Consider the following 144,179-nt stretch of genomic DNA (forward strand, 5'->3'; position numbering starts at 1 on the left):
TGTTGCCACTGACTTTAGAAAAGGAAGTTTCCACATTTTTCAAACGGAAGAAAGAAAGAAGAAAGTTCCTTAAAAGAAGAAAAGTAAAGAGACTCTGGACAGAGCCAACAATGTCACCGGTACTCATTATTATTTTTTGTTTGTTTTGGTTTTATTGCATTCTGTCTTTAAATGTTTCCTTTTTTGTACTTTGTTTTAATAAGATTCTGTGATATGAAAGCAGAACTCATATACATGAAATATACATACATAGAAAACAAATTCACTGTTCTTGTAGCAATAAAAGATGAAATTTAACCTTGACTATATTTTTTTAATCACTTAACCTGTAAGTAGTTCTGTTACTTTGTTTTGCAAAATGTAAATGAATAAAGTATATTTGAAATTTTTTTATGAATATTTCTTGGAATTGTGTTATTTGTTTATTAGAAGTATATAAAAAAACATTGGAATGGCCCCAAAAATGACACATGCGAGCCAAGCATAATTTCTAGAATGTTTGTAAAATCTGTTAAAGCCCCCCCAAAGGCAATTTAGATGCCGAAATAATAATAACAATTAGTTAATACTAATAAGAAGTATTATTATAGTCATTTTTGTACCTTTGTATTGAGTTGTGGACTCCTATAGAGCAGCTACACATGCTAACTCGCACAGAAAACTTTCCAGATCCATGGATTTCCTGCTTCCGACCCAAACAGTCTGTTTAATTTATTCCACTCACGACCCACCCCAAGGCACGCCGACTCCTCTCTGATTGGTCACACTCTCAAGCGCTCCTGAGGACTTCCAGATAGGTCAGCGGGGACTGAAGGCTCGCAATCTGCAGTCCGTATATGAAGTTGACATAAAAAAAAAATCTGAAACGGAGCATTCAGAGCCAACCCAAACTTCTTTCAGGGCTCACTTCCAAATATTCAAATATTCTTGTGGATCATGTTAAAAATGATCTTCTAGATATTCTGGTAATGGTTTTATTTCATTTGAACATGCATCAGATTACAATTGAATGCATCAATAATACACAATAAGCAAAGCTTATTAAATCCTACCCCTCCATCTGGTACTTTTACAATCAGTAACTGTTACATTTGTTCACTTCCTGCTTTCCTAATATATATTTTTTTGTTTTTTTTGTTTTGTTTTTCTTTTTTCACGTACCGAAGTACGAGGTGATATGACCATCCAATGACATAATGGGTTCCATAGTAAGTGTCAATATAGTGATATGTATAGCACATCATGACTGGTTCAAGACTCTTCATCCTGGTATTTAGCAAACATCAACTGCTTGTATTGTTTCTTGAATTGGCTCATCGTTGTGCATTGTTTGAGTTCCTTACTCAATCCATTCCATAGTTTGATTCCACATACTGAAATGCTATGGCTTTTTAACGTAGTCCTAGCATATAAGTGTTTCAATCATCATGTTATGATCATCAAACACATGATCAATGACTTATAGACAATTACTTGCCAAATCCTGAGACATTTCGATTTTCCATGATTTTTAACCAATCTTGGTCAAATTTTACAAAAGTGCTTGTCACTCCCCTAAAAGGTATGTACCAGATTTTGTTGTGATGCAGCTAAACTCCTTAAAGTTACATTCGGGGTTATGCAAGTCAAGTTATACCTATGGGGTCTAACTGGTAAGAGTACCACCATGCGGTGTATTTTTCTGAAATACAACACAGGCAACACAGTAGGGGTGCATATTTTGGCCGGTGTTCAACCTTTTGTATGCAACACTTCAAGTGTAGTAGAGTTAGTCTGCACAAGTAAAGCGTGGACATGTAATGAAGACTTAGGTAAGCGAGGTGACAATGCTGGAAAAAAAAAAAAGTTATTGTAGCTCGGGTGATTCAAAGCAGAGAGAAATGAGGGGCAGAAAGTTGGCAGGATCCAACACACACCTATCAACACCTCCTAAAAGGTCACTTAGTGTGGTTAATAAGGGCCTGATGAGGGAGCGCCACACACAGACACACAAACAGTCTAATGGGGTAAAAGGAGCTGATTCTTACATTTTCTGATGTGGACCTGCCAAAATGCGCTCATAAAGAGAAATGTTCTCACAGCAAAATGGTGCGGTGTCAAGAGTTGATGCCAAAAGACACAAAGACAAGATCACACATACGCACACAAACGCAAAAAGGCACAAAAATTAGCATTCTGAGATGTTAACTCAAACAGATGTAGATTTAATGTTTGCTAAATACAAGGATGAAGAGTCTTGAACCAGTCATGATGTGCTATACATATCACTATATTGACACTTACTATGGTACCCATCATGTCATTGGATGGTCATATCACCTCGTACTTCGGTACGTGACAAAATTTTTTTTTAACTATATTAGGAAAGCAGGAAGTGAACAAATGTAACAGTTACTGATTGTATACTTTTTGATACTTTCCATTTATTCAAAAAATGGACATTGCATTATTTCCCACAATGCAACATCAGTTTAAGCAACGGAATTGGGTTGTTATGATCACTCAAGGGTCTTTTTTAATTTAGATTCAAGGTTTATTTACTGAAATCTCCAGATAACAGCCTTTCATAGGAAAAAAATCATAAAATATTCCTTTTTCATATTTTGTTTTTGGCTCTTCAATGGTGGTAAAAAAAAATTTGTAATGTTTTTTCTGATTTATTTTAGGGTCTTTTGTAATTGTATATAGAATTTTTTGGGCTTTTGTTAAAAAAAAGTCGACATTTGTGATTTAAATGGAATGGAAAGCAGGAAGTGAACAAATGTAACCGTTACTGATTGTAAAAGTACCAGATGAAGGGGTAGGATTTAATAAGCTTTGCTTCTTCCTACTCCTTTTGGACATGTGGAACTGTGAACTGATTATGTGATGCATTCAATTGTAATCTGATGCATGTTCAAATGAAATAAAACCATTACCATTACCATTGGCAAGAACGTAAAGTGTAGAAATACAACCATTAACACAAACACACACACACACACTTTGCTTTGCCATCGGTAACTTAACTCCCCTGAAGTCGCTTTGTGGTTCATTAATCACATCCACACACACAAACACATGCTTACTGTAATGCATCCTTTATGTGCTCACATACAGTAAAACACAGCATATACTATACAGTATGAACACCTATTGCGCTGTAGAAGAATACATTGTGTGTATTTATAGGAACGTGCTGATAAGCAAAGGTAAATAGAGGCCGTCTGTCATCACTTGTGCACTGATGCATATACATTGCACTATGTGGTTGATTGTGATACTAATAATGTGCTTATTTGAATTCAAGGAAATTGATCAGTGACCCATGTAATCACGAGGGCAACATAACAGAAAGAAAGTATCCACTAAAGGCTGATAAATAAGTAAGTGGAGCCTCTAAAGCTCTAAATCAACAGCCCCCACTCCACTGAAGAAGCTCTCGTCTTCTCTGTATTCTTGCCTATGCAGCTTCTGATGCTATTCTCCCCCCCCCCCCCCCCCCCCATCCTGTATCAGCTCCTGGTTCACTTCACTCAGTGAAATACTCTTTGTGAGACTCGATCACACTTACTTGTAGTGTCACTAAGGGATCATTTAGATTACTAATGATAATATGAGGCTACTTTTCATTTTCATCTCATCATGTTTGGAGGAGCCAGAAGTTTTTTTTTTCACCTTTGTAATCTTACGAGAGTCCTTATGCTGGCCATGTGGTGCTGCTTAGGATGCTGGATGGGATAGTTACTTAGTTGATCCCAGACCCGACCGTGATAAGTAAATTTTTGCAAAGATCTATATTTATGAATGTAACATTTTCATACATATTTTCATTCATTTCGTTAGCAATAGAGCCCTTTATATGTGAACTAACACCCCTATAGTTAAATTTATGCATGACACAATATGGTACACATAATACATAAGCCATTTAGGACCCAAGCTTGTGTGTGTTTCTGTAAATGAGCTGAGTGGGGGTGAACAGGAAGTGACATCAGAGTTGAGTTGTAGTGTGCCATGGGTTATGGCAAACAACGGTAGTTCATATTGGGGATTATTTTGCCTGTTGGGAGATCATTCAAACCTGCAATAAAAGCATGTTATTCCTGCCATCAAGTCTGGCGCTACTGTGTCTCAGTACTGTAACATTACTGACACCTAGTGACCGGTGTAGAATATTACATGAGGACAATGCCTTTAAATGGATCTTCTGAATGCCTTATATTTATATTGTACTACATTTAGTCATGTTTAGGCTGTTTAGGTTTGCTGGAAGCCCAGAGATGTATTACCATGCAAGATAAGCGTGTAGAAGTAAAAATGCCTTGGATTTTTATATCTTGTAACTTTTATTTTTGTGTGTTTAATGCCATCCTAATACTCCTTTGTGATATTAGCAGCTTTTATTATGGTTTTATTGTGCCTTTATTATACCAGTATACAACTACCAAAGTAGGAGGCACTTTGGCAGCTATGCCAATCCATTTATTCCACAGAAGAGTCAAGAGCAGAAAGACTTAGAGGTGGGGGTCAGGGGGGAGATACAGGCTGGACAAGAAAACATCCAAGCTGCCCTCAAGGGACTTTAGCTTTCGGAAACAATCACATTGGAGTCTGTGTGTGTCTGCAGTGGAAAATGAATAAATTAATAGGTGGAGTAAGGGTCCTCCCACTGGGAGCGTCCCAAAGCCATCTGTGGAGGCCATCAGTGTGTCCCAAACCTGCTGTTTCCTTACCAAACCAACATGTCAGTGTTGAGATTTACAGCTGCATGCACCCCCCCCACCACACACACACACATACAAACACACACACCGACACCACTACACAGCATATCATTAAAAAATGCATTTAAATGCACACATATGATACGATGCAAAAACAAATAATAGCACAAGCAAACAAAAAAAAAACATGCATGTATACAAAGACTTGACAAAGATTTACAAGACATTGGAAACACAAGCATCAGCCAATGAATAAATCTGTTTCCTTGTCACACGCACGCACCATTACACAGGTCAAGGTCAAGCTGGGATGGGCAGAGGGTCACAAAAGTGTGAGGGAGTGCAATGTTTATGCACACTGACGTACAAGCTGATAAAACCATACTCATTTTCTCAACTTTGGCCTCAGGAACAAAATAAATGAAAACATTTCTTGCACATTTTTCTGGTTAGTCTTTCTAATAAGGTTTATTCCTAAGACAGATCATAGGTAAACTCACATATTCTTTGAAATACATATATTTTCTTCAATTAGGGCCATATTTCAGGCATCTTTTATAAGGGAATTGGTTCACATACCTAAAAACTTGGCATAAATTTAAAGTTTCTTTTTTAACACAAAGAAAAAAAAACACATTCTATAGATTATATACAAATAATAAATAACTCAAAACTCCAACAGTGAATCAGAAAACTATGTTATAATATATTTTCATGACATCATTTTTCATGTTTATTGAATGTAAAACAAAAAAGTGGATTGCAAAAACTTGTGTAAAAAAGGATATTAAAAGATAATTTTATTTATGGTAATGGTTTTATTTCATTTGAACATGCATCAGATTACAATTAAATGCATCACATAATCAGTTCACAGTTCCACATGTCCAAAAGGAGTAGGAAGAAGCAAAGCTTACTAAATCCTACCCCTCCATTTGGTACTTTTACAATCAGTAACTGTTACATTTGTTCACTTCCTGCTTTCCATTCCATTTAAATCACAAATGTCGACTTTTTTTTAACAAAAGCCCAAAAAATTCCATACACAATTACAAAAGACCCTAAAATAAATCAGAAAAAAAATAAAAATTTTTTTTTACCACCATTGAAACCACCAAAAACAAAATATGAAAAAGGAATATTTCATGATTTTTTTTCTTATGAAAGGCTATTATCTGGAGATTTCAGTAAATAAACATTGAATCTAAATTTAAAAATATTTTTAAAAGAGACTCTTGAGTGATCATAACAACCCAATTTGCTTGAACTGATGTTGCTCATAATGGTGGGAAAAAAATGCAATGTCCATTTTTGGAAATAATGGAAAGTATTAATATCTTTTCCAAGAACAAACCAATTAATTTACAATTTCAAAGAATATTCCCAAAATAGTTAGTATTGATTTTTGTTGACACAAGGGCTGTACAAACTGGATTTAGTCCCACCATAAGCATCTTTATCCATAAGGTCTTTATTAAAGAAGTCCCTTAGTCCTACTTAAGCCTCCTGGTTGGTGTAATCCCCCGTGCCTCTTAAGCAACACATGTCATACTTTTCATATTTTCTTCACTTTAATGATTAGCAGTAATGATTTATGTTTTCTACCTCTTAAAAAGTAATGTTTTAACACGACTAACCCTAATTCATTTGCACGACGCCCCAAGCTTCCATGAAATGAATTGCACACACCACTGAAATAACGTAACACGCCTATTTTACAATTATGGTACTCAAGTGACGGTTCCAGGTGGCCACAGCAACAACATGACGGTGATTAGAGATTAGCTATTTGGCAGCAAAGTCCAGAAATATGATTTATGGTACGATGATGCAATAGTTTTATTATGATATACAGTACTGGAAAGAGATTGAATTCATAGCAACACACAATTTTGCATCATGGTCTTAAATAGTCCACAGTGACTTTGTACTTTGTGCCAATATGGACGGCAAAAAAACCTCAACCCCATTAATCACCCCATCAGTCACTCTCCAAAAAAACACGGTGGACTCTGAAATAATAACCCCAAGCAGATATCTTCTGGATCACTCTACACCATTTGGAGTGTTTATGGACACTCGGGATGATGCAACGTTTGAAAAGAGCAACACATGTTTGGCGTCGCTGTGCTCTTGGGCAAGACTGTTTCAGAAGGGACGGACTTGTGTTATAACGTAGGATGTGAAGACTATGTGGTCCGGCTTGAACAAACCCCCCACCTCGCCAGGATGTTGAAATATTGACGGAATGACCACTGAGACATTAAAGATGGAGAGGAAAAACAGGTGTTTGAGGACATGGAAGACTCCGTTTGTATTTACCGAACGTCTCAGTGATTGTTACCTGTCAGGGCCAAGGCTCCGCATCGCAATGTGCAGTTTTTCAACTGGGTCAAGTCCATTTTACTGCCTTTTATGTTGCTACCATTTTGAAGTAAATTGGGCATACTAGCTCGTCCATGCTAATGGGCTCACCTTATTTGTTATTAATATTCCCACACTAAGGCTTTGGCATTTGGCTTTCACTCCTAACTTCTACAATGTTACCTTGCAACGCGGTCTGCACGGTGGTTGTGTGGTTAGTGCAGACCTCACAGATAGGAGACCCAGGTTCAATTCCACCCTCTCTGTGTGGAGTTTGCATGTTCTCATCCCACATTCCAAAAACATGCTAGGTTAATTGGTGACCCCAAATTGTCCATAGGTATGAATGTGAGTGTGAATGGTTGTTTGTCTATATGTGCCCTGTGATTGGCTGGCCACCAGTCCAGGGTGTACCCTGCCTCTCGCCCAAAGACAACTGGGATAGGCTCCAGCACCCCCTGCGACCCTTGTGAGGATAAGCGGTAGAAAATGAATGAATGAATGAATGAATGAATGAATGACCTTGCGATGCGTCGCGTGTGTGTATACTAACGACCCCGCCTCCCCCCACAGAGAAAAAGCAACTGTCAACTGTGACTGACAAGAGGTCTCACTCTGTTTGCCATTGTTCTGGTGGCGAGAGACGAGGAAAAACAGACACGCTTGCACATGGCAACATTTGAATTTATTGTGTGATTAATTTATTTACTTACGATGTGAGACGAATGCTTGTTTGCCCTGTGATTGGCTGGCGACCAGCAAGCTACCGAGCTAACTAGTTAGCATCTCTAATTTATTCATTCATTCATTTTCTATGCTGGATGCTGGAGCCTATCCCAGCTATCTTCAGGCGAGAGGCGGGGTACACCCTGGACTGGTGGCCAGCCAATCACAGGGCACATATAGACAAACAACCATTCACACTCACATTCATACCTATGGACAATTTGGAGTCGCCAATTAACCTAGCATGTTTTTGGAATGTGGGAGGAAACCGGAAAAAAACCAAGGGGAGAACATGCAAACTCCACACAGAGATGCCCGAGGGTGGAATTGAACTCGGCTCTCCTAGCTGTGAGGCCTGCGTGCTAACCACTCAGGCACCGTGCAGCCATATTGGAATTTAATTAGACTCAAATTCAGTATTAATATATAATGTATTACATATGGATAAGGAATTGACTGTTTTTAAGACTTTAGGAAGTGTATTATGAAATACATATACTACTAATGATGGTACTACTTACTGTACCTAGTTAGGTATTAGCAGAACACACAAAGACCTCAATGAGGAAGGAAACAACAACAATAACATTCACCGTATTCCAGAGCTTTATGTCTTTTCTTCTTGACCACCGGTGTCATTTGTTTATCTATGCGTGACTCCATCTGTGTCTCTTGTTAAAAGGGTTCAGAGTTGAAGGGATGATGGACAGAAGATGTCATAACTCTCATTGAATCCATGTGAGACCTTGTCAATGTTATTATGTATCCCACAGTATCCATCACTATCGGTATTATGGAATATGCTTTCATTCACATGTTATTTAATAAGCTATGAATTGTTTATTCATTATTTAATTGAATGCAATGACCACCTAGTCTTGTAAACCACCTACCTATATAATGTACTTCCATTATTTACTTTCTTGTGTTTTTATTGCATCGACAAAGAAGCATGTCATATTAAGCCGATACATTCACAAGAAGTGTAAAATGCACAAATTAAATTAAGATTAAATATAAATATAGCGCTCAAAGCTGAATTTATAACAAAGTTCACGCATAGAGTCTTAAAATGTACGATGCTAATCCACGCCTTGTTATGTACTTCAACTAAATTGCCTTCTTCATCTATTTTATGGCCTCTCTTGAGAAAAGATGTAGTCATCACGTTGTAGTCAACCCGAGCGACTGAAACTGACCTTCATTATCTGAAGGAGATGGTTTCTTTGCCAGATTTCAAGTAATCTCCGTCTTTGTACTGTCAACGCCTTCTTATAATAAAGGAGGTGGCACTTGCTGCCTTATAGATGTGTTTTTCACCCTGTGACAAGGAAAGAGGTGATGGAGTTCATTGGGAGGAAGTTATTGCAAAGTGAAAAATTAGGAAATAATGAATCTATTTGTTATCTTCAATTTTAATGAGGTTGAGCCAATAAGTGCGGTCAAAAAAATCCTCAGACAAAAAACAGAGTCAAGGCGTAGTCCACAACTGTTCAATGGCGTTGATGTCAAGGCTTTGGGAAGTACATTCACCGAACAAATCTAGGGAAAAAGTACTATGTACTGTGAACGGCCAAACAATCATTTCATACAAGAAACGTAGCAGTTATACAGATATCCTCAAAGTTGCATCATCAAAAATCTATTAATAATGTGAAATATATCTACAGAAAGTCTGCAGCGAGTCTTGGATGCCATAATGGATTCCTACTGGTGCATCACGTTCAAACTCAGGAGGTGCTCACCAGCAGGAAACCAGAACAGAATTTCCTTCCTTTCCGCTTATGGACTATGCTTCTTCTATAAGTTGCATAATCAAAAATCTATTAATAATGTGAAATTTATCTACAGAAATTCTGCAACGAGACTTGGATGCCAAAATGGGCTTCCTACTGGTGCATCACGTTCAAACTCAGGAGGTGCTCACCAGCAGGAAACCAGAACAGAATTTCCTTCCTTTCCGCTTATGGACTATGCTTCTTCTTCAGGCTGCTGAGGAAAACACTCTAAAGATTGAGGAACCAGTCAGAGCAGGAAAGTTGCATCCCTTTGCACTTTTTACCGACAATTCTTCATGAAAGCATCCGTGAAATAGCTTGATAACTCAATCTTTTGTGAGTAGTAACCCCGAGGTAGTCGGTATTCCTAAATCCAAGTCCAACATCCAAAGAACAGCCAAGTCGTGGAACTCTCTGCCATCAACCATGAGACTCCTTCAAGTCAGCAGTTAATGCATGTTTTTTCAACGGTATTAGTGCATGAAATACAAATCAGATTTTTGTGTTGTGGGTATTTCTATATTACATTTAAGGACTGATTTTTTTTTTCTGTTTGATGGCACAACCTGGACTAGAATCTGAAAAAAAAAACAAAAAACAAAACCAATGGTCAAAGTGTTTTGCTTGATCACGGCCATATTTTTCCAACCTATCGAGCTGAAATATACAATATATGTGCTTGTCAGACCCCAAAAGGTTTCCACCGAATTTGTAGCGGGAAGGACGCACCCTTGAGTTATAGCGAGTTCTAGTGAATCCAACTCATGGGATCTATACAGAGCGACTATCGGAAATAAATAGCACGGCTAACACAGTAGGTGTGCATGCTTTGACAAATGTTCACCCTTTAGGCGAAGTGTTAGCTTATGCAAAGAAATTCATACTGTACTGGAAGCCTTAATTGCTAGGCTGCAAGTACGCAACCTAGAATGAGTCCCACAGTCATCATATGTGATATGACTTTTTGGGGGCACACGTTGAATATGGCCATATATACACTCAGTATAATTTTAGGCAGATTAATGCAAATAAAAGTGCATGGCGGCAAAATGTTTTGCATCAATTGTGTGAGTACATGGTATGTTACGTTAACGGCAGACATAATGAATATAGCAGATGACAGCATGAATACATTCGACTATGTGTCCTTCATCGTTGTTGTTGTTGTTACATCATGTGCAACCCAGCAATCACCTGATACTGCAACATTGTACTCTTAGACCAGGGGTGTGCAAACTACGGCCCAGGGGCCACATACGGCCCATCAAGCGTTTGAATCCGGTCCGCCAGTTGCTTTCTAAGTATTTCAAATTTTAACATACAAACTGGCAACATGACTTATAAGTCGGATGTCTTATTTAGTAAAAAAAAATCAACAACAAAACTGTAAAATTAAATGACATGACTAGTTATGTGGTGTGATGTTTAAAGTGCTCCTGAAAAAAGAGACATGAGAACATAAATCTGATAGTATAACACTTTCACAGATAAAATTAGACAAATAATTTAAGGAAAATTATAAAATAAGAGATAAGATAAGATATGCCTTTATTCGTCCCTCAGTGGGGAAATTTGTATTGCACAGCAGAAGAGTACAGAATCAGTTAAGCAGTACAAAATACACAATATAGAAAAATAAACAATATAAACAACCCAAGTATTAACAAAATCAGTTTTACCCAGAGTTATATACAAATACAGTATGTAGATAATATGAAACGAGATGAGGTATATGACCAGTCTATACACTGAGATCTTGCTAGTGAGTAGAAATACTTGACATAGAACTTAATATATTGCATTTAGAGCCTTAATATTGCACGTGGAGGTTGATTAGATATTGCACAGTGAATGCGGTCTGGAGTAACTATACTGAATATAAAAAAAACAAAGTATTGCACAGTATTGCACAATTTTGAGTATTGCACACTTATTTTATAAGCATAAAATAGCATTAAAAAATTTAAAAAAAAAAGAAAATAAAAAAATATATAGTATACCCCGGACAATTTTGTTAACTCTATGCGGCCCACGAGTTAAAATATTTAACCAACCCAGATTTTTGGTATCATCTCTTTAAGCTTCAATGATTTTTGAAATGTTTCACTATAAGTGATATTGCTTTTACGACCATCAGTTGGTTATTGTTTGGATCATGTTGGAGGCCTTCCCTCAACTCAGCATCTAAAATGGTTCGGTCCCATCACCTTCCGTCTCTCAAAATGTTTTTTCCACTTTTGTAAAGAGCTCCTCCACCTTGGCGGCCGTCTGCACTCCAGTGAGTGTTATTCTACTTCTTCATGGAAACAGTGATAAGCATTTTATAGCATGTTTGTCAGGTTAATAAGAACCAGATCACACATGGAATGTAAACTCAGATCCCAGTGGAATTAAATCACTTTTTTTTTTTTTTTTTTGGAATAGACATCTATGTAGGGCAATACGACCTTGACATTCCTCACCTTCCTCTTCCTCGTCTCCATCGAGCCTGCTAGCACCTCTGTTGATATTGAGGGACAAGTCAACAAATTAACAGCTTCCGACGGCAAAGGCAAATGGCACAACGCTCAAACTGTGCGGTGCTGACTCATGTAAAGATAGACAGATTAACCCCAGGGGTCAGCACACATGCATGTACACAGGGACAGCACACATATACATACGTGCCCCCGTACACGCCTGTAATTAACCTCAGGGGTTGCTCTTGAAATATACAAGTTTATCACTCATGTGTGGAACTTGTGTTTACCAGGCGCTAACATGACACAGTCACTCAGTTCACAGACGGCTGCCTGGTTTCATGTCAGGCTCAGAATATACTTTTTTTTTTATACAGGTTTCTCCCAAAGCAAACACACAGCAACAGACGCTGTGAAAGTCCTTCACATTAGTAGACCAGGTATGTTGTATCTGTTATCAATAATGGAAAAACTGTAATCGCAAAAAAAAATTATATATACTATATATATTTTTTAATAAATCATCATCTCTGTTGCTTTAATTAGCTTTAAATGGTAAAGTTACGCATAAAACAATATACAGGTATGTGGACATTGTGAGTAAAAATATTCTATTTAAACATGAACTATTGGAAATTGAACGTTCATCTTATAATGTAATAATAATAATATAATTAATAATAATAAATAAAATTATATAATAACTACAACATTCATTCATTCATTTTCTACCGCTTATCCTCACAAGGGTGCTGGAGCCTATCCCAGCTGTCTTCGGGCGATAGGCAGGGTACACCCTGGACTGGTCGCCAGCCAATCACAGGGCACATATAGACAAACAACCATTCACACTCACATTCTTACCTATGGACAATTTGGAGTCGTCAATTAACCTAGCATGTTTTTGGAATGTGGGAGGAAACCGGAGTACCCGGAGAAAACCCACGCATGCACGGGGAGAACATGCAAACTCCACACAGAGATGGCCGAGGGTGGAATTGAACATCGGGTCTCCTAGCTGTGATGCCCGCGTGCTAACCACCCGGCTGCTGTGACCCCATAATAATAATATAAATAATAGAAAATAATAATATAATGATTTCCACAAACTAATACCAGCATGGACTTCTATTTAATTCATTTCTGATTTAAATTTGGACTACTGGCTTTTCATTGTCCACAAGATAGCGCAATTTTTTTCCCATTCAAAGCATGCACCAAATCTTCACACTGCTTTACTTTCTGGAAGAGTGTCTTCCTGCTGAAATTAGGAGACATCTCTGATAACTTACAGTGAGTTTTTTCAAGTGTTGTGGGGGAATGTTGGCCGACTCATCTTTGCAGAATTGTTATAATTCAGCCACATTGGAGGGTTTTCAAGCACCGACCACTTTTTTTAAAGGTCATACCACAGCATCTCAATAGATTCATGTCAAGACTTTGAATAGGCCACTCTAAAGTTTTCATTTTATTTTTCTTCGTCCATTCCTGGTTTGTTTTGGATTATTGTCCTGCTGCAGAACCCAAGTTGGTTTCAGCTTGAGGTCGCAAACAGATGGTCGGACATTCTTCTTTAGGATTTTTTTAGTAGACAGCATGTCACGGTCGGTCTCAAGAGCTTTAAGGTTCGACCCCAGGATGCAGAGAGCAGGACCAATAGCAGGTAAATAATGTTTATTGCATGCAATAATTGCAGCAGCAGGAAAAAGCAACTCAGTAACAGACGTACAAATGAATGATCCCACACGAGGAGATGCACACACCTGAACTAAATACCAACACAAATTGGGAACAGGTGTGGATGATTGGGGCAACGAAGTAGGAAGTTCCATACAAAATAAGGGTGTCAAAAACGGAAACTAAAGCCCAGACAGGGAAAACAAACAAACTGTCACGACACAGCAGAATCCATGGTTCCATTTATCACAGCAAGTCTTCCAGGTTCTGAAGCAGCAAAACAGCCCCAGACCATTACACTACCACCACCATATTTTACTGTTGGTATGAAATGTTTTTCTGAAATGTAGTGTCAAAGGTCTTCAATGTATTTGATGATCTGAAACATTTAGGTGTGACAAACAAGCAAAAAAATAAGAAATCAGGTATTGATCAAAATGTTCACACAATTGCACATACATACATATAAAGTATAAATATAACTATATATCTGAAAACACCCCATGACAAAGGTGTATTGAAGACCTCAACTGTTGTCAAAGTAGCACCCAAATGGATGTGTGTGTTCAGTGTGACAGACACAAAAAGGCTTGCAATAAGTCATGCTGTCCCGCCACAAACTAATGGTTTTATTGGTCTCCTGTCAAGGAACGAACGCCTTTTGAGCAGATACCATATCTGATATGTATGTTTACGTTAATGGTCGGTCTGTGATAAATAGCAATCAATTAGGGTGTGTTCTTGAGGTATCAGGGTAAAGGCTCTCCCGTCTGCACCAATGCAAAAACAAAGATGTAATGAAGTATTTACAATAGGGACTTTGTTAGAATGCGAAAATATTAAGGGCTAACCTTGAAGAGCTGTCTGTGTGTGTTTAAATAAGAGAGGTGTGGGGCTCTCAGCGCTTTAATGACAGCTGCTGATAGGCTGAGAGGAACGACTTAGTGGCTGATGAAAGCTGCTTTGACACCGAGGCCAGGAGAGCGGTCAGAGTCTGGTGGAAGAAAGATACCGCAACCGCTTCACACTTTTATACTCTGAATACACAAAAGATGAATGGGATTTTTTTTTTTTCATTCATTCAGATATTCAAAGTAATGCACTAATTTTTTTAATTAATAAATAAAAGTGGGTGGCACAGCGGTCTAGTGGTTAGCGGGCAGACCTCACAGCTAGGAGACCAGGGTTCAATTCCACCCTCGGGCATCTCTGTGTGGAGTTTGCATGTTCTCCCCGTGCATGTGTGGGTTTTCCTCCCACATTCCAAAAACATGCTAGGTTAATTGGCGACTCCAAATTGTCCATAGGTATGAATGTGAGTGTGAATGGTTGTTTGTCTATATGTGCCCAGTGATTGGCTGGCGACCAGTCCAGGGTGTAGCCCGCCTCTCGCCCGATAGGTAGGTTCTAGCACTCCCGTGACCCTCGTGAGGAAAAAGCAGTAGAAAATGAATGAATGAATATTCTAAAAAAAAGTATATTCTGTCAAAAACTGAAGTTTCACAGTCTGTGAATAATGGCATCGCTTCTATAAATAATGATACACGTAACATGGAAGTAGCAGTATGTGAGGCATTATTGGAACCGCACATTAAAAGTTTTACACACCAGGTTAACCTTGCAATCCAGCCGACTCCAGTGCTCCCACTGAATCAACCCCACTTCAACTGCCTACAGCCAAGTGGTGCTACTCTCTATTTTACCCCAATTGCTTCCCAACACAAAGAATCAACATTAACCTTATCGATGGTTATGTCCATTCCTAGTGCAGACACTTTTTTTTTTGGTTTTTTTTTTTGGAGGTCTCTCATGTGTCTCATATAACTACAGGCTGGTTGCTCAACAATGTGGAGACAGCTGAGATGATGTTATACATTCAGCAGATAACATCATCGTGCACACACAGAAACTGGACATCTGACACTGCTGCACTGCTGCAGCAGATTTGAACTGAGAACAAGAGAAAACACACAATGTGTAATATGTAAATAAGATCGTAGATTGGTATCCAAAACAGTATTAGAATATCATCCTGAGATCATAGATCAAATTCATTGGGATTATGTTTATTGTTTTTTTTTTTACTTATATTACAAAAAACGGCATTAAACAATGTTTTTTTAAGAATATTTGGTCTGGGTCATAACCTGGACATGTCACAAAGTAGGTATATGTAAGGTATAAATAACACAAGGTGCATGGTGTACAAGTGGTTAGCAGCTAGGAAACCTGAGTTTGATTCCCTTGCACAGGTATTTCTGCATGTTCTCCCCGTGCATGCATGTGTTTTCTCCAATTCAATCATTCATTCATTTTCTACCGCTTTTTCCTCACGAGGGTCGCGGGGGGTGCTGGAGCCTATCCCAGCTGTCTTCGGGCGAGAGGCGGGGTACACCCTGGACTGGTCGCCAGCCAATCACAGGGCACATATAGACAAACAACCATTCACACTCACATTCATACCTATGGACAATTTGGAGTCGCCAATTAACCTAGCATGTTTTTGGAATGTGGGAGGAAACCGGAGTACCCGGAGAAAACCCACGCATGCACGGGGAGAACATGCAAACTCCACACAGAGATGGCCGAGGGTGGAATTGAACCCTTGTCTCCTAGCTGTGAGGTCTGCGCGCTAACCACTCTTAATTTAAAGTCTAATTTCTAGCACCAAGGCAAGACACATTTTTAAAATAGCAGAACCTGACTTGAACTAAAAGTGATATTTGGAAGCGGGAGAACACTCTTGAATGATCACTCGCCATATACAATATACATTACAGTACAGTACAGTAAGTGACAACAAACAGTAGGGGTTAGACATCCTGTATGCATTATGGAGGACACGGCACCAGGAACACACAAACAGTCTTCAGACTTACAGGCTCAAAGCCAAAGAAGCTTCCATGCTGTAATTGCACCACAAACACAATTTAGCCATTTCCTGCACAGATGCAAATAAACAAAGGAAGGGAAAAAGGCACATTAACAAGCATGTGGTATTCAGGACATGGGTACGCTACACGTTGCAAAGAAAGGAGAATAAGTGCAGGGACAGGCAAACAGGAGCAGCGGGAGGGAGAACGCCTGAGTGTTGGAGACCCAGGAATGTTAATCCTCTTTGTATGTCTCCCAGCAATGATTAAACGTTTCTAATATGAGGCATGATGAGAACAAAATGGCTCATAAATGCTGTGGGAAAAAAAAAATGGAAGCACAACATACAGGAACGCCATTCAAAGACATACGATGCAATGCTGTGCTTGGAACCACACACACACACACACACACACACACATATGAATGTCAACTTTTACCAGCTCCGTGTGCATATGTGCACCCTCAGTGGTCAATTTTAATAATCCTGTTAACCATAAAAAGCAGGCTTTATGTGACAAATGAAATACATCACGCCAGCCCGCTACTGTGTGAAATGGCCCAAGGAGCCGTGAGGCCGAGTGGAGGAGTCGCAGACAACCACTTAGCGGCTACGCTACGCTAATCAGGGGTGAGAGGTCAGCGCCAAACTGTGTGTTCTTAACCCCTGCACTTCCTGGGAACGGCGCTCCGCTTCCAGAGGAGGATGAAGAGAAGACGAGCGCACTTTTTTTTTTTTTTTCCAGAGGAATCCCAGAGGCGCTCCTTCATGTTCTTCCTCCCTGCTCTCAGCACTTTCATCGAGCTGCATCATTACCACACATTCGAGGCAGGGAAAGTGAAGGGGGGGGCGGGGGGGGGTCCATGCATGCGTGCATATGTGTGTGTGTCTGTGTTCCACACTAGCGTCAACAGGGAGACAGATTGGAGAAGTATTTCCTTGCCTGTCAGAGGTGAGGCATTCTCACAGGAGAACTCAGACATCATAAATCCTCGGTTTCTTTCCATCTACCTCTTTTTCTACATCTTTTTCTTTTCAAGCAGTGTTGGAAAATCATCCGATTCATAATTACAATTGGCTGTGAGAAATAGACACATAAAAACACAAAGATCTTGTCAGGAGCGCTCCGTTCTTCTGGACTTACTGCAAAAACATGCGTCAAAGATGGTCTACGTGACAGGAACGCTTTGTTGTTCTTAGGGACATACTGCAAATATACTCATCACTGCTGTTTTAAAGAACCTATTGTAATACAAAAACACAAATATTCTCAATATTACATGAGCGCTCTGCTATTTAAGGACCTTCTGCAGAAATGCCAGTTAATGATCTTCTATTTGACTGCAGCATCCTGTTGTTTCCTGCTGTTTTTAAGGATGTGCTGCAAAAACACTAGTTAAAAAAAAAAACTGTATGAAAGAGCTGCTGTTTTATTGACATTCTGAAAAAGTGTAGTCCAAGAACCTCAATAGGACAGGTACACTGTTTTTAATACTACATAAATAATAGTCAATGATCCTTATTCAGACAGGAATGCGTTGCTGTTTTTAAAAGATGCACTGCAAAAACGGTTGTCAATGATCCTGAATATGACAGGACGCTAGTCAAATATCCCCTATTTTACAAAAGCGCTATGCTAGTGTTCAGGACCTGTTGCAAAAATGCTGGTTAATGCTAGTAATCCTCTGTTAGACAGGAGTGTGCTGCTGTTTTTTGGAATATGCTGTAAAAAAAAAAAAACAAATGACAGCAACACTATTGTTTTTTTTAATTTTTGATGATAATAGATTGTCCTTGAACCTAAGTAAAACTAAAATCATGCTGTTTGGTAACAGCAGAAAGGACACGCACCAGCAAATACAAATAGACGATGTGGACATTGAAAGGGTGAAGGAAAATAAATTTCACAATAGATGAAAATATGATCTGGAAACCTCATATTACAAATATACAACATAAAGCAAAATTTGTTCTCAATCAGAAATCACTCCACACTCTTTATTGCGCTCTGGTTCTACCATATCTTACTTATTGTGTGGAAATATGGGATAATAACTATAAAAGCAATCTTCACTCACTAAATGTACTGCAAAAAAGGTCAGTAAGGATAATTCATAATGCCGCCTACAGAGAACATACTAACTCCTTATTTCTAAAATCACAAATACTTAAACTTGCTGATATAGTTAATATTCAAACAGCTAATAATAATGCATAAGGCTAAAAATAACCAATTACCTAAAAATGTCATCCAATACTTCTCTACAAGAGAGGAGAAATATGATCTCAGGGAAGAACTACATTTGAAACACTTATATGCTAGGACTACGTTAAAAAGCCATAGCATTTCAGTATGTGGAATCAAACTATGGAATGGATTGAGTAAGACCCTCAAACAATGCACAACGATGAGCCAATTCAAGAAACAATACAAGCAGTTGATGTTTGCTAAATACAAGGATGAAGAGTCTTGAACCAGTCATGATGTGCTATACATATCACTATATTGACACTTACTATGGTACCCATTATGTCATTGGATGCTCATATCACCTCGTACTTTGGTATGTGACAAAAAATACAAAAATAAAAAAACATTTTTTTTTTAAACTTAAACTATATTAGGAAAGCAGGAAGTGAACAAATGTAACAGTTACTGATTGTAAAAGTACCAGATGGAGGGGTAGGATTTAATAGGCTTTGCTTCTTCCTACTCCTTTTGGACATGTGGAACTGTGAACTGATTATGTGATGCACTCAATTGTAATCCACTACAAAAACGTTATTCAATGATCCTCAATAAAGATCCTGTATACAAAGAGCTCTGCTGTTTTTAAGGACCTACCAACAAATGCTCTTCACAGATCCTCAATATGACATCACTGCAAAAATGCTATTCTAAGGTTCCTCTGTATGACTGCTGTTTTTAGGAATATGTTACAAAAATGTCTCACGTCATTCATGGCCCAGATCCGACCTACATTTTGCCGGTTGACAAGACCTGGCCTAGAGTGGATACGCCCTAGTAGATAACAATGTGATACACCGTGATGTCTATGATATATCTTTGTCCCACGCCTGGTTTAAAAAGGTAGTTGTGGACCCCTCGCCTCCCACCGGAGCTTTTTCACACGCTCTCACATGGCTCTCTCACTATTGTATACATATTCTAATCCTCCTTCCAGTCATGATCATTAACATTCTCACACTGAAGTACAGTTTTATCACCTCCAGCAGCCCTTTGAAGCTGATCCCCAGCAGCTATGTGTGCATGCTCCCTGCACAGCTATCGTGGAAGATTTCATCTGTTGAGAACTGCATGAGAAGTCGCCTGACATCCATCAGAGCAACGCCTCAGCAAAGATGAGCATCTGGACGGCACTCTTTGACATCAAGAGATTTGTCAAGTAAGTGTCTGATAAGTTGGCTGTCACCTCCGAACTGCCTCAATCGTTACTCCACAGACACATTCTTTAATGAGAGGGGGGGATTAACCGCATAACACAGAGAACATTACACACATAATAGCCTAGAAACTTACTGAAGGTATACAATATTGTGCATGACTGCCCTCTTCTGGGGATGACTTTGGTGAGCTAGTCTAAGGACCTACTGCAAAAACCCTAGCACAATGTACCGGAAGAAAACGAGTTAAAGATCCTCTATGATATTGCTGTATTTTTGTTTTTTTTAGGATTTACCGTAAAAATGCTAGTCAAAGATCGTGTATATGACAGGAACATACATCTATCCCCTTTTAGGGTCACAAGTGGAAGCCTATCCCAGCTGATTTCGGGTGAGAGGCGGGGTTACACCCTGGACTGTTCGCCAGCCAATCACAGGGCACATATAGACAAACAACCATTCACACTCACATTCATACCTGGAATGTGGGAGGAAACCGGAGTACTCTGAGAAAACCCACGCATGCACGGGGAGAACATGCAAACTCCACACAGGGATCCCAGATGGTGGAATCGAACTCGGGTTTCCTAGCTGTGTGGCCTGCGTGCTAACCAGCCTCATGTAACACATATTTTTTATTTTACCTCTCTAGTTTGTTGTGTTTTAATGACATCAGAACATAGATCATATTTTGTGTTGCGTGTGCCTTCACAATAAAGGTCACCTATTGCTCTTGACTGCTTTATTCTTGTCAGAATCGCAGGATTAACCAACCGAAGGGCTGAAAGGAGCGCTTTGCTGCTTCTAAAGAACCATTTGCACAAATGTATGTATGACAGGAACAAAGTACTGTTTTTAAAGATACACTTCAAAAATGTTTTTATTTGAACATGCATCAGATTATAATATAATCAGTTCACAGTTCCACATGTCCAAAAAGGAGTAGGAAGAAGCAAAGCTTATTAAATCCTACCCCTTCATCTGGTACTTTTCCAATCAGTAACTGTTACATTTGTTCACTTCCTGCTTTCCTAATATAGTTTAAGTTTTTTTTTATTATTTTATTTTTGTCACGTACCGAAGTACAAGGTGATATGACCATACAATGACAAAATCGGTACCATAGTAACTGTCAATATAGTGATATATATAGCACATCGTGACTAGTCAAAACGCTAGTCAATGATCCTCAACACGACATGAGGTACTGGAAGACCACTACTGCTGTTTTTAAGGATATACAATATGACAAAAGTACTAGTCATCACAGATCTACGACATGGAAAAAGTACTTTGTTTTTTTTTTTTAGAGACCTACTGCAAATTATGTGATGTGATTATATGTCGAAGATCCTCTATTTGACAATACTGCTGTTTAAGAGGACAATTTCTTCCACATAAAAAGGACCACGCTGTTGTTTTTAAGGATGATTCCAAAAACACTAGTCAAAGATCCTCTATACAACAGGTGCACTCCTCTGTTTTAAAGAACTGGGAAAAAAAACATTGCAAGATCTCCAATATGACAGAGATTTACTGCAAAAAGACTAGTCAGAGATCTATGATTATATAGAAGTATAATATATAATATATATAAAAAGGTCAAGTGCTGCAACTTTGCCCTAACTTGTAAACGTCCTGACCATCATTTTCAGCCCTCTCAAAATGATGCCACTCCCCTCCCTGCCAGCTAAAGTTATTAAAATCACTTGCCTTTGATCATTTATCCATAGACACACATTCCCTGGACAAGGAATATCCAAAACAGACCCGTTGCCATGGCAGCATAGCGCTGATTCTGAGTAAATAAGAGATACTGAGAATGATAACTATGATGTAGAGGTGAGGGTAGAAATCTTTTTTTGCCACAGTATGTGTGTACATGTGAGAATGCAATCTCGTCTTTAAAAGGGTTTATTAACGCAGGGTCAATAAACACTGGCAAGAGAGTCAATTTTTTTTTTACTTTCTCAAGCACTCCAAATCATTATCCTGTAACACCAATGGTTGTAAAATTACAACATCACTTTTAGCTTTAGAGACAAACAGTCTTGTTATGTTTTAACCCTGGGTCAATAAACACTGGTAAGAGAGTTTTTTTTTTTTTGCTTTCTCAAGCACTCCAAATCATTATCCTGTAACACCAATGGTTGTAAAATTACAACATCACTTTTAGCTTTAGAGACAAACAGTCTTGTTATGTTTTAACCCCATGGTCAATAAACACTGGTAAGAGAGTCTATTTTTTTTTACTTTCTCAAGCACTCCAAATCATTATCCTGTAACACCACTGGTTGTAAAATTACAACATCACTTTTAGCTTTAGAGACAAACAGTCGTGTTATGTTTTAATCCTGGGTCAATAAACACTGGTAAGAGAGTCTATTTTTTTTTACTTTCTCAAGCACTCCAAATTATTATCCTGTAACACCACTGGTTGTAAAATTACAACATCACTTTTAGCTTTAGAGACAAACAGGCTTGTTATGTTTTAACCCTGGGTCAATAAACACTGGCAAGAGAGTCTATTTTTTTTTACTTTCTCAAGCACTCCAAATTATTATCCTGTAACACCACTGGTTGTAAAATTACAACATCACTTTTAGCTTTAGAGACAAACAGGCTTGTTATGTTTTAACCCTGGGTCAATAAACACTGGCAAGAGAGTCTATTTTTTTTTACTTTCTCAAGCACTCCAAATTATTATCCTGTAACACCAATGGTTGTAAAATTACAACATCACTTTTAGCTTTAGAGACAAACAGTTTTGTTAGTTTTAACCCTGGGTCAATAAACACTGGTAAGAGAGTTTTTTTTTTTTTACTTTCTCAAGCACTCCAAATCATTATCCTGTAACACCAATGGTTGTAAAATTACAACATCACTTTTAGCTTTAGAGACAAACAGTCTTGTTATGTTTTAACCCTGGGTCAATAAACACTGGTAAGAGAGTTTTTTTTTTTTTTTTTACTTTCTCAAGCACTCCAAATCATTATCCTGTAACACCAATGGTTGTAAAATTACAACATCACTTTTAGCTTTAGAGACAAACAGTCTTGTTATGTTTTAACCCCATGGTCAATAAACACTGGTAAGAGAGTCTTTTTTTTTCCCCCACTTTCTCAAGCACTCCAAATCATTATCCTGTATCACCAATTGTTGTAAAATTACAACATCACTTTTAGCTTTACAGACAAACAGTCTTGTGCTTTTTGTTGCTATAATTTTTCATTTTCAGCAGAATGCCATTGGATGGTCAAAATAGCAGAGTTGGACTCGACTTTGATGACTTTGGACTCGACCTGACAATATCATCAAACTTGCAACTTCATTAGGAGTTTGACATCAGGGGAGTTGATTCAGAAACGTGTCCCCATTCAAAGTATTCAACTCATGTCATCTTTTCCCACACAATCTGTCTCATTGAATGCATCTTTTAACGTCAGATCAGGGCGTGGATTACATTTTTGTGCACTGACTGAATGACTGACCTGAATGCTGTGTCAGCACTTTGTTTCTGTGACTATTCTTGTCATGCTGGTCTTATTTAAAAATAAATAAAACAATCCACAATGCATTCATTGTATTTGTCAAAGTTAATAGAACGTTACATTGTTAAAATGGCATTTTATTATTCAAGGGTTTGAACATTTCAAGCCAATGACTTCAGCCTCGACTCAGCCTGTCTTGCCTTGCCCGAACTTGGACTTTCAACATAAACAGTTGAAACCAGAAGTTTACATGCACGGTGTAAAAGCACATAAACCGTTTTTGTCACTATCTGAAATGAAATCAGACAAACTGTTTCCTGTTCAGGTCAGTTAGGATTACCTAAACGATTTCTATTTGCTAAATGCCTGCAATAATAAATATTTGTATGACTTTCTTTAAAGTGAAAAGTATACACACAAAGACTATGTCCCACATCATGATGACATGTCTTTGGAGTTTAATTGCAGTATTTACAATATAGCTATAAGATGTCATGCTACATCATAATTAACGCCATTTACGGTTCATTACTTTGACCCCTTCGGTACCTAATTTTTTTTAAAGCTCATTAGGTCGACTTGTTCCAAGTATGCCTTCACTTTCAAGGTCAAAAACTTCCATTTGTCCTCTGAGACAGAGGTGGCAGGTTTGACATGGAACTATGCATAAGCTCATTGCCTTTTTCCATTGGCCGGTCATGGGAATTCTAACCTGCAGACCTCCAAAGTGCCTGGCTTCATATCATACAGTTCGGCTATAAATCTCTTAATGTATTTCTGTTGTAGTTGGCATCACTGCGTAGGTGTGCGTGACTGTGAATACCTGTGTGTGTGTGTGGTAAGGCACAATGTACTTTTGTCTTCTTGAACTAATTGTGTACTCTGTGTGCAGTGTTTTTTTAAAGTATGCATGAAAATGAGGATTATGTTTATATAATAATTTATATGATTAATTATATACAATTATATATAAAATTAGATACAATTTTATCATGTGTGTAATGACAAGATTATATCATTATATGGTTACATCAACTTATACTTCTGTATGTGTTAAAAAAAAACATCAGGAAGGCAGGAAGTGAACAAATGTAAGTTACAGACTGTAAAAGTAATAGTATATGGAGGAGTAGGATTTAATAAGCTGTGCTTCTTTCTACTCTTTTTGGAATAGATTATGTGATGCATTCCATTGTGACCTGAAAAATTATATTAAATTAAATTAAATTAGGCAGCACGATGGTCGAGTGGTTAGCGTGCAGACCTCAGCTAGGAGACAAGGGTTCAATTCCACCCTCGCCCATCTCTGTGTGGAGTTCATGTGCATGTTCTCCCCGTGGATGCGTGGGTTTTCTCCGGGTACTCCGGTTTCCTCCCACATTCCAAAAACATGCTAGGTTAATTGACGACTCCAAATTGTCCATAGGTATGAATGTGAGTGTGAATGGTTGTTTGTCTATATGTGCCCTGTGATTGGCTGGCGACCAGTCCAGGGTGTACCCCGCCTCTCGCCCCAAGACAGCTGGGATAGGCTCCAGCACCCCCGCGACCCTCGTGAGGAAAAAGCAGTAGAAAATGAATGAATATAATAAATTAAATTGAATTGAATTAAACATCATTAACATATTAACTGTAGATGTTTCATATAAAGATGCTACGTAGCTTAGGAAAAATCCATAACGCTATCGTAGTGTACTGTACATGTACTGTAAATCGTGGCAACAATACCATTGCATGACATCATTATCCTTAAAAAAGCAGCAACACCTTCATCCATTGAACTCACACAATTTATGTATATGAGGCATGACCCTGCCACACACCTCTGCCCGCCCGCACACACTCCCAGCCCCATTTGGGTCTCCAGTTGGCCCTCTATCACGTACTTAATCATCCAGTGGGCTCAATTGAGCACATCTGGAGCTAACAAAGATCTGCGGACCGAAGGTCGTCATTTCGGTCAACATGTGCTGAAACACCTGGACTGTAGATGACGAGTCAAGAGACCGCATGCAGCAAAACGAGCACAGCGTGATGTCTGCTGGCTTGGCGACCATTCAACCATGTCGTTTTCTTTATGGGAATGACAATATATTTGTTTGTGGACATGAGCGTTCTTTACGAAAGTACCCAAACCCCACTCCCTGATAACTTAATAGTCACAGTGGGTGGCACTTAGACTCTTATTTTAAGTATGACTCTGAAGCCAGTACTCTAGAAAATACATTGATCATTGGATAAATATCAATGGGGGCAAATTATTATTATTTCTTAGTTCTTTTTTTAATACTTATTTTATATTTTATACAGTGATTCCCTGGACCCCTGCAACAGCATAGTGAGCGTGACGTCCTTTTTTCCACTAAACTGTGGTCTACACATCATTTGGAATCATGAATTCTGCCTAACAACAGCTGACAGCCCCAAAACGATGCATCCATTTTCCATGCCACTTATCCTCATTAAAGTCGCCGGCCATGTTGGAGCCTATCCCAGCTGACTTCCAGTGAGAGGTGGGGGTACACCCTGGACTAGTCGCCAGCCAAACGTGCCCCAAAACTAGTGACACTAATAAGAAATAAAAAATATATAGTAAGTACATCAGGGGTCTCAAACTCAATTTACTTGGCGTCCACTGGAGCTAGGTGATGGGTCTGTTTTCAAAAAAAAAAAAAAACGCATTTATTAAAAACTGAAAAATGAACAAAATTTGCTTTGTTTCCGATTTTCTACAAGAAAAACTCTGATAAAACATTCCACTGTTCTCAAATATCTTAATTTTTATTTTTCTACACAAAATAAGATGAAAAATAAGTAAACAAATCAAGAATAAAGAAAATCAATCAGTAATAAAAAAATATAATTATAATAATAATACAACAGTAAATAATAAAAACTTAAGAAACCACATATAGTTGGTGGGTAGACAAATTATTTTTTTCAGGTTAAAATGAACAAAGCATTATTAGAGCCCTGTAGACATGACAAAACACGACTATAGTCACATTTATACTTTTTTTATTTACAACATATTGCACAACTGCAGGGTCTTGAGACACATGCTAACTCGCAAACTAGAGAGCTAGCGAACGGTAGCCTTCAAGTTATTTCCTTTAAACTTAAATAGCCAAAAACTTACCACTTCCACACGGATAGGGAGGATAACTATTAACAGTTATTTAACCTTTAACATGAACATTAACCAAATGTAATATTTTTTTCTGGGTACATGATACCATACAGCATCCATATCAAACATTAAACTTTCATATCAAGGCGGGGGCCTCAAACTAGTGTCCTGCGGGCCACATTTGGCCCGTGGGCCGCATGTTTGAGACCCCTGAAGTACATTTTCAGTATGAGTCCTTTAATAGTTCCGTGTTGGACCTTCTAATGAATTTTAGAACCCGCACACGATATTAATGGGAGATGCACAAACACATAACGGAAATAAAGCAAGACAGGTTTGTGTGATAATAGACGCATGAAAACTGCAGCAGAATTTCCCACTCGGATTCTTCACATCCTCACTCATCGGAGAGGCATTAGCAGAGCGCAAAGACGAACAAACAAACACGCTGATCTTTAATATCGTCTCCTATTTTCCTTACTGCGTATCCAGCTCAGAGACACAAATCACTGACAGCAGGGGCCGTATTCAGCCAGCGCCAAACACACACACACACACATCTGAGAGCACCAACTTGCACAGCTGTCAGTCACTTCTTGGCAAAGGTGAGCAGACGCGGTGTAGGAAATTATGGATATTGAATTAGTGGAATAACAGTCTTCAGTCACAGTCGCACAAAGCACGCATACAACAGTGAGGCTGGTGTAGGACTCAGCAGTAATTGTGTTTGATGGCCACTTCCATCTCACAGAGGAATATGAAAATGTTTTCTTTGGACATTTGGCTGAGCTGAGGGAACGCTGTAAGACGTGAGCACCGGGCATCACATGCTTAGACGCATTACATCAGTAGTGTCCAAATTGCGGCTCAGGAGACATCTGGTCTTTCCGACAGAACCGTAAGAAATGCCTGTAGTAGGCTCACACCAGCTCCGTCCGGCGCAGCTTTGGCTGCATCAGAAAAAAAAATCCCATTTACATGTACAGTTGTCCCTTGTTTATTTGTACTCTGTTATTATTATTGTGATTATCATCATTGTGCCTGTTGTGAGAGTTCAAACCTGCAATCATGTCTGGTAAGCGACAACTATACAAATATTGGCAGAACCAGCTTCATGGTAATGGTAATGGTTTTATTTCATTTGAACATGCATCAGATTGCAATTGAATGCATCACATAATCAGTTCACAGTTCCACATGTCCAAAAGGAGTAGGAAGAAGCAAAGCTTATTAAATCCTACCCCTCCATCTGGTACTTTTACAATCAGTAACTGTTACATTTGTTCACTTCCTGCTTTCCATAATACAGTTTAAGGTTTTGTTGTTTTTTTTTCAGCTTTTATTCTCAATTAAAATGGAACTTGGTTGCATGGCGGTCAAGTGGTTAGCGCGCAGACGTCACAGCTAAGAGTCTCGAGTTCAATCCCACCCTCGGCCATCTCTGTGTGGAGTTTGCATGTTCTCCCGTGCATCGGTGGGTTTTTTCCGGGTACTCCGGTTTCCTCCCACATTCCAAAAACATGCTAGGTTAATTGGCGACTCCAAATTGTCCATAGGTATGAATGTGAGTGTGAATGGTTGTTTGTCTATATGTGCCCTGTGATTGGCTGGCCACCAGTCCAGGGTGTACCCCGCCTCTCACCTGAAGTCAGCTGGGATAGGCTCCAGCACCCCCGCGACCCTAGTGAGGATAAGCAGTTGAAATTGAATAAATGAAATGGAACTCACATTTGAGTCCGATCAATCGGCCACCCATCAAAATCGGCCAATTTTCCCGGAAAAAATTCCTTCACATTGTGCAGGCATGTCAAACCCAACGCAAACAATTCTGCCATAGAGAAGAGTGGAATTATTTTCCATGATTATGCTTACTATTTTGGTGAATTTTAATGAAAACACAACTATAGGGGTGTTATTTCATTCCCAGATGACTCTAATAATGATCTAAACCGTATTTTGAAGGTCGTAAACAGAGTTTCTATGTTGTAACTATGTAAAGAATTTATAAAGGACTTAATAACAAGAAATACTGTAATAGTCACGGCCAGTTGACCCAGAAAAAACAAGATGTACTCGATCCAGTCTAAAAGGCGTCCTTGCAGCTAACAGACTCAAGACGATATTGTCAACACAGCCAGAAACAGGAAGGGAACTATTACCTTCCACACAAAGCTCCATAAAGCAACCCAATAGTTTGAAAATCAAAGTGAAGGCCTCATTCATTCGAATCATCTACTCAGATGTTTCTAAGCACAGCCTGCACCAACATGAAAGCCGAGTCTCTTTTGTTTAGCTGACTTTTCTTGGAATGAGTTCTCCTGCTTTTTTTCTCCGCATCTTGGCATCCTTGTTGTGGGTCTTTTGGGGATTTAGAATAAATCCTCTTGAGGATCATGTCATTGTGTGGAGCAGAGTGGAATAAAGATACAGGAAACTGACATCCACAGAGCTTAGGTGGACCTCCATGTCGACATATTTATGAATGATGAAAGAATGAGGGGGGAAAGGGCATGAGAAACATATGATCTCAATGCTTGTTTTCGCCACTCATGCAGATAGCGGGAGCTTTAAAGTGCCCCCAAAATGCTAAATTGACTGCCTGGAGCAAAACGTTAAGAAAAAATCCATCATCCCCTTCACTTGTTTGCTCCATTTTTGAGAGAAGGCGCTCAAACGGTTGCTTTTGAAGTTCCAGTGATGACATCATGAAAGAGAAACCTCCCGACTGACCTACGCCGAGCCCATCCTGTGTATGCACCCTCCATTTCACAGCTTTGTTAAAAAGAATGGCAGGCTTCGCTACACATCTTAAAAGTTTGATTATATTGGACAAGTGCAGAGTGACAGTGTATATGTGAAAAGTGGATAAAGTGCACAAAAAGTACTTCTTGCAAAACACAGCTCATTAACATTAAAGCTACAGACACACAAAATGGTATTTACTAAAAACATCTAAATTGTCCATATGTATGAATGTGAGTGTGAATGGTTGTTTGTCTATATGTGCCCTGTGATTGGCTGGCGACCAGTCCAAGGTGTACCCCGCCTCTCGACCGGAGACAGCTGTGATAGGCTCCAGCACACCCCGCGACCCTCGTGAGGATAATGAATGAATGAATGAAATGGATTCGATCAATCGGCCACCCATCAAAATCAGCCAATTTTCCAGGAAAAAATTCCTTCACATTGTGCAGGCATGTCAAACCCAATGCAAACAACTCTGCCATACATTTGAGACGGTGAAGGAAGGAACTTTAAGAACTTATAGTATGTCTTATTTTCCCTGATTATGCTTACTATTTTGGTGAATTTTAATGAAAAGTTGACTATAGGGGTGTTATTTCATGCCCAGATGACTCTAATAATGAAAAAAGTGGATAAAGTACACAAAAAGTGCTTCTTGTAGCCACATACGCAAAACACAGCTCATTAGCATTAAAGCTACAGACACACAAAATGGTGTTTACTAAAAACACATTTAAATTTTCCATAGGTATGAATGTGAGTGTGAATGGTTGTTTGTCTATATGTGCCCTGTGATTGGCTGGTGACCAGTCTAGGGTGTACCCCGCCTCTCAGCCGAAGACAGCTGGGATAGGCTCCAGCACCCCGCGACCCTTGTGAGGAAAAAGCGGTAAAAAATGTGGAAAAAAACAAATACCGTATTTTCTGGACTATAAGTCGCTCCAGAGTACAAGCGCACAATGCCAGAAATGCATACTTATGTCATAAAAAACATACATAAGAATCACTTTTTGCGGGTAATTTATTTTCCAAACTACTTGACCAAAACAGACATTACGTCCTCTTGGAAGGCAAGTTCTAACAATAAAAGAATAGAGAACAGGCTGAATAGGTGTAAGATATGCCAACACAATAGTTATTCATATCAAATAAAACTTGTGTCCTCAAAATCAGGACAATACTGATAAAGCAATACCTTGTGACCAAATGTGTTCGACCTTGGATTACCCCCCCCAAAAAAAAATTATTCTTCTACAACACACAAGCAAAAGCAGACTCTCCAACAGTCAATACGAGTATCTCCATTACAGAGAGACATCTGTAATGAGCACTGAGTCATTTGCAAGCAATGGATGCAATTATGGGCAACCAGGGGGGGGGAAAAGATGGCGTAAATCAACTCCAAGTGATTTCCGAAAGGGAGACTCCAGTCGCCATATCTTTAATTAATGTTGGTTTAAATGGAAGCACTCAACTGACTGTGCATCATCATAAAGAGTTGCTGATGTTTCAAATTCACCCTCAGTCTCATTTGTATTACCCCCCCCCCTCCCCCAGGCAGCCTGTAAGGAGCATCTAGTGACACCAAGTGGCTACAAATGTACCCAGCAGCAGTAGAAGCTCCAAGTAGAGTGGCTGTTTTTTTCCCCTTTTTTATCACTAGATCAATAAAGTATGTTTATAATCAAAACTGTGGGGCACAGGCTCTTATTTAATGTATGCAAATTAGAGTGGTTTATGAATATAAGGACAGTACTACAGAAGAAAATACTGTAAAATATTAAAAGTAAAATAAATCTAAACACTTTTAAGTATAATATTTATTATTTATATTATTTATTATTTTTATATTATTATTAATTTATTACTGCATAAAATGTTCAATGAAAATGAATCAGAATTGCAACATGCTATTTAGTCCTCTAGGTGGCAGTAGCTGCTAAATGTATACAGTATGTGTGTGTGTGTGTGTGTGTGTGTGTGTGTGTGTGTGTTGAATGGAGAACTGCCCATCAGGAAAACATTAAATTACATGGCGAGAAATGAAAACCTAGTTTAAAAAAAATAAATAAAAAATGTCAGACTAAGACAAGATAAAAATGTGTTTGCTGTGGCGTTCCGCATATTCATTTTATGAATGATCACTTTCATTCTGCTTGGTATGAAATAAAAAAAAAATAAAAATTCAATTCACAGTGCCGGCAGACAGCCCGTCATGCATATTCACATTCTGGCAGGTGGTGTTGTCAAAAGAAATGTAGGTGTGCGTACATCAGATGACAGGTATGGTGTTTGGACAGTGTGACTGATTTAAAACATGTCTGCCACATCACCGGCAATCATGTGTACACACTGCAGCACTCTATTGAGGTCAGCGGACGTCAGTTTCAAGTCAGGACATGACCAATGAAATTGAGAGCAGGGTGAAGAAGCCTTGAACTGTTGGCTCAGAAGGAGCCATGACAGACACAGTAAACAACAAACAGACTGGAGACAACTCAAAAGCAGATGGCACTACACTGAGGCCGTATTAAAAAGTTTAATTTCTATTTGAGGTGCCATCGCAAATAGTCGTTTTCTTTTTCCCACTTCAGAAAAAAAAACTGAACAGGTGGTCCCACTACACGACTGTAATTATCATTATTATGACAATACGACCATGTGTTACAGTAGACATCTTTACTTAGCACACACACTGTGGAGAACGGACATGGCATCTGTAAAGTTGAAATTTATGGAAGCGTTTAAAGAAAAAGTGTTGCTGCCCTATTTAATATATATATAAACATAGTAATACCTCTATAAAAAGTACTTTTGTCTTTTTAAAGACAGTTTTTGATACATTAGATTAGAACAGAACAAAATAAAGTTGGATTAGTATCAAAGTCATAATACCGTGGAACCTTGGTTAACATGTTTTTCAGTTAATGTAGGAAATATATGCCACAATTTTGCATCGGTTTGTGTGCTTTCTTTGGTTAGCATACAATGATGGTGATAAAAATCCATCCATTTTCTATACCACGTATCACTAAAGTCACAGGCGAACTGGTCGTCAGCCAATCACAGGGCACATATAAACAAACAACCATTCACACTCACATTCATACCTATGGACAATTTGGAGTCAGGAATTAACCTAGCATGTTTTTGGAATGTGGGAGGAAACTGGAGTACCCGGAGAAAACCCACGCATCGACGAGGAGAACATGCAAACTCCACACAGAGTTGGCTGAGGATGGAATCGAACTTCGGTCTCCTAGCTGTGAGGCCTGTGTGCTAACCATTCAGTCACCATGCAGCCCATTTTCAATTGACTTATTCTAAACTCAAGAGGGAAGGAAGGACAAAGTAAGAAGACAAAAACCTACCACTTCCACATTTAATGGGAGTGAAAACTTTTTCCACTCACTCAGTCATGTTGGACATGCCATGGCTGACTCCATGCAATGAAGGTAAGATAATAACGTCTTCTCATCAACGTAACGTAATCACATAACAGCAATCATTTATTCATTTATTCATTCATTCATTCATTCATTTTCTACCGCTTTTTCCTCACGAGGGTCGCGGGAGGTGCTGGAGCCTATCCCAGCTGTCTTCGGGCGAGAGGCGGGGTACACCCTGGACTGGTCGCCAGCCAATCACAAGGCACTATTCATTTATTAATTCTTGAAAAAAAAACGCGATAGCGTGAACTGTATGTTGCCTTTATTAGAAAAAGTTTGGACACCCTCAGGTTAAATTCTGCAGGTAGTAATAATATTGACTTAATGTCAGCAAAGTAGAGTCATACGGCTGTAAACCAAGTGATAAAAATGGTTTTCCTTCAAGTGCAGTAAAACAAGAGCAACATTTTAATATATTTTTTAAGGTGTAGGTCATAAAGAAATCAAAGGTTAATCTCTTCTACAGTTAACAGTGAAGGAGTCATTTAGCTGGCTTGTCTGGTGTCCAAAGTGGTGACACATTCAAATTAATCTCGATTTAGCACTCTGCGTGTGCTCCAAGCTATGCATACACGCTATATGTAGCAGTGTGGAAGTGATTTAAGCTGTGAGAGAAGCTGATGGCTATGAAATGAAATCTGCATCCCCTGGATCACTTGTTCCCCATAAACACTTTATTAAAGAGAGCTTGGATCTATATTTGTACAATGATCACCTCCCATGCCAGAAACCATTATTAATTAAGCCTGGTGAATCGTTTTGGCGCCATTGATCCTTGTTTTTTTTTTTTTTTTTTTTTTTTTTTTTTTTTCTTAACCACCCCATCACTTATAATGGGCGGCCCATCTCAGTCGGGCTCGCCACCAACAAACTGGCGCTGCCCGCAGACCTTGGATCCTTACCAAGCAGAACGGGCCGGGCCAGCAGTACCCCTGCAGCAACCAAAAGCCCGCCTGATGCACGGCACTGAAGCAGACATCACAAAATGAAATGTTCCCCTCACACAAACACGCTCAGACTCCCATCTAAATATAAACAATCCCTTCACAAGCGATGACGGTGTGCAAAATCTAGACTGTGTTTAATCTCCACTGATTTGCTTTTATCCTTGAAGACTGCATTTCCGTGCGGATTTACTTTTACGCCCCGTTTCATGTGTAATGGAGCCAAGGTCCCACCGGTGTTGCTTTTTGTTGTTTTTTTTTTTATGGCAATCAGAATAGAAATATTTTTTTTGCACTGTATGTGAGCATGTATCACGAGGCTTCATGATGTGTTAATTATTCATTGTATCCTCAAAACACCTTGCCTTCTTACAAGTCCAAACCATCACCATCATTGCATCACATTGCAGTTTCAGTTTGTCACAGTGTGGGTTGGAACAGTCATCTCCGATCTGGCTTGGGTTATTAAATTGTGGAGTCAAGATATCATTTTTATGGTAGGTTTATTGTAGGATAAGGATATCAACAAACAAATACAGAAATAGAAACATAAGTTAAAGGGAACAAAAGATGATGCCTGATCAAAATGTGTCTTGGTTGGCAAGCAGTTGTTTTTTTCCACACCTTTTTACAGATCCAAAACCTTGAAGATCATTGGGTGCTGCTTGGTAATTCTAATTTCAACCCCCTCCCAAATAAGGTCCCAACACTAGTCAACTCCAGGATCTTAATGTGCTTCTGTTTAAAGTCACTTCCTGGTCGTCTTGGCTGTATATTTTGGGTCCTGGAAGACGCATACATGCGCAACCCATCCTCAAGCTAGAAGGTTCTCATCAAGGATTTCTATGGTACCTGGACCAAACCTTGTCTAAGACATTCAGTTGTTCATTGACCAACTTTAGACAATCTTGTACCCTCATATGCCCTTCCCATTACAGCAAACACTAATGACTGTGATCCCAACTCCCTTGAGATCATTAACCAGCGCCTCCCTCGTAACCCATGAGGTCAAAGCTTGTATGGTACTCAAGAGCATAAGCAATTAAATTGTATTTCTTTCATTTTGGAAATATTGTGCCAACAGTGGTCTCTTTCACGCCAACATGCTTGTTGAAGTATGCAAATTTGTCCTTGAAGTCTTTTGCCAACTCCTTGGTCTTTCTCATGGTGGTGGAGAGTTTTGAAAGGAAGTTTCTGTTACAGGCATCTTTTATTATCAAATAGAAGGGCTGCATGGTGGACAAGTGGTTAGTGTGCAGGCGTGCAGTTCGATTCCACCCACGGCCATCTCTGTGTGGAGTTTGCATGTTCTCCCCGTGCAGGCATGGATTTTCTCCGGTTTCCTCCCACATTCCAAAAACATGCTAGGTTAATTGGCGACTCCAAATTGTCCATAGGTATGAATGTGAGTGTGAATGGTTGTTTGTCTATATGTGCCCTGTGATTGGCTGGCCACCAGTCCAGAGTGTACTCCGCCGCTCAGCCGAAGACAGCTGGGATAGGCTCCAGCACCCCCATGGGCAAAAGCGGTAGAAAATTTGTTCTGGACTATAAGTCGCTCTGGAGTATAAGTCGCAGGAACAGCCAACCTATGAAAAAAAAGTGCGACTTATAGTCCATAAAATATGGTACAAATTAATTTAGAATGCTTCCATTTTTGTCTTGGCTATAATAAACAAACAATGCTGGACTGTTCATATCTTTCTAAGGTTCCATCCCAGAGGTGTCTAGGATAGGATGTGATTAAACAAAAGTGTAAGAAATACTGAGAAGAGAAAAATATCACTCAGGTAGGTCGAAGAAAATAATGCATTTAATCGTACAAATAGAGAAAAAAATCCAAATAAAAAAAACCAACCCTCAGAACCAGAATGTAAAACAACTAGTGAAGCAGAAATGTTGAAAAACACAACAATGACAACACAAAAAAAAGCGAGTACAACTCTCTAAATGTAGCACACTAGGCAAATAACACAACATTATAAAGCAACATGGCTGCATACACAGCAAGCAACAAGGAGCTCACACACCCTGGCTACCTGCTTTATGCCAGCTCCACCTGATTGCCAATCAAACACACCTGGGATGCACCTACCAGGTGTGTCACATTTCTGCAAAGGAGAGGGGGAAAACACACACACACACACACACACACATAATTACACATAAACTTACATCATCAGTAATGTTTATGTGCCTCACCCATCCAATCATGGCTAAAAATGTTGGCATGTGTTAGCCAAATTTGGTTGTATGGCAAACAGAGATTGCCAAACACATTAGCATCCGTGGCATTCCATGCAGTATTTTTGGCCATGACTGTACACTGAACCTGCTGACTGAAAAAAACCTGACAAGGGAGTAAAAGTATAAAGTTGCAGTGATAACAATCGTGATGACTGGACACCACATGATATTTGGTAATGGTAATGGTTTAATTTCATTTGAACATGCATCAGGTTACAATTGAATGCATCACATAATCAGTTCACAGTTCCACATGTCCGAAAGGAGTAGGAAGAAGCAAAGCTTATTGAATCCTACCCCTCCATCTGGTACTTTTATAATAAGTAACTGTTACATTTGTTCACTTCCTGCCTTCCTGATATAATTTAGAAATAGATTCATTAATTTATTTAGTATTTTTGATAAATTTAGTTTTATTTAATTATTTTTTACAAATACTGAAGTATGAGGTGATATGACCATATAATGACATAATGGGTACCAAAGTAACCGTCAATATAGTGATGTATATACTATATATAACACATCAGAACTGGTTCAAGACTCTTCCTAAATACCAATACACAACTTAAACGGGACCTATTATGCTTTTTGTTGAGATGTCAAGTTTTGCTAAAAAAAAAATCCCATCAAATATAAACATGATCTAAATAAAACTGTGACCAATATTCCACTCACAAAAACAATCTCTGCTGCAAGCGGACATCCGACTATGAATCCAATGTATCCCCTGGTGGGATCCAATGAATATTTCAAGGTTTAATGAGACATCTAAAGTGGTTCTCTGTCATCTGGGAAGTGTTTCCATCCATGTGTTATTCTAACGCTCTAATAGTGGCTACAGCAGCTAAAACAACCGAGCCATCACTATTACAAACATACTAAAACAAACTGGAATATATCTCCATGTTGTGGTCTTTATCAAATATACATGCTGGGCTGTGTTCACATCCTTGTACAACACTGAGGGGTTTAAACAAACAGTATAGAGATGCATTGCCGCTGCTGGTCGTTTCTCCACTTGAACAAGCTTCCTCCGCTGTGGTTCTCTCATGCATCTCACGACAAGGAGAGTCGTTAGGGCTTGTAAATGCTGCAAAGCCCTGCAGAATGAAGACTAATCTTGCACGTTAATGAAGAAAAACATGGGTGGAGATATGCAGAAGCACCTGACAATCACACACACAAAAAAAGACGATAAAACTCTTTGTCACGCATGTAGCCATGTCAGCTAAAATTGGCCAAAGGCAACAGTGCATGTTATGTTTAGAGGAATGACTTCACTGTCTCTGTAAGGAGGAAAATTGAAGAACCACGCACACACAATGTACACACACACACTTCCTGCCCTCTTTCTCCAGACCGGCGCTGGCACTATACGTCCTCGGGCATGCCTGAGCTGGTGGTTTGATAAATTGGCCCTTTCATCTCGTCGGTGCGCATCGTGTCAGTGGGTTTTGTGGGTATTACTTTCTTTGTGAGTTCATGCTTGTGTGTGTCTGTGCGGTGAAGTGGCGCTGCTGTCAAATGTGTGTAATAGGTGCCCGTTCTCCCACCAATGAACACCCAGCCGTAGACTTTGGAGAAAATTGGGCATTTTCAGGTGAATTTAGGGAAATTGAAAAATATATCTATATCTTTTGACAGGCTATTCGTACTGTATGACGGTGTTGGGGTTAGTGTTGGTCTACATGGGCATGAATATCGGTTTCGATACATCAAAGGTGGGTATTTTTGGCTGTTTACAAAGTCTTGGCTCTTAGTACTCTGATGCTGTCTCATCTGTTATAGTAATCTAATTGATATAAAATACTGTTCTCAAGTGCTGTAGGAGTTTAGATTTGCACAATCAGTCAAATAGAACCACTACTGTGTCATTGTTGACATCGACAGACAGATATATAGATGTGGACGGTCACACTGCTAGAACAGTAAAATGCCTCCCTGGAGCTCTGAACATGAAAACAATCCATCATTCCCCTCACGTTTTGCTGTTGAGAGAAGGGGCATACAGATGGTCACTTATTTTCATGATATAATTAAGGAGAAACCTCTTTCCTCAATAGCCATGTTTACATGAGGAGTTTTTCTCTTTCTGAATGGAATCTTGTAATTACTTAATGACCTTTCCGAAAGCAATGGTATACATGGAAAGGAATATTTAATCTATATTCATTCATTCATTTTCTACCGCTTATCCTCACAAGGGTCGCGGGGGTGCTGGAGCCTATCCCAACTGTCTTCGGGCGAGAGGCGGTGTACACCCTGGACTGGTCACCAGCCAATTACAGGGCACATATAGACAAACAACCATTCACACTCACATTCATACCTATGGACAATTTGGAGTCGCCAATTAACCTAGCATGTTTTTTGGAATGTGGGAGGAAACCGGAGTACCCGGAGAAAACACGGGGAGAACATGCAAACTTTTTTAAAAAAAAAAAAAAAGCAGGCTTCACTATGCATATTAAAGTAAAGCCTAGTGCTCTGCCAACTATCCATCAGTTAAATAAAGTACATCATTTTGTTTTTCTCAGCGAACATGCTAACCTAGTATGATGTCGCCAAATTGGAGTGCAGCATGCGTGTTCGGTACACTTAACGGAAGGCTGTCGAATGTTTCACCCACTGGGGACATGCATGTGTGTGAGGCTCGTGCAGCCCACTCACTTTGATTACAAGATGGACGTACTGTCCTCCTATGGCACCTACGGTTATTGTGACCGGGAGAACCCGAATGTACAGCGGGAGGAGACGCCCGTCATGGCCGACTTAGGTATATTAATGTCAGATACGCCATGTGAACAGCTGTCGTGAATCCACGGATGTCAGGAGAACCAGAGTGGCCCGCCGTGACCAGCCAAGGAGTATTCATGTTGGATCCGTTATGTTGAGCAGCTGTCGTGCATCCATGGAGGTCGTGAGGACCAGCGTATGAATCATTAGCATTAAAGCTACAGACACACCAAGCAGTGTGTTCCAAATACAGCATATTAACCTTCCTCTTTACATTTTAATGCATAGAAAGAATCACATAACATTTGTTTATTGCATAATGGCTTTTTGACTTTGTCAGGAAACTCTATTTCAACAAAAAAAATAATTATTACTAAATTTTAAAATGGTCTGGTTGAAATCATGACCACTGTATTGTTAGGGTCGGTTTCGACCCGATAATAATAATATGATTATAAAGCAATATTTTGAGCCAAATCCATGTATGGATCCAGAAAACACAGATGATGCGAGTCAGATGAAGAGGTTCCTGGTGGTGAAGCTGTTCTATATCCCTCAGTAATAGCCAGGTAACAAAAGAACCTTCAATTTATGAATATGATTCTTTTGAGGTTCATTTTACCATTTTTGGAAATTGAAATTGAGGGGTATAGTGACAAAAAATGCCCTACATGCCCACACCAAAAGTATTAAAACCAACATTTTCATGGATGAGGAAACCTAAGAAGGTAACCAAGACATGAGAAGCAAATTTAATGGTAACTTATTGTTTTTAGTGTATTTTGTAGCTGATTTAATACATGGGTCAAAACCGACCCATTGACATAAGAGGTGATACCAGAAAGCTAACATAAGAGGAAGGTTAAAATCACTTTAAACCAGGGGTCTCAAACTCAATTTACCTGGGGGCCACTAGAGCTAGGGTCTGGGCAAGGCTGGGCCGCATCAGGTTTTCCCCAAAAAAATCCAAAAACGCATTTATTAAAAACAGAAAAATATACAAACTTTTTCAGTGCTTTGGTTCCGATTTTCTACAATAAAAGCTCTGATAAAACATTCCACTGTTCTCAAATATCTTAATTTTTATTTTTCTGCACAAAATAAGATGAAACTAAACAAATCAAGAATAAAGAAAATCAATGAATCAGTAATAAATAAATATAATTATAATAATAAAATGGCAAATAATAAAAACTTAAGAAACCACATATAGTTGGCGGGTAGACAAATTATTTTTTTCATATTCAAATTAACAAAGCATTATTAGAGCCCTGTAGACATGACAAAACACGACTATAGTCACATTTATACTCTTTTTATTTACAACATATTGCGCAACTGCAGGGTCTTGAGACACATGCTAACTCGCAAACTAGAGAGCTAGCGACCTAAACGGTAGCCTTCAAGTTATTTCCTTTAAACTTAAATATCCAAAACTTACCACTTCCACACGGATAGAGAGGATAACTATTAACAGTTATTTAACCTTTAACATGAACATTAATCAAACGTAATATTTTTTTCTGGGTACATGATACCATACAGCATCTATATCAAACTTGCGCGGGCCGCACTAACATTAAACTTTCATATCAAGGCGGGGGCCTCAAACTAGTGTCCAGCGGGCCACATTTGGCCCGCGGGCTGCGTGTTTGAAACCCTAAATTCCTAATCTAAATTCCAGCATCAAGGATGTATGATGGCCAACACACGTCCTATACACTATTGTGGCACCACTGAGACCTAAAGTACTAAAAGTACATGATAAAAATATGTAATCCATAACTCATACAAGTGTAAAATGACTTTTGATATATTTTCATGATATGGTTCCTCATGATAACTCAAATTGACAGGTGTTCAATAAGGGCATCGAACCTGTGGTCACAGTGTGTCAAGTTGACATAGTGGAGCAGTGCATGTGCAGTGAGGTGTGCACTACTATGAGTCACTGTGAGCCAAAAGAAAAAAAAAACACATCCACGCTGTGTTATCATTTTATATAATCCATCTAATATCAGTGTGGGTGCACTAACCCACGAGCTCGCCCGGTGCTCCCACTCACTGTGCAGCTCCTGCATCCAACGTGCACGCACACGCACACGCACACTTGTACACGAGTGGCGAGCACTCTGTCTTTTCATTCATCCCACTGAATGCTGCGCACAGCATCATCATCCTCATCATCACCATCACCATCATCTCCCTCCTCCTCCTCCTCTTCCTCGTCCCTCTTTAGTGCCGGGATATCTTCCCAGTCTCTTTTCTCCCCCGTCCACGGAGCGTGTCCTAGCAGCGGATTATGTCCACGGTGCTGCGCTTCTTGCCTCCGCGCCACACGGCAGAGAGGAGCCGCTAGAGGACACGCGTCGCTACCGTGCAACAAGAGGCGTGTGTAGTGTGTGTGTGTGGAAGTGATACCGAGGAGGAGGAGAAGGAGGAGGACTGAGAAGGAACAATAAAAGTATTTTGGAGCGGTTAATCCCGGGACAGAGTTGACGGATTGTACGGTGCAGCTGCAGGGGTTGGAGACATTCGGCTGGCGAATGGTTGTCGGTTTTGAAGAGGCGAGTCACCTCTGCAAGGTGAGACGTGAACCCGCAACTTATCATAATAATAATAATTAAGAGTTTGCGTGAATATTTGCACTAATGACAGATGACTGCTGTGGCGCCACTGACGCTATGTTTCTATGGAGTTCTTGCATGCTTCTGCAGCATGAAGTAACTTTAAGAGTATTGGTACACATTTCAGACACTATTTGCTTAAACAGGCAAATTAAAACCAACTGAAATGTTGACTTTTTGTGCCTAAAATAAGTCAGTTTTGCAATGGAAGTCTTGAAATTGATAAACAAGTCACTTCTATGAATTAATATGTCTTTAAATGGAATGGAATGGCCTTTATTGTCATTATACAAGATGTACAACAAGATTGGACAGCTTCTCCTTTCAGTGCAGTAGTCAAGTTAAAAAAAAGTATATAAAAGTAGAGAAAAAAAGACAATTTAACAAGATATATACAAGATCTATCCAAAATATACACATAGTATTGCACAGGAGCATATGCAGGAGCAGACGTATTGCAGATATATTAATTTTAGTGCAATGATAAATGTGTGCAACATAAAGTAAGGCTGAATTTCTGAATGTTTGTTGGGTCTTAAATAAGTTGACCGTAGCTTAAATAAATCAATATTTCTATGAAGTTATTGCATCACCATAATACATGCAAGTACTGTACAATATGTGAATATTTGCCTCAGGTGAACTGAGCTGAAATTTTGATTTTATTTGTTTTTTTTTTGTTATTTTTAATCCCATATGAATAAGAGATAAGCACAGTTGTATCTTAAATAAGCTGATTTTTCAATGGAGCTTTTGCAAGCATGCTTTATGTAAATGTGTGTGTGTATGTGTGTGCAACATTAAGTTTAATGCACAAGGAGTGGTGAGTGAGTGCATATTTTGGATTATATTTCAATGGATATGAGCAATATGACAAAATGTTGACTTTGAGGTATTTCGGTCATGTTAAAACACAAACATTTGTACCTAAAACATAACAATTTGATGTACATGTTGGTACAAATACACACAAGCAGTGTATGCAGAGAAGCGATAGGAGATTGGGAGTCATTGTGAGTTTATGACAGGCTATTCATTCAATGACTAACACTAGTAGCTAAACTTTGCCAAACCGCTATCATTATTTGACAACAAACGTAAATAATGTATTTTGTGTGTGTTACACGGGGCATGGCTTGCACGTCGGAGCGGAAAGAGGGCAGGGCCTTTAAGACAGGAAGTCATGATGCAGGAAAAACAATGAAAACAATGCACTAAAATGGCCCATTTCAAGGAAGAAGAATTCAACACATACACTTAACCTCCGCTACGGGTATGCTATAAAACAACATTGCTCATTCAAAATAAATCTTTACTTTGGCTCCTCTACAATAAGAAGCATGTTGGAAGAACTGATCCGTCTCACTAAATGGCTTTAATTGCATGAATGTTTCACTTTGGGAGGAGCGTCCAGTCTGCTCCTCTTTGCGTGTCTGTGAGGGTGTGATACCAGTTTATAGCCTTTCGCTGCTCTTGTCTGCCTGTCACTAGGGCTGCTATCACACATGCACACAAACACACACACACACACACACACACTATCTCTAAATATCATTCACATAGGATCATTGTAATGAAGTAGCACAGGGTCAAACAATTGAGCTTATTTATATCCTCAGAAGCAGCAATCACTTCTATTGTCAAAAAAAAAGACATTTTATTAACCCGCTGTATTCCTTTAGCTATCTTCTGTAGCCTTGAATTGTCTAGGCTAAGCCAAGGACTCACTGTCTGTTTGTAGAAACTGTTATTGATCTCACCTTGACAGAATCATGGTGTTGAACCATTAAAACTGAACTATACTTTAGCTCATGGCATCATGGAATATTCTGAATGTACTGAACTCCTATTTACATGACATTATTATCCAGAATAATGCTGCCCCATAGTGTGTATGGAGCTTTATTCACTCAGCTGATATCATGTTGTCTACTTTGTTGACATTGAATCAACAGCGCCTCTGCTGGTCGGAGCCAAGTAATGCACCCCATCATGCCTCAGTTATATCAAGCTATGAATATTCCAAAAAACAACTCTTAAAGGGGAACTGCACATTTTGGGGGGAATTTTGATGAATATTCACAATCCTTTCTTTGGCTTTTCTGTGCATTCCATTGTGAAAAAGTGAGTAAATATGAGCTAGCTAACAATGGCCATCATGGGAAATATCTATTTTGATGCTTAAGCCCACACAAAAATGCCAACAGACCTCCATTTAAACTTACTTGTATATTAACCAAGCTACAACAATATTATTGTAGCAGCTAACATGGAAAAATATTTTTATCTGGTGGACTAACACGACGTGAGTGGATACCTAGCTCTTAATTTCGCTACAGAGACTCAACAAGAGGCTTTTTTGCCAGCAGCATTATTTACCTGAGGACTGGCGCACACGTCTTGTGCTGGAAGACACAGCCATCCCAAGGAGAGCGACCATTGTAAGTGTTGTGGCTGTATCTATGCTGCTTTTGTTGATGGAAGTAGCACAAGCTTACGCCTCGAAAAGATATTTCGGTAGTATTTTAAATCATCAAAATACGACAAGATACTGCAACTATTACATGTTGTTATCAGTGTACTTGTTAATGTATGATCACAGCATGGTTATCAAACGATGCAATGTTCAACCTTTATAGTCAAAATAGGTGTATCCAAATGACAGCATTGTTAGCTTGCTCATATGAACTTGTTTTCACGTGTTATAATGCACAGTAAAGGGAACAAACTATGTGTTCATGTTTCACACAAGAATTGTGAATTAATTACAAAAAAGTGCAATTGATTAATTAATTATTGTGCCCTTCCCTAATACTGCATTGTCTCAACTTTATGATTACAAAATCAATATTTAAATTGAATGATTAGCACTTTTGGACATCACTAATGATAATTTTTTTTAAATTAAAGCACATATAAAATGCTATATTTGGGGGTCAAAAAGGTAAACTTAGCATATGTTGACTCGTTTTGCTTTGGCATGCATACTTTGCATTGAGTCGTTAGGGTTCAGACAATGGGTGGTGCATCTTAGTCAAGTAAAATCAGCTTTTTATTTGTCAAAACATTTGACACAACATCTCCAAAAAACAAGGAATCGTACTTCACAGAAATTCACTTATCACGGTTGGGTCTGGAACCAATTAATGTGATGAAGGAGGGATTACTGTACAGGTAAATCATTAGAATTAGGTAATATATAACTTAATGTACTGAACTCCTGTTTACATGACATTATTATCCAGAATAATGCTGGATAACATCTCCAAAAAACAAGGAATCGTACTTCACAGAAATTCACTTATCACGGTTGGGTCTGGAACCAATTAATGTGATGAAGGAGCGATTACTGTACAGATAAATCATTAGAATTAGGTCATATATAACTTAATGTACTGAACTCCTGTTTACATGACATTATTATCCAGAATAATGCTGAATAACATCTCCAAAAAACAAGGAATCGTACTTCACAGAAATTCACTTATCACGGTTGGGTCTGGAACCAATTAACGTGATGAAGGAGGGATTACTGTACAGGTAAATCATTAGAATTAGGTAATATATAACTTAATGTACTGAACTCCTGTTTACATGACATTATTATTCAGAATAATGCTGGCTAACATCTCCAAAAAACAAGGAATCGTACTTCACAGAAATTCACTTATCACGGTTGGGTCTGGAACCAATTAATGTGATGAAGGAGCGATTACTGTACAGATAAATCATTAGAATTAGGTCATATATAACTTAATGTACTGAACTCCTGTTTACATGACATTGTTATCCAGAATAATGCTGGATAACATCTCCAAAAAACAAGGAATCGTACTTCACAGAAATTCACTTATCACGGTTGGGTCTGGAACCAATTAACGTGATGAAGGAGGGATTACTGTACAGGTAAATCATTAGAATTAGGTAATATATAACTTAATGTACTGAACTCCTGTTTACATCATATTATTATCCAGAATAATGCTGGATAACATCTCCAAAAAACAAGGAATCGTACTTCACAAAAATTCACTTATCACGGTTGGGTCTGGAACCAATTAACGTGATGAAGGAGGGATTACTGTACAGGTAAATCATTAGAATTAGGTAATATATAACTTAATGTACTGAACTCCTGTTTACATCACATTATTATCCAGAATAATGCTGGATAACATCTCCAAAAAACAAGGAATCGTACTTCACAGAAATTCACTCATCACGGTTGGGTCTGGAACCAATTAACATGATGAAGGAGGGATTACTGTACAGGTAAATCATTAGAATTAGGTAATATATAACTTAATGTACTGAACTCCTGTTTACATGACATTATTATTCAGAATAATGCTGGATAACATCTCCAAAAAACAAGGAATCGTACTTCACTGAAGTTCACTTATCACGGTTGGGTCTGGAACCAATTAACATGATGAAGGAGGGATTACTGTACAGGTAAATCATTAGAATTAGAAGGTAATATATAACTTAAATCTAATCTTGAAGAGTCACTAACTCATGGTGGCCGCTATCCAAAACAAAACCCTTGTGCAAGATGCTGATTGTCACAAAAATCTGCAGCTTGACAAATATCGTGTGTCAAAGCGACCGGCTTGTGTTTCTGCCTTGCACATTTGCAAAGCATGTAAGAGAATGCAAGTTGACAAGTCGCACGGAGCAAATTGGAGAAAATAAAAAAATAAAAGCCGTTCATTAGCGCGTACGTAATATAGAAGAGCTGTGAGCCACCTAGAAGTAGTCCATTTTGCTGTGCCGCTGTCTGTCTCTCACGAGGTGGTGAAGTGCAAGTGGGGGAGAATCTGATTAACCAACTGGCATAATTTACCCAGCCCTGAAGGGATTAGTGGGGAAGCCATGCTCTTGAAAAGTGCTGGCTTTCCTTCTGTGCACAGAAATGAAGCCCTCACACACACACAAACATGGACTTAGTGTTTGGGATGGGCATACCAATCCATGAGTTGATGTCAATTTGTGGAACTGATTGTTGATTAATCGTGTCTTGAAGTAAAACGGACTGCACTACTTGACTGCAACCAGCAGAGGCGCTGGTGATTCATTTAGTATCTATCCATTATTTTTTATACCGCTTATCCTTATCACAGGCGTATACTGGAGCCTATCCCAGGCGGGGTACACCCTGGACTGGTCGCCAGCCAATCACAGGGCACATATAGACAAACAACCATTCACACTCACATTCATACCTATGGACAATTTGGAGTCGCTAATTAACCTAGCATGTTTTTGGAATGTGGGAGGAAACCGGAGTACCCGGAGAAAACTCCACACAGAAAAGTGATTCAGTCTTTATTAGTTTGTATCCACAGAAGGACATCACAGTTTATGGGAAGTTTAGCAGCCATGACACAACTGCTGAATAGAAAATGGGACATTGAGTCTTGGTTTCTTTGTTGCGGTTGTGTGTACAGGCTTTTCTTTCTTTGTATGAGCAACATGATTCCACAGCCGCTCCATATTTAAAGTGACTTGAAATAAAATCAGTTGTAAATTGGTGCTGTAGAAATAAAATTAACATCTCTTAACTAAAAATGGTATGAATGTGAGTGTGAATGGTTGTTTGTCTATATGTGCCCTGTGATTGGCTGGCAACCAGTCCAGGGTGTACCCCGCCTCTTGCCCGAAGACAGCTGGGATAGGCTCCAGCACCCCCCGTGACCCTCGTGAGGAAAAAGCGGTAGAAAAGGAAGGAGAGGAACTAAAAAGGGTGTAATGTGCATGCCGGGGCAGTAGATGGCAATGTCGCCAACAACTGCAGCTGTGCTCTACCCCTTTCAATAAAAAAAAAAAAGTTAAGAATTATATTAAATACATAAAAACAAAAAAATGCCATCCAATAATAATAAATCATATGGAGTACATTTTCATTAAATAGGTCATATGACCTATTTTCAGGATATTATGTAATTTTTTTACATTATTATTATTATTATTATTATTATTATTATTATTATTATTATTATTATTATTATTATTATTATTATTATATTTTATATTTTATATTTTATATTTTATATTTTATATTTTATATTTTATATTATTTAATGGAGAAGTAATAACATTTTTTCATACTATAATAATATTCCTTTAGCTTTATACTAATGTTTATTTATTTTGACCCATAAAAAAAATGAATCAGCGCTGCCGTCCGCCATTGTTGTTTAGGTTCAACAATTAACAATTAACATTCCAAGTTTTCTTGCTCTTCACAAACTATATAAACCAGTTTTTTTTCAATTTATAAATATCATCAACACAACCACTGAATTATAAATGCTAAAACAGTGTCGGCTATTTGTAATCTTTTTTTTTTAATGGAAGGATTTATTGATTGAGTGTGTGTGATGCCGTGTGTGTGTCAGTGTGTGTCTGGCTGCTCCATGGCAACAGGCAGCCCATCGTCTTCAAATATCCTTTTTCTCACATAGGCACCGTATGCCGTGACCTTTCTGCTGACTGTGTGCGTGCTAGTCTTTGCACGGGTGCATCTGGAGGATCAGCATGTGTGTGTGTGTGCGTGAGTGTGTGTGCATGTTAGCATGCGAGCCATTTGACCTTTCGCGGTCTACGTTCATTAATAGACGCATAATAAGCAATATGGAGCCTCCTGCTGTGCTTGTCTACAGGATTACAATATTGTATCTGCTGCGGGTGCCAAGTCGATGTAGGTCTCTTTCTCACGGACAAACACAGCAGATATCATCGTAATTGTGTTGCTGTGATAATGATTAGTTGACTTAAATGTTAGCATGTCATTATTCATGTACCTCGCTGCGGGATAAACCTGAAGCATCTTTAATATATATCTGGACAAGCCTGTCATGTAATGTTAATATCATTGATAGACTAATAACAGATTGCATATTTCATATCCGGGCAGAGCAGACAGAGCTCTTTAGAAATCAATTTTCTTTTCCTCCATAACCATGTTCGGAAACTGGCCTCCTGCCAGCTAGTGAGAATTGAACCAGGGGATATTGTGGGTACATTAGGGAATGAGGCACCAAAATACTCTCATCAGATGTGTATTAAAAAAAAAAAAAAAAATCAGCTCCTGGTTTACATGAGTGACATGCTACCTTAAAATGTCAGACAACCCTGACATGCACTCGCCCTGAAGGGATGACACACTGACATTTTTGTCAGCGCTCACAGCGTCAGGGTGCAGGGCCAAGAAGAAGGCGGGAAGTTCTCCAAAATGTACATAAAGTCAACTTCCGAATGGGATTTGTTTCAAATCGAAGTTAGTTGCACAGCGGAGCCTCTAAGGCAGGGGCCACATGTGACACTAGTTTGAGGCCCCCGCCTTGATATGAAAGTTTAACGTGAGTGCGGCCCGCACAAGTTTGATATGATCGTTTTGATTAATGTTCATGTTAAAGGTTAAATAAATGTTAATAGTTATCCTCCCTATCTGTGTGGAAGTGGTAAGTTTTTGGCTAGTTGCACAGCGGAGCCTCTAAGGCAGGGGTCTCAAACACGCGGCCCGCGGGCCACATGTGACACTAGTTTGAGGCCCCCGCCTTGATATGAAAGTTTAACGTTAGTGCGGCCCGCACAAGTTTGATATGATCGTTTTGATTAATGTTCATGTTAAAGGTTAAATAAATGTTAATAGTTATCCTCCCTATCCGTGTGGAAGTGGTAAGTTTTTGGCTAGTTAAGTTTAAAGGAAATAACTTGAAGGCTACCGTTTAGGTCGCTAGCTCTCTAGTTTGCGAGTTAGCATGTGTCTCAAGACCCTGCAGTTAATAAAAAAATATTCCATTTATAAATAAGGAATGTTGATCTACGTGAATTCACTTATCACGGTCAGGTCTGAAACCAATTAACCAAATAAACGAGGGATTATTATACACCAGGGGTCTCAAACACGCGGCCGGCCCCCGCCTTGATATGAAAGTTTAATGTTAGTGCGGCCCACGCAAGTTTGATATGGATGCTGTATGGTATCATGTACCCAGAAAAAAATATTACGTTTGATTAATGTTCATGTTAAAGGTTAAATAACTGTTAATAGTTATCCTCCCTATCCGTGTGGAAGTGGTAAGCTTTTGGCTATTTAAGTTTAAATAAATTGAAGGCTACCGTTTAGGTTGCTAGCTCTCTAGTTTGCGAGTTAGCATGTGTCTCAAGACCCTGCAGTTGCGCAATATGTTGTAAATAAAAAGAGTATAAATGTGACTATAGTCGTGTTTTGTCATGTCTACAGGGCTCTAATAATGCTTTGTTCATTTTAATCTGAAAAAAATAATTTGTCTACCCACCAACTATATGTGGTTTCTTAAGTTTTTATTATTTGCCGTTTTATTATTATTATATTTATTTATTTATTACTGATTGATTGATTTTCTTTATTCTTGATTTGTTTATTTATTTTTCATCACATTTTGTGTAGAAAAATAAAAATTAAGATATTTGACAGTAGAACGTTTTATCAGAGCTTTTCTTGTAGAAAATTGGAACCAAGGCGAAGTTTTTTAAATTTTTTTGTTTTTAATAAATGTTTTTTTTTTTGGAAAACCTGATGCGGCCCAGTCTCACCCAGACCCGAGCTCCAGTGGCCCCCAAGTAAATTTAGTTTGAGACCCCTGCTCTAAGGTGCTATTTGTTCGCTTTTCAAGACAAATGATCCCATAGGAAATAATATCAAAGTCACTTCCAGGGTCAGGCTGTTTTTACTTTAATACCCAGCATCCTGTTAATGTTTTTGTAGTCCATTCCAGATTGGTGCGGGTCAACAATCCTGTCTCTGAGGTCGTGAGAGAGCTCTTTGGAAGCAGTTTGGAACCCGTCTTTCATACATGCGATTAGTAAGCATTATTAGTGATTGATCACACTCCCAATTCAGTTCACAATTTGATTAGGAATGTCTAACTGGTTTGTGAAAGCCGGAATGAAGATCAAATACTTATTTGCCTCAGGGTTGTTATTTATGGACGCATAGGTACTGCAAGGTCTTGCCCTATTAAATCCACTCTGATGTGAGTGGGATGCTCTGTTCACAGTATGATGTTAAGGTCATACATATCAATAGTGGATTCCCCCCCAGGTCAGAATTTGCATCAACATCGTGGACTGATATTTGTATAAAGTCGATGTGTGAAGAATCTGTGAATCAAATGACACAGCAGGCAAGATTAAGGAGCAACAGTTTCCATTGTAGATGTCTGAAATTGGTTTATTGGATTTTTTTTCTTGAGCTTCATTGATATCCTTTAAGGAGTCTTCAATTTGAGCTTTTCAGCGTTCGACAAAGTCTGTTGTTCCTTTTTTTGTAATTGCCATGGGTGACATTGATTGCATCCTTGTGCAACAGACTTACTGGGGGGTAAAAAAAAACCAAAAATACATTAATTGGAAGACGGTAATGATTTGGAGAGAGGCAAAATAAAGTCATTTATTTTGAGTTTTCAACACGTTAATCATGATTTGGAGTGCATGAGAAAGTGAGACGGAAATTGTAGTTCTCTTTGACCACAATGTCAGTAATAAGAAATGTGCAACACAGCAGCAACAGGTAATAACAGTAAGAAGCAAAGTGTTCAGCTAGCATGAAATGCTAACAAAATGAAAAAAATACATTACAAACACACAAGGACACTCAGTGTATTAATAACACGACGACTTGTGCGACATATTGTACGCTAACTGAAAAATGTATGTGAACCGAGGCGAAATTTTGGTGGGAATTTGATGAAAAACACGCTAACCAGGGGCGTATGTTAACCAAATTTTCAATGTATTTCACATTCATTGACTGCTGTGTTTTGTTTAGCGTTAATACAAATTAAAAAAAAAGTTGCCTAGGCTGCACGGCGACCGAGCGGTTAGCGCGCAGGCCTCATAGCTAGGAGACCCGAGTTCAATTCCACCCTTGACCATTTCTGTTTGCATGTTCTCCCCATGCATGCGTGGGTTTTCTCCGGGTACTCCGGTTTCCTCCCACATTCCAAAAACATGCTAGGTTAATTAGCGACTCTAAATTGTCCATAGGTATAATGTGAGTGTGAATGGTTGTTTGTCTATATGTGCCCTGTGATTGGCTGACGACCAGTCCAGGGTGTACCCCGCCTCTCGCCCGAAGACAGCTGGGATAGGCTCCATCACCCCTGAAACTCTCGTGAGGATAAGCGATAGAAAATGAATGAATGAAGAAGTTGCCTACAGCCGCAGCTAATGGTTAACGGTTTATCAATATTACTGAAATGTTGATCTTAAATGAGAATTTTTTTCAGTGGAATGCTTCCGACCTATTATAATAATCTTATACAGTATATCTGTATATCTATATAATTAGGGGTCTAACGATTTATTCACTACATCGATGCATTGATTTATATTCTTATGATCCAACTACATTGATCGGTTTCCATTCCTGATGGCAAAAATTGATCTAACATGTAATCAATATATTGAATCGATGCTAGAAAATACAGCATTGGATTTAAACACGGTAGGCTCTCTATGAATAACTAAAAAGTTACTGAATCATTTTGGATTGTATCGCTTTAAATGATCCAATATCATCCTCGAATCGTGATACAAATTGCTAATGTTATTAATATAACTATAAGTATAACTTATATGTAACCTGGTACATGTGTGTAAAAATGTCACACTAATAAACGCCCATGCATAAAACACACACATATTGTAATAAGAAGGAATCTGGTGATTGACAGTTGATCCCACAAGGACACAAGTGGGCGTGTCTTGTCTGGACCACAGTGTTTCATTAGCTGTCAGCCACTTCACACCGATACTATTTATATATGCTTACATAGAGCTTTTTAGTTGAGTACGCTCGAAAGAAGTAGGAGGCTGTCAAATAAATTACACAGTACCAAGATCTTGTTTTTTTTTTTTTTTTTTTTTCCAACTGAGAGCGTAGAGAAATTGTTGTATTGCCACTCACTGATGCAATCATTTCCAATTAAAGAACATACTTCATTATTTTACTTCATTCTTAACTCAGCGTTTAGACATTGTGTGCACCTGAAAGCCTCATAGGGAAGCTTTTTCAATAAGTTTGTAAAGATTGCTCACAGTGAGTTTTTACTCAGTGTTTAGGGAATTACATTAATGAAAGTATTGGATTTAGTTCATTTACTGCCCATCAAAGTGACTATATGGTGATATTACACTGAGACTGCTAGCTTGCATTTCTTTTCTATAGATTTTTTTATTGCTTTTCCCTCTTTACTTTTGTTGGGTAATCAAACTACACTTGGAGTTTCAATACAGATGTGATATTAAACGTGAGTGAAAAAAGTACTTTATAATTTCCTGCAAAGTTACACTCTAAAGAGAGCGATCGTTCGCTAATGGAAAATGGAGACCCCAACAGTTTTTGTTGCCATCCAGCATTGTCCCCATATGTTACAGCCACATTACAGCCCCGCCATTGGAACTTCCAAGCTGGATGTCGTCTACCCCCCGTTGATCAGTGTGTTACAAAACACACAGGGAGACAAAGGCTGGGCTCGCTTGAACCGGAAATTGCAACTTATTTTCCCAAAGGATAATAGTCTTCGGTCACCCTCTAATGAGCCCATATTGGAGCCCCAAGCAGTCGATCTGTCGTTAATGCCATTAACTATTAATGACCTCAGCACCTTCTGAAAGGAGAAGATTGTGAAATTTTACGTTTAAATGTAAGTGACAAAGTGACATCTCCAGGAGACTTAAAAGTGTTTGATTAAAAAAATATATATATTATTACAACGCAATATCTCCAAGTTAGTATAATGTAACACTGGTTCAATATAATACCTATTTAAATTTTAATCTCTAGGTCAGAAATAATCCTGGACTGGAGCTATCATTTGTTGCAAGAAAATTATTCCCTGAATTTACGCTTCTTCCGCCACAGCTCTGCAAGCCAACGCTTGTCACTTAACTGATAGAGGAGATGAACTGACTTTAAATCGGAATAAGTACACATACTGTACATCCGCATGTCAAATATCATGAATAATTTGAGACGGAGAATGAAAGAGCGTTTCATTCAATTCAAGATGCAGTGTAATCCATTGCAGCGGTGAGGTGGACGATACACTAGCTTATCGGCTTTTCTTTCTTTGGAATAGATAAGTTTAGGCTACAACGTATCTCTCATGAATAATCCCTGCACTTGAGGCCATATTTACAGCACAGGAAGAGGCGAGCGGAGGGAGGAGATATGCAAAGGCAGACGGTTCAGGTCGTGATGGCAGAATGTGGGACAAAACAAACAATGCAAAGAGGAACAGTAAGAGTTGCCGTGGTCACGAATTGCGTTGTTAATTGGAGTGGCGCATGGATTGCCAAATGAACGATGAATTATCCTGTAGAACTGTAACATATCCTGCATTTCACATAATTGTTGGGAAGTTGGAAATTTGTGACTTTTGAGTTGGGATAAATTAATGTACCACGACTTTAATAATAACAGACTTTAACGACTTTAACAATAACACAGAGACACATATCAACGATATTGGTTATGCTACAGACACTGATTGACATTGACATTGACATTGACATTGACATTGACATTGCAGGACTGATTGACATCACGACCAATCACTCACTGGTCAAAGAATGCATGAAGAGTGAATGACAAGCTATTCAATAGTATTGGTAGACCACCAAATGACTGCATCTTCAACAGTGACCAACAAATGGTATCGTGAGGATGTACTCTGGTTCTGGTTAGCTACTCAGTGATTGCATGAACATGAACATTGTCTGTCAGTCAGTCAGTCAGTCAGTCAGATCACATAGCCAAAGCAAGGTTGAGCACTACGCAGGAATACATGTTGACTGAGTTAGAAGGTTAGGTTAAATAAAAGGCAAATAAAGTAAAGTAACAAAAACGTGTTTTTCGAAAAGTAGATATAATGCCATTCTGTTTCATTATGTTTTAAAAATTAAACTGAACTTGGCAACCCATAACAAGATGGTGTTTGGAGCTGGTACGGGATCATGTCTACCAAGATTGAAGTGCAAACGGAACGCTCGTTGTGTTGCAGTTACAGATTTGTTTTGATAAACGTTTCCACAATGAAAGCGCGATGCTAACCAGTCCAATTCATAACAGCAACTGAAAAAGAAACAAAAAGAAAAGAAACAAAGCAAAATGGCATTATATGTACTCTGCACGGCGGCCGAGTGGTTAGCGCGCAGACCTCACAGCTAGGAGACCGGAGTTCAATCCCACCCTCGGCCGTCTCTGTGTGGAGTTTTCATGTTCTCCCCGTGCATACTTGGGTTTTCTCCGGGTACTCCGGTTTCCTCCCACATTCCAAAAACATGCTAGGTTAATTGATGACTCCAAATTGTCCATAGGTATGAATGTGAGTGTGAATGGTTGTTTGTCTATATGTGCCCTGTGATTGGCTGGTCCAGGCTGTACCCTGCCTCTCGCCAGCATCCCCTGTGACCCTCATGAGAATAAGCGGTAGAAAATAAATGAATGTACTTTTTCAAACTAAAAACCCTGTTTAGTTTCTTTGCTTTATTTGCCTTTTATTTAACCTACAAATGTGTCAGATGATTTTGCCTGACCCTGTACATACTCAAGCTCAGATGTTGACATGGGTTACAATTGGTCTCATATAAACAGACCACAGAAGTCCCAAAATACTGCAGCTTTTTTTCTTGAACAAGAGCATGGAATACTGTTTCTGTGTCAGCTACTTTAGTTCTTACATTGTCTCTTTATTGTGCACACATCTGTTTGTACCCTGTTGTGTTTGCATTGTGTTTGCAGCCTTCTGTATTTAGCACAAAGAGAGTTGCCGCTGTGCAAATGCAATGAATTAGCTTTTGGATTCCTTTGAAGACTTTTTTTTAGACTCAGCTTTAGAGCCTTTGATTGCTTCTGTGCAAAAGGGAGAGGGTGTGTTCATCTCGGTGCACACATTTGGAAGGGTAGCGAGATACTGAGCTACTTGTGATGTCAACCATCAAAGAGGCACAGTCGAGTGCCTTTGCAATGGATGAGGTTTCATATTATCAAGCTTGCAAGGCTCTCCCCCCTCTTGTTGGTCCCACGAGTGAGTCATTAAACAGGTCATTGGCTCGCAGGCTGGGGTCAATATTTCATTGTCTGGGCGCATAATTTGACAGGTCTATCAAAGCGGCTCTTTAGTTGAAACTAAAGAGAAACTACAGTCACTGTGAAAGAAAGAGACTAAGGTGTCTCAGTCCAGTTCAGTCCCAGTCGAGTATACGCCGACCAGGGCTCGACAATAACGATGTACCGATGGCTCGGGGCAAGTTAAAATAAAATTCGGGCAAGTAAATCCAATCAGTGATATTCCCGTCGGGCAAGTGCACTTTGTCATACTGAGAAGAGTTTTTTTTGGGTGTTGGTAAAACACGGACTGCGTAATTCCGGTGGTAATTTGCAAACCAATCCTTGCAAATCTTGAAATGGACCAATCAGAATCGTTTATTTAGACCGCGGTCCGCGTTTTACCCACACCCCGTTCTTGTTCGTGATCAACCAATCAGCGACGGTTTGACTATGAAAACATCTATCATGGCGTCCCTGCCAACATGGTCTAATTCTTCAACAACTTCTGAAGGAAAAAACACCAAAAAGTGATGAACCAGTGCCTCCTAAACGAGTATTTTATTAGCGGCAGCAAATCAAATGATGGCACAGGTGAGTGAATCACATTTTGTGACAATTTGAAGTGGTCACAATGAAACACCATCGATTAGATCCAATACCAAGTGCTGATTTTGCACAAGCTACAAAATCTAGCGCTTCCATTTCTCTGTGTATTTTTCTCACCTTTGCTTCACAAATTATTGTTTGACCATTGAGAATTTTTTTCTGGATTAAAAACACTTTACTAGTACACAAATGTGTCTATTTAATAATGTTTCATTGTGGTGCACAACTTATAAATCCAAATTTCCATGCAAAGTCATCATCTATGTAGGAAAACAACCACAAGAAATGATAATCATTTTATCTTTATTTGAGATTCTCATGTGATGCCACAAAAATTATATGATATCATTATGGCAGTCTTTTCATTTTACAGTCTTTTCATTTCACTATATGCGTTACATTAACGTCCAGTTTGGACTTTTTAGGAAAAACAATCAGACTGCACTTCCGGAATAACAAACAAAAACAGACTGTGTACATATATTTATACTGTTTATTTTGTATATTTTGTATTTTTGTTCTTTTTTAATAGATGTGTCTGCACCTACTATACCAAAACAAATTCCTAGTATGTGTTTGATCATACCTGGCAATAAACCTTTTCTGATTCTGATTCTGATTCTGATTCTGGGGCAAGTTCGGGCAAGTAGTTCTCACCAAGATTCCCCATGAGCAAATCATTTTTGTATTTAATGTAGAGCCCTGCCAACTCTCCAGTATTGAAGGTACTCTAACATCACTGACTTCTATTGCGTTAAAAATTTACATTACTAGTTGTACAAGATGTTCTCTTTAGCAGAAGCTATCAAGTACTAGGAATTAAAAAAAAAAACTAAATGAATATTCCAAGCTCAGGTGATGGAAAACTGAGTGGTTATTAGAAAGATATTAGAAAGATATGCAAGCTACCTCCAGAAGCAGTGACAGCTTTTTAATGAATAATAGGCCAGCGGCTGAGATTTCAGGGAGGAGGCTCAGAGTTCACATTCATGTTAAATACTTGATGTGGTCTTAAAAAGAGAATCCGCTTAAGGTTGACTCTGTCTTCAGGCGCCTCCATTTGCCTTCCAATGCCGCTACTAATCCTTATCTAGCTAGTTGTTTTATTTTTTTTTCAGTGCTGTGTCTAATTTGAGTTTCGGGCTGTTTTTTTTTTTTTTTTTTTTCTTAAAGAAATTTTATCATGTCCATATCTTGTCCCCAATTAAACTCTGCATTGTCAGCTTTAAATTTGCACGGGCCCAATTACCGTATTGACCGGAATATAAGATGACTGAATATGAGATGGCAATTTTTGTCCCTTAAAACCATCAGTGAAATGTAATCAGCAATTTTTAAAAATATCAACGCGACCTTACGTATGCACGATTTTTCTTAAATATTGTTCCCAAATCAGTCTAAATCCATGTCAGTGAGCATTCACAATTTATCCACCCTACAGCATGATTATTGTACAAATGTGCTTCAGGTTGGCCACAATTACTACTACTACTACTACTATTACTGGCTACTCCAAAATGTACAGTTTAACTCCACTAAGGAGGGTCTAGGGCAGGGGTCGGCAACCTTTACTATGAAAAGAGCCATTTTACCCAATGCCCACTGAAGAAAAATAGCCTGGAGCCGCAAAACATATAGTATGTTTAAAACAACATTGGAGGGAATTTGGGGGTATCAAAGTAGTTCAGATAAGAAAAGACGAGTTGGAGTACTCTTGCTAGTTTTGGAGATAAACTTACATAAATGTATGTGTAAACTACTGTAAACGTAAAAACAAGTTCCCATGCCGCTGTTTTTAAATTATCTCGAATTTGTTTTTTAGATTTGTAGGTAAGTATTACTTGTTTTTCTTCATGTACTGAACTGGATAGCAGTCAGAACTCACTCAGGATGCATTCATGGTCTCAGACAAAGTTGGATTTTTTAAAACTCATTACAAAAGACGTGCATTTTCCCCACTCGGGTGTTAAAAATATTCAAGCATCGCAAAGGGAGCCACAATAAAGAGGCTGAAGAGCCACATGCGGCTCTGGAGCCGCAGGTTGCTGACCCCTGGTCTAGGGGTTAGGAAACCAGTCAGTATCTATACAGCATATGGATCACAATATTGTTTGTACATATTTGAAGCCCCAACTGTTACCTACTTCCTACCTATGATGCCATTACAAATTAAATGTAGTTGTGCACAACGGCACGGCGGTCCAGTGGTTAGCGCACAGACCTCACAGCTAGGAGACCATGGTTCAATTCCATCCTCGGCCATCTCTGTGTGGAGTTTGCATGTTCTCCCCGTGCATGCGTGGGTTTTCTCCGGGTACTCCGGTTTCCTCCCACATTCCAAAAACATGCTAGGTTAATTGGCGACTCCAAATTGTCCATAGGTATGAATGTGAGTGTGAATGGTTGTTTGTCTATATGTGCCCTGTGATTGGCTGGCGACCAGTCCAGGGTGTACCCCGCCTCTCGCCAGCTGGGACAGCTGGGATAGGCTCCAGCACCCCCGTCACCCTTGTGAGGAAAAAGCGGTAGAAATGAATACTTGTAGGCAAAAACTGTACAATGCTTACTATCTATAAAACACTTTCCATTTCAAAAGCTGAATAGTTTTACTTTAGTTACATTTTACACTTGTAGGACTGTTCAGAATGTTACTGCATTACTAAAACTTCGCCTGTACAGTTACTAATAAAGCTGATCAACCTCATTTGAGTCTCAGCAATCACTAATAAAACGATGAAAGATCATTTTGTGTATCAGAGCCTGACTGAGAAAATAGCTTTGCATTTCCATCACGATAGATTCCACAGTTTGTGCTGACCTCAAGAGTGCGTTTGAGGGAAAACAAAATGCAAATGACACCATTAGCAGAATGCTTAGCTCTGAATAAAGAATCAAAGAGATTAGCTGAAGATTTACACTCGGCTTCACCTGACAATCTTTCCGAGGTTTGAGTTCCTGCTGGTTCTTAAAGTGATGGCAGTGTTGCAGTAAAATGAGATTGCAGACGTTGCCTTGACATAGTCTGTTCTGCCGGGAATTAAATCATTGTAAATTATAAATACGTGACATATGACCATCTCTCTTTATCATTTTTTCCATCTCTCTCTCCAACTTTTATTAATTCCTCCGCTATCATTCTCTCCATCGTTCCGCTTTGTTGGTCATGCCTTTCCACAAATCCCTCCAACAGATCGACTCCATTAATTAGTCCGCCGCTCACATCCTCGCTTGTAATATTCACAAGTAATATAGATATATGGAAGATAAGACATATTCCTACTGTCAGTCCGCGTTTTAATTGGGTTTAAACGGTATACAGTATGCTTGGCAGATCTCAAGGGTTTTTTAGTTTTTTCACACCACACATTTTCCTGATCACGGAGGGCTAAAGTTGGGGTGCACAGCTTGTATCGCAGTATAGAATTGAAGGTGAAGAAATTGAATCCAGAGTCACCATTTGGATGAGCGTGGAGTTTTTTTTTGGATGATACACAGATGTCGATCTTATTATTTTTAAATGCCAGATGATTGACCCACATTATGTTTGACATCCTAAAAAAACAATGACAAATTTCCCAATGCTAACGCTGAATATGTCTTATTATTGTTTCTCATGTCTGCTTTATAAGGTAATACAATATGAAGGTGGGCTGCACGGTGGTCGAGTGGTTAGCACGCAGACCTCACAGCTTGGACACCCGAGTTCAATTCCACCCTCTGTGTGGAGTTTGCATGTTCTCCCCGTGCATGCGTGAGTTTTCTCCGGGTACTCCGATTTCCTCCCACATTCCAAAAACATGCTAGGTTAATTGGCGACTCCAAATTGTCCATAGGTATGAATGTGAGTGTGAATGGTTGTTTGTCTATATGTGCCCTGTGATTGGCTGGCCACCAGTCCAGAGTCCTCTCGACCAAAGACAGCTGGGATAGGCTCCAGAAAATAGAAAATTAGAAAATTCATGAATGAATGAAGAAGTTGCCTACAGCCGCAGCTGTTATTTAGAGTGGTGATTTGCTTTTGTGGAACATGCAACCTATGTATAATTAAAAAGTTACTGAATTGTTTTGGATTATATCGCTTTAATTGATTTGATTAAACATTTCATTGGCTGGCGACCAGCCCAGGGTGTACCCCGCCTCTCGCCCACGAAGACAGCTGGGATAGGCTCCAGCACCCTACGTGACCCTTGTGAGGACGAGCGGTAGAAAATGAATGAATGAATGAATATGAAGGTGACTATAGGGATGTTATTTAATGTCTATAGGGCTCTGATAAAATCATTTTTAGAAAGACATGAATATATTTTCAAAATATTCAGTTTATAATTAGTAAATATTGTATATAATAAATATTGAAATTCACCTATCGCTGTCCGGACTGGAACCAATTATAGGCTATGACAAGCACCTACTGTCTTTCCCTATAGAGACTTGTTACAGTATATATTGCATAGTGAATATCACTGTTTATATTTCTGAATAGCATGAGAGTAAGTGTGTATTCTTGAGGTAGTGTGGCATAGTGGCTGTCATTGATATCTGGTGGGAGTGAAGATTGCATTGACTTTATGCATGTCTACATGTGCTCGTGCATGAGCAAACAGACCGTGCCCAAGGCTAGTCAAGCAAGCACGACTTCTAAGTGTAGAGTGCGCTTGAGTGTGGTCCAGACTGCGAACAGTGAGAGTGCCATCAATCAAATTTAGTGCTTAGATTAGAGTTGATTTTTTTTTTCACACAAAAAGGTAATCATAAAATCTGTATCTGCATGTGTATTTAATTCCAGCATTTCAAGGTCTTTTAGGTTGAACGAGATAATGCAAGAAGTGTCTATACAGCATGTCTGCAGTTAATTGAAAGGTCCATGGTGCACTAAAGTCATGAGGAAAAGAGGTAATTGAAAGCCTCCGCATGCATGTGTTTATGTGTGTGCACTGATGTGATGCTGTCGTGCATGGCTGAGAAGTAATTATACACTCGACATGACATAAAGACTTCCTCTACCTGTCGTCAGCTAGTCAATTTTGTCCGATACCATCACTAACAGTGATTCTCCGGACCATGTTTGCAATGCAATGGAGGTGACCCCCAAAGCATTCATGTGCGCATCTTAGGCCAGGTATCATTTTGCCCGTGTAAACACCTTGGATCTCGATCTTCCTTGGGCAAAGATCTAATCTACTTTAGCAGTTGCTGTTCCTGTACCATTCCCGAAAGACCCGTTACTCACTCTAACTCTGTCAGAGTGCAGCACTGCAGGGCACACATAATGAAGAGAGTAGAAAATTGAACACAGGAGCTCAGAGTACATCATTAAACCATTTTTTTTTTTACCATGCTACTCGCTATGATAGCAAAGGGAACCTCTGCTACCAGGTTGTTAGGAATCTACAATGACAGTCCCCATTGGGCTTCTCAGGTCTCGGTGGGTTTGAAGTGCTTGGACAAAACTGACAAGGCTGGTTTCTCAGTGGCAAATCTTGCTGGAGATCTCTTTGGAATATTTAGCGGGTGTAACATCCTGCTCTATGATTTCCTATGTGATGGCTACATGCAAAAATGGGAAAATCGCAAGAGACACGCACAAGGCCTGGAAGAATTCCTAACCTGCAGACAGCATGCAAAGCCCATAGGAAGAAAATGCTAATTATTTTCTGTATGCACGCAGGACAACCTTGCATGCAGCCAGGTTGCAAGGGCAAGGCAGAGGAGGCGTGTGTGTGTGTCACAAGTTTAAACTACTCCTCTAAAGTACTCCTCAAGCTGTACATTGTGTGTCTTCCCACCTCCGTGGACGCACGGCGGTATAGTGTTTCCGACATTAATGCACCTTGCGCAGCCATGACAGCCCAGTGCTGGATGTGCTGGCCACGGCCAAACCTGGCGTTTGGTCCATGCATTCAGTTTAGTTCCACACGTGAAAATAGTGTTATATTTGTCATTCATTCACCAGCCTATCCCAGCTGTCTTCGGGCGAGAGGCGGGGTACACCCTGGACTGGTCGCCAGCCAATCACAGGGCACATATAGACAAACAACCATTCACACTCACATTCATACCTATGGACAATTTGGAGTCACCAATTAACCTAGCATGTTTTTGGAATGTGGGAGGAAACCGGAGTACCCGGAGAAAACCCACGCATGCATGGGGAGAACATGCAAACTCCACACAGAGATGGAATTGAACTCAGGTCTCCTAGCTGTGAGGCCTGCGCGCTAACCACTCGTCTGCCGTGTAGCCCATTATAGTCAAATTTTTATGTAAAACAACACTTATTAAAACAAGAAAATAAAGTTATGCTTGACATTATGCTTCTGTTTTAGTTGGGAACTGATATTTTCCTGAAACTTACCTATGTTCTACTGATGATTACTAAAGAACGTAAAGAGGTACAAACAACATTTTTTTTCTGATGAAAGACAGGAGTATAATCCTTATAAACAGTATAATCCTTCTTTTTGTAGGTTCCATGTTTATATAGCCGTAGAACACAATATTCAATAATATATCCAATAGACTTCTACACCTCTATGTACATCTGTGCAATACTTTGTTTTTTACATTCAGTATAGTTACTCCAGACCCCATTCACTGTGCAATATCTGATCAACCTCCATGTGCAATATTAAGGGCTCTAAATGCAATATACTAAGTTCTATATGAAGTATTTCCATAATGCCTCATATTAACTCACTAGCATGAAGTGTATAGAATGGTCATATATCTCATCTCGTTTCATATTATCTACATACTGTATTGTATATAACTCTGGGAAAAACTGTTGATTTTGTTAATACTTGGGTTGTTTATATTGTTTATTTTTCTATATTGTGTATTTTGTACTGCTTAACTGATTCTGTACTCTTGCTGCTGTGCAATGCATATCTTAATCTTAATCTTAATTCTGTGTGCCTTGAAAAATCTGTCAAAATCATCTAAAATAGACGGTACTGAAGGGTAGTCTTTTGAAGAATGGCTGGGGTTGAATGAGCTAAGGTTAAAGATGGTATTTTAACATCTATCCACAGTTTGTCAGCATGACGAGGTGCAACAATAACTTTATTTCAAAAACAAAACAGGCTACTGTCTGCAGAACAATGTTAAAACAACATCTACAAACTGAATGTCCTTTCTGCATGGAGCCATTCTTGTCCTACAATGACACAGCACACAGTCGAAAAACACAAAACAGAAAATACACTAGATATTCATTTGGCCACATAGTGGAAATAAGTAACTTGCAAAACACAGTGTACCAACACAGGACAAAGCCCGAGATGATTGTTTCCTGCAGACTGCATCTAAAATAATCCCCAGGAGGATACAGTGTCATGGTAGATGTGTCATTTTGAAATCAAAGCTCATGCACCTCAAACATACACTGACATTTCAATTCCACTCTTACTTTTAATGACTTCTTTTTTTGTGTGTGTTTTTGCGTATAGTCTCCGATGAAGATGAAGTCTGCGGGCATCGTGGATGGAGGCTTGTTCACAGAGAGTTATTGCAACATCTGCAATGCCCAGCTCATCTCTGAGTCCCAGCGCACGGCACACTATGAGGTGAGTCTGTTCATTGTTTTTGTCATTGCAAGCTTTATTTATTTATTTATTTTTTTGCAGCACGCCTCATTTGCAAGCTGAGCGAACACAAATGCAGAAACAAAGCTAGGAAGAAAAAAAAAATCGTGCTTTGGCAGGCAAATTCCTGAGCTGTACATTTTGTATTGGGCTTATTTGTCCAGGCAAACAGTGCTCATCCATTATCCATACACTTAATGCGGCATGGTAATGGTTGGCAATGGCGCACAAACAAGCATGGACTCTATTTGTTTTAATGTGCTCTACCTCTCAGCAGACTCCCTAAGAGTAATTTAATGAATGGCCATTAAATAATCAGCCCTCTGCTATATTTAACTAGGATGTAGAGCACATACAGACACACATTCATGAATTGGGGTCTTTCTTGATTACAAGGCACAATTGGGATTAACAAGGAAACTAATCAGAACAAGCACTTATCTGGAGAGAGCGAGCCACAGTGTGCGTTCGCATGCATGACTGTGTAGAGACTACGCTAATTAGATGAACCAAAATGCGCAACCTTGAGATGTGCAGGCAAATTGGCAAACCGATTGCACTCGATCTGTATCATTTTGAATGGAAAAGTTTACAGAAGAAGTCAAAGGTTTTGTGTTCGATTATTGCAGTCATGAGGTCAAACAGTAGCTCAATTGTGGTACGACTTGATGAAGTAGCTACTCATGGAGTATTGGACATTTTAACAGCAACAGTGGATGTTGACCTCTGAGTTCTGAAGAGTTCATCCTTGAGTAGGGTCAACATTTGTGCCAGATGTCATGAAATTCCCCCTCTAGGGGTTGGTGAGCTATTGCGGTCATGGAAACTGGACAGATGTGACCTTCAGTTTTGTACTTTCTTTTGAAGATGGTGTGTTTGGGCTTGTTGTTGTGTTGGAAAACTGCCACACAGCCCGGTTCCTCAACCATGGGACTCAGTACATGTTGGAATTCATGTTTTCCTCAATGAACCGCATCTCCCTGGCACTCAAGCCGCGCCCAGACAATGACATGACTACCACTATCATTGGCCATAGGCAAGACATAGTTGTTTTGCCACTCACTTGTGTTGCCAGGTTGAGTAAAGCCCCACAAGCTGTATACAGACTACTCTAAAACATATCCAAGTTTTCTTTCTATAGTGTTGTCCCTTGGTAAAAATGTTTTTCTTCACTTTTCTACCAGAATAGAAGGATAGACAGGGAGCCTATTGTCGTCCCTCAGGGTATAATCAACACTAATGAGTCCCATAAGGCTAATTATGGGTTCTAAAACAATGTTACCACCAAGTAGAACTCACCATAGTATGTTATAGGACAGTCAACCCTGATCTACAGGATGGAAGCGATAGATTCATTCATTCATAGACAAACAACCATTCACACTCACATTCATACCTATAGACAATTTGGAGTCGCCAATTAACCTAGCATGTTTTTGGAATGTGGGAGGAAACCGGAGTACCCGGAAAAAACCCACGCATGCATGGGGAGAACATACAAACTCCACACAGAGATAGCCGAGAGTGGAATTGAACCCTGGTCTCCTAGCTATGAGGTCTGCGCGCTAACCACTCGACCGCCGTGCCGCCTGGAAGTGATACATATGAACTGTAAATACACACTAAAACTTTCAATGAATAAAAAGACTTAAGGTAAACAAAGACCGCCAAGTTGGTGCCAGTTCGCGCCAATGCAATGGCATGCAGTGGCTCAAACCGCCTCCCAACTGGCTCGTGTTGGCCTGTAACGGCGGCAAAAATTTAATTTGGCGGCAAAAAAAATTTCAAAATGTTTAAAATCTTTGTCGTGCCACTTGCATCAAGCAATCATGTCCACCGAGTGGAACCAAATGTCGCAAACAATCCAAAAATTCATACCAAAGATTATGTGATTGGCGCTTAGTGGCTCGCTGTGGCGCTGAATTAACGGCAACATGGCAACATGCTGAGCAAACATTAATTCGACTTCACAGCGAACCACTACGACAATCACATAATCTTTGGCGCGAATTTTTTAGGCATAATTACCACTGACATTTTTTGGCAAAAAAAATTGAAGATCATAACAAAGTGAGCTCCATTGGTTGATGGAAAACATGGCTGGCGGTGAATGATATATATATATTTTTTTTACAATGAACCTCAACCATGAGAATATCACTTTGCTGCCATTGCAGTTGCAACAAAAAATCTGTCCTACTATTCCTTCAACTGCAGTCCAGAAGATATTTTTACATACTGTCCCCCCCATCTTGTCTGACTTGATTTTGACCAACAGTGAAAGAAGAGAGACAAGCACAGTCCATTAATGTTGGGCTCAGGAACTCTGAGGGTCAGTGCAGCGTAACCATGGTGACATATGGCTTGGCCATATGTCAACTACAGGATTGTTTGCACACCTAGTGTACAAACAAAGTGTTATTAAAATGCATAAAAGTAGTCAAGGGAGGGGGCTCTCACTATCCAGAGGGTTGGGACAGAAGATCCAATCAATGCTATGGAGCAGGTACAATGTCTTGTGAAAGTCATCCATTAGAATTTGTTGCTTTATATCCTGCTCTACCGTGTTTTAACACCTACCCAAAACACTAAATCATCGCCTCTATAAGGTTTTGCTGAAATTGATTAAATTCAATCTGTACTTAGATACCAAGACAGGTGCTATATACATGTTTTATGTGGTGGCCGTCCACTCAATCCAATAGAAGCTCCACACAGAAGAAGATAGTCGTGTCAACCTTACACACAAAACATACGCAATCATTTTATTTTCGCCCGTAGCACTTTCCTTGTGATTTTCATTGTCCTGCATTAAAGTGACACTTAGCAGCTTCAAGGACAGCTCACTGTCATTTCCTATAAAACCTCCATTACATTTTTGCTTAGAATATTCCAGAATTCAAATAAAAGGCAGTAAGATGTATTTATGTTTCATACCACATATTCAACATTTAACTATGATTCTAAATCTATTCATAATCAATCACATGGTTGACATGCAACAATTTACACTTACAGGCAAATTACAGCCTTCAATTAACCTAAGCGGTGTAATTAACCTCTGAGAAGGAAGCATACACAGAAAAGCCCAACACAGATTTGAACCTTCTTGCTGTGAGGCAAATTTAAATAAATGTGTTTCATAGTCAAAATATGATCTTAAGGTAATGTAGTGTAATTAATTGTATACATCGTTACCTGTATAACATTTTGCTCCACTCACCTGACATTTAACTACAAGTGGAAAAAATACGAGAATCCATGAAGTGTAAAGTATGCGTTTGTTTGTGTAAGATGATTCTTCTACTTCTAGTAAAAAAAAACATGCACCGCTACTGTGTGACCTACGCTATTATTTTTCGGACAAATGTACCACATAGTGGTAAAGTTTGTACAACCACCATTTCTCTCAAAATTATTTGAATCGGCGCGGTGTTCGAGTGGTTAGCGCGCAGACCTCACAGCTAGGAGACCAGGGTTCAATTCCACCATCGGCCATTTCTGTGTGGAGTTTGAATGTTCTCCCCGTGCATGCGTGGGCTTTCTCCAGGTACTCCGGTTTCCTCCCACATTCCAAAAACATGCTAGGTTAATTGGCGACTCCAAATTGTCCATAGGTATGAATGTGAGTGTGAATGGTTGTTTGTCTATATGTGCCATGTGATTGGCTGGCAACCTTCGCCTCTCGGCCGAAGACAGCTGGGATAGGCTCCAGCACCCTCCGCGACCCTCGTGAGGAAAAAGTGGTAGAAAATGAATGAATGAATGAATTATTTGAATCACCATGAAATTTGGTAAACATCTTTAAGGTACAGAGAAACAAATTTGGTTTACCAGGAAATAAAGCCTGATTCGGTGCATGTGAGACACAAATAGACTGACATTCACTTCCTTTCTGTCTTTTTTTGTCCCTTCTAGAGTAAGAAACACGCCAACAAGGTGCGTCTGTTTTACATGCTTCACCCGGAAGATGGAGGACCACCTTCAAAAAGACTAAGGCCAGACAACCCGGTATGTTGTATGTTGATTTGATATAGGAATGGCTTAAAATCCATATTGCGATACATATTTCAGCCTCTTGCATTAACAATATACAGTTGTCCCTCGTTTATCACTGTTCACGATAAGTGAATTTCAACGAAGTAGTAGTTCAATATTAATAAACAGCATATTTGTAGAAGTTACAGCATAGACAAACAGTTTATGACTTTTTTACCATTATGAGAACCCTGTAGACATGAAATAACCCTGATAGTCACCTTTACACTCATGTTATTCTTACTTTGCAAGGACACAACAGATGGACACTGTAGTATAACATGCAACTTAGCTAACTAGTTAGCTTCCACTATGTTTATTCTAAACTTAAGAAAGGGTTTCAAACAAAGTAAGAAGCTAAAAAACTTACCACTACCACACGGAGTGGGAGGAGAACTTCTCCTTTGAAATATACAACATAGTAACAAACACATGGACTGCACTAAAGAGAATGGGGATTGATAGTACCAAGACAAGGGTGCAAAACCTCTTAATTTTATATCTCACAGAGAAGACCATCATCATTTCACTGGTATGTACAGTAAATTTGATGAGAGTGGCTGTGATGCATACTATTCCGGTTCCCATGTGACTGTCTATCAACACGGCGGCGCATCGCTGTGTGTTTCAGCCTGGCTCATCTTACATCCATAACACTCATTTTTGGTTTCAACAGCAACACTTAAGAATTCAAACTTACTGTATCAAGTTTGTGGCATCCTGAGTTAAACATTGCACACCTCACTACCTCGCCAGGGCACTTCTGCGGCACTACTGATGCCAGCTTTTTTTTTCTTCCAGATTTCTATATTAAACGGCAAGGTACATGTTTATTGGTTCCAGGAAGTTGACATTAATGTGATATATTTCTTTAAATTTTAGTGCAAATAGTGGTTGCAGCAAAGTAATGTGTTGAGTTGTGTTATTTTGTTAATTTATGGTTTTCTGGTTTTCTATTTTTTCCCAGCAAAACTAGGCAAAGATGATATTAAAGGTTCAGTTGTCCATTTATTTGTCAATCGTAATTATTTTACATCATTTTCTGCATGTAAAACTACAATTATTGTCTGTAAAATGTGTTTTGTGTTTACATTGTTGGGTGTCTCGAACGGATTAATTGGATTTAAATTATTTTGTATGGGAAAATTTGCTTTGGTTAGAGTCTGTTTTGGTTTGAGGACTATCTGCAACAGATTAGTGATGTTAACCAAGGCACCACTGTGCTTTAGTTGCTATAGCTACAGCAGCAATACACAAGTCTTTTTTTTGCCTGAATTAAATACTGTCAATACTTCAAAGGTGGCTAAATTTGCTACATGTTGAAGTGATGAACTGGTGTATCTACCAGTTTACATAAAACCGAATATGTGTCTTCCGTTTTGGAAGAATCTCAGACAAATCAATAAAAGAATAAACAATAAAAGAGGATATTATATTTGTTAGCATTTTATGAGTTGTTTGATGACATGTTGTTTGATGATCACCATTATCTTCAAATTGGTGTTATAATTCCTCCTCTGTTGTTTGTTAAAATGCTAACAACCTTTAAGACACTTTTCTCCTGCGGGTCTCTGAATCGCTCCAGGTCATGACAGGTAGAAAAGCTCCGATTCACTCGGCACCACCTGTCAATTAGCATGTATAGTAGAAATCTCTAGACCTTAATTATAAGACGACTGGTCTTCTTTCTTAAAAATACTGTTTTATATATGTGGGTCAGTGTGGGATTTTTATATTTTTATGTGACAGGTTGATATATGCAATTGGAGCAGGTGAAAATGGGTCATCATGTCCTTGGTAGTGTCCTGCATTCAGGATACAGAGAGCCTGATTCTCTTCAGACGAACTCACCAGGCCCATCCATTCTAAGGCCTGGATGTGGCAACCAAGTGCTCATGGGAATTTATATGTTGTTTAATCAGTTGTGAGCGATTGTGTGGTTTTGCGGGCTGTAACTCTTTCCGAAGGGACAATGCGGTTGCACTGGTGCTACTGGTGAGTCTTAGAGGCTGCCAAGTAGCTCTGGATTGGACGGCTGCAAGCGTTGGCTGGATAGAGCTGTGCCTTACGAATGTGTGTGTGTCTGAGTGTATGTGAGTGTGTGTGTGTGTGTGCACTGAAGACCGGTCATTGTGTGGCAGACAAAGAGTGTGCTATTGACACAAATGATGCAGTACTGTATGCAAGCAGCAAGTCTTTAAGTTCCACATGATACACACACACACTCAGTACACAGGTTGTGGACACAGCTGGTGGAAAAACAAATCAAACTGGCCCGTAAAATCTGGCATCACCTCAGAACGGACCTGGGTGAAACGCGCCAGTTAGCTCAGTTAGCAAACAAACCTGCAAACAAATTCATGCAGAAGAATAAAGTGGTAGCTCAGTTTCCATACGCCACAGTTTTTGTAGTGTTTGGTTTTCAACAAATACGATTTACATCTTGACATTTCTTTTGATGTCTTTTTATGATTGCCTAAAATATGTCTCAATTTTCATACATTGTCTCGATCACTGTATGGCCAAACCTCGCGCCTAACAAATTAGTCTGTTTGCCTGTGTATCATTATGGTTGCATCATTTTGTGCATGTAAAACTATAATATTTGTAAAACTAATATATTTTTGGGGGGTCTGGAATGGATTCAATGAATTGACTTTATTTTCTAAAAAAAAAAACCTGTCTGGGTTAGAGTCTGTTTTGGTTTGAGTCGGACCTTCAAGGGATTAATGATGTTAACCAAGGTACGACAAGGTCTTGTCGTGTTACATTGCGTGAGTCCAACTTGTAACATGAAATGTGTGATGAATGCAAGTTGTAAAGTTAGAGAATCGTCTCCAGCTATCATCTTCAAAGAGATTGGCCTTGTAAATTAAAACCATCTAGGCAAAGCCCAAGTGTACTTAGAAGCTTTATTTTTTTTTATAGTTCCAAAGAAAAGGAAGCCGTCTAGACATATTTGTAGACTAATAAAAGGCAACGATCAATATCCTGCTGTCTATACCGCAGAATCAATCTTCACCTTCTTCCAAGGACTACAAGCACTTCCAAAATTACTTTAAAACAAAATAGAATGACTTTTTTTCTATCAAATTGGGTGTAGTTGAAAAACAACATAGAGTATAAAAATTAACTTTTTGATGACTTTTTAACAGAGACTGGAGATGGTGCTGGAGCCTATCCCAGTTGTCTTCAGGCAAGAGGCGGGGTACACCCTGGACAGGTCGCCAGCCAATCACAGGGCACATATAGACAAACAACCATTCACACTCACATTCATACCTATGGACAATTTGGAGTCATCAATTAACCTAGCATGTTTTTGGAATGCACCGGGAGAACATGCAAACTCCACACAGAGATGGTCGAGGGTGGAATTGAACTCTGGTCTCATAGCTGTGAGATCTGCGCGCTAATCACTCGACCGCCGTGCAACCGTGCACACACATATTCATACCTATGGACAATTTGGAGTCATCAATTAACTTAGCATGTTTTTGGAATGCAGGGGAAGAACATGCAAACTCCACACAGAGATGTTCGAGGGTGGAATTGAACTCGGGTCTAATAGCTGTGAGATCTGCGCGCTAAAACACTCGACTGCCGTGCAGCCGTGGTGAAAAATATCATAAAAAACATGAAAAAAACCTCCATCTTCTTGGACATACTGCTCCTGACCCAAACCGGATTTTGCTAGACACCTAAAAAAAATTTTTTTAAAGAGAGAAATTTGTACAATGTGCATGTGCATGTGTGCCACACTCCCCACTTTCATGAAATGATCATGTTAAAAACACACATGCACACTCATACACGTACAGTTTATTTCACACCTGCGTCTCCATCTGCCTTCCTAAGTGAGCAAGACATGAGTCAGCCCCTTCTGGCTTTCACCTCATGTGGGCCACTAAATGCACACACAATGTGAGAGCATTCCGGTCAGCACTTTGTTCGCAACATTTCCTCAAGATTTCTTCAAAGATTTATTACCACACCATTTCAACTCTAGCATGGCGTACAAACACTTGTCAAGACATGATGTTATTTGCATTCACTTTTTTTTGCACCTAAAGGGAACTTTTGGCACATCTCTCTGTAGTGTACTTTACCTAAGGAGTCCCATTGTTAATGCAGACATCTAAGACAACACAATTAGTTATCCGGTCCTGGGCTGCTTTTAAGCCTTTGAAACATTTGTTTTTTTTGTCTGTGTCACGGCTGCATCGCTCAAAGCCACTGGTGTGTGCATGTGTGTGTGAGTGACAAGAAAAAACCTCTGACTCACATTAAGAGAAGTTTGGCACGCCTCTTTGTTTAAGTTTCTAGATGACTTGTCTTATTCAGTCTTTTATTAAGGTAAAAAGGGTAAATTTGTTATTAGAAGTATGCATTAGTATATACTGCATTGGTCGTAGATAGATGAGAACAAGCATGTTTGAGTACTTTTGTGTGTTTAAACAGTGGCTTCTGAATAAATAAATGCCTCACCTCAAATACATGCCCCCCCACCCCCACCCGGAACAAAAATAACAGGTGTTGCTATTTGGTAACTGGAATTACCTATACAGTGGTGCCTTGGTTAACATCATTAATCCCTTCCAGAAGGTCTGACTCAAACCAAAACAGACTCTAACTAAGGTAGGTTTTCCCATTGACAATAAAGTAAATCCAATGAATCAATTTTATCACAAAACACATTTTATAAACAACCATGTAACCACAATTAGAAATGACAAATGAATGGACAACTGAACATTTAACATCACTTTTACTAAGTTTTTGCAAAGAGCCAGAGGGAGGATATTATTCTTTAAAGGAGACCTATTGTGCTCATTTTGCAACCCTTTGTATTGAGTTGTGGTCTCCTATAGAACAGCTAAACACAATAACCCGCACAGAAAACGTTTTAGATTTTCCAGAATCTGCACCTATTCCAGCTTTATTTCCTTTGATTTGTGCTAACTGCCAAAATGGTCTGTTTTAATTTATTCCACCCATACCCACTCCGCTGTGATTGTTCATATAAGGAAGTTCGTCCCTCTGTGACATCACAAAGGGGCAGTTTTATCACGCCTTTTGAAACCGAGCATTTTGAGCAATCCCAAACTTCTTTCAGGGCTCACTCCCAAGTACACAAACCTTATTATCTAAAACTTTGGCATCGTTTAACACTATAATACAACATTCTAACTACATTTATAGGTCAGAAAAGTGGAAAAAGCATAATAGGTCCCTATTAACTGTTTCTGCACTCATGCCATAAAAAAATCATGCACAACCTATGAAGACGGAGCGTATCACATCGGGTCTCTGTGTGTCTCATTCACACGAATGGGTTAACTTTTCCACCATCTCTTGAAGCAGGAAGGGGGTAATTCTCATGTCGGTCCCTTGCAAATAGTAGAATTAATGAAGCTAAGGGTAATGGTTGCTGTTGCGTGGCATCACGCAAGACGCAATGGGACCGAATAACATCACGACTGCTTCATGGATGCCGCGAGTGGTGGTGTCAGTGCATACCCATGGGGGATCAATGCGCATTGCGTGTACTATTGTTGTGCAGTAGACGTAAACTAGAAGTACTTGGTTCAATGTGTAAATAAGTTGTGCAAGAACGTGGTCATTTCGTGCGGTTGAAGCCATGGAGGTGGAGGTCTTGGTGGTGGATGCAAATGAACACACTGGTGAACTCCAGCATCGACATTTGATGATCATAATATTTAAATAATAAACACAACACGATTGTAGTTTGACATTTAAAATACATGTTTTACACAACAATATGTCACATAATGATTTGTTTTACATTACAACCTATCCAATAATGAAATTTATGATACATGAGGTTATGATATTCATGTGATATTCATGTTATCACACCGCCACTAACTATGATGCTGTACTGGAATGATCCAGACAAAAGAAAATGCAGTGTAACAAGGAGTCTCCACTATTTGTCTTTTTCCTTCTGACAGTCCAAATATGTTGGTACACGCATGAGAAATTATATCTCATGGTCATCTGTCATTGTATACCCATGGTGCGCCTCCTTTTTGCCACAGTGGCCGCTGCCATTTATTTCTACGTAATGCTATTTTTCACCTGCCTTTAAATATAGATGCAAAAATATCAACCACAAACAAATTTAGTTTTGCTAAATTGCATTATGAGTGCGAAATTATTACATTTGCATCTCTTCATACTAATTTTTTGTGCATTTTGACAGACACAATAAAAACTATAATAACTATAAAAGCAATCTTCACTCGCTAAATGTACTGCAAAAAAGGTCAGTAAGGATAATTCATAATGCCGCCTACAGAGAACATACTAACTCCTTATTTCTAAAATCACAAATACTTCAACTTGCTGATATAATTAATCTTCAAACAGATAAAATAATAATGCATAAGGCTAAAAATAACCAATTACCTAAAAATGTCATCCAATACTTCTCTACAAGAGAGGAGAAATATGATCTCAGGGAAGAACTACATTTGAAACACTTATATGCTAGGACTATGTTAAAAAGCCATAGCATTTCAGTATGTGGAATCAAACTATGGAATGGATTGAGTAAGACCCTCAAACAATGCACAACGATGAGCCAATTCATGAAACAATACAAGCAGTTGATGTTTGCTAAATACAAGGATGAAGAGTCTTGAACCAGTCATGATGTGCTATACATATCACTATATTGACACTTACTATGGTACCCATTATGTCGCTGTATGGTCATATCACTTTGTACTTTGGTACAGGACAAAAAATTACAAAATTAAAAAAAAAACAAAAAAAAACCTTAAACTGTATTATGGAAAGCAGGAAGTGAACAAATGTAACAGTTACTGATTGTAAAAGTACCAGATGAAGGGGTAGGATTTAATAAGCTTTGCTTCTTCCTACTCCTTTTGGACATGTGGAACTGTGAACTGATTATGTGATGCATTCAATTGTAATCTGATGCATGTTCAAATGAAATAAAACCATTACCATTACCATTTGTACATGCGATATTAAGTCTGCACATGTTTTTGTAAATGCAAAAATTTAGTAGTTCATGCCCAAAGTGTGGCTTTATGCAGTACAGTGTACTCCTAAGCAAAAGCTACTAAACATGTCATCAATGACTGGGAAATAATTAGGAATTAAGTCAAAATGCAAGAGAATTTTACAAATCTGTGACATTGAGAAATCCCAGTAAATGTGATTTTTTTTTTCCCCCCATTGTTCTTGCCTGGATCGACCTCATGCAGTCCAATGGGAAGAGCACAAAGGTATTTGGGCAGAGTGGAGAAAATGCCAATGTTTACTCAGTGTGAAATGCCGTGCCTTGAGCTTTTTGTGGCTCTTTGTTTTTGCGAGTGGAGGTAAAGTGTGTTCTCCAAAGCAAAGAAAGTAGGTCGTAAAGGTGCTCGCAGATGAAAGCCAGTTGGGTTACATGCTTCTCTCCAAATTTTTTCACTCGGATTTCTCTATTTCATCATTGCATACACATGCAATCTACCTGTGTAAAAGGTGTAAACGTCATTTATTATTCTGCAATGCTATATTTGTATCACCCCACGTTCCCTTGTTTAATTTACACTCTTGCACATTTCACTCTAAATGAGAGCGCCGGCTTCGAGTGTATATTTAGCGGCGATGTCTCCCACGGCGCCTGAACGCATCGCAGTGAAAGCAGGAGCACAGAGAAAGCAAAACAGAAGGAGAGAAAGATAAACACGGCTAATTAGGAGTCTATTGTTAGGAAGAGACAGAATATTCAGAGATGCAGACATCGCTGAGAGGCGATGGGATACCTGCAGCATACACACAGACGTCGGGGTGTAAAAAAAAAAAAAGTTTGCTATAGTATCAATTAGAGATCGACCGATATGGTTTTTTTGGGGCCGATGCTGATGCCGATTTTTTTCCATCACCCTCAGCCGATGGCCGATTTTGCTTGGGCTGATATTTGTAGCCGATACTGTTTTTGATACCTCAATTTACATGAAAAAATGACCATGATAACAAATATTACAGGTCTCATGTTTAAACAAATATTTATTGAAATGTAAACACTGAACACAGTAGGATTCAGCTTTCTTAAACACATATAAACTGCATTATCAACTTTAAAAGGAACTAGAAAATTCCTTCGGAAATTTTGATGGGTTTGCCACCTGTGCTGTGAAACTCGGGCCCGGTGCGCCAACGGCTACCGTGCTAGCACCTAGCAAGACAGCCTCAAGTACCGAAAAGGTTGATGCAGTCCCATGGTGTCCCCACATCATGCCATGTGTCTATTTGCCTTTAGAAATGAGTAAATTAGCTAAAATGCTAACATGCTAACAGTCATCATGCTAGCACCTATCAAGAGGGCCTCAAGTTTAGAGAGTGCCAAGGTTGTCCTATAACCTTCCTACATCATGCCATGTGTTTATTTGCCTTTAGACATGAGTAAATTAGCTTAAATGCTAACATGCTAGCAATTAGCATTTAGCCACAGGGAGAGTTGAGAAGTTTATCTCAAAAATGAGCCGTTAATCACGTTTCTACGTGGTCGTATGAGCTACAAAGCTGTGAAAAGTCTGTAAATTCTCGTTTTCCTTGGAGTGTGGCTGTTCTAAAAATAGAACAGGTGTATCTAATCTTGTGGCCCATTTTTGAACGTTTTGGTGAATAGCGTCGCCATGGTTACACAAAACGTTCCAAAAAATAAATAACACTGTAGTCCTGAGCGTCAGGATTCCGGCGGTGTAACATGTGTGGGGGTCCTTCTTGCGGTTTTGGCCGCATTACGCGCACAAAAATGGGAAGATTAAGATATAATAATAGCTAAACATCACAAGGAATAACAATATGGGCAAGCCCATAATAAATATTCAACCATGTGCAAAACATTTCTGTCGTAGTTTAAGTTTTATCTAGCATCGATGTGATGACTGTTCCTCCGCAAAGCTGCCCCGGCGGATGCCTGACTGTAAATCATGCGGTGGAAAAATACATCGGCGAACCCACGCGTGTATCGGCTGATACCGATACAAGGAAAAAACGCAAATATCGACCTGATATATCGGCTGGCCGATGTATCGGTCGATCCGTAGTATCAATAAACCAGCATCAAACATCAGTATTGACGTTTTAATCTCAGTATTCTCCAAGTACTATCAACTTAACGACCAATACAAGCATGTTTTATATTGGAATGATCATTTGGTCCTGACAAAGAACTAAACAGTAAAACAGGTTGAAATAAACTCTCAATAAAAGGTTGATGACTCTTTGCAGAAAGATGAAGCTTCAAACACTGAGTCACAGATGCTGTTTATTGTTTCAAGTGTTTGAGTGCAGTGGCCCACCCACCCACACACACACAAAACACACACAGGCGCAACTTGTTTGAAACTTTCCACGCTCTGTCACAAAATCCCCGGTGAGTGTAGGGACGCGTATCGCCGCCAACCACTTCTTTCAAGTACTCTTTTGCCATTTAAGTCACGGTCGTCAATGGCTTCTTTTTTTGTTGTTGTTTGCTTTCTAGTGTTTTGACAGGTAGGAAAGCATCTCAGCACAGTCGATTTTCCTCAAGACAATTTTTGGAAGAACAAGGAGCATGTTCCCATGGGAGACGGGGATAAAGTAGGCGAAGTGGAGGGGAAAAGAACAACAGGATGATAATAAGTGAGAAGAATGAGCGCAGGAACGGTGGTAGAAGAGAATAAAAAGATATGCTAATGAAGACACAGGCTGAATGTATATGCAAAATGAAGGGAGGGATGAAAGAAGATGTGAGACTTGTCCTCATGGGCCCTGTGGCTCCAATGACATCATCATGAATAAAGATGTAAAAATGGGACGAATATAGACTTCAGATACACTGACACATATACCAATATACTTCACATCGTAGCGGCAATACTCTATTTTAATCATGAGAGTAAAGTCAAAATATATTTTGTATCCAAGGGAACACAATGTAATGAAACTTTTACTGTAAAAAAGCAACAAATCTGTTCCAAGCCCTTTCCACTTCCTGTCCACCTATCAACATCACTGCCATATTGGATGTGGCAGTGATGTGGCAAGGGAGAACAGGGAAAATGCCTATTTCATGTTCTGGTTTACATTCCAAACAAGATCTCACAGGATTACCTTTCACAGGTAAGGATGAAAAAATCGCCATTATAGCATCATTTTACAAAAGGAATTTCATTACTTTGTGGTGTAACGCTGTGACATAATACCAGCCTCCTTTGTAGAAAGGCGCTTTATGAAGTTTTGTCCATTTCTTGCATTTGTTTAAGGGGTTGATTTGTGCATACTAACATAGCACTGTAGTGGACCAACCATCTCAATGAGGTGTTTGCTGAGTGCATAGATACAGTATGTCTCCATGTGAGGTTTTTATTTTTGTGACATAAAAACAAAAACTGGAGTCTAAAATGAATCAAGTTTACATCACTATTTTACCATACAGCTAGACTCTGCATATTAATCAAATGTGTTTTACAATATGTCTTTATTTATTATGTACCATAAATGGTCTCATAGGCCTGTCACGACAATTGTGTTACTAAGTGTCAAAACATGTTTTTTTTCATTCATTCATTCAGTCTTTGGGTGAGAGGAGGGGTACACTCTGGACTGGTCGCCCCAGCCAATCACAGGGCACATATATAGGCAAACAACCATTCACACTCACATTCATACCTATGGACAATTTGGAGTCGCCAATTAACCTAGCATGTTTTTGGAATGTGGGAGGAAACCGGAGTACCCGGAGAAACCCCACGCATGCACGGGGAGAACATGCAAATTCCACACAGAGATGGCCGAGCGTGGAATCAAACTCGGGTCTCCTAGCTGTGAGGCCTGCGTGCTAACCACTCGGGCATCTTTTTTTTTTTCATTCAAGAGAGATGTCATTCACATTTGAGCCAGTCGATACTATGTATATAAAGTCATTATATAAAACAGCATTAAAACCGTTAATGATAACCGGGAGTGCATGAGAAAGTAGAAAGGAAAACGGAGCTCTTGTTAACCACATGGTCATTTATTATCAAGCATATTGTACATTGTACATTGGTCCATTGTAAATAGCAATACAGCATGTATAACATGCATGCGTTTCACCAACAGCTGAGTAGCGCAACCACCATATTAAAGCGTATAAAGAAGTAGACAAAGCTGCTAGGAGCTGACCAATCATGATGCTTGAAATCGACTATCTGTCTATCATTGTAAATACACACTCAATTTTTGCAAATAAAAAAGAAACTTTGTGAGGTTAGTACTAAAGAGCACATCAGGAGGTTGCCTACAGCCACACCTGTTAATGCCAATGATTAACCCAGTCGTAATTTAAGACCACAGCTATTAATTGCTTTTCTTTATGGCATTGTTAAAGTTTAATTGGGACTTTCTAATAAAAATAAGAACAATAATTAATAAACAAATATTTTTATTTTTAGGGCGGCACGGCGGTCGAGTGGTTAGCGCGCAGACCTCACAGCTAGGAGACCAGGGTTCAATTCCACCCTCGGCCATCTCTGTGTGGAGTTTGCATGTTCTCCCCGTGCATGCGTGGGTTTTCTCCGGGTACTCCGGTTTCCTCCCACATTCCAAAAACATGCTAGGTTAATTAGCGACTCCAAATTGTCCATAGGTATGAATGTGAGTGTGAATGGTTGTTTGTCTATATGTGCCCTGTGATTGGCTGGCGACCAGTCCAGGGTGTACCCCTCCTCTCGCCCGAAGACAGCTGGGATAGGCTCCAGCACCCCTCGTGACCCTCATGAGGAAAAAAGCGGTAGAAAATGAATGAATGAATTAATTTTTATTTTTAAAGATGTTAGTATAGTTTTTATATGTGGATTGAAGATCACCTATGTATCCATAAAAAAAAACCTCCGGCGATGGCAAAACAATTTCCTTGGCAGAGGTAATTACGCATTCACTATCAGCATATGTGAACGCAAACCTTAAACGTTGCTTCATTAATCCATGTAATCCAGCACAATGAAATCAGCATGTGCCAACATAGAAGGGAACTACTTTCATGGAAATGGGGGAGTGGGATGATGATCACAGCGGGGGAGAGAGAACCGGGGGGAGGCAATGATGGGGGGGGGTTGTGAAAAGCTGCCAATACAGATTAATATTTCATCCTACAACACACACAGTCACTGAGCCTGGTACCCACGTGGAGTGGGGTGGGGGTGGGGGGTAGAGGCACATATAGAAAGGCGAAAGAGTGAATGATGAAAATAAAGAGAATGAAGGGACAGCTGAGACAAAGAAAGGCCTTGAAGGTGATGGTGCCCTCAACATTTTTTTTTTTATACAACCGCTGCATGTGATGCTAAACAGAGCCGACATGCCACACATATACACACACACACACACATTAGTGTCACAAACTTCTCTCACCGCCGAGTGAGGTTTGTTTCCTGTAGCTTGACACCTGGACAAGTAGAAGCGCTGGTGTGAAGAGGAATAAAGGATAAAAAAAAAAAAGACGGAAGACAAAGTGAGCTAGGATGAATAGACTCCTCAAAGTGCGTGAGGGAACAAGGCCGGAAAAAAACCGAATGTTGGAATTTTGACGTTGAAAAGACTGGTATTTTTAGACCATGTAAAACACTTTATTAAAACAGAACAGTCATCATGTTATATACTCCCTAGGCACACCATTACTGTATATACTATAATGTAATGGCATTCAAATATTAGAACACTACTGATCAAATGTCCATAGTTTTCTTGATGATAACCAAAACTATAGCATTGTACTGCAAAAAAAAGTAAACTCCTCTGAGTTGTTTTTATTGTACCTTTAATTGTACCAGGCATTAAATTGAACAAGAAACTGAAAAAAACAAAAGTGGTCTAATAATTTTTTTCCATGACTGTGCATTAGTAACTATTAAGCGCTATGCCTGTGGGTGTACTCACATCATGAATTTCTCTGCCACATATAGAACACACTGAAGAGTGAAATAACACCTCTCAGCTGAACACGCATACCTTGATATAAATGGTTAAAGGCCTACATATGGATCTGCTGACTCCTGACACAGCTTACTACTAATAGTTGCTCATTAGTCAACACTACCGAGCACCTCTTCTACTGGAAAAAGAAACCGGCATCGCTGTCATTGTCATTCTCTGCTGTTTACTTAAAGGTCAAAGGTCAAACTATTATGACAATAAAGTCATTCATTCATTTTCTATACCGCTTATCCTCATAAGGGCATGCTGGAGCGTATCCCAGTTACACCCTGGACTGGTTGCCAGCCAATTACAGGGCACATATAGACAAACAACCATTCACACTCACATTCATACTGTTGAGATCTTCTGTCTGAGGATTCTAAGTGAGGAATTTTAGAGAACCAAACCATAGAATGAGAACCAGATCATTTATTCCTGACAGCAATATAACATACAGACGTCCAGGCTTATTTGCAGTCCCTGTATACCTACAAGTAAGCGGGCCTTAGTACAGCATAGCTGCAAAAAAGCACCCTTTCTTTCCCTGTCAGCCTTTTATACATCCAAGATTGTGCAAGAGGCTGGAGTCGTACACGCAGGGCACATATAGACAAACAATCATTCACACGCACATTCATACCTATGGACAATTTGGAGTCGCTAATTAATCTAGCATGTTTTTCTCCTAGTAATGTGGCCTCTGCGCTAACCACTCGTTCACCGTGCAGCCCACTAACAAAGTATAAGTATATATATACGTATATATATATTGGATCGTATAAGAATGTGCAAGTGAACCTAATTTTGTGATCCAGGGAGTGCAAGCTGTTTTCAGAAAATAATCAAATGAAACTCTTTTTACATCCAGTCCCTCTACTTAAGATGTGTGTTGTGTATGCCTCTCCGGGTTTATGGAATATTCTTGGATTTTCCTCATCCTGTTCCAGCCTATATGCCAGATGGGAAAGAACAAAGAAAGGGAACAGCTTGAGAGAAATAATGCTTGGCTTCTTTGTGCTTGTGTGTGTGTGTGTGTGTGAGAATGTGCGAGTGTACTTTTTGTTAGCAAGGCAGTTGGTCTTTTTGTTTGTGTGCCGTCTGTTCTTGTGGGAGAGATATTCCTCATCCTCCTCACCATCATCATTTGTAATGATGAAAATGATGAAATGATGAAAAGGCAAATAGCCACCAAGTCATCCCAGAGACATGTCATTCATTTCTATATGTGTGTGTCATGTCCTGACCTTAAATGAACTCCTCACGATTATTCCGTCCCCTTTGTCTTCCAGGACTGTGCAGAGACAGAGGTGGACAAGAACAAGTGCTGTACCCTGTGTAACATGTTCTTCACCTCAGCCATCGTGGCCCAGTCCCACTACCAGGGCAAAACCCACGCCAAGAGAGTCCGCCTGGTGCTGGGCGAGCAACCGAGCATCCCCACAGCCTTGACCATGCAGCCTACGAACGCAGGTATCGTACATTTCTATGATGACACCGTGTGAATTCTTATTTGAAGACAGGGAGTTTGATATCATGTGTGGCGAGACCGTGTGAGGGCGGTTTTATGCAAATTAGCCTGGATGTTGCATAACACATTACGTAAAAGCACATTTGGTGATACCTCTAGATTTGGTCTCGATTTGATGCCAAGTAGGGCCAGTATCCGATACGTTTTAAGGCGGATGCATCATCAATCTGAATCAATGTTTAAATTAGACAAACAACCATTCACACTCACATTCATACCTATGGACAATTTGGAGTCGCCAATTAACCTAGCATGTTTTTGGAATGTGGGAGGAAACCGGAGTACCCGGAGAAAACCCACGCATGTACGGGGAGAACATGCAAACTCCACACAGAGATGGCCGAGTGTGGAATTGAACCCTGGTCTCCTAGCTGTGAGGTCTGCACGCTAACCACTATATCACCATGCAGCCCCAATGTATAAATTAATAAAAAAAATATTATTTACAAATTAAATACAACCAAACAGCGCTCCTCTTTCTTTCTGCCATTCTCCTGCTCTCGCTGTGGTATGCCTGGGCTTGCCTGCCAGGTTCCATCTTGAATGAAACCGCTGCAGTCGGACGGGAAACCAACTGAAGCCTCAGTATTGATCTTTTTTACATTGGCATGGATCAATATTGATTGACGTTGTTGATTATTATCGATATTTAGATCAATCCGCCAACCTGTTGTGCCATGTTAAAAGCTATGAATCCACCTGTGTACGACAAATCAAGAGTTCTTACGATAGTCCCTGTGTAAAATTATATTTGATTACGACATCCAAAATGTCCAATTTGTCCAACAAAATATAATTTTTTTTAAATGTATTTTGCTACTCTACTTGCTACTCTACTCTAGCATGGGAAGTTTCTGGAATGTTTCCATCCATTCTTGCAACAATACTAACAACATACTCACAGTATATAAACTTATTTTTGCAAGGGCATGACTTCTTAGAATTGTTGTGGCTGCAATTCAGCGTTGTGATGATCTATCTAATATTTAATTGTTCCGACAATGGTCCAGTTGCAGCAGATCAATACTCCTATTGGATTCCACTTGTGAATCTTGCTTCGTAATGTTTGCTCTCACTAAAGACCACAATGATGAACTGAGTCATATACTCTATGCACACATGCAGCCATGTTGGCGAATACTGTGCAGGAAATCGAAATGGTTACATATACACACATACATACACATATACAAATAGATGCTCGTAAAAACGCCTGTTTTTGACATTCTAATCAAGCATGAGTTATGTTGCTGTGTCTCAGCGCCACATTGCCTCACATATTAAAATACAGTGTATATAGGTACTCACTACTAATGAGTCATAATGAAAGATGATGATGATGAAATTTGCTGTGCAGTATGACAGTGATGGAGATATGTGCAGCCCAGCACGAGCTGATGCTTTTAAACTTTAATGTAGACCTATTATGCTTTTCCTCTTCTCTGACCTATACTGTAAAAGTTGCGACAATGTTGTATTATCGTGTTAAACAATGACAACACGTCGGATAATGACATTTTGTGAGCCCCATTTTTGGATGGCCCCGCATGCTGAGTTTCATCCAGTTCTACTCACATCACTGCAACCCAGACTTCCTTATGCTAGGAGTCCACTGGGCCGGCGCCAGTTGGTGCCAACATGGCGAACAGACATTAATTCGGCGCCACAGCGAGCCACTACACGGCAATCACATAATGTTTGACTTGAAGTGGCGCAAACTGGTGTAAACTGGCGTAAACTGGTGCAAACTGGCGCAAAGTGGCGCAAACTGGCGCAAACTGGTGCAAACTGGCACAACTGGCACCGGCCCAGTGGACTCCTTGCATCATTGGCGCAACTTGCCGTGTGCCATGTCAGTCCAGTGGATTCCAAAAGGTGTGACATTTGGTTCCACTTGGTGTACACTTTGCGCTGATTGCTTGATGCAAGTGGCGCAACGAAAATTTTTAAGATTTTGAAATTTTCTTGCCGCCAAACTAAATCTTTGCCGCCGTTATAGGCCACCACGAGCCACTTGGGAGGCAGTTTGAGCCACTGCATGCCACAAGGCGCCACAGCAAATTGCCAACAACTGGCATTCCCAGCATTATATAGGCTGCAGATTGCCTGCACAGAGCAAACAATGATTCCTGCGATTCCGGAAGTCCTCGAGAACACTTAGGTTTGACCAATCACAGCAGAGTGGGCTTGGCGGGAGGAGGGCCAAGGGTGGAGTAAATGCCACAGACCGTTTGGGCAGGAGGAAGGAAATCCAAGAAAATACTGCTGGAAGAGGCGCAGAGTCTGGAAGATCTAGAAAGCTTTCTGTGCGGGTTATTGTATGTAACTGCTCTATTGAAGTCCAGATCACAATACAAATTAGTATAATAGGTCCACTATTATAGCGTTTCTGATTTCCATCCTTCTAAAGAGAGAAAAAGAGCTAGCAAGTGCTGTTAGCTAGCTAACAATGCACATATTGGGGTACACAAATAAAAATATGCACATTTTTGGAGATGCGAATGCTGAATTATGACTATGCAGGGATCCGCTAAATATGTTTTGGATAAAATTGATCTTTTCTTAGATTTGAAGTCCAAATGCATTGCCCACTTCCGTGGAAAACAAAGTGTTTGCAAACATGCCAGAGGCCCAAATGGGAGAACTTGGTGATGTTTCAATGAAGACAAATTGTTTGTTTAAAACTGTGCTTTTTTTTTTTTTTAATGAGTTTGTCTTTTTTTACCTCACAGTGCTGCCGAGTTGTCCCCGGGGAAACGTTCCCTAATGTGACTCTAATTGGACTTATTGTCAAAATTCATTCACTATGAATTTACACAATTAAAGGAGCATGGCAACTTTTACTTTTTTGTTAACTTTGGCCTACTTTGGCGATATGTCACTTGTGTGCAGACATCAACTTTTGTCTGATGTAAAAGCTGTCTGAAGAAAAGAAACAAAGTGAGGGAGAAACCTGAGAGAGACGAGGAGCGCTTTAGCAAGGATTTATATCCAAAGTCGCTATCATGATCAACCTGAGACGCACAACCAATCTGACAGGCTAGAGACATGCTAAGTGGAATGATTCAGTTTAGCTTGTCCTGGTATGGTTTGGAACCTAAAACCCTGATCTTGCTTGTTTTTATGTGATATGTATATGCATCCGGTTTAGTGGTTAGCGTGCAGACCTCACAGCTAGAAGACCAGGGTTCAATTCCACCCTCGGCCATCTCTGTGTGGAGTTTGCATGTTCTCCCCGTGCATGCGTGGGTTTTCTCCGGGTACTCCGGTTTCCTCCCACATTCCAAAAACATGCTAGGTTAATTGGTGACTCCAAATTGTCCATAGGTATGAATGTGTGTGTGAATGGTTGTTTGTCTATATGTGCCCTGCGTGTACGACTCTAGCCTCTTGCACAATCTTGGATGTATAAAAGTCCGGACAGGGAAAGGAAGGGTGCTTTTTTGCAGTTATGCTGTACTAAGGCCCGATTACTTGTAGGCATACAGGGACTGCAAATAAGCCTGGACGTCTGTTTTAGGTATTGTTGTCAGGGATAATGTTGTCAGCATGAATGTGAGTGTGAATGGTTGTTTGTCTATATGTGCCCTGTGATTGGCTGGCCACCAGTCCAGGGTGTGGGTCATTTATTTTATCACCAAAATAGACATTACGTCCTCTTGGAAGGCAAATTCTAACAATCAAAGAATAGAGAACAGGCTGAATCGGTGTAAGATATGCTAACATAATGGTACAGCTACACAAAAAATAAACATAAACAGAAAAGGTGTCCAGCGTTTATGTAACATAAACAGTTTTTTCATTTATAAGTCGCTCTGGAGTATAAGTTGCACAAGGCCAAAAATGTATAATTAGGAAGAAAAAAAACATACATAAGTCGTTTCGGAGTAGAATTAATTTATTTTATCACCAAAATAGACATTACTTGCTCTTGGAAGGCAAATTCTAACAATAAAAGAATAGAGAACAGGCTGAATCGGTGTAAGATATGCTAACATAATGGCACAGCTACACAAAAAATAAACATAACCGGTGTCCAGCGTTTATGTAACATAAAATGTAACATAAACAGTTTTTTCATTTATAAGTCGCTCTTGTGAAAAAAAGTGCGATATATAGTCCGGAAAATACGGTTTGTTATATTCTGTTGCACAATATCGTCTATTACAGCTATACCAGCAGGTTTGAGAGCATTTTGTGTGTATTGTAATGTAAATACAGTAACATTGGATATGGGTCACTTGAAATAGATAGTAAATAAATCGGCCCCATATCTGAATGAGGAATTAAAACCTGCAGTGTAAACGGCATCGGAGATTACAGACAAGAGCAACATTGGAATTGGACCTGTTTGCCATTTCTTTTCTCCCCCCCAACCTCCCCCCAGCTTCTAGCTTCGATGCTCCCAGTGCCCCACTCCGCGAAAAACACTTACTTCTGCTCCAATGTGCAGAGATCACAGTCACGAGAAAAGACAGGGTGGGAAAATGCGAGAAGGCAAAAGGGGGAGAAAAAAAAATTACATCTAAGAATCTCTACCTTTTGCTACAGAGTACATGCTGCGCCAGAAATCTAGAACACACCAACACAAATTTCAGCATCTGAGACCAAAAATGAAAAAAACAGTTAAAGGGCAGTGGGAATTTGTATTTAATTGAGATTTATGATGCACCAAAGAGAAGTGAAAGGAACATGATTAAGTGTGGTTGGAGGAATGAGCAGCCAAAAATACAATAATGACCATCTTGCTGTGTTTCTATTAACACAAATTAAAAGAGAAGAAAGTACAAAGGCACTCAGAAGATACCTCATACCTTAATAAGATCCAAAGATTGTGGTTATAAAAAGATATCTCTATCTTCCCCAAAATGTGTCCATAATTAATTCATCCTTGCTACAAGTAGTTCCACAAAGTATTGGTATTGTTTTTTTGCAGGAGACACAAAAAGAGATGATGATGATGCAACTGCACAATAAGAGATCATGTGTGGTGCAGTTTTAAGCCGTAAAAACAGCCGCAAGGTGGCAGAAGTGCATTTTATAAGACCTCGGCATGCATTGCTCCCATGTAAAAGAGCACTACACGGCAAGCAGGAAGTGAAAAAGCATTTGTAGCGTGCACAAGGTCATGGTAATGGTAATGGTTTTATTTCATTTGAACATGCATCAGATTACAATTGAATGCATCACATAATCAGTTCACAGTTCCACATGTCCAAAAGGAGTAGGAAGAAGCAAAGCTTATTAAATCGTACCCCTCCATCTGGTACTTTTACAATCAGTAACTGTTACATTTGTTCACTTCCTGCTTTCCAAATATAGTTTAAGTTATTTATTTATTTTTATTTTTTTATTTTATTATTTTTTTTGTTTTATTTTTGTCACGTACCGAAGTACGAGGTGATATGACCATACAATGACACAATGGGTACCATAGTAATTGTATAGCACATCATGAAATTTTAATGCACACACAGTTCACTTCCAAATGTGAAACTTGTAAACGGTGCATGGTGTAATAACTGTAATGTAAGACAACCATTTCTTGTGTTGTTAATGTTGTGACATAGTTGTTTAGATATTTTGGCTAAATATACTGAATATGGTGAAATTTGCGTCAAAGTGACAGATGTCTTGAAAGCTGTTTTTTTTCCTTTTTTGTTGGGAACTGATATTTTCCTGAAACTGATCTATGTTCTACAGCCGATTACAAAAGAATGGAAACAAACTTTTTTTTTTCCAGCTTTCTTTTGGTATGTACCATCGTACAGCCCGAGAACGCAACATTCTGTGTGCCTTGAAAAATCAGGAAAAATTGTCAAAAATGGTACTGAGAAGAATGTCTTCTCTAAAATGGCTGGGAGTGAATTAGTTAAAATAAGGCTCTATAATGTTGGCTCTATAATATTGGAGCAACTAAAACATATTCTGATTGAACCAAATTTCCCATAAGAAAATATAATGAATCAATTCCAAAAAGACAAAAATGTTAACACAAATCATGACATTGTTACATGCGGAAAACACTTTGAAATGAATTGAACATTTGTACCTTGACTGACGTGTTTGAAGGGCCAAAAGAACTGGACCTGTTCCCATGCAATAGCAAGGTAATTTTTTGCTAATCTATTATGCTAATGTATTATTATTAAAGACGCAGTCGGACTAATGCTGTGTATTAAATATTGAATCCTACATTGCGGAAATTCACATATTGCTGTCAGGTCTGGAAGCAATTAAAGTGATAAACGAGGGACAACCTTATTGTGCTTCTTGGAGACACAGACTGTACAAACACAGCTCATTAGCATTAGCAAAGCACGACAAACTAGGGCTTACTAAAAGCAATTTTTTGAAAATAGTACAATGTGGGACGAGTGGTTAGCACGCAGGCCACACAGCTTGGAGACCCGAGTTCAATTCCACCCTCGGCCATCTGCATGGAGTTTGCATGTTCTCCCCGTGCATGCGTGGGTTTTCTCCGGGTACTCCGGTTTCCTCCCACATTCCAAAAACATGCTAGGTTAATTAGCGACTCCAAATTGTCCATAGGTATGAATGTGAGTGTGAATGGTTGTTTGACTATATGTGCCTTGTGATTGGCTGGCGACCCAGTCCAGGGTGTACCCCGCATGAATGAATGAATATTACAATGTGGGACCATAAGCAGATGTACCCCAACATGCATACCAGTATTTAATCCACAGTTGGTCAACATTAACCACGCATTCCTAATTTGTAATCAGTGACTGTGAAAACGTGTTATGAGTCATGTGTGCTCCAAAGCATGTGTGACTGTTGTCTTGTTTGTGGTTTCAAATGTGAGAATGCGTTATATTGTTGCAGTATATTCACCGGCGGCATAACTCGGGGGGATATTGTCACGTTGTGGAAGGCGAATCGGCACATTTGGACACGCCATCTGGCATTATAGGCTTTCATCACACACTTTGGCTGTGGACCTAACACCTCCCCTTTCTCTTTCTGTGTCCAAATATACATGTACTGAACCTCACACACTTAGCCAAGACTATTCTGGTTTTCATGGAAGCACATGTACACACACACACACACACACACAGCCAAATCCTTGGTATGAGCCACAGTGGATATGTCATTGCCTGGTGGCTATTAATGGACAATCACCATGGTAACCAGTGTCATGTCATGAGCAGCAGGTCACCTGGGGGTCTAGCTTCATTCCCTCACTGAGGAGAGGGATGAAAGGAGCAAAAAGGATATAGGAGAAGGTAAAATACTAAAAGATGAAACGAAAGGCTTCTGAAGCGCAAGTTCAAGAGTGGAAAGGCAGATTCTTGGAGGTTTGGTCTCCGGAGGGCCAACAACCTCCTGCTGACCCTCATCTGTGTTTCATACCTGTGGCCCACTGCGATCGATTGCTCTCTGCTCTCAGAAACAACCCACAGCTTTTAAATTAGTTTGTGAGGGTTAGCATGTCTAAGGAAGAACAACTGTGTGTCTGAGTGGATGTATTTTACATTACAAATGGTGCAAAATTTGATTAAAAAAGTCAAGAATAAGAGAAAAACCCAGATGAGATAAACCATGGCAGCAACTTACCGCAGTTGCCTTCAGGTCGATATTGCCACACTGTGTGTGACTTGTTGAACTCTTTTGGTTTGTTTCTCTTTATTTCCTGTTTTATTTTGCAAATACTTCCTGTTTTGTGCTGTTTTCAGTCACCTTTACTTCCGCTTTACTTTACTCTCCTGTCTCTGTATCCTGTGGTTACGAATATGCCTAAATGTTGTTCTTTGTATTAGTAAATATAGGAAAAAATAAACTAATAAATAAAATAACTAACAATAAAAAACAATACTTTTAAAGGTTAATTTCTGATACCGATATCAGCCGATACCAATATGTGTAACACAACATATCTCCTTTGATGGATTGAACATTCATTCATTCATTCATTCATTTTTTACTGCTTATGGGATGCTGGAGCCTATCCCAGCTGTCTTCAGTCTGGTCGCCAGCCAATCACAGGGCACATATAGACAAACAACCATTCACACTCACATTCATACCTATGGACAATTTGGAGTCGCTAATTAACGTAGCATGTTTTTGGAATGTGGGAGGAAACCGGAATACCCGGAGAAAACCCACGCATGCACGGGGAGAACATGCAAACTCCACACAGGGTGGAATTGAACCCTGGTCTCCTAGCTGTGAGGTCTGCACGCCAACCACACGATCTCCATGCAGCCCTGGATTGAACATGATCGGGAAAAAATCCAATACCAATGTCAATTGATATTGCATTTTAATGCTGATATCGGGCCGATAATTATCGGTATTGAAGTCTGAAAAAGTCCCATTTTAAGGTGCAGTGTGGCAGGAGCTAATGACACAGATTCATTAGATTTGTATTAATTCCTATAAGGATTGTGTTGTAGTACTAATGTTCCACTGACTCTAGTTTATGGTAATAGTAATGTTTTTATTTCATTTGAACATGCATCAAATTACAATTGAATGCATCACATAATCAGTTCACAGTTCCACATGTCCAAAAGGAGTAGGAAGAAGCAAAGCTTATTAAATCCTACCCCTCCATCTGGTACTTTTACAATCAGTAACTGTTACATTTGATCACTTCCTGCTTTCCATAATACAGTTTAAGTTGTTTTTTTTTTTAAATAAGTCAGGTAATTAATTTAAGTTCAAAGGTTTGATGTAAACATTGTACAGGGATTGTAGATCTACATCTACGGAAAAAAAAAATTGTTAATGAGATGCAACACAAATTAGATAAGGTCAAAAGATAAATTCAAGGTCGTATGGATACATAGGAAACCTCGAGGTTGCATGTTTTTGGGTTAAATTGTAGAGAGACACAGTAGTTGTAAAATTGAAGCGACCACAAGGACTGTGAATTCTTGACAACACGATCTTATCATGACCCATACAGATTCCTCCCCTTCAACACCGCTGCCCACAGACCCCACGGCGTGCCCCCCTCCTTCTTCGCCCCTGCCCTGGCCCATGGCGGTGGTCAGCGGGAACGGCGGGAGAGAAGCCGGTAAATACTGCTGCCTCTGCGGCGCCTGGTTCAATAACCCCCTGATGGCCCAGCAGCACTACGAGGGCAAGAAGCACCGCAGGAACGCGGCCCGAGCACGCCTGGTGGAGCAGCTTGCGGGGAGCTTGGATGCCACGGAGAGCACAGGTCAGCCCTTGTAATCTTTCACAAGCCTCCGAAAACATCCTTTCAATGCAAAGTGACACTCAGCAGGATCGTTACGGCTTTTTTAAAAGAAACTCGATAAGGGTGATCGTGTTTAACACGTGTGCTGGAGGACCATCACTCTGATGTACATTTACTTTTGACAGCCAAGTCACTCTTGTACGTTATAATTAGTGTAACTTAAGAGTGTAACTTTACGATCTGACATACTAGACTCCACTTACATACTGCAAAAAATACATGGATTACTTTACATCATAACATGCGGATATCAGTATTGTTTAGAAATGCTCTCTCAAAAAGGTCTGGCTTTATAATAAAGCGAGTATGGCTTAGTGGGGAAGCTTTAAGATGGATCATTTAGACTTTCAGTTTAGAGAATGTATTTAGAGCAGCTTTGGATAGACGCAAGGTCAGCGGCTCCCACTATTTAATGCATCCACTCCAACTAAATATGATTCAGAAGGCAAGGATTACTCTTGTAAGGCTGGTCATCCATAACACGAAGGAAAGGTTTGTCTCTCCCTAATTAACTCTTTATCTCAGTTGGGCTGGAATGTAGGCCAGGATTATTCACAAATGGCTAACCTTTGCAACTATTCTTCGAAACATTAAGTAAGAAAACTAGAGAATCGGATATGAGGGCTATTGTCGAGCAAAAGTATAAATCATTAGTGCTGTTGGAACACACTCAAATCAGAAGTGTTGTTCCATAAAAATATATATTATTTTTATATTAGACATAAAGTAGGTTTGCATATGGACCTAGTATCCTAGTAATCTGGGGCCTATATGCGATTTTTATGGGGATTTTTTAGAGTACAATATAAGATGAGTGGTTAGGTTCAATTCCACTCTCATGCTAGGTTAATTGGCAACTCCAAATTGTCCATAGGTATGAATGTGAGTGTGAATGGTTGTTTGTCTATATGTGCACTGTGATTGGCTGGCAAACAGTCCAGGGTGTACCCCACCTCTTGCCCGAGGACAGTTGGGATAGGCTCCAGCACCCCCCGCAACCCTTGTGAGGATGAGAGGTAGATAATGAATGAACAATATAAGATGAGATTGCACGGCGGGAAAAGTGGTTAGCGCGCAGGCCTCACAGCTAGAAGACCCGAGTTCAATTCCACTCTCATGCTAAGTTAATTGGCGACTCCAAATTGTCCATAGGTATGAATGTGAGCGTGAATGGTTGTTTGTCTATATGTGCCCTGTGATTGGCTGGCGACCAGTCCAGGGTGTACCCCGCCTCTCGCTTGAAGACAGCTGGGATAGGCTCCAGCACCCCCCGCAACCCTTGTCAGGATGAGCGGTAGAAAATTAATGAATGAATGAACAATATAAGACGAGGCAGCATGGAGGTCGATTGGTTAGCATGCAGGCCTCACAGCTAGGAGACCCGAGTTCAATTCCACTCTTATGCTAGGTTAATTGGCAACTCCAAATTGTCCATAGGTATGAATGTGAGTGTGAATGGTTGTTTGTCTATATGTGCCCTGTGATTGCCTGGCGACCAGTCCAGAGTGTACCCCGCCTCTCGCCCGAAGACAGCTGGGATAGGCTCCAGCACCCTCGTGAGGATGAGCGGTAAAAAATGAATGAATGAAGAATATTACACCTTATTAATACCTGATCAATAGACCACAGGCTATAATATGTTCAAAATTATCATTTTCTGTCAGGCATTTACACAGCCATGGCTAAACAACATTCAGAAACATTCAGATTCAGATGGTGCAGGGTCGTCAAACGGTGGATGTTTGTTGCAGCGAGCATCGCTCATGGCTGAGGTCCCTCGCTTGTGTGGTAACAGCTGGGTTTTTCAACAGCACAACACTGCACTTGATGAAGGACCTCTTCAGAGAGAATAACATCACCCTTTTCGACCATCCCACATGTTCCCCTGATTTCAATCCCACAGAGAACATTTGGGTATGGATGGCAATCCAGTGTAAGAGTAAGGTGTGGCTGTTTTTCCCATTGGAATTGAACAGTTGCTTGCTATGTGTTATGTTCAAGCAGAAACTGTAGTAATTCTACATTTGGTCAATTTTACTGAAAGAAAAATAATAAGAAGGCTTGTCCAATCAACCCATGTAGATGCAGACCTCACAGCTAGGAGCCTGGGGTTCAATTCCACCCTCGGCCATCTCTGTGTGGAGTTTGCATGTTCTCCCCGTGCATGCGTGGGTTTTCTCCGGGTACTCCGGTTTCCTCCCACATTCCAAAAACATGCTAGGTTAATTGGTGACTCTAAATTATCCATAGGTATGAATGTGAGTGTGAATGGTTGTTTGTCTATATGTGCCCTGTGATTGGCTGGCGACCAGTCTAGGGTGTACCCCGCCTCTCGCCCGAAGACAGCTGGGATAGGCTCCAGCACCCCCGCGACCCTCGTGAGGAAAAAGCGATAGAAAATGAATGAATGAATGAATAAATACAAGCCATCCACAAAGCTGTAGTGTCTGCCAAGCAGGTGAGCAGGAGTGAGCTATGTGCATTGCACATCTGAAAGCTGCAAAAAAAACATTCACCAACATTGCCAAGAAGGCTATTGTTTGTCAGTAACAAGAAGAAAAGTGTCACGTTCCGGCTTGTGAGTTTTAAGGTTCGACCCCAGGATGCAGAGATGAGGAGCCAATTGCAGGTAAAAATACATTTAATATTGCTATGCAGCAGAACGACGCACTAGCAAGTCCAACTCAAACAATGACAATGAAGCGACAAAGGAAGGAGCGCGCACCTGAACTAAATAGGCAACAGAAAATAGAAAACAGGTGCGGGAGATAATTGAAAGGAACAGGAAAACGGAACAGAGCAACAGAGGAAGTGACTACAAAATAAGGGCATGAATGAGGAACAGAGGAAAAGAAGGAACTAAACGAGGGGGGTGAAGCCCGATCGTGACAGAAAGCTCTGACCCGCTTGAGGAGAAGTCGTTTCGCCGCAAAATATTTAAAATTTGTGTCAATGCAGTGTATCAATTTTTACATTATTTTGCAAAACGTCTATAACACTAATTATGTTGTATACTTGCACATCCGGGCGGCACGGCGGTCTAGTGGTTAGCGCGCAGACCTCACAGCTAGGAGATCAGGGTTCAATTCCACCCTCAACCATCTCTGTGTGGAGTTTGCATGTTCTCCCTGTGCATGCGTGGGTTTTCTCCGGGTACTCCGGTTTCCTCCCACATTCCAAAAACATGCTAGGTTAATTGGCGACTCCAAATTGTCCATAGGTATGAATGTGAGTGTGAATGGTTGTTTGTCTATATGTGCCCTGGGATTGGCTGGCGACCAGTCCAGGGTGTACCCCGCCTCTCGCCCGAAGACAGCTGGGATAGGCTCCAGCATCCCCCGTGACCCTCATGAGGAAAAAGCGGTAGAAATGAATGAATGAATGAATGAATACAGCAGTAAAATAACCCACACATCCATTTTTGCCTTAATAGTCCAATACTACTATACTGTATATAGCATTTGGTACAGAAAGAATGTCCCAGTTGCTACAAGTGATATATGACGTCATTCGACAAAAGCAAAGCAGCCTATCGTGCGTGTGTGAGCGCCACACGACACCTCTCCCGCACACATACACACTCCAGTCCTCCGTGCGTGGAAGCTGTGGCGCTAGAGTGTGCTCCAGGTGCCATGACAAAAGCAATCATCTCAAGGAGCCAATCATATTAAAAGCATGAGTCGTGTTGCCGCCTCCACTGGCTCAGAGGCTTTAAGTTGTGTCATGTTGGATATCATCCTCCATCCACTCACTGTGACCCACATCCCGTGACCTCAACTGCCTTTTTAGGGAAAATCTGAGTCCCAAATCACAAACGCAGCGCATGTTTAGAAATTGTCAGTCGAGCCTAAAAACAGATGCTGCTTTTGTGTAATTTATGACGTGTTTTAATTTACTTAAAGATGCTGCAACGTCTACTGGTTGCCTTGCCGCAAGGCAGGTTGGTCCAAGAAGTGAGCTCATTGCTGACGTGATCCATTCCACGTGCCATCAATCAAGGCTTTGCTCTGCGCGTCGTATCATCACTCCGCTATTGTCAGAAGTTGTTTGTTCTCCCGGGAGACTCATTTCCAGTGGTGTAAGATTCTCACATATGATTGGCTTCTTGTAGCGCCTGAAAGGTGCAAAGTGGCAGGTGAGATAAGTGAAAAATCAGTTGATGGTTTGAAGAGCGAGGAGAGAGTTTTTTTTTTTTTTGTATCTGCTCAAAGGAGGTGTAGTTTTTGTTTGGATTTGTGTCAGCTTTCAGGGTGACCTTTGGCATGCTTACGTGAGCCGTCGGCTCATCATACAATGCAATGTTTTATTTAGTCTTTCTAGTTTTCAATTTAAATTATGAAAAGTGGTTGCTATCATTAATAATAAGCAAAAGCAGCAATTGTATTGATGTGGAATGTGGAGCGATTGCATTAATTACTGCATTCATTCATTTTCTACCGCTTGTACTCATGATGGTCACGGGGGGCGAGAGGCGGGGTCGCCAGCCAATCACAGGGCACATATAGACAAACAACCATTCACACTCACATTCATACCTATGGACAATTTGGAGTCGCCAATTAACCTAGCATGTTTTTGGAATGTGGGAGGAAACCGGAGTACCCGGAGAAAACCCACGCATGCACGGGGAGAACATGCAAACTCCACACAGAAATGGCCGAGGGTGGAATTGAACTCGGGTCTCCGAGCTGTGAGGCCTGCGTGCTAACCACTCATCCGGCGTGCAGCCCCATTCATTCATTCATTCATTTTCTACCGCTTATCTTTACGAGGGTTGCGAGGGGTGCTGGACCCTATCCCAGTTGTTTTTGGGCGAGAGGCGGGGTACACCCTGGACTGGTCGCCAGCCAATCACAGGGCACATATAGACAAACAACCATTCACACTCACATTCATACCTATGGACAATTTGGAGTCGCCAATTAACCTAGCATGTTTTTGGAATGTGGGAGGAAACCGGAGTACCCGGAGAAAACCCACGCATGCACGGGGAGAACATGCAAACTCCACACAGAGATGGTTGTGGGTGGAATTCGGGTCTCCTAGTTGTGAGGTCTGAGTTTTTCTGGCTAGCGGCTGTTATGATGACCATGCATGAGCAATCAAGCCAGACCTTGGTCCACCTCTTTCAATCATATTGGGGCCAAGGACTGGTACCGGACCTGATTGGAGATCTAACACTGACTCAAACTAACCCGGACTTGTGCCCAAACCTGGTACAACTTGAATGTCAGTTATGTATAAAAATATATTGAACACATGACTTTATGAAAGGTTAGTTACAGTTGCATAATTTCCACACTCCGTGACTTATGGAATAAATGGCAATATGTGTGGATCTTTCACGCATTCTATTTATGGAAGTGTCGTCTTGTAAAAGTCATCTATTTCCTGCATCACTCTGTCTTCTCTTATTGTGCGAGTGTGTGTGTGTGTGTATGTGTGTGTAGACCACAAGGGTCCCCGATCACGTCATGTCTCATCTGTCATCCTCATTAGCTCCCCATGAGGCGCAGGTGACTTATTTACACATCACTGTTGTTGTTCTATTGATGATACTGCCCTTTACTTGTACTTGCATGTTTTTCCTCTAAACCAAAGCCCCCTAGCATGCATGCATTTACATAGTTTCTTACATCCTGGATGCTTTTCTTATTTATCACAATGACTAGAATGGGGACCAGAACCCAAAGAGATGGATCACAGGATCCGATGTGAGAGTTGCAGCGGTACAGAGAAGGCTGGTGGTTGGGCAAGAAGCCCGGCTGACTTGGATGTGTCTTTACATTAATCATGACAGAGCTAGAAACCCCCTCAGGATAGAGTTGACCAATTGTCTCTTCTCTGCAGAGACTGAGCGGTGAATTAGGAGCAGTGAGATAAGCGTCTCGAGCTGGACTGCCGGCGTCTGAGCGCGGGAGGACTCGAGAGAGGGCGAAGTAGCAAAGCAAAGAAAATTGTGTGTAATTGATGATGCCGTCTGAGTCAGGAGACACCGCTGACCTCTTCTTCCTTGAATGGATGCTCACATGACACCGTGGCGCTACTAGCAGGTGTACAAACATACACACGAAATAGGGCTAACGTAGCATTGAAGCATTGGAGAGTGCAGAGAAATCAGACGTTTGTGACATGTATTACATTCATTCATTCATTTTCTACCGCTTATCAGGGGTGCTGGAACCTATCCCATCTGTTTTCGGGGGAGAGGCGGGGTACACCCTGGACTGGTGGCCAGCCAATCACAGGGCACATATAGACAAACAACCATTCACACTCACATTCATACTGTCATATTCAGACTGTAAACACTGTAATACACGGTGCACGTCTCTATAATCAATTAAGGATTTATTGCTGATAGGGGGCTGATGTCAACGCAGCCATATCTCTCGCTTGTCAAACCAGGTACCCGGTCACATCAGTTTATCGTTCACAACCCCAGTGGAGGCTGCTAGAAAATGCTCTTACATGTTTCCTAACAAGTTACATTCATTCATTCATTTTCTACCACTTATCTTCACGAGGGTGTCGGAGGTGCTGGAGCCTATCCCAGCTGTCTTTGGGCACATATAAACAAACAATCATTCACACTCACATTCATACCTATGGATAATTTGGAGTTGCCAATTAACCTAGCATGTTTTTGGAATGTGGGAGGAAACCGGAGTACCCGGAGAAAACCCACACATGCACAGGGAGAACATGCAAACTCCACACAGAGATGGCAGAGGATGGAATTGAACCCTGGTCTCCTAACTTGAACTTGAAAGAGGTACAGACAGGGAGTGATGTTGGGGATTCAAAGTTGAGTTTCAGTGGCTGCAAAACTAGCCCATGTTTTAGTTTTTATTTCATTTTTTTTCTACCGCTTATCCTCACGAGGGTCGCAGGGGGGTGCTGGATTCTATCCCAGCTGTCTTTGGGCGAGAGGCGGGGTACACCCTGGACTGGTCGCCAGCCAATCACAGGGCCCATATAGACAAACAACCATTCACACTCACATTCATACCTATGGACAATTTGGAGTCGCCAATTAACCTAGCATATTTTGGAGGAAACCAGAGTACCCGAAGAAAACCCACGCATGCACGGGGAGAACATGCAAACTCCACACAGAGATGGCCGAGGGTGGCAATGATTTTATTGCAGATTACTGTAATTCAAACCTGCAATAAAAGTATGTTGTTTTGGCAATCAGGTCTGGTGATGGTGTGCCGAGGGTGGAATTGAACTCATGTCTCCTAGCTGTGAGGCCTGCGTGCTAACCACTCAGCAGCCATGTAAACTCCAAACTCCACACTGAGGGTGGAATTGAACTCGGGTCTACATGTAATACAGCCATCCTAAAAGTTTTATAGTTATAGTTTTTCCACAAATCAATGAAAGTCAATGACTTATGAGTAATAATCAAGCAAAAACTAGTTTTTTTTTTAACCAATCTTGCTCAAATTTAACAGACGTGTGCTTTTCAGTCCCCTGAAGGTGTGCAACAAATTCCGTGGCGACTTGTGTAAACACCTTGAAGTTACAGTGGGTGTTTTGTAGAGAACAATGACAAAAACAATAGCACAGGCAAAACAACAATGTGGTTCAGAAATAGAAGTGTTAGCTTCCACAAACAAATACATAGTCATGTGAAATAATTAGCACACATTATGTGGTTGTTTAATCATGCAAGGAGCTCTTCAACCTATTATCCTGCCTTCCATGGTGAATAAAATTAGAAGATGAATACTCAATAAAATTGTCTACTGAACTATAGTCCCAACGGAAGAACAGAAAAAAAAATGTTCCACATTGATATTCACAGGTGGTGGTTAAACACTGTTCATTTCCTTGCTCTGCAACGCCGTCCATCCTTCCATTAAAGTGTCTTGACACAGCAGTAGATTGCACCATTGTTAGCACTGAGGGCTTCCTAAAAAATCATTTATAAAAGAAACAAGCTGCAGTTAGAGCCTATACTGACGGAATGGCCCATTAAGGTTTCTTTAGCCAGAGTTGAAACGTATCACGCACAGAAACTGCAACAATGCTTTGTGAAAAGAACATAATAGACTCCGTCTTCTTTACACTAGCTCATTATGTCTTGTAAAGCGTTTAAGAAGTCTCCATACCGGCGGTGCCAAAAGTGCTAGAAGGCTATGCATTCGACAACAGCCTTCATTTCGCCCCCTCTTTTCTGTCACTACTGTCATATGACAATGTAATTAACAAGGCTTAGAACGCCTTCACAAAATACTGTTCATGTTCTTGCAATAAAATCTACCGTACATTCACAACCCTGGCCCATGTGCAGTCGCTTTGTTTGCACATAATTAACGTGGATTAGGGTGATCTCTGCTTCACTAAACAAAAGAACGGCACTGTATAGAATACCATGTATGTAGTATTCATATTGAAAATTAGTACTTAACTGTCAATCACAGTAAAAGGTTCCTCACAAAGCATAAAAAATCAGTACAGGTGTATAGAAGAGCAGACCTTTGTGTAATCCTTCCTGTCGAATGGAGTGTAATGTAATAAAAATGAAATAGTCTGCTCGTTCATTGTCTCCAGTTGATTGTTCTTTCTTTAAGAGTAATGGCATTCTGTCTATGGGAGGGTGGGCTCATTTTTTATCTTTGTATCAATCAGTGTATATTCTTAAGGGACAACACTATAGAAATGTAACTTGGATATACTATATAGTAGTGCACAGCTTGTATTGCAGTATAAATACACAGTCAGGCAAAATGATCACACATTTGTAGGTTAAGATTAAGATTAAGATATGCCTTTATTCGTCCCTCAGTGGGGAAATTTGTATTGCACAGCAGTACAAAATACACAATATAGAAAAATAAACAATATAAACAATCCGAGTATTAACAAAATAAACAGTTTTTCCCAGAGTTATATACAATACAGTGTGTAGATAATATGAAACGAGATAAGATATATGACCAGTCTATACACTGAGATCTTGTTATTGAGTTAATATGAGGCATTATGGAAATACTTCACATAGAACTTAGTATATTGCATTTAAAGCCCTTAATATTGCACATGGAGGTTAAATAAAAGGCAAATAAAGTAAAGAAACAAAAAAGTGCTTTTATTTTCCAATAGTACATATAATGCAATTCTGTTTCAGAACGCAGATCCAGTAGCTCTGAACCCATAACAAGATGATTTTTGGAAGTGGTTCGGGATCATGTCTACCAAGATTGAAGTGCAAATGGAACGCTCATTGTGTTGCAGTTACAGATTCGTTTGTTTTGATAAACGTTTCCACAATGAAAGCGCAATGCTCACCAGTCCAATTCATGGTAGCAACTGAAAAAGAAACAAAGCAAAATGGCATTATATGTGCTTTCTGTAAATAAAAACACTTTTTTGTTTCTTTGCTTTATTTTACTTTTATTTAATCTACAAATGTCAGATCATTTTGCCTGACCCTGTAGCCACTTTCTAAATAACTGGCAACATCGGTGAGCACCCTTCACAGTGAGCATGTCCAATTTGTGTCCAAAGTGTCAATATATGTGAGCACCATTGTTATCTAACACTGCCTTAATCCTCTTGGACGTGTAATTCACCAGACTTGTGTAGGTTGTTACCGGAATCCTCTTCCACCACTCCATGATGACATCCTTGGAGGTGTATTTGTGATTGATATCATCTTTTAAAATTGATGTGGATGAGTGTCACTGCATGTTTCAATGAACCACAGTTCCCCAGTATTGGTAGCATTCATGCAGCCTCAGACCATGACCCCATCACCACCATGCATGACACAACAACTAAATCACATTACCAACCATCTAACAACTCACTCTCCTCCCCACAATTCCACATCCTCTCCTTTTTATCTCATTCGCTGCCGGAAATTTGATGCGTTCACCCACTCGGTCTACCTAACCGTCCAATCTCTGCTCTCCGTCAGCATCTTCATCCTCATCTATTTGTCTATTTTTGGTATGTGTTCATCTCAACCACCTGCAAGCCCTCGAAGTCTCTCACATCTGGGTCTGACTGGAGCTGTGCACCCTCTCGAGGATGCATTCACTGACACAATACAAATGCACAAACACAGTCTGATGTACACACTGTCCTTTTCGCCACTTACCTTGTTGAAGTTCAGCACACACACACACACACTTATGTTAAATATCGAGTGGAATGCAGCCATTTAAAAATATAACTAGCTTTCTGGTAATGATTAGCCAAATCAGACCTCTCTCCAGATGCAATCTAATTAGGAAAATGAGTCTGCACAGTGAAAAATAGTTGCTTATTTGGTGTCATTTCTAATTGATACAGTTCTTCTTGTTGGCTTGGCTTCATCTGCCGCTACTGCGGATGATGATTATAATGATAAAGATGATGACAGCTTTTTAAGTGTTTCAAAAGCACCCATGCATCTTTGTAAAGTGTCGTGAAAGTAAGTGCAACTGTGTCTTTATGTGTCTCCAGGGCTGCGGAGTAGTTATTCCTGCAGCGTCTGCAGCGTGGTCCTCAACTCCATCGAGCAGTACCATGCACACCTCCAGGGCTCGAAACATCAGAACAAGTGAGTGCATCAGCTTATTGTTGGGTGTAAGGACAAATGGCCAAATATGAGGTGGATATGGGTTTGTGTGTTGTGCTCTTCTGGTATAGAAGCCTATAGAAACTTTGCATAGTTAGATTGGCTGGTGGCAAAATTGTTACGCAATATTAAGCATGGAAGTACAATTTAGCTGTGCAATCATCCCTGATCACTTTGCTCCATCATAAAATAAGTGAATAAATTATTGCTGTTTTGTCGTTGAATACAGCCTATTGTATGTATTCTTGGCCTAAATTAAGCATTTTCAAGCCTAAAAGTGCTTGAATGAACAACAGTACAAATATAAGGCATTCAGAAGATGCATTTAAAGATGTAATATATAGTATTCTACACTGGTCACTTCTACAGCATAGGCTATAGAAGGCAGTGAAATTCTGCATGCTGGGTTAGAGCTCGCTTTTTGGAAATAAGTCAGTAGAAAAGAGAACTAGTAAATGTTGAACTGGTCACGTTCTGTTTTGAGCATCTGCTTATATTCCATCATGCACCGTGTCTATCTCAAATAGAAAGGCTGCCTAATCTACTGCCATCCTAAAGTGGTGTCATTCAGTGACCTTTACATTACACTGATGAGACAATAGACACTTCGGGAAGTAAGGTGTTCAGAATAAATGACAGTATATTTGAATTCTGTGTTAATAGTGTAGAAAAAAAATCCTAAATAAATTCAAATTCTGCAACTAATTTATTTTGAAAAGCAATGAATGTATAATCATTCCACAATGGAAAAAGAAAGGTCCAATTAATGACATTGGAGCCCATGATGAGTGTCTGTCTAGTGTCTCTATGCTCATTTTGTCACTTGCAGGTAGATTCGCTGTTGCTCCTGCACAGCAAAGATTATGGTGAACAAGCGGCATATGAAAATGCAACGTTTATCTTTATTATTCAGATTTTGGATCAATTAACTCAGCGGTAGGATGCCTTTATCTACAACATAATGTTATCTGTTGGTATAGCTTGTATTGAAGAAAAAAGGGTTCTTCCCCGTGTCCTGAACTCCGCTATAGAAATGTGTGATTTCAACACAATTATTTGATGATTCATTTCAAAATGTTCATTACGGAAACATTTTAATTAATATGTTATATTAATGTAACGTGCAGCTTATGACAACATATTAATTAAAATGTTTCCGTAATGAACATTTTGGAATGAATCATCAAATAATTGTGTCGAAATCACACATTTCTATAGTCCTCACAGGCCTCACAGCTAGGAGACCTGAGTACAATTCCACACTCGGCACACCATCACCAGACCTGATTGCCAAAACAACATACTTTTATTGCAGGTTTCAATTACAGTAATCTGGAATAAAATAGTTGGCACCCTCGGCCATCTCTGTGTGGAGTTTGCATGTTTTCCCTGTGCATGCGTGGGTTTTCTCCGGGTACTCCGGTTTCCTCCCACATTCCAAAAACATGCTAGGTTAATTGGCGACTCCAAATTGTCCATAAGTATGAATGAGTGTGAATGGTTGTTTGTCTATATGTGCCCTGTGATTGGCTGGCGACCAGTCCAGGGTGTACCCCGCCTCTCATCCGAAGACAGCTGGGATAGGCTCCAGCACCACCCGCAACCCTTGTGAGGATAAGCGGTAGAAAATGAATGAATTAATAAATGTTGTTTTAATTTTGTCTGCATGTTTTGTTTGCATAATCATTTTCATTTCTTGTATATCTGTAATGTTTTTAGCAAACGCTAATAGGACATAGTACATCAACTGTGTTTATAATGAACACTACAAAAGCTATTTCCGATGAACAGAACTACTGAGAGAGCATATGTTCTGTAATTATCTTTATGTCATCTATTTTGATTCCATATGAAATAGTAATCATTAGTATTAAATGTGTATATTGTCAGTTTTTTTTTATAGTAGAAGGTATATCTTTGGTACTGGGTGGTTTTAAAAGGCACGCCTAGTCTAGGACAAGCTGTCAAGGTTGACGGCGGCGTTCTCAAATTCCAATTTTTGAGATGTCTGCACCGCAGTTCTAATTTATGGCAAAGGCAGAGCCTCATAACTCTCTAATTTGTGTCACTTTTACTGTGTCAAAGCGGAGAAGGATGCTGAGACACTGAAAGAATTGTTTATGAGAGCCATGGGGGTTAACATGGGGGGGATGTGTGGTGATACAGAGTTTTTAAAAGGTACAGAGAGCAAGGAAAGTAATACAAAATAAAAAGAGCGAAGGATTGTCCCAGTATTGCTGAGACCTGCAGGGCTTTGCAAAGCGAGCGGTGGTCAGCAGGGAGATTTACAAGAGGGGAGTACCGGTCACTGGTTTTAGACGGCAAGGTCTCCTGTCTCATTGCAGGGCAGAGGAATCATAGGATTTAACTGACATTTCGCTACGGTACTTTTCTGTGAGGTTAAGCAAATATGTGTGATATATACTGTAAGAAGGCTACGACAGCTCGAACCAACACAAAGACCTCATGAGGTTTAATGTTCATTCTTATCGCTGGAAGCTGAAGTCATCAGCTTCAGGCTTAATGCTGAAATAAAAGTTCAAAGTCTCGGTGAGTCACTTGGTTTTTATCATATTTCCATCCAAATTTAATTTAGATTATGTCTGACCTACAGTATAAATTAGTTACATACATTGAAGCTGCTGTTAATGTAGCTAACATAGTATAGTATTTTGAACTAACAGTATCTGTGTATTTATATTTAAGTACAGTTTAGCTCTAAATTAGTCATGGACTATCCAAATTTTGTTGATATAAATTTTCCTTTCGTGAATGGGAGTCTCCTATAGTTGCCAGATGCATAGTCGAGAAAAGCATTTTTTTTTTTTTGAGGTCACACTGGATCAAAAAACATTGGCATTAACAGCTGTGGCTGTAGGAAACCTCTGAATGTTGTTTGTCTTAAGGCCAACGTCTTTATCAACCTTAAAATGTCGGTTGTGCTACTCAGCTGCTGGTGTCAAACTCATGTATGTTATATTGCTGTCATATTTACAATGAAATCATCAATTGTATTAATTCTTCCTGAGCTGTTTACACCACTACGATCACAACATTGGTTCTGCTGGTGCTGTTTTGTGCATTGCACTTTTTAATGTGGTCAAAAGTAGTTCTTTTTTTTCTTCTCTACTTTCTCATGAAGTTGTCATATTTCTGAAACAACCTCTTTCCCAGTATCACTTGTGTCCAATTAATATTTGCAGTATTCAATGTTGTAATTATATAATTGATTAGAAGGCTTATTCTCAAGCTAACTTCAGAATGATAGGTTTCTTAAAATTCTAGCAATAATTCATTCATTCATTTTCTAACGCTTATCCTCACAAGGGTGATGGGGGTGCTGGAACCTATCCCAGCTGTCTTCGGGCGAGAGGCGGGGTACACCCTGGACTGGTGGCCAGCCAATCACAGGGCACATATAGACAAACAACCATTCACACTCACATTCATACCTATGGACAATTTGGAGTCGCCAATTAACCTAGCATGTTTTTGGAATGTGGGAGGAAACCGGAGTACCCGGAGAAAACCCACGCATGCACGGGGAGAACATGCAAACTCCACTGGAATTGAACTTGGGTCTCCTAGCTGCGAGGCCTGCGTGCTAACCACTCCCTACCGTGCAGCCACTAGCAATAATATGAAATGCAAAATCTGGATGTGTTTAAAAGCACACAAGTCGTGCTGTCCAATTTTTTTTTTGCACTGTGGAAATGTCAGATCTGATCTGATTAAATTATATTTAGAAATCGCATAAACCCATCGTTCACTGCGGTGAATTCTGGGTAAGTCCTTGAAGCACTCACTTCAGGATTGCAGACTTACAGTGTGCATGAAGTGTGAAAAGGTCCATGAGAGAGCCCTGGAAGCACAGGGTATTTTACAGCACAGAGCCCTTGCAGACATATTGCACAGACAGGAAGTATAAAGCACATTGACTTCACTTCTTAACGAGTATGAACGCTGGTACTCGAAATAGGTTCAATCCAGAATTGATCCTCAGGGGATCAGATAGTTCAACCTCATCAAACTCACTTCCTTTACTCTCTTCCAGTCATTCAGTTGAAACTCAATTTCGGTGCTGTGTTAGAAACCACTTTAGTCTGCACACAGCCATTAACCAATGCATGTGCACTTTGTCATCTTTGCAGCAAAGTACAACGATGACATGATATGATAGCATGTAAAGCTCCTGTCATGCTGCATTGTCCGACACATGTAGCACAGTGTCACTTTTCTGCTGACATGGCAATGTAAATACAATCATGCACACCCGAGACAAGCACTAAGGCACTGTGAGTTGTGGAATAAGGTGTGACACAAGGGTCCACGGGCAACAGTTTGTGCGTCGCCTTATTTTTGGGCCATGTGACATGAATGCCAACATCAAAACAACTAAATGTCTTTCGTTTAGTAAACATGCTGTCTTTTTTGTCCGACACAGATGCATTTTATGCGATGCTTGCACATACACCTGATGCATTTTGAGGTTAACAAAAATCTTTTTACATACCCTTAGCATCTAAAAGGAGACATGTTATGTAATTTTTTTTCTCAGATTAATACAGTTCCGAGGTGAAAATGTCTGCTGTGACAGGCTTCAGTCAAAACACCCCAAGGACCTTGAATTACATCACACTTAAAACCCTCTTTTAACAACCCTGTTCAAAGCAACTGATTTTGAGGGCTGTCCTGTCTCATGCAAATAAGCCATTGCTCACCCCGCCCATATTCTACTTCAGTAGCAGTCAAATGTGATGTGCAGACCCTTGCAGCAAGTGATTAAGGAGTGACACAGAAAGAAGGGGTGTAGAATGAAAGCAGCTTGGCGCATGAAATAAGAAGTTTCAGCCCATGTCTTTTTTTTTTCTACACTGGAGGGAAAGAAGGGGATTAACCCTGAAGTCAGGATATAACAGACCTCTGCCGCATTTCCAATTTTGCCGGCCTCCTTATATTGCCCAGTGCATGCGTGTATAGGAAGAGTGTCCATTCTGTGCATTGGTACAGCACCGACATGCTTCATGGGACAACAGCGAACAGATGAGCACTCTTGTCAGTCATACATTCACTTTCTCTATGGGGGGGGGAGAGGCGGGGTCGCTAGCATACACACAGCAAAAGAGCGGGGCCTTGTTAGGAGCAATGCAGTGTAACACTGAGACAAATTCGAATTCCTCATTGTTACAAAGCAAAAGATGACATTTTCAAGGAAATATTGCTGTAGCACACCGGCCTCACAGCTAGGAGACCCGAGTTCAATTCCACCCTTGAGTTTGCATGTTCTCCCTGTGCATGTGTGGGTTTTCTCCGGGTACTTCGGTTTCCTCCCACATTCCAAAAACATGCTAGGTTAATTGGTGACTCCAAATTGTCCATAGGTATGAATGTGAGTGTGAATGGTTGTTTGTCTATATGTGCTCTGTGATTGGCTGGCGACCAGACTGAAGACAGCTGGGATAGGCTCCAGCACCCCTCGTGACCCTTGTGAGGATAAGCGGTATGAATGAATAAATGAATGAATGAATGAATGCTGTTCAAATAGGGTTGTCACAAGACAGTCAGTTCACGAGATGAGGGGAGAGGATAGACGAGATTGGGTCTATGAGAACGGGACAGGATGAGATTTTAACATTACTTGTCAGAAAAATATATGACAATATATTGCAATGTACTAAATCTGCACTGTATTAGACTCTGCATGGCAGCATGACAGACAAAAGGGCTCACTCTGTTCAGGGAATTGTTCTATGGAACAACAGTGCTGAAACCAATGCACAGAGTGAACTCTCCTGCCTGTTTGGATGCGGGGGGAAACGAGGAAAACAGACATTAATACATATGGCAATATATTGCAGCTGGAAGAATTATTTGTCGTGTGATTAATTAATTTGTTTTTTATCACCCCAGGTCTAGTGTCTGAGACAGACTTTTCCTCCTGAACGAGGAATCTTGTCATGTTTTAATCTATTGAGATCCTGTCAGACAAGCTCTTGTGACACCTCTACTTATGAAGATGAATTATGTTATCATTTATTATTATGAATCAATGTTCCCTCTGGAAAAAAAAGTATAATAGGTCTCCTTTAAGAAAGCAAAACGCTGATTTATAACCCTGTATTTTATGCAAGTCGAACAAGAAATAATGTCATATGTTGGGAATATTTATCTTTTCTAGAAACAAAATAATAAATACAATTCAATGACCATATTTTATCAACAAGTAAACAAACTACAGTTGACTTAGCATGTAAACCAAAGGTCAGAATATATAGAAATAATTTCTGCATGTTCTATGAGCTTGTGCAGGGGAGACAAAAGCACAGCTGACAGTAGAGGAGGATTAACGCTCACCAAGGAAACAACAGTGAAAAGTGTGTACTTCTACTTCTCTATTTATAGATCTGTGTGTGTGTTTGTGTGTTGAACAGTTGGGATGTGTCACCGTAAAGCCACAACAGATTTTGCTCTTTTTTTTTTTTTCAAAACAGCTGGATGTGTTTATTTGCCAAGCTTCCTTATCTGTCCTACGCATCTGTTTAGCTCACCGTCAGCTGCAGGTCATTCTTAAACACCCCCCCCCCTCTCCCTCCACTCTGTCGCAGCACACTGCTTCACTGTAATTGGACCTGTTTTGGAAGATAACAGGAGAGATATAACTAGATCCGTTTGGCAGGTCATTTTGTCTCGGTGCCGTATGATGCAATGATGCCAGTGCACTTAATGGCTGTACTGAAGCAACACAGGTGGTTAATTCACCAGAAAACAAAAACTAATAAATCACCAGTGTCCCAACGTCTTTCACTTTGGTCCTCCAGGAGGCAAATTAATAAGAGATAGAAAATATCCAGGTTGAGCATGTCCTTCGTAATTTCGATCATATTATTGCAGAAAACACACTTTTCAGCAACAACTCCAACACATATGCTACTTTTCAAAAAAAGTTAGAATGTAGCTTTTTGTGTTACAATAGGAATAATCTTTGCTCTATTGCAAGAGCCTCTGGCGTAAACACAGACAACCAGAACCTCATGCCAATAGTTTGCCTTATCACCTTAAAGAAAACCTCACTGTTGGCAACCTGAACTCACAAGTGTAAAGGTGCACTGCTATGGATTTTATTATAATCCCTCCTCCACATACTACGCTAAAAACAAAACTAAAACTAACGAAAGTAAAAAATAAACTGAAGCATTCCATACTTACATGTGTCTGTGAGGATCAGGCAGCTCTTAATTTGACAAAAGCTATGAAAAAACTCACAACAAGCGTATCACCTCATTGACTTTCATTTTAAACTCATATTTGTGTATTTCCCAGCTATACCTTTTGGGTGTTAAGTTGCTGTGTGATGAGTTTAGCCCAAAGACAGCTGGGATAGGCTCCAGCATACTCCTGTGACCCATGTGAGGATAAGCGGTAGAAATGAATGAATAAATGAATCTGTGTATTTCCCAGCTACCTTTTGGGTGTTAAGTTGCTGTGTGATGAGTTTAGCCTGAAGACAGCTGGGATAGGCTCCAGCATACTCCTGTGATCCATGTGAGGATAAGCGGTAGAAAATGAATGGATAAATGAATTTGTGTATTTCCCAGCTACCTTTTGGGTGTTAAGTTGCTGTGTGATGAGTTTAGCCCAAAGACAGCTGGGATAGGCTCCAGCATACCTCTTTGACCCTCGTGAGGATAAGCAGTAGAAAATGAATGAATGAATTTGTGTATTTCCCAGCTACCTTTTGGGTGTTAAGTTGTTGTGTGATGAGTTTAGCGTTCTTTGTAAGATGAATGACCATTATACTGAGTAATGACCTCCTGTGATTTCCATTGGGTTGTGAGTTCACTGATAGTTTGTGATTGGGTCCATAACAATAAGTTTCTTAAAAAAGTGACTTGTGCGAGGTATGAATGTGAGTGTGAATGGTTGTTTGTCTATATATGCCCTGTGATTGGCTGGCGACCAGTCCAGGGTGTACCCCGCCTCTCGCCTGAAGACAGCTGGGATAGGCTCCAGAATCTTCTTCCACTTTTCCATGACAACGTCATTGCTGGACGTTTGAGACATTCACCTTCCTTCTGATTGATGATGCTGTACAGGTGCTCAGTTGGTTTCAGGTGTATAGATGTGCTTGGCCATTTCATCACCTTCATTTTCAGCTTCCTCAGCAAGGTACTTGTCATCTTGGGGATGTGATTGGGTTCCTTATCATGTCGGAATGTTTCTCAAGGGGGGGGGGGGGGTGATGCTCTGTTTCAGAATGTCAGAGTACATGTTGGAAGCACCCATGCAGTCCAAGACTATCACAGCTAAGATAATGGCTGTGTGTGATTTATTTTTTGTCACTATACTGCTATACAAGTTGTACACTGACTACTCGGTTTAGTTAGTTTCTGTCATGATTTGCGGTCAGTTTGTCTGCTGCCATCTACTGTCTCGATCCAGTTCTGCAGAGGTTTCTGTTCTCAGGCTCCTCCATCAAGCACAGCTGCCCCTAATCTGCAATCAGGGCCTTCTTAGGCCATGCTGCCTTGTTGTGTGTGGTAGTGTCAGGTTGTTTGCTAACCTTGCCAGTGTAGTGTCTGTATCATTTTCTCCTGTCATTGTGAATCTTTATTTCTTGTTGACCAACTATATTCAATATGTTGCTGTGCCACCTTGTACTTTTATGTGGTTTTGTTCTTACTTTTTGCTTCCTGGTGACTTGTCCCTGTTTTGTGCATTGTGAAAATAACAACAAAAAATGAAAATAACACTAATGAGTTTCTTACAGTCCAAAAAGTGCATTTGCAGTAAGCAACAATAATATAAATCAATCATTCACGTCCCTCATTGAATGGATGGCCTAAAATCAGTCTGACCTCTTGCCTGACATTATTTGTGTTTATGGATATTGCCTGTGCCTGTACACTAGTGCCAATGTCAATGCCAATGTTGATGTTGATGCAGGCCCAAGGGTAATGTGGGTGAAGTTGAGGACAGACATTTTAGCCTGCTCACTTTGGTAATTACTGAACACCGGTATCAAACGGGTAACAATATATATTCTTTAGCATATCAATTTTAATAGACATATTTCAGAACATGTGCAAAACTGTAAGTAGTATACAACATAATGTGGGTGGAGGCACGGCCAGTAGCATATACACACAGAGTATAACTAGAAATGAAATTATTCATTCATTCATTTTCTACCGCTTTTTCCTCACGAGGGTCGCGGCGGGTGCTGGTGCTGGTGCTGTCTTCGGGCGAGAGGCGGGGTACACCCTAGACTGGTCGCCAGCCAACTCACAACGCAATGGAAATCGCAGGAGGTCATTACTCAGTATAACGGTCATTCATCTTACAAAGAACGCTAAACTCATCACACAGCAACTTAACACCCAAAAGGTAGCTGGGAAATAGCTGTGAGGTCTCTGCGCTAACCACTCGACTGAAATTACAGGGAACATATAGACAAACAACCATTCACACTCACATTCATACCTATGGACAATTTGGAGTCGCCAATTAACCTAGCATGTTTTTGGAATGTGGGAGGAAACCGGAGTACCCCGAGAAAACCCACGCATGCACGGGGAGAACATGCAAACTCCACACAGAGATGGCCGATGGTGGAATTGAATGCTGGTGTCCTAGCTGTGAGGTCTCTGCGCTAACCACTCGACCGCCGTGCCACCCGAAATTAAATTAGTAGATTGCAATATATTATCATGTATTTTTATATTGTTAATTGTACTTTTGTACGTTGCAGCTTGTTGCTTTCAGTTTTGCGGTACACAGCTGGATTGCATCAACATGCATTATCGTGACAGGGCTAAATTTATATCATTTCAATCGCATATCATTGCTATCGCTCATTTGTGATTTAGGTTTGTCGCCCGTAAGCCCACATCTCCTCTGCCAGACTTGAATGCACCATCCCACACACACACTTGTGTGTCTTAGTTGGGAATACATTTACACCATGAAAGAACATCAGACCTCACAAATGGCGAAAAAAAAGAAACAGTATTTCTACACATCTCTGCATCCCAGCCTGGAGGTCATACTGTACATCCATGACATTGATAAAAGAAAGAAGCGGGAGGGTTGGCATGCCTTAATCATGACTCACAGCTTTTTGCGCTGCAACTGATGCCATTTACCTGGCACACACACGAGAAGATCCGCAGGGTGCCAAGGTGACCTTCGAGTACTCACCACCCCTTAGCCACTGAATGTTCTCTCTTTCATTTTCTCATCATCATATATCTCACATCCCACATGCGTGGCTCTGGGACAGATTATTGGATTATAGCCCTCATTCTGCTGGACTCACACAAACCAGGACTTTTTTTTTTTGGATTCTATCATCTTACTGCCTTGCACTTTACCTTGACTCATTTGTCCTCCCTATGCACCTTATACATTTTAGACAAGACTGTACATATATGTTCAATGCCTCAATGTGGGACGACGATATTTTATTGTGTATTTACGCGCTACAATGGTGCAAATCGGTGCAAATACAAAGTGACTAAACGGTTCAAGAAATCAGATCCCCTGCATGCATACAAGGGAAAGTTTGATAAAAAAAATTAGAAGAGGTGCAGTTGACTTCAAGTTTGGATCATGACAGAAAAAGGGAGAGATAGAGGAGACTTCGGAATTGGGTTCATTGTCGGGGCACCGATGCCAGCAGCCTCATTCGCACGATTCAACTGCCTCAGTGAGAGGAAAACTTAAGTAATATTTAGATTAGATCTATTAGAAAAACACAAGCCAACTAAGTCAAACTTTATTAAATGCTTTGAATGTGAAAGAGTCATATTTATGTTGTGAATTTTTTTAAAAAGCACATACCAAGGAAATTAGTTTATAGGAAATAAAAAAAACTGATTTAGCTTGGTTTATTTGCACCCTGCCTCTAAACCAAATTTCTCCCAAGGGGGACAAATAAATTGAACTGAACTGATTTTGTGGAGGGCTGCATGGCGGTCATGTGGTTAGCACACAGACCTAACAGCTAGGAGACCAGGGTTCAATTCCACCCTCGGCCATCTCTGCATGTTCTCTCCGTGCATGCGTGGGTTTTCTCCGGGTACTCCAGTTTCCTCCCACATTCCAAAAACATGCTTCAAATTGTCCATAGGTATGAATGTGAGTGTGAATGGTTGTTTGTCTATATGTGCCCTGTGATTGGCTGGCGACCAGTCCAGGGTGTACCCCGCCTCTCACCCAAAGACAGCTGGGATAGGCTCCAGCACCTCCCGCGACCCTCGTGAGGAAAAAGTGGTAGAAAATGAATGAATGAATGATTTTGTGGATTTGTTTTCTATAGTTTATCATCATTTATCATATCATGTGTTTGTAACAGTTGTGTTTACATAGCGGAACCCTGTACCTTCTCCCATGCATGCATGTTTTGGGGGTGTGGGAGGAAACCGGAGTACCCGGAGAAAACCAACGCACACACAGGGAGAACATGCAAACTCCACAAAGAGATGCCCAATGGAGAATCAAACCCATGTTTTCCCGATCTCATGACTGTGTGGTCAAACCACTTGGCCCCAAACAGAACGAAAACAGTGCAAAAATAATAGTCTTGCAGGACAATGCAGATACAAAATGTGTGCAAGTCCAAACACCACATTAATATAGATGCCATAATATTTTAAAAAAATATTATTTGTTGTCTAACAAGATAGGGTCTGTGACCCACTTTTGGGTTGTGACATTTGAGAACCACAGCTATGTTAAATTCAGTTCTCACTCCCAAGATCAGAAATATTCAAAATAATAGCAGCTTTAAATCTGTTTTTTTCTACTGGGAGTCTGAATATGATTAAAAATGCTTGATGAAGTGTTTTTTTCTACACTGTAATTCATCTCTTTGTTTGAATTAATTGTGCAGTGCTTTGTTTCTTGGCAGTCACTGCAAACAATCAGCAGCTTAAGATAAAGACCACCTCTCCAGTAATTACAGCACTTTAAATTAAAAATAAACCACACAGATTTGTGTGTCACATCTTTCCTCTCTGTGTTAATTTGAAGAACAGCCAGGTGGAATTATGTGAAACAGGATTAAATCATCATTGCAGACGAATAAAAAGACACATTTGTTTCACGGGTCTTTGTTTTGCTCTGCAGTCATGCACTAAATGAAGGATGTCAAGCGACATGAATTTAAAGGTAAATTAGATGACTGGCTTTGGACCACAGCGTGATGCAAACAGAATGCGTTCTTCTCCCTTGTGGGCTCCATCCATGTTGCCTTGTGGCTAAATAGCCATTTCTTGTCAGATCTGCCCACATCAGCCACTGAACAAGACTAACAAATTATTTTCTGTGTTCTTTTTTCTTCTCAGCCTAAAGCAACACCAGCAATGAGCTACAAACAGAGGTCCCTTCAGAAAGAGATGGAGTTAGCCGAGACTTCACAAATCCTGCCATATGTCACAAACTGAAGCGTGTATGTGTAGATGTTTGTCTGTGCAGGACATGCATCCGATGTGTGTGTTATTATAAAGGTAATAATTTATTTATGTGGCTGAAAACTATAACTTTTGAGATTGATTCAGCACCAAAGTTTATTCGAGATGATTTGGTATGAACTGCCGAAACCCAGTCCTATATGTTAGGTGTCAGTGTGATGAACCAAATGTATCTGGTGAAGCCCATTGGTATTCATACCCTGGCAAAATTTGAAGTTTTTATGAGGCAGACTATGGCCTATTATTAATGCAAAAAAAAAAGTTTTATGCAGTATTGTGGTAACCTTTCACGCTACATGGAGATTGGTTATTGATCCAGCAGAGCCGAGCCGACCTGCCATGGTTGTGATCGAGTGAAAAGAGGATCCTCCTCTAATTCTGTCTGGAAGTGGTTCGTTCCTCCACCACTCTTAGAAACATTTTCTGAAGTTTAGAGTAAGTAAATTAGAGCGGCTCAGTGGTGGCGGCCATCTTTAATGTCCCTGCAGTGATCCCGTAGCCTAATGTAAACAACAATCGGAGTGTATAAGTGACTGTTATCTTATGTCGACAGGGCTCTAATAATGTTAAAATCTGTATTTAGAAAGTTATTAACAGGAAGGGATGGGTAATATGGACCAAAAGTCATATGTCAATATATTTAGGTAGAATATCGATATTACCATATGTATTGATATTTGTCCATAACTGAATTCAGACAAAAGTCAAAGCCAAATTTGTGTCCAAAGTTTGATTAAAATGTAAGCAATATTGGAGTAAAATAGCCACTGAAATAAAATAGTATATTCTCTTTTTTTAAATAAATATATAAAAAGTTAAATATACTGTTCAATCTGTTCAAAGCAGCCGCGTTAGCGCCACTAGCATTTCCATCTCTCATTCCCCATGACAGACAGTAAACACGGTTATGCCGTCTTTGAAGACCTTTATACCGTCTTTTTCGCTGTTCACTCCCGCTATGCATCCTCTCCACCTCCATGTTTCTGCAGGGATATCCGATCATTCGACGTAGCGAATGGATGCTCCGAGTGTCAACAATGGCGCCAAGCCACTAACGTCATAAGATGAACATCCATAGCTGCACACTTGCATAAGGGGTCGGTATGGCACAAACAATAAGAAAGTAATAAATAAAGCACTATTAAACACTAAAAACACTGCAGGAGACGGAGCTGTCATAACTAGCTTGCATTCGGGCGGCACCATCTTGAAACACGAGACCTCCTTATGAAATCTAGTTAATATTGATATGAACGATACGTTTGTTTTGGATATTGTGCTTAACGCCCAGCCCTATAAACAAGTTTTTTACGCTCTAAACTACAAAAATATTCAGTTTATTATTGTTGACTAAAATGTGTTGGAAATTAATTTGACATGGTTGCTTTCAAAAACCAATTAACTGCGATAAACGAGAGGATACTGTATTTGGAGTTTAAAACTAAATAGAAAGAACGATGGAACAAACACTGACCAGGGTATAATAAATATATAAAAAGTTAAATATACTGTTCAATCTGTTCAAAGCAGCCGAGTTAGCACCGTTAGCACTTCCATTTCTCATTCCCCATGACAGACAGTAAACGTGGTTATGCCGTCTTTGAAGACCTTTATACCGTCTTTTTCGCTGTTCACTCCCGCTATGCAGCCTCTCCACCTCCCATATTTTCGCAGGGATATCCGATAATTTGACGTCGCGAATGGATAAGGGAAAGCACTATTAACACTAAAAACACTGCCGGAGACGGAGCTGTCATAACTAGCTTGCATTCGGGTGGCGCCATCTTGACACACGAGACCTCCTTGAAATGATGAAATCTAGTTAATATTGATATGAACAACACGCTTGTTTTGGATATTGAGCGTAACGCCCAGCCCTATAAACAAGTTTTTTACACTCTAAACTACAAAAATATTCAGTTTATTATTGTTGACTCATATGTGTCGAAACGAGAGGTTACTGTATTTGGAGTTTAAAACAAAATGGAAAGAACGATGGAACAAACATTGACCAGGGTATGAATAATTTTGGGCTACATGTTTATGACTGTGTGCTCATTTCCACACCACGTGAGAACAACTTTATTACTCCAGGACAAGAAATCGCCCTACGACTTCAGAGTGCATGAATTCCCGCAACGTCCTGTGGAACAAAGGTTCCACAACCATTTTCTGGTTTGAATGTCTGAATCCCCCAGGATGAATGCAACCCATGTGATTGAAGCGTCGTCACGAAACCCATTTTTTGAGATGATTCTACACAATCCAAGTGCTGCTATGGCATGAATTTGTGACAGCAGACAAAAGCAGCACAAAGACCTTTAAACTCACGCTTGGATGTGTGACGCTTTTTTTTGTGTTGGAACTGTTGAAAACATTCCTTACAGAACTGAATATTGATGTCAGAAGCACTCCAGAGGCAACAAAAAAAAACACCCCTGGTCTGTTTAAAAAGGGCAACGTGTAGATAACTTATTTTTTTGTTGCTAGAGCCAGAGGAAAAACATCACTTGCAAAACTATGTAGCAGTCAGTGTGCAATGATACTGTAACTAGATGCATGTAAACCGTGGCATTCAATTGTTTTTTTTGTTTGTTTTTTTTAAATTGATTGCTTGCACATTTTGGCAATAACGTTAGCTTCGTAACGCATTAATGCTCAAACGTCAACAACTTTTACTACACTTCTTTTGATACCCTGTGAAACATTGTGTAAGTCCTCTTATCACAGTGTCTGTAAAGTGAATTTCAACAACGGTCCGTAGCACTTTAAGATGAGAAAACACAGCTTACTTACGTGCTATTGCTAAGATCTCACTGATCTGTCATTTATTCTGAAGTTAAGGACTGAAAAACAATAAGCTATTGTGTCCTTTCTTTTTCAGACGATATCTGTTTCAACACTAATAGATCAAACAATGTTTTTTTATTTGTGCATTGTGTGAGAGAAGAGTGGACTTCAAATGACCTCCTGTAATTAGAAATAGTTTGTTTATGTAAGCAAGCGGTAGCTGCAAGTTGTCTATTGAGGATTACAAGAGTTTTGTATTCACATTGTTTATCTGCACTAAGCCACAGGGTGATGAGGGAAATGTGTTCATATTATTGAATATTAATAATAAATATACAGACAATGATATGTCTTTTCAGTGTGTGTGATGCCATTAGAGATGAACATGGAGGATCATCGTTGGTCATGTTCTGCAGAAAGAAAAACTAGCACTTCCTGTATGGATGGCGAGGATTTCTTCATAGGGATGCGTGTCAGCTGTCAGCAATGAAAAATATATTTGAAAACAGGCAACTAACTATATACAGTATTTTTTATTGTATTGCCTTTTTTAATTTCCTGTTTTCTGTTTGCACCACCATGTACAGTAAATACAGTATTTAAAAAGTAAGGTCAATTTCTTTATTTTTGCTATAGACTGAAAAATTTGTGTTTGACATCAAAATATGAATATGAGACCAGATTTTATTTACAGGTATTTTCATCTGGACCGGATGCACGGCTTAGAAGATAGCACCAAAAAAAAAAAGAACATATATTTTACATCACATATATTTGGAAATCGTAACTAGCTTTTAAAGTTTTTACTCACCGCTGATACTACAAGTCCCAGAATGCTGTGCTTTTTGTGCCGTCAGTTAGCTTTACCCGACTCTCTTTCGCTGTCACGAAGCTCTTAGAACTCAGGTTTGAGTTTTGTGACACAAATAAGTGGTCCAAAATGTATATACAAGTATTTAAACATATATATATTGATAAACATATATATTTAGAGACATATATATGTAATATTCTATGAATAGTATGCTCGTTACCTAGCTTACATTAGCTAGAATGTAACTTCCTGTTCCTGTGACTACGGCAGCCTTTGGTGGTCAAAAAGGCGTCAACGGTGTCCTCTGACTAAAGCACTATATTGTACTAAGTGACAAATTTACTTATTTTATGATGAAAGCGTTGGTGTTTTATCAATATAATTTCTGCAATTTTCTGTATTAGTAGGAAGGAAAAAAGAAGATAGCACCATTTTTTTTATGTGAGCTAAAGTATGACAGGTGTGTTTTGTTGCATTGTTTATTCTAAATAAATAAATAGGACTATTAGTTAAATAGCACGATAAATACCACTGAATGTTTACTCTGTTTCAGATTGACCAGGATTGGTTGTAACTGTGTGGACTGCATTTAGAGGTGAAAACAACATGAGAACCTGTCTGTGGATGAAAAGCAAGCAATTATGGATCTGAGAGAAGATGGATAATCAGTCAGAACCATTGCTCAAAAATTGGTCAGAGACACTATAACTTTTTGCAACGTCCTCAAGAAGAAAGAAACTACTATTGGAAAAAAGAAAGACACTAAAACAACTGGTAGTGTCTCTAAAAACAGCCTGCAGAGAACAAGAGTCTACTATCTACTCGTACATTGGCTGCACCAGTACATGCAAACTATTCCATTTCCAAACAGAATTTGAAGTCCAGGCTGGCATTTGCCCAAAAAAAAAGTATAGAAATCAGACTAAAACAAGTCTGAGATAAAACTTTTAAGGATTGATAAATTTTTGAGTCTCAGCTGTACTTTTTGACCTCCCTCCTTCAACACTTGTGGAGGGCACGCTGTGTGAAACTTCATCTGTCTGTCATCTTTTAACACACATGCACAACCTCATGTTTTGTTCGCTAAAATCTGTGGAATATCACATAGAACACGTAGTATCTACAAAAGAGAGTATATATATCTACTCAAGATATTGCAACAATAATAGATGAGCATACACAAAAATGACCTGAATATTCCTTGGATCTTTGCGAGCGACATCAGACTTGCACATTTGTAGCATCACACCTGAGAACTTTAATTCTGTCATATTTTATATCGGATTGGTTTCATACTGACAGCAATGAGGATTCCAGCTCTGGTCTCATACAATTAACCATCTGTATCCCCAAGTTTATCATTTCATTTTCCATTTCCTTTCTTGTTTACCATTTACATTATTTATTAATTATTCTTTAATTCCCTTATTTGACTTTAACTTTCTGTTTTAAAGCTGCTACTTTATCCAGGAAATTTACCAGAAATTGATGCCATATTTATTGTATGTGTTTACATTTATCTAAATAAAACAATTTCAATTAACTGTCAACCGACATTCCGGTCCATTCTGCAACACAAATTCACAACACTTCCTGTATCCAGTGTTTTTCACTCTGAAAACTTAATTGCTACTTTGACTTTACAGCTGACTTTGTAAATCATTCCTTTCTGACCTCTAAATGTAGTTCTAATGTTTCATATAATGACATTTGCACATTTGGAAGTGAGTTCTGAAAGTATGAAAGAAAGTTAGGATGGCTCAAAGCACTCGGTTTCAGAGGGCGTTGCAAAACTGTTCTTTTGTGATGTCACAGAGGAGCAGGCTTCCTTGTGGGCGTGGCTGTAGGTAAGATACACTCTCTGTTTTCCGCCAGCTGTGCTCTGTTTATGAAAGAAGCTCAGGCAGAAGTTATTTTAATTTTAATATATTCATCTGTCAACGGCATTTCACTGTTTTTGTGATCATGAACGTGAAATATTGTTGCTGAAGCCAGAAGCAGAGCTCTTTCGCCGGGAAATGTGCATTAATGTCAGACACGCCTTGCATCCACAGAGGTGGAGAGAACCACAGTGCTCACTGTCTGGACCACGGTAGTCCTGTGAAAAATGTGCAATGACAACATTTCCACTACTGATGTTGTCCCAAGATTGTCTGCAGTTAATAAACACAGGGGGCCTCACATCTGTCTTCTGAGCTCCATGGCACCAGGGATGCCTCTGACAAAGTGTGTCCGACATTGTGTGCTCCTCCTCAGACAGGAGAGGTTGGGGGAGCACCAGCGGTGCCTACTCTTAGAGTTTATACACCCTTACAGAGTTTATTGTATATTGTATGTACAATAAACTGTTATGTGTTTATTTCATATTCACATTCATATTCATATTTCATATTATTTCAGTTCAGGTTGTTTTGTATTGTTTTGTATTGGTTGGATTAGAACACGAGAGCAGCTTAGAGGGAACATTAGACAAATCTATACTGCCATACCCTGACTACTCTCAGCTATATAAGTTTCATTTCTATAGTATTGTTCATTTATAAACATGTAGCAAAAATGATGATTGTACTCACTTTTGTGAGATACAAAATGCAAAACTGTTGGATGGAAATTGAAAGAAGCTTGCTGGCAAAAAAAGAGTCGATGTGATTTCATTTGAATAGAAAAAAAAAAGCAAGCATGTTTTGAAGATTAGAAAAAAGTATATTCAGTGTTGTTTCCAAATGAGGGAACAGCTTCAAAGGTTGGCGCTCACAGCAAGTTTCCATAGCAACGCTACTGATGCAGTCGACTGAGGAAGACACAACACGCCTGCTTCCAATAATTGTTGACTTTAAAACATCATCCTAGAGCAGGACTTGAGCTGCGGGATATCTACACAATTGAATGATATGTTTACTATTCTAATTTATTTTATGTAAGGGTGCAGAGTCAGAAGACAACCAGGAGGGAGAAGAAATCAGAACCAACAAGAGAAATATTTCATGGTCCGCCGTAGTGAACAGGCGGTGAAGTGAATTAAACATTAAACTGGTATCATGTCATTTGCACTGTGGCCATCCTACCTATTTGTGTCACAAGTACGGGAGGGTGTGAGAATACTAGGTCACCGCTGCACTTAGCCCTCAGTGGGGCACGATATCTCAGCTCATTTTATATTGATGATCACAGGATTCTAAAGATAATCCATGTACAGTCGTCACTCACCACTTCATGGTTCCAATTTCACAGCTTTACTCTACGACACTCTATCACTGTCCGTCAAGATGATCCTCGACCCAAATGAAGGTTGTTACTGGTGCTGTCTGATAACCATCAGATGACATCTGTGAGAGAAGGATTTTAAGAACATAAAACGTCTTCTTCAACGCCGGTTTGGAATTTGCACAACAGCACCAAACAAGGGACTTGAAAGATAACCTTGCTGTTCTGATGGCTTCCAATGTCCCACGTGAAATATATCCCATAGTGGAGGGGGTTCTGTTGTGATCTGGGGTGCTTTTTCGTTCAATGGAACAAGGTTGTGAAATGGCATCAAACGGTAGCTGGCTATGTGGAGATGTTACAGGGGGCATCCCTCCTGATGGAAGGTCATCATTTGTGTGGTAATGACTGGCTTTTTCAACATGTGATGCCTCTGCTATTATTTTCTAATAAATACACAAGATGGTGGCACAGTTATGAAAACCCAGAGGTCAGGTTGACTTGAAATTTCTCACGCAGCTTCTTCTTTCTCTTTCGTTTTTTCCCTTCAGGGGTCGCCACAGCAAATCAATCTCCTCCATCCAATCCTGTCTTCTGCATCTGTCTCTCTCACACCAACTACCCTCATGTCGTCCTTCACTACATCCATAAACCTCTTCCTATACGCATCCTACCTGGCAGCTCTACCAATAAATTTATTTTATTTTATTTTATTTTATTTTATTTTATTTTATTTTATTTTATTTTATTTTATTTTATTTTATTTTATTTTATTTTATTTTATTTTATTTTTCATTTTTTACCGCTTTTCCTCACGAGGGTCGCGGGGGGTGCTGGAGCCTATCCCAGCTTGGGGCGAGAGGCAGGGTACACCCTGGACTGGATGCCAGCCAATCATTTATTTTATTTTATTTTATTTTATTTTATTTTATTTTATTTTATTTTATTTTATTTTATTTTATTTTATTTTATTTTATTTTATTTTATTTTATTTTATTTTATTTTTCCTGTGTAGCACTTTGTGATTCTGAAGAATGGAAAGTGCATGATAAATTGAATCTATTATTAGTATTATTATTATTGTTATTATTATTATTATTATATTCACTATCTCTCCTCTGGACATGTCCCAACCATCTCAGTCTGGCCTTTCTGACTTTATCTCCAAGGCCTCTAACATGTAATGTCCCTCTGATGTACTCGTTCTTGATCCTATCCATCCTGGTCACTCTCAATGAGAAACTCAGCATGCTCACACAGTTCAAGGGTGTTTAGCTGAATCACTATAAAATTTGGTACCCACCTTTTTATTTTATTTTATTTTATTTTATTTTATTTTATTTTATTTTATTTTATTTTATTTTATTTTATTTTATTTTATTTTATTTTATTTTATTTTATTTTATTTTTCATTCATTCATTCATTTTCTACCGCTTTTCCTCACGAGGGTCGCGGGGGTGCTGGAGCCTATCCCAGCTGTCTTGGGGCGAAAGGCGGGGTACACCCTGGACTGGATGCCAGCCAATCATTTATTTTATTTTACACCCTGGAATCAACCGACAGGAATCCATCAAATGGGGCATTCTGAATTGTTCTGCAAATTGGTTCAAGTGTGACCATGTACAACCGCATCATTAAAGTCCATCATTTGGAAATGTCAGTGTACTGTATCTTCCATTGACATTTTCAAGGATCTACAGGACTCGAGGGTGGCACGAAGCAAACTGTCGTCCAGAGAAAGGGAGGTGATTTCATTAGTCTGTTATGATCTCTGGAGGATTGTAAAGTGCACACTGAGTCACCCCTCCTGGCGACTGCTAAATGAACAAACAAGAACCCCAGCAATGACACCCGCTTGAAAAATCAGATTATATTAGCCTCTCTGATGTAGAAAAGGGGGAAAAAAAACACAAGGACAATATATTTTTTGCTTCATTTACATTCCAAACACAGCAGTACCATGTTTTAAGTCAAGACGAATTTCATCTGCGAATGGCTATATTGCCGTCAACAGTGGTGATGTGAGCCCAAACAGATTTCCGCATCACTACTCAGCTGTTCATTGTCACTGCCTGTCGGAGCATCCGTGTCTAAAAACACCCCCCCCCCCTACGCTTCAACCCCACAAGCCTCGGCTGGCATTTGAGAGATGGAGAATGGAGGTTGGCGGCCTGAAACGACCAACAAAACACCAAACGAGGTCTTGTGCTAATTCTTGCAGACAGAGATAAGATGTCCGATGGCAGCTATCCTGGTGAAGCCAGTGGAGCTGACATGTCGGAGTTGCGCTAGAGGCCTTGGTCCAAACTTTCACCTGGCACAGAGGAACTGTCATGTTAAGATGACAAGGGCGGCATGCAGAAAGGAAGCTTATTGTTTCCTCCGCATTAAATAAATAGCCAATATTTCCATGCACAATGTTACTTTAAGAACTACGTGTGTACAGATCTTGCAATATTTACTACACTGCTGGGTTATTTCAACCCACCAAGTTGGGTTGCCAATATACCATATATATATTCATTCATTCATTTTCTGGTCGCCAGCCAATCACAGGGCACATATAGACAAACAACCATTCACACTCACATTCATACCTATGGACAATTTGGAGTCACCAATTAACCTAGCATGTTTTTGGAATGTGGGAGGAAACCGGAGTACCTGGAGAAAACCCACGCATACACGGGGAGAACATGCAAACTCCACACAGAGATGGCCAAGTGGGGAATTGAACCCTGGTCCTCCTAGCTGTGAGGTCTGTCCATATATATATAAATATATATTTTTTTTATTTTATTTTTTATTTTAACATAATGGAAATCACAACCCATCAGCAAATAACAGAGATAACCCAGCAAATTGGGTTCTCAGAATACCCAATTCAATAAAAATTGAAAACCCAACAGGCTCAACCCAGCGGTTGGGTCAAAAAAACAACCCATCATTTTTAAGACTGTAAGAACTGATGCCAGATGCCAATCTAACTCTGGCATCTGGCTGTCCAAAAAGTGAGGAAAAAAGTCAAGAAGTTTCTTGCTTGAAGTATATGTCGCACAGCACCAAATACTGCAGCACAATTCCGGTTTCATGGCTGTCTAAAAGCTGCATCAACCCTTCCATAATGCAGCTCGACAGACCCAAGTAGGCAGAGTTTGGACACGCTACTCCTACGCCTTCCTGGCGAAACTAAGACGATCTGGCTTGAGTTGGGTGACTAATGACACCCCTACTCAAGAACACATTATATGGAGACGGCATGGTGGTAGAGCGGTTCGGTCCTCCGTCTTCCCATGATCATTCCCAAGTGCAAGATACTGAACCCTGAGGTGCTCCTGATGCTGCGTCATCAGTGCCTTGGAGGTGGAAAAGCGCTATACTAGTGAAACAGAGATCTTTTTTTAACTGCCGTATAGTGAGGGAGCGATAATCAAATGTGATATACATAATAAGGGATGATTGTATTCACAATAATCATAATAATAACACGGTTATTAAATTGTTCTTTGGTTATATCTACTATGTTGGGCAATAAGAATGTAAAGACTATGGAGGTGTTATTTCATTTCTAGAGCATGCTAATAATTCATTCATTCATTTTCTACCGTTTTTTCCTCACAAGGGTTGCGGGGGTGCTGGAGCCTATCACAGGGCACATATAGACAAACAACCATTCACACTCACATTCATACCTATGGACAATTTGGAATTAGCATGTTTTTGGAATGTGGGAGAAAAACGGAGTACCCGGAGAAAACTCACGCATGCACGGGGAGAACATGCAAACTCCACACAGAGATGCCCAAGCGGGGAATCGAACCCGTGTCTCCCAGCTGTGTGGCCTGGGATTATTCATTCATTTCTTTTTTCTACCACTTTTCCTCACAAGGGTCACGGGGGTGCTGGAGCCTATCCCAGCTGTCTTCGAGCGAGAGGCGGGGTACACCCTGGAGGAAACCGGAGTACCTGGAGGAAACCCACGCATGCACGGGGAGAACATGCAAACTCCACACAAAGATGGCCGAGGGTGGAATCAAACCCCGGTCCTCCTAGCTGTGAGGTCTGCGCGCTAACCACTCGACCGCCATGCCGCCCCATGCTAATAACGTTAAAAAAAAAAACATTTAAAAGGTCGGAAGCAGGCTTTATTTGCTCTCACTATGAAAATAGTCCATGAAATTCATTTATCACTATCACTAGGGGCAAAATAACCGTGATAAATGAGGTTTAAAAACAAAATGTTATGTTTGAATTTGGTTTCTACTCAGACATGAACGAATAGCAGAAACATCCAGCATGGATTGATGATTTTTCTTTTTTTCCAATATTTTTCACGAGGTACACCCTGAATTGGTCAATGGTGTAATCACAATATAATGAAATTACATCATGAATAAATGACAGAATGTCCACGGTTTTAAACCTTATTCTCAAATATAGCAAAATAGACTGACTTTTCGGATTTGTGCAATAATTCAAATGTTTTGCTGTATTTCAAACGGTGACGCTTTGCCAAGTGCCAAAGCTTTCCTCCAGTAAAAAGCTTTTTGCTGTTGCTGCTGCTGCTGCTGCACGGCTGGGGAGCGATGCTTTAATTAAAACGCTGAACTGACACCTCAGTTGTGGCAGCCAGGAGGTGTCTGTCTATGTGTGTGTGTGTGTGTGTGTGTGTGTGTGTGTAAACCAAAGGTGGGTTATCTTGCATGTTGTGCACCCTAAAAAAAATCATGCTTCTTAAATCCCAATCTGGAGACAATCATTGTTGTTTGTTCTCAATCAAAAGTCATTTTGAATAAAACATGCTCACGTCTGAACTTTACCTTCTGGAATAAACCAACTTATTCCTCATGGCGTTAAGACAGTGACACAAAAAGTAAACAAAAAAAAAAAGTGGGTGAGGAAGGCAGCATTTGGCCTAATCCTGTATGTATCTGGGCCTCCACTCAGGAGGGGGACAGCCAGTGTAATAAGTGTGTCTGTCAGTTGACGGCTACATCTGATGCACCCCCCCCCCCCCCCCCCCCCCCAAGTGACTGCTGTCATCTCAACAACCTCAGCAGGCAAACTAAATTGTAACACAAACACACACACACAGACACACACAGACACAGAGTGTCTACAGCTGAAATTAGTTTGTCAAACCCATCAGCCCGCTATAGTCAGGTGCTCCGTCTCCCTTGTCAACACCCTCCATTTTGTTATCTGTGGTGAAGCGATAACCGTCATTGTCAAATCTTTGCTTAGGGCATATGCAATCAAGGGAAACTGTTGTATTTTGGTTTTGCCGCTTTCCTCGAATTATCATACAATGGAACCTCTGACATTGTAAAGTCGGTATTCAAACAAGGTTTTCTGGAGAAATATACCGCACGTCACACTAAAAATTTAAAAAAGCATGGGAACCTTAGCACTCAGAAACCCAGGTCTAATATTCCCTTCTTCTACTATGGAACATTTTACAAAATCAGTTATTTAGTTTATAAGGCTCACTCAAAACCACATACAATGTTTTGAAGGGATGTCTCATGTGCCATACCCAAGGTTGGATGGAGGAAATGCTCCAGTTAAAACCCTAAAGATGCTGGGTGGATGGCGAATAAGCGCCAGGATCACAAATTAGTGTCATGTCAAAAAATATTGCCATTAACATCCTGATGCAGTTTTTAATAACAGTTTAATGTTTACTTTAGTTTGCTTCACTTTATTATGTTTTTTCCAAACTATATTAATAACTCGATTTTGTTTTGTGGTTATTATTAGTCACAAATTAGCCAAATTTTACAGATTTCTATTCTCAATTAAGCATTGTCATACATAAAAATGGCTGAAAGTACTGGCATATAAATATAAGGCACTCAGAAGCTGCATTTAAATAGAGTACATAATGTTAATATGTAGTTTTCCACACTGGTCACTAGGGGTCAGTATTGTCACACTGATGAGACAATAGCCAAGCATATTTTTGGTCCCTTATATGTAATGGTAATGGTAATGGTTTTATTTCATTTGAACATGCATCAGATTACAATTGAGTGCATCCCATAATCAGTTCACAGTTCCACATGTCCAAAAGGAGTAGGTTTTTTTATTTTTATTTTATTTTTGTCCCCTACCAAAGTACGAGGTGATATGACCATCCAATGACATAATGTGTACCATAGTAAGTGTCAATATAGTGATATGTATAGCACATCATGACTGGTTCAAGACTCTTCATCCTTGTATTTAGCAAACATCAACTGCTTGTATTGTTTCTTGAATTGGCTCATCGTTGTGCATTGTTTGAGGTCCTTACTCAATCCATTCCATAGTTTGATTCCACATACTGAAATGCTATGGCTTTTTAACGTAGTCCTAGCATATAAGTGTTTCAGATTTAGTTCTTCCCTGAGATCATATTTCTCCTCTCTTGTAGAGAAGTATTGGATGACATTTTTAGGTAATTGGTTATTTTTAGTCTTATGCATTATTTTAGCTGTTTGAAGATGAACTATATCAGCAAGTTTAAGTATTTGTGACTGTAGAAATAAGGAGTTAGTATGTTCTCTGTAGGCGGCATTATGAATTATCCTTACTGACCTTTTTTTGCAGTACATTTAGCGAGTGAAGATTGCTTTTATAGTTATTAGCCCATATTTCCACACAATAAGTAAGATATGGTAGAACCAGAGAGCAATAAAGAGTGTGGAGTGATTTTTGATTGAGAAAAAAAATTGCTTTGTTCAATATTGAAATATTTCTATGTTGTATATTTGTAATATGAGGTTTCCAGGTCATATTTTCATCTATTGTGATCCCCAGAAATTTATTTTCCTTCACCCTTTCAATGTCCACACCGTCTATTTGTATTTGCTGGTGTGTGTATATACTATGTATGTATTATATTGGGTAATATGAGCGTAAAGATGACTAATGGGGTGTTATTTCATGTGTAGAGGGTTCTAATGATGTGAAAAATTAGTTTTTCTATGCGCTAACTACAAAAAGATCAGATAAAAAAGTAACTCTTTATCTCCTGCTTACATTAGCACCATATGTCATTGTGGGTTATGTAAATGCTTTGCTTAAAATTCAAACATTTACAATACATTTTCGTATCGTAAACTGACATGTTTGCACTTTACTAATATCCATATTTCACAACATTTTCTATACGGAACAGTATTTAAATGTCGCATTAGTGACCACCTGCTATTAAATTGTATACAAAAAAAAATGTTGGCTAAAACCGCTTCCCAAAGCACAAATAACAACCAAAAAAAAGGCAGAAATTCAATTAAAAGTTTCAGCTAAGCAGAAAATTACCTTTGCACAGGGACATAAAAAGGCAGCACTTTGTTGTAATGGATCAGCATTGTGCAAAAGCAGGAGAGAAAAAAGAGGAAGGTGGTCAAGCAGAGAAGAGATTGGCCATTCCGGATTGGAATAATGTGCAGACATTTGATCTAAAGCGTTAATCCTCAAAGCTTCTGAGAAGTCGGTCAATAGCTCTGTCGACACCCAGTCAGTTGTGGCATTTGTTGGCCTGGAAACTTAAAAATAAAGCGTCAAATCCCTCAACACCTTTATGATAACATGTGTCTATGGAGCCTGTGGTCTCGGCTTTACGAGCCGCACTGCACCAACGTCTTACTGTGACTACAACACTTTAAACCAGCTCGCTATGCTCATATCCAAAGTCAGGAGTTCAATCTTTCCAGTGTGAAGCGGTTCACAGTTTTAATGGGGAAAAGGTTGGATGAAATGAATCATTAAAAACTGAAATGAATTAACCATCCTTTCCCCCTAATGATACACATATTCCCTGTTCACTGTAAAACAGACCGCGCTGTGAATAAATGTGGTCATTAATGAGGCACTTTTGAATCAGTGGAGCAGATGAGATGGACTACAGTGCGTGTGCATTACAACACTAAAAAGCACTTAGTCTACACTTGAGGTGAGACAGGCAGGAAGTCATCAAACAGCCTCGCAAACAGGTGACCAAGTAGAAGCATACGGGCCAGATCTGGCCCACCACATCACTTAATGCGGCGGCTACTTCAATGCCTGGAACTAAGGCATGACATCGGTGTTGTCAAAGCCACGGTGAGACTTCACAAGATAGCCATCTCACTCTGACCCACAGTGAAAATAATCATTTTTCTACACATTTTGTCCATTCATATACATGCAAAAAATATTTTATATAGCTAAAAAGCAATTATTGAGCCTTTGGAAAACTTTCAAAACTGTCGGCATCTGTAGATGGGAAACAAGTGTCTGACAGTTCATCTCATCAAGGTGTTAATTTATTTTTACACTTGCATAACAGTTAACAATGTTAATAAGAGGTGTGTGGTATCCTTTGTATTTGCCAATAAAGTTAGAAACGTATTAGAACAGTATTCACATATTATTAAACTTCCAGCCATCCATTTCCTGTACCTGCTGGAGCCTATCCCAGCTGGTACACCCTGGACTGGTCGCCAGCCAATCACAGGGCACATATAGACAGTATACAACATAATGTGGGTGGAGGCAGGGCCAGTAGCATATACACACAGAGTGTAGGAGAGTATAACTAGAAATTAAATTATTCATTCATTCATTCATTTTCTACCGCTTTTTCCTCACGAGGGTCGCGGGGGTGCTGGAGCCTATCCCAGCTGTCTTCAGGCGAGAGGCGGGGTACACCCTGGACTGGTGGCCAGCCAATCACATATAGACAAACAACCATTCACACTCACATTCACTAGACCGCCGTGTCGCCCTAGAAATGAAATTATTCATTCCTTTTCTTTGGGCGAGAGGCGGGGTACACCCTGGACTGGTCGCCAGCCAATCACAGGGCACATATAGACAAACAACCATTCACACTCACATTCATACCTATGGACAATTTGGAGTCGCCAATTAACCTAGCATGTTTTTTTGAATACCCGCACACGCATGCATGGGGAGGATATGTATAATCCACACAGAGATGCCTGAGCAGGGAATCGAACCCGGGTCTCCTAGCTGTGTGGCCATGCTTGCTAAACACTCGACCACTATTATTAATAAAGTATACAACAAAACCTGAAAAAATATATTTATATATATATATATATATATATATATATACAACAAATACGTAAAAAAGTTTGACCCTGTAACTGGTTATGTGTATTTCCATGATTCCCTATGGGAGGAATAGAAGAGATCTACTGTATTTTTTATTTTCATTTGTGTTATCTGCTATTTTTTGGAAATCCTACAAACTACACAAACTATCCTTATGCGATTTTGCACAATTGCCTGATGAAAATCTTACGCGGGTCAACCCAGGGGTTGACTCGAGGCGGCATGTGACAGGTGTTTAACGCAGATTGCCAGACAGTGCTGCGTTTGTGCACTCGGGAGTAATGAGCCTCTCGTTTCAGATGAATGCATCTGTTTACAGCTTGTTGGCAAACAGTTATCATTAAACGAAAGGCCTTGATTGGCAAAATATGCTGGCAATTAGTTGCTTGTGTTCCATAAACGCGGTCCCATAAACACTTTTTAAAAATTGGTACAAAATATATATACATATATGTATATATCATTTGATATAAATCACACTAGATTCAGTTACTTAGTGGGCTTTTCTGAATAGCAGCAATGCTTGCAAGCCGATAATGTAATTCGCCACCTGTCAGGGACTGTGTGAGAGTGACTAATGCATTGCATGCCTGCAGTTTTGTTTACCATTCTGCTGGCTTTGGTTTGCCATGTTGACACATTAGAAGAGACACACATGAGCAAACTGTCAACGGCAAAGACGTCAACCCACCCACACCAACAGGTTGCACCAACCTGAGCCATATAGTGTATTTCTCCCTACAGTATTTGACAACTGACTCAAAGTGGCCAAACATCAAGTACAGTGGAATGCTCACTCTGTGCTGGGAAGCTGCTTGACCTCCCATGAGGGTTATCTTGGAAAACCACCTGTGAATAGAGTTAGAATTACAGGAACTGCAAATATAATACTTTTGCTTTTGACATAACTGAAGTTGGCTGCACGGTGTAGAGTGGTTAGCACGCAGGCCTCACATTGAACCCGAGTTCAATTCCACGCTCGGCCATCTCTGTGTGGAGTTTGCATGTTCTCCACGTTCATGCGTGGGTTTTCTCCGGATACACATTGCAAAAGCATGCTAGGTTAATTGGCGACTCCCAATTGTCCATAGGTATGAATGTGAGTGTGAATGGTTGTTTGTCTATATGTGCCCTGTGATTGGCTGGTGACCAGTCCAGGGTGTACCCCGCCTCTCGCCCGAAAACAGCTGGGATAGGCTCCAGCACCCCAGCAATCATCGTGAGGATAAGCGGTAAAAAATTAATAAATGAATGAATGAAAAAGTGGTTAGCACGCAGACCTCACAGCTAGGAGACCCAAGTTCAATTCCACCCTCATGCTAGGTTAATTGGCAACTCCAAATTGTCCATAGGTATGAATGTGAGTGTGAATGGTTGTTTGTCTATATGTGCCCTGTGATTGGCTGGCCACCAGTCCAGGGTGTACCCCGCTTCCCGCCCGAAGACAGCTGGGATAGGCTCCAGCACCCCAGCCATTATCATGAGGATAAGCGGTAGAAAATTAATGAATGAGTGAATAAACAACATAAGACGAGGCTGCACAGTGACGAGTGGTTAGCACACAGGCCTCACAGCTAGGAGACCCAAGTTCAATTCCACCCTCATGCTAGGTTAATTGGTGACTCCAAATTGTCCATAGGTATGAATGTGAGTGTGAATGGTTGTTTGTCTATATGTGCCCTGTGATTGGCTGGTGACCAGTCCAGGGTGTACCCTGCCTCTCGCCTGAAGACAGCTGGGATAGGCTCCAGCACCCCAGCCATTATCATGTGGATAAAAAATGAATGAATGAATAACTGAAGTCAGCTTAGCATGTCTTTATTTTTCTCAAACTGCACCCTTTGAAAACAGCTGACCAGTGACCTCTGACCTCCATAATCCCCACAGATACATACATGCCAACAGCTTATAGAAGTGTCCCATTGCTTTTGTGTATGCTGCCTTCCTGCAGGTCGTCCTTCTACACGCTCATGCAAAGTACAATGATGTAGTCAGCTTTGTGCTTGCAGGGATGCAGCATAACTTTTGAAAGTTAATTTGACCTTAATTCAATCAGCTTGTCTCTTAGATTTTCATATGCGTGTGTACAGACAGACACAGGCTGTGTCTGTTTGCTAAGCGTTTCCCTCCCGGAGCTGCATTACCAGCAGTTTGCCAGAAATTAGTCGTAATCATATTAGCCGCTCTCCTCCTTGTCCGCCGCGAGGCATACATGTGCCACTTATCTCACGTCGGGAATCGACGCGCCTGTCTGAGGACACTGTGCTTCAAGGTCGTGCGAGCTGCTGACAAAGACGAATAATGGAGGTCGATGCTGAGATTCAATGCTGTGCAAGTGACTCTCAAGGTATTTGCAAATGTTACGACCTCGCTTCCCGGTCATGACAGGAAGCAGGTGACGGAGGTTAGCGGCGAGACAGTGGGATTAGATGCCTCATGCCCGCCATGCCGCTCTAAAACGCTGAGCATCATGTGATCAAGAGGAGGGTTTTACATATTTTAGTCACCAACATGCCTACAATGCCTCATGTCATCATTAGCCTTAAGTGGGCTGGTGGTAATTCCTTCCAAATTCAGCCTCGCCTGACAGGGACCTTGCTGTGTTGTCACCACCTGTCTCCCCGCCCCCACCATCTGAATGTCACAGCTGTCAATCATCTTCCTCCTCCCGTCCCCAAGAGCATTACTTTAGGGACATTATGCACCGCAAGGCAGCCGGTGTGATCGATTGAGTCCTTGCAGTTGCAGTATTGCTGTTCTTAGACTTAGACATGCAATGCTAGAAAATGTAACACACAACTTTAAGACCAAAACTAAAGCATCTAATGTTACATTAAGGAACGCCAAATTTACACTTTCAGAGTTCAACATGTCCAAAAAGGAACTTTAACGTAGATAACGTAAATAACGTAGGTAAATACTTTGTTAATCTGCAAGAGAAATTCACAATATACCGCACATTCACACAATCACCATTGTTGTACAATTCAGAACTGTGTTATCAAAGTGCTAACATGTGTAACTTTCTTTGGCCCCATGGCAGGTTATTTAGTAGTAACTACTACTGACAGTGAGTCAGTGTTTGGGGATTATTCATTCATTCATTTTCTACCACTTTTCCTCACAAGGGTCGCATGGGTGCTGGAGCCTATCCCAGCTGTCTTCAGGCAAGTGGCGGGGTACACCCTGGACTGGTCGCCAGCCAATCACAGGGCACATATAGACAAACAACCATTCACACTCACATTCATACCTATGGACAATTTGGAGTTGCCAATTAACCTAGCATGTTTTTGGAATGTGGGAGGAAACCGGAGTACCCGGAGAAAACACACGCATGCACGGGGAGAACATGTAAACTCCACACAGAGATGCCCAAGCGGGGAATCGAACCCGTGTCTCACAGCTGTGTGACCTGGGATTATTCATTCATTCTTTTTCTACCGCTTTTCCTCACAAGGGTTGCGGGGGTGCGGGAGCCTATCCCAGCTGTCTTTGAGCGAGAGGCGGGGTACACCAAGGACTGGTCGCCAGCCAATCACAGGGCACATATAGACAAACAACCATTCACACTCACATTCATACTTATGGATAATTTGGAGTCGCCAATCAACCTAGTATGTTTTTGGAATGTTTGGAATGTAACCGGAGTATCTGAAAAAAACCCACGCATGCACAGGGAGAACAAGGAGATTCCCCAAGCGGGGAATCGGACCTGTGTCTCCCAGCTGTGTGGCCTGGGATTATATAATGTGGAATTACATTACTAATGTATTATGGAAAGCAGGAAGTGAACAAATATAACAGTTACTGATTGTAAAAGTACCAGATGGAGGGGTAGGATTTAATAAGCTTTGCTTCTTCCTACTCCTTTTGGACATGTGGAACTGTGAACTGATTATGTGATGCATTCAATTGTAATCTGATGCATGTTCAAATGAAATAAAACCATTACCATTACCAATGTTGTACAATGTAAAAATGCAAAATTTAGGGCAAAAATATTTCTTAAAAAACTAATCTGGGCATTCAAATACCAAGGTTCCGCTGTAGTTTTGTTTTGTCCTAACAAACAAAGGCAATAAAATACTTGGCGGAAAAAGAAAAAAAAAAATGAAGGAAATGAATACCGATGCACTCTCTGACAAACACGCACCACAAACTGCATCTTGAAGGTGGTCGATCAAACATTTAATTTTGCTCTCATGCTGAAAGCGGTCTCACAACGGCGAGAGAGTCAAGCAGCAGTTATCGACTGGCGTCCAGAGTGGCCCAAGAGCTATTATAGCAGCCATGAGTGACTGGCCCAGTCAATAGACTTTCTATTAGCGCACTGCTCCCTCAGCCTCATGTCAGCACACACACATACACTTACAGCAAGAGGCTTGCAGGCTGTAGAGGAAAGATGGCAATGGGAGGAAAGAATCCCCTTGAGGAGACTTTGCCACGTTAGTAAGATAGAGAACCAACATTGGATCGATGAGAGGAATAAATAGGTGGTAAAATCTACTAAATACACAAAATCCATATCAATACGATTGGTCCGCATAACAGCAACCCACAAGTAATTGGCAACTTTTTGCCCAATCCCAATGTGACATTTATGGCGTCTCCGCCGTGACCTTGCTCTTAACTTTCCTGAGGCGACTTGAGGCTGATCATGATAGGCTGCGAGGTGCTTGCGCTGTTTCCCTCCAACAGAGGGAATAATTGCCGGGGCAAAAAGCCAGTTCATGCCAAAGCCGCTTTCTCACGCACATGCACACGCCCTTATAGCCTTTATCATTAACGATGCTACAGCGCTTAAACAGATAAAGATTAATCTGACAGCATGAGTCGAAGAAAGATGGTGGGATAACTTTTAGATCAATGCGAGCAACATAAGCCACGTTTACATGAGGAGTTTTTCTCTTTCCGAATGGAATCTTTCCAAATAACCTTTCCGAAAGTAATGGTATACATGGAAAGGAATATTCCAATCGCGTGTCTACCTTTGTATACACCTCATTCCAAAAGAAAAGTGCCAATCAGAATGAATATATAATCGGATTCACAGGGGTGGAATATTCCTTTCCCCAATCCGATTGAGGTATCTTGTACCCGCTCAATCGGAAAGTTGTCAGACTGCGTTCTTCTTCGTGGTGTTTTTCTTATTTCTTCTTTATTGGCGGTTGGCAAGCAGCTTTCGTGTACATTACCGCCATCTGTGGAACAGAATCTAAACCCTTCTATACGCCATTCACAAGTCCAGTTTTATTAAAAAAGAAAATATATATCTATATAAAACATGTGCCGAGCTTAATAATAAAATATTAGCAAGATTGAACTTTATCTTTTCCTTTGGCCCTTGAAGGTCCTCACCTGGGTTCAATTATTCAGTCACCAAGCCTACCTTGAGTTTGTGAGTTAAGTGGGAGGAGAACCCAGGGACAGCAAATGCAGGTCGGTGTTTTAAACAGAATTTCAAACATTTTGTTTTCCTGTGAGCAGACCGTTGTCTTTTGTGCAGGGAACCTTGTGCCTGTGGGATTGTATCCACTGATGGCGAGCTAAGAACAAAGGCCATTCACTTTTTTGGAGTCAACTTTCTATACCTGTGGTCTGGTAGGAGGCTCTGAAGCCTGTCCTCTTCTAACATCGAGTGTTTCAATTTCACTCCTAGGATATTCTGGACGATTTGCACATTTGGACATTATACCTCCTCACTCAATAAATCCCACACTCCACTCTGTGGCCCCACTCATTCGAACTGTGTATCCATCGGGAACCAACAGTGGGGTCTTGTGGACTAAATTAACTGTGCAGATAAAAAAAAACATCTGGTACCAGCTATAAAAAAAGTACAGTATTGTCAATATTTAAATACCTCCATAGACAAACCTATTATTTATTTTAATTATCTAGTCATTAATTACATATTATTTATGTTGGATACATGTTACACTTATCTCTGAGATACAATAAGTGAATGTGAATAGAGATGCACTGGGTGTTAGTCATTTTAGGATTATTGCTGCAGAATTTATAGTGAAAAATATATCCTACTTAAGCCTTGATTCAAAGCAAAAGCCCACAAACAATTCTTCATTAGTGCAGAAGCTGAAAACAAACCGTCTAAGGCATAAACAGTGTTCGGGTGGGGAGCAAATGAAATCAACAAAACATATTTTTATCGATGTATTAAAAGAGTAGGCAACAAAACACCGTCTCCCGCATTTCAATGAATATGCATTTACTTTCAAAGGCCTTGCATGTTTCTTGCACGCATAATCGGATGGGGCAGCTGTGTGGCTGAGCACAAGGACGAAGCAAACTGGAGCAAAATTAGGAAAGACGGAGGAGAAAAACGTTTGCTTTCACTGGGATTCATTGTGACAGTCGCACAAGAGCTGCATGTAGGACTTTTTGCTAAGAGACTGGCCAAAGAAAAATACACATTTCTGATGCTACCCTTAAAGAATGCACTTTTTGCCCAAAAAAGGTGATTACCAATTTTATTTTGCACACATCATGTCCCCATGTTTTAAACTGCTCATCATCACTGACTGTGTGCATTTTGTAAACATATTGTCATCAACTCTTGTTGTCATCAAAATTCAAAACTGGCCATTTCACACGATTTTGACTGATATTTTAAGGCAGGCAGTATATTGTATTCTACAGCTATACAAACAGGGAACTTACATAAAGAAACATTAGACTCTCATCTTTAATCAAGGAAAAAAGTTTGTTTATACCTTTTTACATTCTTTAGTAATCAGCAGTAGAACATAGGTAAGTTTCAGGAAAATATCAGCTCCCAACTAAAAATTGAGGAAAAACAGCTTTTTGGAAAAAGATACAGTCCAAGCATAACTTTCCGTTTGACACAAATTTAAACAAATCTAAATGGATGACAGGCGGCACGGTGGTCGAGTGGTTAGCGCGCAGACCTCACAGCTAGGAGACCAGGGTTCAATTCCACCCTCGGCCGTCTCTGTGTGGAGTTTGCATGTTCTCCTTGTGCATGCGTGGGTTTTCTCCAGGTACTCCGGTTTCCTCCCACATTCCAAAAACATGCTAGGTTAATTGGCGACTCCAAATTGTCCATAGGTATGAATGTGAGTGTGAATGGTTGTTTGTCTATTTGTGCCCTGTGATTGGCTGGCCACCAGTCCAGGGTGTACCCCGCCTCTCGCCCAAAGACTGCTGGGATAGGCTCCAGCACCCTCGTGTGAGGAAAAAGCGGTAGAAAATGAATGAATGAATGGATGACCACAAAATAAACAACACAAAGGGTTTTATATCAAAATAACAATTTATTAATAAACATCATGAACTTTTTACAATTTTCACATTTGGAACTAAACCGTGTGTGCTTGTGCAAGTGTTAAAATGTCCCTACAACGCTTATACAAACCTTCGACACACTGCACTCCTCTTTTTGCCTCTCGGGCAAAAACAGTACAAGATGTGTTACAGAAAAACATAAATATGTTTTTGGTAGGAATGTCCAATAATTATCGGCCCATATCAGCATAAGAAATGCAACATCGGTATCGGATTATTTTCCCGATATTTAAAAAATGCTGTATACAACACATTGTGTTCATTCCACCATAGGAGATATGTCATGTTACACATATCGGTATCGAATAATATTGGAACTTGAGAGTTGGACAATATCGGCATATCGTTTTTGGCAAAAAAGCCAACATCAGACATCCTTAATATTTGGTATTGAATCAGTAAATCTGCACCTTTGCTTTGAAATATTGTCCATCCATCCTTTTCTTAGACTTCTTATCCTCACTCACGCTTGAAATATAACCATTGTTAAGAAATGACATTGTAACATTTAAGTGATAGTCGTTCTCATCGGTTTATCTTATAAGCATATCCAAGTTGATTACTGCAGTACTGTCTCTTGAGAGGATATACTGTGTTAAAAAAAAGTTGCTGAAATGTGAGGGTTGTACTTTTTGTTAGCTTTTTTTCCCCTAGTGCATTTTTCCTCTTATGGTACAGAAATAGAAAAGAGAACATTACCTTAATGTCATTTTGATGTGAAGTACTACTCATGCAGGAGGAAAATGTATCATTACTACCTCCTTGCACATTAAAGTTTCTTTATATGTGTAGATAATGATCTTTTTGTATTATCTACTTTTACTTTTTAATCTTTTTTACCCAGTCCCTATCGGATACACATGGGAATACTTGTGGCTGCCGGTGGATTTAATAGCGAAGGAGTTGTGTATGTGTGTGTGGTGTGTTTTTCTAATCACTCAAGTGCCAGTGAGGCCAGCAAGCCTCCAAGGGACAAAGCAACATGGGCATTGACACGCTGGTGGAAAGGCCAATAAGGACTCAGGCCTGTTAGGAAGACAATGAGTGACAACAGCAACTTTCTCCTCAAGGTTGTGTTCATTCACATCGCATTACTCTGACACAGTCCATCAACCGACTGCTGCAAGCACAGTAAAGAGCTGATGGCAGGTGAATACAAGTCTGCAAGCGTGTATTTATTGTGTATTGCCACCATATTTGCTCAAAAAGCAGAAAGTATGTTGTGTTTTCGGGCCTATTTCTCCACACTTCCTTCCTTCCCACTTTGTGACTGGCAACTCCACAGGGACATCTTCCTGTTAGCAACCTTTCTGACAGCCTAATCATGCGTACACAATCTGACACATTCAAATTGGAGGGACACATCGGGAGCTTGATGAACACATGGGAGAGACACCTCCGTGTACACGCTTTCCATCTTTGTGGCAAGGCGGCGGCGTCTTTTCAAGGACGCCATCTTTTCATCAGCTATGCAGCAGGCAGAGAATTGGGATTTAGACTGCTTTACAAACTAAGTTTTAGCACCATCGCATGCCCTCAAATGTTGCCTATCCCAGCTGTCTTCAGGCGAGAGGCGGGGTACACCCTGGACTGGTCGCCAGCCAATCACAGGGCACATATAGACAAACAACCATTCACACTCACATTCATACCTATGGACAATTTGGAGTCACCAATTAACCTAGCATGTTTTTGGAATGTGGAACGGCGGTCGAGTGGTTAGCGCGCAGACCTCACAGCTAGGAGACCAGGGTTCAATTCCACCCTCAGCCATCTCTGTGTGGAGTTTGCATGTTGCATGCGTGGGTTTTCTCCGGGTACTCTGCTTTCCTCCCACATTCCAAAAACATGCTAGGTTAACTCCAAATTGTCCATATGTATGAATGTGAGTGTGAATGGTTGTTTGTCTATATGTGCCCTGTGATTGGCTGGTGACCAGTCCAGGGTGTATCCCGCCTCTCGCCCCAAGACAGCTGGGATAGGCTCCAGCACCCCCGCGACCCTTGTGAGGAAAAAGCGGTAGAAAATGAATGAATGAATGTTTTTGGAATGTGGGAGGAAACCGGAGTACCCGGAGAAAACCCACGCATGCACGGGGAGAACATGCAAACTCCACACAGAGATGGCCGAGGGTGGAATTGATCTGGCCTACCCACTTGTCCACCGTGCAGTCGATATGAAAAACAGTAATCTAAAATACATCGAAAAGAGTATTTCAGACCTTTTAATTTTTTTAAAAGATGTATAAAGAACTGGGTGTTCTCGCTTGTGTATCACTGCACACTCCATTGAGTTCTACTTTTAGAAGCAACTCTTTTTTGCAGTTTTTGTAGAGTCATCATTTTAAGTGCGAAGTCAGCTTGTGGAAATAAAGCAGAGCGGGATAGTTAAAGAATTCAATTATATTTGGGCAGCATGCTGTAAAGATAAAAGTATTGGGACACCTAGACATGAAAATCTAAGAAATATAGACACAATCCACGGTTAACAGCTTCCAATCTTCTTGGAAGACTCTCTGCAAAATGTGTGTGGATGAAGCGGAGGACTTCTGATTCCTAAGAATGTTAGAATGCTTAAGTATGTTTTGTGTTGTTCAATGTTGTGATCCAGTTCAATTGCGCTTTTTGACACTTTTGCAAGGCCAGAGAAACTCCCACGAGATGGCAAGACATTATTAGATGACCAGCCCCTTTCAGTGGTGATTAAGTCAGGTTTAATCGCTTCATTGAGCGCTTGCCGCATTTCAATGTAATGTAATTGTGGGTAAGAGAACCAGCAACCCCAATTGTGGGTAAGACTATACTCCAGGTCCTTAAATGTGCAATATTTCCATCACTGCCTCTGTTACTACCTCAATCATATGTATTTAGTATTTAACAACCCAATACAATACACTCATATGTGACTTTACTCATCTGTATACACCAATCATTATTTGCACTATGACCCATTTATCATTGCACTAAAATTAATATATCTGCAATATGTCTGCTCCTGCATATGCTCCTGTACAATACTTTAGCTACTTTTTAGTTATTAAAATAATATTTAAGTCTACACTCTACATGTAATTGATGCCGTATATCACATACAATAGTGGGACAGGATGACCCAAATGTTAAAAGGGACATACTATGCTTATTTTCCGACCCTTTTGTATTGAGTTGTGGACTCCTATAGAGCAGCTACACACAATAACCTGCACAGAAAACTTTTTAGATTTTGTAGAATCTGCACCTATTCCAGCTGTATTTTCTTGGATTTGTGCTTCCTGCCAAAATGGTCTGTTTTTAATTTATTTCACCCACAGCCCGCCTCCGGGCACGCCCACTCAAATGTGATTGGTTATACACCCAAAGTGTTTTCTCACTACAAACAAACCCCACTTTCTAATATAGTTGGTATAGTTGATAATAATTAAAGTCTTTGGAGAGCTAATTGAAAAGTGTTTAGGAGCTACTGGCAGCTCATGATCCACTGGCTGGAGACCCCTGACTTACCGTGTATGAACTCAGAGTGGTAACGTAGGCACCGTTGGTGTGGTGGAGCGCAAGAGAAGCCGGACGTGTGGTGCTGCCTCCAACCTCCCCTGCCTGAGGGATAGCGCTCAATGTCGGACACACTTTGTCAGAGGCTGGAAGAGAGGGCGCCATGTGGATGCACAGCGTGTGCAAAATTAATGCACCTTTCCCGGCGAGAGCGCGCTGCCTCTGGCTCCAGCAACAGTTTGGTGGATATTTCACATTCACAAAAATGCCTTTGACAGATGAAAATATTTTTACTTTGGGGGGAGAAATCACCACATACAATAACCTCTGCCTGAGCTTGTTTTGTAAACAGAATAGCAGTGCTTGGGGGAGGGCAGAGATCTTATCTGACTTATAGCCACACCCATCTCTCTGTGACATCACAAAGGGGCAGTTTTGCCACGCCTTTTGAAACTGACCGTTTTGAGCCATCCCAAACTTCTTTCAGGCCTCATTTCCAAATGTTCAAACCTAATTATCTGAAACTTTGGCATCGTTTAAAACGAGAATACAACATTCTAACTACATTTATACGTCAGAAAAGCGGAAAAAGCATAATAGGTCCATTAACACTAACATACTGTATCTAGTGAGCTACAGTGCTAACATTATAGTCACATTTATTTGCACCATCCACATACGTATGTAGCTGAAATTCAGACTTACAGTAAAGTCTCGTTATATCGATATTCCCGGGAGTCGGAAAAAATACCGATATAACCGGACTATCCATATATCCGATCCTGCGCCGAACTGCATTAAAAGTGGGCAATAATGCACTCGACATTGTTCTATAGTATAGAACAATGTCGAGCAGCTTAAATCAATCTTTGCTTAAGGATTTCAATACCAAAAAAGAACACGGCGAACGGCTGCTTCCAGTCAACTTCATTTTTCGTTCGCCGTGTTGTTTTTTGGTATTGAAATCCTTAAGCAAAGATTGATTTAAGCTGCTTTTGTATCGATATAAGCAGACCAAATTGGCTGGCGGATGAAAAGGGCATCGTAGTAACCGGATTATCATAATAACCGGGTATCGTACTAACGGAACTAATTATATCATAAAAGACTAGAAATTTGCCGGGAAATGAAAATAGTATCGTAATAAGTAGTAATTCGTTATAACCGATATCGATATAACGAGACTTTACTGTATTTTATTTTTTTAGTCAAGCTGTCCTCCATGATGAAGTGGAATGGCTACACACGGGGACGGCTCATCTGGCTGGGTGTAGGTCAGAAGCGGTATCATGTCCATGAGGAAGGAGGTTTTTCCTTCGAGGCGTCCTAAAAACCCGGATCTTCAAAAGCAACCGCTTCAGTGCCTCTTCTCTGAAAAGTGGAGCAAGTGAGAGAGAGAGAGAGGAGAGAGAGAGAGAGATCTTTTTCTCACGCTTGGTGCTCATAAACAAGCTCTAGTGACACATATCTGTATTAAATATTAACGTCTCACAGTTCTGTGTTATTATTGTGTGTGCTTATAGGAGTTTGAGATCATTTGTTTGTTTTAGCGCTTGGATCTCTATCAGTGTGGAAACAACAACTGCATGCGGTGACTGCAAAGTCACACAAATGAGCCTAAAATCTGTGCAGGCAACAGCTGTGACTGTGCTGACGATGAGAGCCAGCGAAGAGTGCAAATCTCACCTCGGCACCTCTTCTTTTATTCAGCAGCTCTCGCGGCTAGCCCAAGTAAAGATGAGTGTAATTGTTGTGTGTGCGAGGGTAATCCTTTTGCTTTTGAGCCAACTTCCAAAACCCAGAATTGGCTTGGCAAAAAGGAACGGAGCCGCTGTGAGCTGCAGGGATTGTGTGAAAACCCATGAGAGAGGAAGGCGAAAGAGTGGGGGGGATGGAAGGAGCTCAGACTTTTTGGGGGAGACTGTCAGCGAGAGAGGTAGACAATCATGGAGGAGTGAAGAAAAAGAGGAACATGTGCTCCTCGTGCATGTAAAGTGGGCATGCCTCCTCTGATGTTTATGTGCACCAGACTGGGTAAGCCTGCCTTTATTTGCAGTAAGGATTAAGGGGACAGCTCCGACACATGCACATTCTCACTCTTAATGCCAGACTCACAACTGGTGGGGATGTGTGACGGGTACAAAAAAAAAAAAAACGGTGCACACAGCTGCAAAAATGATGAGCATATTCAACGGCTCATTTTTGACGGCTCCACCACAGGATCAGGAGAGGGTGACAAAGACAGTTTATTATACCGAGCGTGAAGTCTTTGAAGGCCAACACATGCAGATGACTCTTTAAGAAGCATATGATTAGTGGCGCATAGACTTCATATAGTAGCTTCCAGCTTTCATTTGTTCCTCTGTTTGACTGAGGCAGTGCCGTTTGCATACAAAATAGGAACAAACTCTAGTCGACCATAAAGTAGCGAGCTTGCAATTACTCATATTCTTTACCTGGCCACTTGTTGCTAGGCAGGTTTCACGGAAGACAATGGAAGGTCACAGCCATTTTTAATTACAGTGGAACCTCGGTTAGCATTAGCGTTATCATTAATTCATGCCAGAATGACTGACTCTCACCGAAACGGTTAATTAAAAATAAAAAAATAAAAATAAAAATAAAAATAAAAATAAAAATAAAAATAAAAATAAAAATAAAAATAAAAATAAAAATAAAAATAAAAATAAAAATAAAAATAAAAATAAAAATAAAAATAAGGGATGTCCGATATTGGCTTTTTTGCCGAAAACCGATATGCCGATACTGTCCAACGCTCATTTTCTGATATCGATAACAGCTGATATCGACACCGCTATGTGTAACATGATCATGTAACAACATAATGGTTGGGAAAAAAATCTGATCCCAATATCAACCGGTATCGCATTTTATATGCTGATATCAGGCCTACATCCCTTATAATATAAATTTACACAATGATGTGCTAATTTAATCACTC

At 40.0% G+C, this 144,179-nt stretch overlaps 2 protein-coding genes across 2 annotated transcripts in view; both read left to right on the forward strand.

The window, feature by feature from the left end:
- sfrp5 (secreted frizzled-related protein 5) overlaps positions 1–397 on the forward strand; it is a 17,328-nt gene extending 16,931 nt beyond the window's left edge. Inside the window, exon 3 of the mRNA XM_058058369.2 lies at positions 1–397. This exon is cut by the window's left edge and continues 1,047 nt beyond it. The gene's annotated coding sequence lies outside the window, so the exon portion shown is untranslated.
- A 40,499-nt stretch (positions 398–40,896) lies between these two features.
- On the forward strand, positions 40,897–115,832 carry LOC131107906 (zinc finger matrin-type protein 4). The gene is made up of 7 exons (XM_058058370.2): positions 40,897–41,320; positions 63,521–63,637; positions 67,574–67,666; positions 81,967–82,147; positions 91,144–91,401; positions 101,902–101,998; positions 114,361–115,832. Exons 1-7 carry the CDS (start codon positions 41,282–41,284, stop codon positions 114,380–114,382), a joined length of 807 nt encoding a protein of 268 aa, XP_057914353.2. The 5' UTR covers positions 40,897–41,281; the 3' UTR covers positions 114,383–115,832.
- Positions 115,833–144,179: the final 28,347 nt, after the last annotated feature.

Source organism: Doryrhamphus excisus, linkage group LG20, assembly GCF_037039965.1.
Source record: "Doryrhamphus excisus strain RoL-2023G ecotype Guam linkage group LG20, RoL_Dexc_Guam_v1.1, whole genome shotgun sequence".
NCBI classification, from domain to species: Eukaryota; Metazoa; Chordata; class Actinopteri; order Syngnathiformes; family Syngnathidae; genus Doryrhamphus; species Doryrhamphus excisus.

Coding starts and splice junctions, on each gene's coding strand:
- LOC131107906 (XM_058058370.2), top strand. CDS start 41,282: ATGGTTGTCGGTTTTGAAGAGGCGAGTCACCTCTGCAAG. Junction 82,148..91,143: donor CATGCAGCCTACGAACGCAG/GTATCGTACATT, acceptor TGACCCATACAG/ATTCCTCCCCTTCAACACCG. Junction 91,402..101,901: donor GGATGCCACGGAGAGCACAG/GTCAGCCCTTGT, acceptor ATGTGTCTCCAG/GGCTGCGGAGTAGTTATTCC.